General features: G+C 44.2%; 2 protein-coding genes and 1 non-coding gene across 10 annotated transcripts in view; 1 reads left to right on the forward strand and 2 right to left on the reverse strand.

The window, feature by feature from the left end:
* The first annotated feature begins 8,766 nt into the window (after nucleotides 1–8,766).
* Nucleotides 8,767–64,988, forward strand: POLD3 (DNA polymerase delta 3, accessory subunit). 8 transcript variants are annotated; one of them, XR_005527792.1, is made up of 13 exons: nucleotides 9,758–9,931; nucleotides 11,456–11,511; nucleotides 22,210–22,312; nucleotides 30,532–30,571; nucleotides 31,818–31,950; nucleotides 37,334–37,598; nucleotides 39,287–39,359; nucleotides 44,407–44,572; nucleotides 47,460–47,566; nucleotides 54,485–54,597; nucleotides 55,785–55,860; nucleotides 60,490–60,768; nucleotides 64,879–64,988. XR_005527792.1 is itself a non-coding variant. In XM_039228771.1 (12 exons), the coding sequence occupies exons 3-12, from the start codon at nucleotides 22,211–22,213 to the stop codon at nucleotides 60,690–60,692; spliced, it is 1,278 nt and encodes a 425-aa protein (XP_039084702.1). In that variant the 5' UTR covers nucleotides 8,767–8,785; nucleotides 11,456–11,511; nucleotide 22,210; the 3' UTR covers nucleotides 60,693–60,991. The 8 variants fall into 8 exon arrangements, 6 of the variants coding, with proteins under 6 accessions (XP_039084702.1, XP_039084699.1, XP_039084700.1 ...); XR_005527793.1 differs by lacking the exon at nucleotides 64,879–64,988 and adding an exon at nucleotides 62,459–62,549; XM_039228771.1 differs by lacking the exons at nucleotides 9,758–9,931; nucleotides 64,879–64,988 and adding an exon at nucleotides 8,767–8,785 and having other exon boundaries at nucleotides 60,490–60,991.
* Nucleotides 64,989–90,761: 25,773 nt separating this feature from the next.
* Nucleotides 90,762–90,865, reverse strand: LOC120229661. The gene has a single exon (XR_005527804.1). It is a non-coding gene; the product is annotated as a U6 spliceosomal RNA (small nuclear RNA).
* Nucleotides 90,866–114,932: 24,067 nt separating this feature from the next.
* CHRDL2 (chordin like 2) overlaps nucleotides 114,933–144,179 on the reverse strand; it is a 32,277-nt gene continuing 3,030 nt past the window's right edge. The window contains exons 2-11 of the mRNA XM_039228764.1: nucleotides 135,531–135,643; nucleotides 131,484–131,577; nucleotides 129,338–129,480; nucleotides 126,990–127,083; nucleotides 125,945–126,000; nucleotides 124,078–124,246; nucleotides 122,979–123,173; nucleotides 120,317–120,490; nucleotides 115,738–115,830; nucleotides 114,933–115,035 (exon numbers count right to left, since the gene is read on the reverse strand). Of these exons, the coding sequence (XP_039084695.1) occupies nucleotides 114,956–115,035; nucleotides 115,738–115,830; nucleotides 120,317–120,490; nucleotides 122,979–123,173; nucleotides 124,078–124,246; nucleotides 125,945–126,000; nucleotides 126,990–127,083; nucleotides 129,338–129,480; nucleotides 131,484–131,577; nucleotides 135,531–135,643 (1,211 nt within the window). The 3' untranslated portion in view covers nucleotides 114,933–114,955. The remainder of the gene's footprint in view (nucleotides 115,036–115,737; nucleotides 115,831–120,316; nucleotides 120,491–122,978; nucleotides 123,174–124,077; nucleotides 124,247–125,944; nucleotides 126,001–126,989; nucleotides 127,084–129,337; nucleotides 129,481–131,483; nucleotides 131,578–135,530; nucleotides 135,644–144,179) is intronic.

The raw sequence follows: 144,179 nt of genomic DNA on the forward strand, positions 1-144,179 counted from the left end.
GATTTCAGAAAACAGGATGGAAAAGAAAAAGATTTGGGGAGACTTAGGATGCAGAGAATGAAAGGATGGGACTACCCATGTCTGCCAATGAGTTGCACTTTGTGCTACTAGATGAATTTTTATAAAACTTCAGTTTTATAACTGAACCGTTTAACTCCAACCTCATTTGGCTTCATACTGAGACCAGACATAAGGCAATCTGTCACCACATGGGCACTGAGTGCCCCTCCCCACATCCAACCTTCTCCCCCACTAGTCTATCAGCAATCCTAGTCTGGATGGGAATCAGCAAGTCCCAGTGCAAGTCCCAAGTTCAGTTATTTTCTGGCATATGAGCTTGGGGAAAGTCACTAAACATCTGGGACTTAAGCTTTTTCATCACTAGTATACCCATATGAACAATGGCTTCCTCTGTGAGGCAGTTCTGCTGAGACTGTGTGTTCACTTGTCTCTGCTCTAGTTGTGAATATTGTCTGAATTTACTCTTCTCACACAGATACCAGTCTTATGGATTAAGGTCCACCCTAATGACCTCATTTTAACTTAGTTACCTCTTTAAAAACCCTATCTCCAAATACAATCACATTCTGAAGGATTGGGAGGGTTAGGACTTCAATATATGGTTGGGGGGAGGGGTGGACACAGCTCAGCCCCAAACAGAAGTCATACACAAAAACTACATGTTGTAGGTTCCATCTATATGAAAAGACAAAATTATAAAGACAGAGAACAGATCAATGGTTACCTAGAGTCAGGGGTGGGAACAGGGATTGATTGTGTAAGTAAGGAATTAAGACATATGAGAATGTTTTGAGGGTGATGGAAGTATTTTAAAATTGGGTTGTGGTTATAGCTAAAACATGGAAAGAGCCTAAGTGTCCATCAACAGACGAATGGATCAAGAAGATGTGGTTTATCTATACCATGGAATACTACATGGCAATGAGAAACAATGAAATCTGGCCATGTGTAGCAACATGGATGGACCTTGAGGGTGTTATGCTGAGCGAAATAAGTCAGGCAGAGAAGGACAAATACCATATGATTGCACGTATAGGAGGATTAGGAGGAACTTGACGGAGGAACAAGGGGGAGAAGAAGGGGGGAAATGGTGGGGGAAAGGGAGAGAGGCAAACCATGAGAGACTCTTGAATGCTGACAAAAACTGAGGACTGATGGATGTGGGGGGGAGGGGGGGATGGGCATGAAGGAGGGCACTTTGGGGATGAGCACTGAGTGTTATGTAGAAACTAATTTGACAATAAACTATTTGAAAAAAAAAAAAATAAAAATAAAATTGGGTTGTGGTTGTAAGTGGGGGGGGTGTAACATCATCAGATTTGTGTTTTAGAAACATCATCCTGGAACTGGTGTTAAAGATGGACCATGGAGTGGATTACAACAGAGATGAAGCTGAAGATGAGGATGAACATGACTCTCCTTTATATGCACAAAAACACATTAAGGAAAATTGACTAATGATAAGGAGGGTCTGAAATTGGATAGGTACAGAGAGACCAAAGGTGTGATGGAGGCATCTTCTCATGGACAGAGAAAGGGGAAATGAAGAGAGTTTGTTTGGGTAAAGTTAACTGCTTGGTTTTTTTAAAATGTTTATTTACTTTTTGAGAAAGAGAGAGACAGAGCATGAGCAGGGGAGGGTCAGAGAGAGAGATGGAGACACAGAATCTGAAGCAGGATCCAGACTCTGAGCTGTCAGCACAGAGCCCAACGCGGGACTAGAACTCACAAGCTAAGAGATCACCACCTGAGCTGAAGTTGGAGGCTTAACCAACTGAGCAACCCAGGTGCCCCTACCCCTTGTTTTTGTTTTTGCTCCAGAGTCTTGGGAGAAAATATGAAAAGGTAAGATACTTCAGGTTAGTCAGTCCATGGAGTATTCACTAGATAAATGTGTATGTGTATGAAGTTTATGAATATAGGAATGTAGGAAGCCTCCCTTTGGGGTCTCCAGCAGCAACCCTCCCTGCAACTCTCAAACCTGTTTAGGACCTGTGCTTAGTCCTAGCTTTTGTCCATAAAAGCCTCCCCCTCACCCCCCATGCCCTCATTTCTGACCACTGGACCTTTGAAGGAAGCTGGATTTTCCCAGTTAGCTTATCAGCAGTACTCACCTCGATAACAGACTATGTAATTGTTCGAGTGCTGGAAGGGAAGGTAGACAACACCTTCCACAAACAATATTCTGTAGATCAACAAAGAGATTATAGAACAGAACAATATTTAATTCAGTTTTATCCATCCATTGATTTCATTCAGCCATTCAGTTATCAGTCAACACATGTTTGCTAAGAGCCTGCTCTGTGCCATCTATGGCCTCTCTGGGTGCTGGGAATCCAGGAATTAAAAGAGCTTTAAGAACTTTCCGTTCTGTAGGAACTGAGGATCTACCCTGTGCCCTCCTCCTGAAAATTCTGGCCTGAAGTTTCTGAGGCAACCCTACTGAGGACATTCTAGATGGAAAAGACCCCAGAATTCCTATCCTACCCTTTTCTAAGACAAATAACCACCACCACCTCCCACCCCCACTGGTTAGGCAGATAGGTTGTAAAGGTCATGACCACACTCACTCCTATTTCTCCATTTTCACATACTTAATTGGCCAGAGTTGCCTCTACCCTCAATCTTCAGTTCCTCTTCTTACATTTCCTCTCTCCTAAATCACTGCCATTTGGCTTTTGTGTCTCTCACTCCTTTTGTACTTCATCAGAGGCCCCCTAACAGCCAAATCCAATGCATTCCTCTCAATCCCTACCCAACACCATTTCACATTTTACACTGTTGCAAACTCTGTCCTTCAAACTCACTTTTTTTGGTTTCCATATGGAACCCTCCCAGTGCTCATTCTCTCTCTCAGTTCTCTTTTTAGGCCTTTCCTTCTTTGTATGTTCCTTCTGTGCTGATGTTCCTTGGGGTTCTGTCTTCATCTCTCCCTGGGTGATCTACTCCCTCTGATGGCCCATCTATATGTTGTGGATCCCCAATCTAACTCTGCATCTGAGCATCTTGTACTCTACTGTATCTCGTGTGTATAGTGGGCTCATAGAAGGAATTCAATGAACGATTGAGGAATGAGTAAAAGAGCACCTGTCCAAGAGGAACCTGTCCATGGCTGCTCAGTATCCTGAAAAAGATATCACTAATCTGAGATTTAAAAAACCAAAACCTGGAGATAAGCTGAGTAAATCAGGTTCAACCATTTAGGAATTACAGGATGGGGAATTGTCAAGAGCGTCTATAATGATGTGGTAAAATCTGGAGGTAGTGGTGTAGATGACCCTTAGTAACTTAGGGCTGTGTTTAAACTAAAATTATGAGGAAGTAGAAACTGTAATTAAGCCAAAGCCAAACTGAACAGTCATAGAAACAGAGAAGCAATGATGCCAGGAGAGAGACAATGAGGCAAAGAGAGAAGCCACTCCATCCACTGTGTCTAGAATGGCATTTGCCCCTTCTTTATTCCATACCACAGTGAGGCCACATGACACTTCCTCAGCAAGTCTTTCCAGCCAGCAGTGCTGTGAGCCAGACAGCAGTGGTCTCTAGAGAAGGATCATGTGTCTTTTGAGCCCTGAATGCCAAGCCTCCCCCACCTTACCACCCCCAATTTAATTAATTCAGAAATGATGTGCTTAAGATAAAACTTCTCATTAACAGTTTCCAATTATCTTCACTTTTACTATCACCCTTCTGGTTTTAGGTGGCTTTACTATAAGCATCTTTACTGCATAACTAATTGGCTCCAAGGCTATATTGCCATAAAAGAAAAAAAGTAGTTGGTAGTTTGGCTTGACAGTTTGTTGGTTTCATCGACTGGTTGAGTTTGGTTTCATTTCTTCATTAACACAGTACTCCCATTTTTACATTGTGTAAATCTTAGCTTTCATAATGGTGTATGCAGTGGCACAGAGATTTGAACCCACATTTCCCGTAGAACTTTATAACATCTACCAATGGACATATGCCAAGAACAAACAGCAGTGTAGAAGCAGTCACAATGCAATACAAAGTTCAGTTACAAATATGCATCTTCCTATTTGGAAACTGATACTTCTCTTAATGAAGGAAAAGATTTTAGCAAAAAAGCTCTGATGTCCAATGAAGAAATGAATCAACAAGCAAAAAATATATATAATACTATGAATAAAAGATTTTGAAGACAAGTGCTCAGGTACAATCCACAAAATAAAATCAGTTATTTACACAGTACTGCCATGAATCTACACTATATATTTTGAATGTATTAAAATACTTTGTATTTTGCCATAGTGTCTTTTATGGCAAAACTACTTTTTGGCCAATTATGTGGCAAAAATGCTTACAACAGAGATGCTCACAGCAAAAATAGGGACACACACTCCTCCAAAGCACCTTCCAGCCCCCAAAAGGATAGAGAAAGGAAAACAATATACAAAGCAATTGCAAGATGGGACTGGGGGTGAGATCTTCCTGCTCTTTTTCTGGGTGACTGAGGCAACAAAGGTAGCAAAGTGAACCTTTTGGTGATTGAGCTGAGAAATAAACAGGCTGAGGCGTAAGTGCGGGTCGGGGGTATGATGGAGTGGCAGTGGATATGAACAGGGGAGCCAGTATCTGAGTGCCTTCTTGGCTCACCCACTTTGTTTTGGTAACAGAGGGGTTTTACATTGATTTTTATGGAACTGATAAGGTGTGTTAGAACAGCATGTTATTTTACCCTTCCCTGGCCTCCTGCCTCCCCAGCTGTCAAGAAGGTTGATGTGCCCTGGCCTTGATAGCTGTACATTCCACAAGACACTCTGCACAAAAGGTGCACATGTTCTCGTAAAATAGCTCTTTTTATATTGGCTTGTTGTATGTGTTAAAAGCTGGAACAAGGACAGCACTCTGATTTCCTATGTATTTCACCTAAAGTGAAAGGAGGGATTATATGCTCTCTAGTCCTGGATACCTAAATCCAGTTTTCTCCACGTTTCTTCTGAGCCCCAGGCTGGGTTAATTGCCTCTGCCAGGTTCCCATGGCACCCTATGCTTCCCCCACAGTGTATTGCTATTTACTCCCCACAGACTGAACTCTCGGAGATGAAGACCATGCTCTGTTCCCAGTAGTCACACAGGACCTGGTAGACAGGAGGCCTTGAATAATATCTGACGAATGAATGTATGAATGATCTCATGCTAATAGCTTGGTATTAATAAGTTCTGGGTCCCTGGGACTTGGAACGACCCTTGGACAGTTATGTGGCCCCTAAATCATAACTCTTAATCTTGTATTCCTTGGTTCTGACCTGTTCTTCTGCCTGGAATGCTATCCCCCAGAAACCTGCGGCAGTCCCGTAGCCCAGCTAGCTGGTGGGGTTCCTAAGCTGCTCCCACAGGCTCCCTTTGCTGGACAGAGGCCTGGCCTCTTTCCCCTCCTGGGGCCCTGCCTGCATATAGGTTGATCACTCCTTATTCTCTTCCCAATATTGATTGAGTCCAGTCTAGATTTCCCATCCCATGCCCTGTCACAATCATTAGCCTCTCTGATGCCTATCATTTCTGGGATGAAAAGGAGGAAAAAGAAGGATCAGTCTTCAGTTTTTAACATTAACCTCTTTTGAAACATGAAGCCTGAAGAGTCTTGATCCTAGGGCTCCCACTTCTGGTATCAGCTGACACTGCCATCCCTAAGTTTGCTCTGGCCTCGTTTGTTTAGAAATACTTTGGTTGAATGGTTGTTCTGATTTCTGAAGAACTGCTATTGTTTTTGACATTGATATTGAGCCTTATCTATAAGCAATAGGGACTGATGGGTTTTTTTTTTTTTTAAAGCAGCATTTAAGGTATAGGTAGACATGGTGGTACATTTCCTTTTTGGAGATTTGCCTGTTACATTTCAAATAGGGAAAATGTTACAGATGCCTAAAATAAGATGAGTTGATAGACCTAGGCACAGAACCAGCCCAGTTGGGTCTGCAATTGACAAGGAGTGGTAGGGCTTGAGAGCTCCCCCTGCTGGCCTCCCAACTCTATTCTAAACTAGGTTTCCTTTTATTACCTTTTCACAAGAGCCATTACTAAACATTAAATTATATAAATTTATAACTAAATAAATCATATTAAAAACAAAGACAATATATATTCAAATATCATCACTTCCTAATTACCTTACTGCCATATGTGCTCTTGAGGTTATTTATTCTACACATATTGGGGAAATAATGGTGTGATCTTGTGTGTCTCTACGTCTTTTCTTTCAGTGACATCAATATCACTAGCCTGAAATCTTCCATGATGGGAGTATTCACACCACATAAATTTTCAACTCAGGACTCTTTATTTTTTAGAGAGAAAGAGACAGAAAGAGAGAGACTGCATGCATGCACAAAACAGGAGAGGGGGAGAGAGAGAGAGAAAATCTCAGGCATGTTGCATGCCCAGGGCAGAGCCCAACAGATGGTTCAATCTCATGACCATGAGATCCATGACCTGAGCTGAAATCAAGAGTTGCGTGCTTAACCGACAGAGCCACCCAGGAGCCCCAAATCAGGACTTTTAAAATCCGGTTGTTATACCTTTATTACAACACCACAGCTCTTTATTGCTCCTTTATTTATTTATTTATTTATTTATTTATTATCTATCTTAAATAGTTTATTGTCAAGTTGGTTTTCATAGAACACCCAGTGCTCATCCCAACAAATGCCCTCCTCCATGCCCATCACCCCCCTTCCCCTCTCTCCCATCCCCATCAGCCCTCAGTTTGTTTTCAGCATTCAAGAGTCTCTCATGGTTTGCCTCCCTCCCTCTACCCAACTATTTCCCCCTTCTCCTCCCCCATGGTCCTCCGTTAAGTTCTTTCTAATCCACCTATATGTGAAAACATATGGTATCTGTCCTTCTCTTCCTGACTTATTTCACTCAGCGTAATACCTTCAAGTTCCATCCACGTTGCTGCAAATGGCCAGATTTCATTCTTTTTCATTGCCATGTAGTATTCCATCATATAGATAAACCACATCTTCTTGATCCATTCGTCCGTTGATGGACACTTAGGCTCTTTCCATGATTTTGCTATTGTTGAGAGGGCTGCTATGAACATTGGGGTACATGTGCCCCTATGCATCAGCACTCCTGTATCCCTTGGGTAAATTCCTAGCAGTGCTATTGCTGGGTCATAGGGGAGTTCTATTGTTAATTTTCTGAGGAACCTCCACACTGTTTTCCAGAGGGGCTGCACCAGTTTACATTCCCACCAACAGTGTAGGAGGGTTGCTCCTTCTTTTAAAGATGATGAAATTGAGGACTAGAGAAGTTAAGTGATTTGCCTAAGTCCACACAGGTAGGAAGTGGTTAAGCTGGGATTCAAGCCCAGGATTTTGTTTGCTTACTTCTAAAGAAAAAGTTTTTTTTTTTTTTTTTTTCCCCAAAGCCCACATGCATTCCATTCAGTCCACCTCCCCTGAGGTAGGAATGTTCAAGTTGGGTAGGCCTCCCAAAGCTAACTACTAATCTGGCTTCTGAAAGTCACACAACGCTTTTAATATTGGCATATCTAGGGCCATGTTGTTTCAGGTATTCTATACAGTATTATCATCTGCTTCCTTAGGTATAGGGGTAGTGTCAAGACTCTTTGGTCGATCATCTTACTTCCCATCCCTGTGGAACAATGACAAGAAGTTTGAATTCCAAACCCAGTACTACTACTCAACACTGTGACCTGGAAACTTCATCTCTCCTCTCTTAAACCTCAGCAATCTAATCTATAAAATATGGACAAACACAGTCCATTTCCAGGGTTGCTATGGGGATTAAATGAAATCTCACTCTCAAAAGACCTAGTAGTGTGCCTGGTGTATAGTAATGTAATCCAACTGTTACTGATTTTATTGTGTGCAGGCATGGTGTAAGGGTTATATATATATATATATATATATTCTCGCTTATAACTATGGCCAAATAGAATTCTTTGATAGTCTCATCACCTCTTTCTCTCAATCTTCCACAGCCAGTAGTCATAGGCATCTCCATTTACCTAAAGATTTAGATTCCAATCCTAGGTACTTCCCTTCATTCCTGTCTTTCCCCCACCTAACTCATCAGCAGGTTTTGCTGACTCTAAAAAATCCAAGTCATTCAATTCTCTCAATTTCCCACTATCCTATTTTAAGCCATTACCATCCCTCAGATATCTTTTTGAGAATGTAAGCTACACGTGAACAGGCTCTGTGTATTACTGACCACAGCTATATCCTCAGCACCCAGAACAGTGCCTGGCCCTTAGTAGGCTTTTGCTATGTCTTGAGTCAGTACTGAGGAGCCTGAAATTAAGTCCTCCATTAGAAACAACCTCAGGCTGCACGTAGTCCCAGTTCCAGGAAAAGCCTCAGCTGAAGCCACCCTTGGACTGCCCTAAGATCTGCCAATCAAAAGAAATGTGTAAAATTCCTGTAATCATGGAGACAAGTAAGGGCTGGGAACTGCAGGTAGTTACTTTGTACAAACTTGCCAATCAATCACAGCTTGCAGAAGCCCCACGTAGATTCTCTGAGCCCACCTCATAATTGGTCATTTTAAAAGACTCTCAAAGGTCATGATTGGGTCCCGCCAAATGTATCGGATGCCTCGCAGATACTGAATGGTCAAAACTGTTACTATGGGCATTGTACAATTATGATTGGTGCTTATGTAATGATGCAAAAACGTACACCGTGTGCACGGTAACACCCCCGCACTTCCCCCATAAAAACCCTGCTTGCCACTGTTCCAGGCTTCACTTTGCTGCCGCTGTGCCGGGAGACGGGTGAGCCCCTGTTCGAGCTTGTAATAAAGACCCTTTTGTTCTTGCGTCGGTGCCGGCTCCTTGGTCTCAGGGGACTCGCGATTCGGACACAACAGTACTTGTTGCAACAAAACTTTGAAGTGGATGCTATTATTATTTCCATATTATAGATTGGGTAATAGGCTTGCAGTGGTTAAAAACTTACTTAAGGTCACACAACAATTCACACCAGGATTCAAATCCAGGGTCTAACTCTAGAGCTTCCTCCATTTTCCACCACTCTGCCCTATTGAACTACACCTGCTAATGTGTATTCAATTTTTAAGGCTTCCTTAGCTGATGTAAGGAGAAATTTTAGTTGAAATCTCCCAACCTGAAACCTTTTCCTGAGAATCAAGTACATGTGCCCCTTCACATAGCCTTGTACTTGCAGCATGATTTACGTTTTCCCAAGTCTCATCTCTCTTAATTGGCCTCTTCTCCCAACATCCCAACTGCAACGAACTTTTTTTCTTCCCAGCAACTGTTTCTGCCTCTTTCCAAAACATTTCTCTTCACTCATCCCTTCTTGAAAACTATCCCTAAATTCTCAATTTCGAGGGATTATAATAAGCAGTACTTTATCCCAGCTGGCATCATTCTACTAAAATTACTGGTTTATTTCTGTCTTTATCATTCACTCCTGTGTCCTCAGTGCCTTAGAAGTGCCTGGAATAGGTACTTGATAAATGTCTGTTGAATAAAGGTATGAAAGGGCAAGGATTGTTTCGTCAATTTACAAGTATAAAGGCTGTGATTCCTAGAGGTGAAGTATTTTGCCCTGGGTTGGTCATTAAATTGCAGATGGGAGATTTGAAACCAGGGTTCCGAGAGGAGCCCTTCCCCTTCAGGCTCACGCTCCTAGCTCTACACTTCCGTCTGCTCCAACTCACTAGCTCCGCCTACTTGAGCCTGCGCCATCTCAGAGACTAGTTTGACCCTCGGACGGCCGCCGTAGCGCGTCGCCTTCGTTGCTGTGGGAAACGACCCGGGACCTGAGAGGGTGGAAAGACGTTTCCCGCCGGCGGGAGCTGCGGTTGGGGCGGCGGGGCTCAGCTCCGCAGCACCATGGCGGACCAGCTTTATCTGGAAAATATAGACGAGTTCGTCACGGACCAGAACAAGATCGTGAGAAGCTAGGCCTGGGGAATGTGGGCATGGGATTGGTGTCCTGGGCCCGGCGAGGGTTCCGGGGGGCCTTGACCCCTCTGCGCGTGCCGGGGTAGGGATTGGCTGAGGGGGGAGAGCAGTCCCCACGCCTCGTGCCCCTGCGCGAGGGAGAACTCGCGGGGGAATTCCTCTGGCGCAGGTCCGCGTGCCGTGGGTGGGCGTGCTGGGGACTCTGCTAGGAGCCCGGGCTAAGACGGACAGGCGCCGAGGGAGGGGTGCTGGTAGATAATAATTGTAAGGCGTTTCTACCTCTGTCCGATGAGGTGGCTGGCCTTTAAAGTCCCAAGTTTACTGCTGAGGAAATTGTGCCTTAATTGGGTTAGGCGACGAATTGTTTAGCCTTTCGACAGTCGACTTCCTCCTCTAGAAAATTTGGTATTAATACCTCATAGGGTTTGAGTAAAAGATCAAGTGAGACGATGAATGTGAATGGACTTTCCGTGATAATTGAATGCCTACTGTGAGCTTGGGATATACGTTATTGCATTTAATCTTTACGGGACCCACCCAGAGGGCAGTGGAAGTCACCCTAAAAAAGGAAGTTGAAGCACAGGAGCCAAATAACTTCTTGGCAGTTAGTAAGAGACAGTTTTCCAACCTACGTCTGCCTCTTTTGCTGTTGCTTTAGCCTCTTCTATGTCTTAATTATTGGAAACTTAGCATTTCGAATTGACATCGAGAGGTGAGGAGCATACAAGGAAGTGACATGACAGGGGAGTACAAGGAAGGATGGAAGGAAAAACAAGGCTTAATGCCAGTAGTTTCCAGTCTAACCCCAGATACAGTATTCATCCACTTTTTTTGTTCCCTGACCCCTGCACTGTCTGTGCCTGTTAATGTTTGTATGGCTGCAACTTTCCTTAGAAGTTTATGTCATACACTTCAAAGTAATCTAGGTTCTGCATAAGTTTTAGATATTTATCAGTGGTGGCCACACAAAAGGACAGAATGTGAATAAAGGTCACTAGTAAAACAAAGAATGTAAGGAAAATGAGAGCTTTTTCTTTGTATATTCAGCCCTTTTTATTTTTATTTTATTTTTTTAAATTTTTTAATGTTTTATTTATTTATGAGAGATAGTGTGAACAGGGGAGGGTCAGAGGGAGAGGGAGATACAGAATCTGAAGCAGGCTCCAGGCTCTGAGCTGTCAGCACAGACCCCGACTCGGAGCTCGAACCCACGAACCCTGAGATCATGACCTGAGCCGAAGTTGGACGCTCAACCAACTGAGCCACCCAGGCGCCCCCAGCCCTTCTTTTTAGAATCTTGCATTAATTAGCCTGTAAAACAAACTTTAATATTTATAAGATAAATATCTCAGTCCTACCTGCCCAGATGGATGGTTCTTGGCAAAACTAGGGTGGCATCTACTATAATTTATAAGGCATAATCATCTAAGAGTAGGAATCTCTAGGAACCCTTGGGACTGACCTGTACTCTGGAGCCATCTAATAAAATGTTAAAAAACTTTCTTCTTGCAGGTGACATACAAATGGCTGAGCTATACACTAGGTGTTCATGTTAACCAGGCCAAACAGTAAGTCCAATTTATTTATTTTATTCACTTTGGAATTTTTTGTTTTGTTTGTTTTGCTTTGTTTTTATTTTATTAAAATTTTTAAAAAATGTTTATTTATTTTTGAGAGAGACAGAGACAGAGCATGAATGGGGGAGGGGCAGAGAGAGGAGATACAGAATCTGAAGCAGGCTCCAGGCTCTGAGCCGTTAGCACAGAGCCTGACGCGGGACTAGAACTCACAAGCTGTGAGATCACCACCTGAGCTGAAGTAAGACGCCTAACCGACTGAGCCACTGAGGTGCCCCTGTTTTGCTTCCTTTTTAGGTTTACAGATAGCCTTGAGGTAATTTTTTCTTCTCTTGGAAAATGGGAAAGAGTACTATCTTTTCTACCTTTTACTAATTTTGCCTATTATTTAGGAGATAGGTGGACTTAGATTTACATTTACTGGATTTATTTGTAGCCTTGGCTTCTGATTAACATCACTTTGTCATTTCAAATTTATTAAATGAGTTAGCCAATTCTGTTTACATCTCAAATTTGTATGCCTGTTTTCTTATATGTTTTTACATTTTCATACTTGCTCCTTAGGCCCACATCTGGGTGTTACTGAAGTAACTTTCACAGTGAAGTCAACAGGTGTTTGATACAAGCTGTGTATCAATTTAAGGCTGAGGAGAACTAGAAGTGAAAGTAAAAAGGGAGTGTTCAGGATGGCACAGGGCATTGTCCTCAAATTTTGCTGTATCACCTTTGCTTGCTGAAACTTGTGGTCCAACTTCAGGCCAAAGGGAAAAGGCAATCTTCTGAATTAACTTCAGAATTTCTTAACTTAAAAAATGTTGTCTCTGTCCCAAGGATAGGAATTGATGAATAGGTTGAGAGAATGTATATTCAATTAAATGCCCATTTAGTTCACTTTATTCCTAAAGATGGTCAGATTTCCCCCCAATCTTTGAGTCATAGAAGCTTTCTTTGAATTAGAGAATGTTCCATGAGTCTTAGAAAATTCCTGATATATATATAGAATGGGTTGATTTGGCATTATGTGGGCTGCTGTCGGACAGATCTCTAGAATCTGGTTTTGAATGTGATATCTATGCCTTCAGGACCTGAAACTCTTGGCCTAGGGATGGATATGGACTGATTTTGACTCTCTGAGATTTCTGTTGCTAATGCCATTCCGGGCCCAAACCCAAGAGTTTCGGGTAACTTTGAGAATGGACACACATAAGGGTATTGTTATGGTTATAGATGCTTATGAAGTAACTATTATGACATAAGCCTCTTGGGGCTTAAAGGTGCATATTGAGGGCTGGAGATGAAGTAAAGTTGTTTTCAGTTTTATTGTAGTTACCTTGATGACCTGTAATTTTTATAGAATCAGTATACTGTCTAGCCCCTGTCTCTCAACCAACTTCATCCCATGCTACTGTCTACCTCACTTGTTCCTCATATATGCTGGGCTCATTTCCACCTTTGGACATTTGCACCATTCCCTATCTGGAATGCTCTTCTCCCAGCTATCCTAATCTTTCAAGTTGTAGCTCAAATGTCACATATTACTTTCTGCAACAACCCTTTACTAATGAATGCTCTATTTCAGGTATCTCTATCCTTTCCTAACTCTCTATCATATCAATCTGTTAATTACTTAATTCTTTTTTTGAAAAACAGCTTCATTGAGATATAATTCATATACCATACAATTCACCCATTGAAAATGTACAACTTGGTAGTTTTTAGTATATTCACAAAGTTATGCATCCATCACTATAATTAATTTTAGAACATTTTCATCACCCCCAAAAGAAACCCTGTATCCATTATCAGTCACTTACCACTTTTTCTCCACTCCTTTCTCATCCCCCCACCCTCCTCTTCCCAGTATTAGACAGCTGCTAATATACTGTCTGTCTATAGATTTACTTATTCTGGTAATTTAATATAAATGGAATCCTGTAACATGTATTCTTGTTAGTCTGGTTTCTTTCACTTAGCACAGTGTTTTCAAGGTTTGTCTCAAGGTTGGTCCCTGCATGTATTAGTACTTAAGTCCTTGTGGCTAAATAATATTCCATGATATGGCAAGTTAGTTTCCTAAGGCTGCCATAACAGAATACTATGAACTAGGTGGCTTAAAGCAACAGAAATTTAGGGGCACCTGGGTGGCTCAGTCAGTTGGGTGGCCGACTTCGGCTCAGGTCATGATCTCACAGTTTGTGGGTTCGAGCCCCGCGTTGGGCTCTCTGCTGATAGCCAGCTCAGGCCTGGAGCCTGTTTCAGATTCTATGTGTCCCTCTCTCTCTGACCCTTCCTGCTCACGCTGTGTCTCTCTCTTTCTCTCAGAAATAAATAAAACATTAAAAAAAGTAAAAACAATTTTATTGTCCTGTAGCAACTAGAAGTCCAAAATTAAGGTGTCAGCAGATGTTCTCTGAAACCCGTAGAGAAGAATCATTCATTCCTTCCTGGATTCTAGTGTTTTGCTGGCAGTCTTTGGCATTCTTTGGCTTATAGCTTCATAACCCCGGTGTCTGCCTTTGTTATCACGTGGCATTCTTCTTGTGTGTTTATGTCTTCACATGGCCATTGTATAAGGATACCAGTCATACTGGATTAGGAGCCCACCCTACTCCTCTATGACCTCATCTTAACTAATTACATCTGCAAAGGTCCTCTTTCCAAAGAAGGTCACACTCTGACTTCAGAGTGGTTAGGACTTCAACATATCTTTCTGGAGGCATACAATTCAACCTGTAATATTGAAAACAATTGTTTCTTTAATTTTTAGAGAGAATGAGCTTCAGAGCTGTGAAGAGGGGCAGAGGGAGGGAGAGAGAAAGAGACAGAGACAGAGACACTCTCAAGCAGGCTCCATGCTCAGTGCAGAGCCTAATGTGGGACTTGATCCCGTGACCCTGAGATCATATGACCTGAGTTGAAACCAAGAGTCAGATGCTTAACCGACTGAGCCAGCCAGGCACCCCAGCCTATAACATAAATAAATAGCACATTTTGTTTATTGTCGTCAGTTGAAGGACATATGGGTTGTTTCCACATTTTGAGTATTATGAATAATGCTACTGTAAACATTTGTCCACAAATTTTTGTGTGGACATGTGTATTCAGTTCTTTTGGATATATATACCTGTTTCTGGGTCATGTATAACATTTTGAGGAACTAACAAGCTATTTTTCAAAGTGGCTACACTAATTTAAAATCCCACCAACAAGGTATGAGAGTTCCAATGTCTCCACATTCTTGCCAACTCTTTTTATCATCTGTCTTTTTTACTTTAGCCGTCCTGGTGGGTGTGAAGTGGTATTACCATGGTTTTGATATGTATTTCCATAATAGCTACTAGTGTTGATCATCTTTTCATGTGCTTATTAGCCATTTGTGTATCTTCTTTGGAGAAAGATTCTTTGCCCATTTTTTCACTGGGTAGTTTTCTAATCATTGAGTTATAAAGATTATATATTCTGGATACAAGACCCTGATCAGGTATACGACTTGCAAAAATTTTCTCCCATTTTGTGGGTTGTCTTTGCACTTTTTTGATGGTACTTTTTGAAGCACCAAAATTTTTATTGTTGATGAAGTTCAATTTTTTTTATCTTTTTAAAAATATTACTTTAAAGTTCTATGCCCAGTGTGGGGCTTGAACTCATGACCTCCCAGATCAAGAAACCCATGCTCTACTGATTAAGCCAGCCAAGCACCCTTATTTCTTTTACCTTTTATTGCTTGTGCTTTTTATATAGTGTTTAAGAAGGCGTTGCTCAACCCAAGGTCATGAAGATTTACTTCGATGCTGTATTCTAAGAGTTTTGTAGTTTTAGCTCTTACATCAGTAATTATCACTATATTGAAGGTTTCTACATATCATATGCTTGTTAACATATTAAAAATGATTCAGGCCTCACAATATGAATACATGGTAGTTTTCAAATTAGGTGTTGGCTCAAGCTAATTTTAAATTCCTTTTTTAAAAAAATGTTTATTTATTTATTTTGAGAGAGAGGATCCCAAGCAGTTTCCACACTGTCAGCTCAGAACCCAACGTGGGGCTTGATCTCATCAACCGTGAGATTATGACCTGAGCTGAAATCAAGAGTCAAATGCTTAACTGACTGAGCCACCCGACTCAAGCTAATTTTTTTTTTTTTTTTTCTAGGAGAGAGAGAGAGAGAGACAGCGTGAGCAGGGGAGGGTCAGAGAGAGAGGGAGTCACAGACTGAAACAGGCTCCAGGCTCTGAGCTGGCAGCCAGCACAGAGCCCGACGCGGGGCTCGAATCCACGAACCACGAGATCATGACCTAAGCGAAAGTCGGATGCTTAACCGACTAAGCCACCCAGGCGCCCCAACTCAAGCTAATTTTATTTTTTTTATTTTTTTATTTTTATTTTTTTACAAATAGTTTATTGTCAAATTAGTTTCCACATAACACCCAGTGCTCATCCCCACAAGTGTCCTCCTCCATGCCCATCCCCCCTTCCCCCCCACATCCATCAGTCCTCAGTTTTTGTCAGCATTCAAGAGTCTCTCATGGTTTGCCTCTCTCCCTTTCCCCCACCATTTCCGCCCTTCTTCTCCCCCTTGTTCCTCCGTCAAGTTCCTCCTAATCCTCCTATACGTGCAAACATATGATATTTGTCCTTCTCTGCCTGACTTATTTCGCTCAGCATAACACCCTCAAGGTCCATCCATGTTGCTACACATGGCCAGATTTCATTGTTTCTCATTGCCATGTAGTATTCCATGGTATAGATAAACCACATCTTCTTGATCCATTCATCTGTTGATGGACACTTAGGCTCTTTCCATGTTTTAGCTATTGTGGAGAGTGCTGAACTCAAGCTAATTTTAAATGAAGCTCTAAAATGTGTAAATAGGCACTGTTTCTTCGAGGAATCCTTTTGTATATGGTGTAACGGAAAGGGTCTAATTTCATCTGTTTGCATGTGAATGTCCAGATGATCCAAAAATTTACAATTCTTATTACTCTCTGACATTTTCTAGAGCTGCCCACCCCAACTAAAATAGAAACTCCATGAAAGTAGGGAACTTGTTTATCAAGTTGGTCACGTTTCCAAAAATTGTTGCTGTGTAACAATTATCCCAAAATTTAGCAGCTTGAAACAACCATTTTATTATGTTCGTAGATTCTTTTGGCTTGGAATTTGGGTAGGGCACAGTGAGAATGGTTTATCTTTGTGACATCACATTTGATGTTTCAGCTGGGGGAGCCTCAGTGGTGGGGCCCTTATCATGTATGGCCATCTTTATGTACATGTGTGGCAGTTGATGTTGACCATCTGCCAGGACTTCAATTGAGGCTGTTGATCAGACATTGTATGTGTCTTTCTGTATGAGCTGGGCTTCCTCAGAGCATAGTGTCTCCAGGTGGTTGGACTTCTTTTTTTTTAATTTAAAAAAAATTTTTTTTAACGTTTATTCAATTTTGAGAGAGAGAAAGAGACAGAGCAAGAGTGGGAAAGGGGCAGAGATAGAGTTGACACAGACTCTGAAGCAGGCTCCAGACTCTGAGCTGTCAGCACAGAGCCTGGCACTGGGCTCGAACTCACAAGCCATGAGATCATGATGTGAGCTGAAGTCAGGCACTTAACGGACTGAGCCACCCAGGCACCTTCAGGTGATTGAGCTTCTTACATAGCAGCTCAGGACACCAAAAGCTAGTGTTCCAGCACTAGGCAAAAACTGAATGCCTTTTCCTTCTAACCTCAGAAGTCGAGCAGTGTCCTGTCTGCTTTATTCTTTTAGTTAAAGTGAAACACTAGCGCGCTCATATTCAAGGGGTGACGATAGACTCTACCTCTCTATGGGAGGGTGTACAAGAGCATGTGGGATGGGAGATGTTGTTGTAATCATCTTTGGAAAATACAGTATGCCACAATTGTTGTCTGTAAAGTGCCAGGCTCATAATATGTGCCAATAAATATTTGTTGAGTGGGTACTAAGTACTATGGTAGATATTTTCACATACATTTATCTCACATAATCTTTGTAACAGTGATGGGTGTTATCAACCTCTTGTAACAGTTGAGAAAATTGAGACTTAAGTGTCCGGTCATATTTTTAAATTTTATCTATAAGGGAAGCATTTTAAGTATTGGTGAGGGGTGCCTGGGTGGCTCAATTGGCTAAGTGTCTGACTTCAGCTCAGGTTATGATCTCACAGTTTGTGAGTTCTAGCCCTGCGTTGGGCTCTTTGCTCTCAGCACAGAGCCCACTTTGGATCCTCTCTTTGGCTCCCCTCTCTCTACCCCTTTCCCCTTGAGTGTGCACGGTCTCTCTCTCTCTGTCTCTCTCTCAGAAATAAAGAAAACATTAAAAAAGTATCATTTGTGGCACTAAGGGCAGTGACTAGACATGGATGTTATTATTTGCTTGGATTTGTTAAAAATTTTTTTAAATGTTTGTTCATTTTTGAGAGACAGAGTACAAGTGGGGGAGGGACAGACAGAGAGGGAGGGAGACACAGAAACCGAAGGAGGCTCCAGGCTCTGAGCTCTCTGCACAGAGACAACCTAACTTGGGGCTGGAATGCACGAACTCAGATCATGACCTGAGCTGAAGTCGGTTGCTTAACCGACTGAGCCACCCAGGTGCGCTGGATTTCTTAAACAAGTATTTTTTCATTTCTTATTTTTAGCATTATTTTAGGCTATGTCATAGAACAGTAAACCTAACAGATTAGCTCTTTCTCATCATTGATTTAAACAAGGTAATTTCAGGGACCCCTGGGTCGCTCGGTTGAGCATCTGATTCTTGATTTCGGCTGAAGTCATGATTGGTTCAGGGTTGTGGGATTGAGCCATATGTTGGCCTCTGTGCTGAGCATGGAACCTGCTTAAGATTCTCTCTCTGTCTCTCAAATTAAAAAAAAATAATAATTTAAAGTTGTAAAAATGCCGTGACGAATTAAAATAGGTTTGGGGAAGGCAGTATAGACTATATACTGTACTCATTTTAGGGAAAATTAAAATAGGAAGGTATAGTTAATCATGTAGGAAGTGCATCATTGATATTTAAGAATATTTTGCATATTTTGTCAGTAAAGGTAAAATGGTGTAATGCAATTAGATACACATATCTTAGATACTTAAAAGATATACAGAAACTGTTGTTAGATTTGTAAAGATTTTATTTTTAAGTAATCTCTATATGCAACATGGGGCTTGAACTTACAACCCCAGGATCAAGAGTCACATGCTCCAGTGACTGAGCCAGCCAGGTGCCCCTGGAAATTATTTTTTTTTCTTTTCTTAAAAGTTTATTTCTTTATTTTGAGAGAGACAGAGACAGTGTGAGTTGGGGACAGGCAGAGAGAGAGGGGGAGAGAATCCATGCTGTCAGCACAGAGCCCATCACTTGATTTCATGAACTGTGAGATCTTGACCTGAGCCAAGATCAAGAGTCAGACACTAAACTGACTTAGCCACCAGCCACCCCTGAAGAGGGCACATTTTTGTCCTCAAGGAGCTTATAGTCTAGTGGGGATGGCAGATATATAACAAAGTAGTTAGAATACAGTGTGATAAGTGGTCTAACAGGTATGGCATAGGTTCTGTTAGAACTTGGAAGGCAGGAATACCCTGCTAGCCTGGTGGTGTTAGGGAAGGCTTCATATAGGAGGTGATAACTGAGCTGTTGTCTTGACAAGGGATTAGGTGGGTGCGGCCTGAGAAGAGCATTGTAGGCAGAAGGAAGGGTGTACAAAAGAGCAAGGGGAACTGCAGAATGTTTCCTAAGGCTGAAAATAGTGAGTGTGGGAGAATAGTGAGAGATACAGGGGCCAGAACAAGAAGGGTCTTACATGTCATTGCTAGAGTGTTAGAGTCAATTCGTAGGGGCTAGGAAAAGACAGAACTTTGGAACAAGGAATAATACTTCAGACAAGAGTATCCAGTTGCCTTTCAACATCACTTATTGACTAATAGGCACTTCAGATTAATATGCCCCCAAACTCCTGATTTTCCCCCCAACATCTGTTTCTCCCCATGTCAGTGAATGAAACTTCATTCTTTGAGTTTCTTAGTCCAATAGTCTTTGACTCCTTTCTCTTATATCTCACAGTCAATCCACCAGAAATTCTGTTGTTTCTTCCTTTAAAATGTACCCAGAATTCATCTGTTAATTGCTAATATCCTAGTCTGAGCCCACTATCACCTCTAGCCAGGATTACTGCAGTAACCTCCTCACTAGTCTCCCTGCTTCCCCCCTCAACAATATATTCTCCACACAGCAGGGAGGAATCCTTCTAAAAGGTGAGATCCTGTTATTTCTGTTCTAAACCTTCTAATGACTTCCATGCTTAAAGTCCTACATAGGGTCATAAAGCCCTGCATGTCTGGCACTTGGCTCTCTCTTCCCTACCACTTTTCTTCCTCCACACTTGCCTGTTTTCTGTTCCTTGAACTTTATTTTAACTTACATTCTTGCCTCAGAGCCTTTACATTTGTGGTTTCTCTGCCTGGAACATTCCCCAAGATAACCACATTGGTGGTTCCCTTACTTCCTGAAGGGCTCTGGTATGAGGTCTTCCCTAATCACCTTATATGAAATCACAGAACTTTTCAGGCTATTTGTATTCTCCTTACCTTTATTATTATTTTTTCATAGATTTACTACTGCCTGACATATATTTACTTATTTGCTTATTGTTTGTCTTTTCTACAGCATAAGGGTAGGAATTTTGACTCCTCTGTTCACTGCTCTGTCCCCTAGAAATAGAACATAAAGTAAAATATTGTTGGCCAGATGACTTGATTTGCATTTGTAAAGCTTCACCATGGTGGCCTTGTGGATAATAAATGGGAAAGAGGTGGGGGAGAATTGACACTTGAAATAGTCCAGTTAAGGGATTTGGGGCATGAAGTCAAGAATTACTTGGGAGGAAGACCTGATGAGATCTGGTAACTCACTGGACAGGTAGAAGTGAAGGATAATGACTCCAGATTTCTGGCTTGGGTGGTTTGAGCAGATGACGTTGTTAGGAATAAATATAATCATGGGGTGAATGAAATAGACCAAAAGGAGAATATGTAGTTAGGTGACCAACCATCCTGGTGTGCCCAGGACTGTTTTAGCACTAAAAGTCCATGTCTCAGGAAACCCCTCAAATCCAGGCACACCCAGATCATTGGTCATTCTAATTTATAGAGGGAATAGATAGCTGACAGCAGAACTCCAGCAGCATGGACTAGGAGGAGGTGGTCAAGTCTGTGCAGGAAATGGGGCCGGGGCAGTTAAAGGGGTAGCAGGAGACTCAGTGGGGCATGAGATCATGGAAGCTAAGAGAGCAGATGCTTCAAGAAGAGTGGTCAATAATGTATGTTGAGTTTCCCTTGGAACTTTTGAGTATTTAGCTATCCTTGGCAGAAGTATGACATATCAGAGACACAGTAAATGTTTCTTGAAATAAAAGACACAAATGCTATGCCCCTGTTGTTGTTTTTGTTAAACTATTTTGTTAAACCATAAGTTGTTAAGGGGAGTCAACTTCCGATACTTGCTGGGACATAAGGATAAAAAGTAGTTTAGGAATCTACTAAAAGCAGCATAGGGGCACCTGGGTAGCTCAGTTGGTTAATCATCTGACTTCAGCTCGGTTCATGATCTCACAGTTCATGAGTTAAGAGCCTCACATTGGTCTCTATGCTGACAGCTCAGAGCCTGGAGCCCGCTTTGGATTCTGTGTCTCCCTCTCTCTCTTCCCCTCACCCACTCAGGCTCTGTGTCTCTCTCTCTCTCTCTCTCTCTCTCTCTCTCTCTCTCAAAAATGAGTAAACATTAAAAATTTAAAAAAAAATAAAAAGCAATGTTATTTCTACATTGAGTGGCAATTTCAGGTTAATGAATATTCTGAATACTGGGCAGTGTGAGTAAGCTGCTACATTCTGCAATTCTGAAACAGCACTGAGTCTGAGTGAACATAAAATTTGAATTTCAGAACTAGACGCTTATACGGGGTGCCTGGACGGCTCAGTCGGTTAAGCGTCTTACTTTGGCTCAGGTCACGATCTCACGGTCCATGGGTTTGAGCCCCGCATCGGGCTCTGTGCTGACAGCTCAGAGCCTGGAGCCTGCTTCGGATTCTGTGTCTCCCCCTCACTGTGACCCTCCCCTGCTCATGCTGTCTCTCTCTCTCTCAGAAATAAATAAAACATTAAAAAAAAAAACAACAAAAAACTAGACGCTTATGATCATCTACATAGTGGCTCTTCCTGCTTTAGAGTAATCCCTTTGAGAATCTATTAACCCTGAACTGTCTCCCTCCAAAAAATGCATGTGTATTTTGCTTACAGTTTAGGGGATGGAAGGTTCTAGATGGTCACATGAATCCCAGGCTAAGAGAATCACTGATTCCCCCTCATTTTATATCTCAGGGTTAAGAGGCCTAGAAAAATTAGCTTATCCGGGATAGTTAGTGACTGAACTTATTCTTGATTCTTTGTTGTATCCATTGTGTGTTGTTGTCATTCTGCCAACTCCAAGTTGACCCAACCTGTATGTCCTGTCTAAAGTCCATTTTTTAAAATTCTCTGTCCAATGGGATGTATCAAAAATATTCTGTAAAAATGTAATGGACTATCAGATTTAATATATTTAACTTTTAAATCATGAATTAAGAGTCAATAAGGTAAAAACTTACAAATGATGATTTGTGCCTCTTGTTTGGAACAGGATGCTGTACGATTATGTTGAAAGGAAGCGAAAGGAGAATTCAGGAGCCCAGCTGCATGTCACCTATTTAGTGTCTGGCAGCCTTATTCAGAATGGACATTCTGTAAGTTGTCAGAATCCTATCATGAGCTGAAATGTGTTTGAGCTATAAACCGTGTTATATAACATAACACAAGGGAAAAAAACAGGATTCAGTATTATGGAAATTTTACAAAGTAACTTCAAGATACTGATTATTTTGGATTTTTGGACTAAACCTAAAACTGTGAGTTTGGGTAATATCTTGGCTGTGATGCAGAGACTGTATCATGATGATGCAGTTTTCCTAAGCAACAAGACATTAGGAGACTGCTCTGTTATTCCTTTCTTCCTCTTAAAAGTATATTGAGGACAGTGGTGGTTAATTTTCATCCTGTTCAGATATTGAGCCACAATTTGGGTGTTCAGAAAGTCCAGTTTTATTTATTTTTTTAACTGAGTTTGATTTCAATTTGAAATTTTGAAAAATTTCATTTTGGTAGGCTTATGTCTGAGTGGCTGAGGGACAGAGGTGTTGGCAGGGGGGGACTAAGCTAATTATGGTGCAGAGGCATAGGCCAGGAACACCTTTATTCTCCTGTATCTGTTTATAGTCCCATCTGGTATCTGGTCATTCATCAACACAGGTCACTGCTGTGCTTTCATCATCCAGAGCACAAAGTTTTCTCAGGTCTGCGACTTTCTCTTAGCTACTTCCATGTCTCTCTTGCGGGCTCAAGGATCATTCTATTACTCCCATGCCTGGATAGGGCCCCCATAAGCTCTGCTGAGATAAGTTGTTCCTTCTTTTGCACTAGACTGGTCCTTGGGAACTTTGATAATTTCTTCTCTGTGTCTTCCTCCCAAAAGTAAGGGATACCTCTTCTGTTCTCACTTCCTGAATCCTCTAATCTGAAAGTTCTTTTTGCTTCCACCACCACCACTACCAGCAGCAGCAGCAGCCCCATAGAACGTGGCCCAGGATTATATTTCCTGCTCAGAGATCCATTAATGTATAAGTTTTTCTCTTTCTTTTGACTTTCCCTTAGAGCCCTCAGTTCAGAAAAGACTGATTTATCAAAATATTGACTGGAGTTATCTTGTCGCAAGAGCCCCAAGCATGTGAAATTTAAAACTAGAATGCCAGTTTAGTAGTTTATAAGGAGAAACAACTGCTATGGGATCAGATCCTTATATTCTGTAACCAGAATATTTTTTCCTTATTGGTAAGCTGTTTGGCAAGCCAGATGATAACAAGGTGTTTAGAAGTGTAGACAGAATCAGATGTCATTATATATCAGAAACATGAAATTAAGCAGACCTGACTTATTTGCTTTCAGAAATAAACCTGCCACCAGAATCCTTTGCACACATAGCTTTAGAGTGGATACTGCCCACGTTTGCATCTGAATGTCTTCTTTCCTTTTGTTTTCAGGATTAACTAGCCTCCCCCCCCCCGCCTTTTTTTCTATAAGGCAAAGCCTTTTTATTTACTTATTATTTTTTTAAATGTTTGTTTATTTTTTGAGAAAGAGAGCATGCAGGGGAGGGGCAGAGAGAGAGGAAGCCATAGAATCTGAAGCAGGCTTCAGGCTCTGAGCTATCAGCACAGAGCCCAATGGGGGGCTTGAACCCACAAATTGCAAGAACAGGACCTGAGCCAAAGTCTAACTGACTGAGCCACCCAGTGCCCTGCCCTCTCTCTTTCTTTAATTAGTCATTGTCTTCAATCTAGTCATGTCAATTCTTTTTATTTTTTATTTATTTATTTTTATTTTAAAGGGCAGAGGGAGAGAGAATCTTAAGCAGGCTTCATGCTCAGCATGGAGCCTGACATAGGGCTTGGTCTCATGACCCTGGGATCATGACCTGAGCCGGATTCAAGAGTCAAGACATTCAACTGACTGAGCCACCCAGGTGCCCCTAGTCATGTCAGTTCTTTACCTTAGAATCATTGTGTTCCTTTTTATTATTATTATTATTTTTAGTGTGTATCTATTTGTGAGACAGAGAGAGAGAGACAGAGTGTGAGCAGAGGAGGGGCAGAGAGAGAGGGAGACACGGGGTTGGAAGCAGGCTCCAACCTCTGAGCTGTCAGCATAGAGCCTGATGCAGGGCTTGAACTCATAGACTGTGAGATCATGACCTGAGCTGAAGTCGGATGTTTAACCAAACTGGGCCACCCAGGTGCCCACCCCTGTGTCCATCTTACAAGGAACCCACTGAACCCACTGAATGAGACCTCTACCCTAATATGCATTGTTTAGCATGAGCAAGTTGGCATTTCGACTGTGTTGTGTTTAAGCATTTTCAGCATCCCCTCTGGCAGCATTTAGCCACACTGAACTCTGGGCCATCCAGATTTTCTCCTGAAGGTACTCATTTTTGTTTGTAGGGCCTTACTTAGAAAGTTGCATAAGTTTGAGTGGCTAATTCCTAATGCTGCTTTTCTAATTAGCTCTGTAATTTTTTTGGTACAGTTTATAAAACATAACATTTTTCAGAGTGACTTTTGTTTTTTTATTTTTATTTTTTTAATGTTTGTTTATTTTAGAGAGAGTGAAAGAGAGGACAAGTGAGGGAGGGGCAGAGAGAGGGAGACACAGAATCCGAAGCAGGCTCCAGGCTCTGAGCTGTCAGCACAGAGCCTGATGTGCGGCTCAAACCCATGAACCACAAGATCATGACCCGAGCTGAAGTTGGACACTTAACCAACTGAGCCACTTAGACACCCTGACTTTTACTTTTTAAAGAGAAAATCCGTTATGAAAACAATACTCCCAGTTTAAAAATAAAAATGATGCTTTTGAAAAAAAATTTACTTGATTTTATACTGCTGTTTTCCCTTAATGTTATGAATTTTGGTAGTTCCTAACATTATTCTTAAATATGTTAAAATATTAAAAAGTATTTGCTTTAGTCAAACATACAAGATTTAGAAAAGCAAAACCATTTTTACTACTATGATTACTGAAAACAGTTTCAGATTTCTTTGCAGTTCTTTTTTTCTGTAGAATATATCTTACTAGGGATGCACAATCAGCTAGTATTTTATTTTTTATATTTTTTTAAATACTTACTTGTTTTGATAGAGAGCGCATGAGTGTGAACAGGGAAGTGGTGGAGAGAGAATCCCAAGCAAGCTTTACACTGTCAGCACGGAGCCCGAGGTGGGGCTTGATCTCACAAACCGTGAGATTATGACTTGAGCCAAATTAAGAGTAAGATGCTTAACTGACTGAGCCACTCAGGTGCCCCGATCAGCCTGTGTTTTAGAATCACTTCCAATAACTTCTCTCTGTGGATAAGCCACCAACTCAGTATCTAGTTAAATTCAAATTTTTTCCTACTGTCAATTTTTAGGTTCCTTGCTTTTCCTTAGAGGTAACTAACTATTTTAATAGATTTTGCTTCTCTTCCATTGTTGTTGTTGTTGTATATATTTTTAATATATGCAAATATATATTCATATTACTCCCCCCCTTTTTTTTAAAAAAGAGAGCGTGCAAGTGTTGGGGAGAGGGACAGAGGGAGAGGGAAAGAATGTTAAGCAGGCTCCATGTTCAATGTGCAGCCTGACATGGGGCTTTATTCCACAACCTTGGGATTACAACCTGCACTGAAATGAAGAGTTGGATGCTCAATTGACTTAGCGACTCAGGCACCCCTTTATTACTCCCTTTCTTAGGTAAAATTTTTCTTACTATACACACTGTTTTACACTTTGCTTTTTTACCTAATAGTAGATCCTGAACATTACTCCATAGAAGTCAGAGAAATATTCCTTTTTTTTTTTTTTAAAGTTCATTTTTTGATTTATTTACTTGAGTCATCTATACATCCAGTGTGGGGCTTGAACTCATGACCTGGAGACTCAGAGTCACATGCTCTTTCAACTGAGCCAGTCAGGCACCCCAAAATATTCCTCGTTCCTTATTACAGCCACCTGATGCTACATTGATATGATTTAGTTTTTTCGGCAGTGCCATATTGATAGTATTTTGAGTCATTTACAATATATGGCCTTTACAAATAGTGCTTTAGTTAATCTGTGTTTTTTTATATTTTTGCCACCTGTAAGATTGCATTTTTGAAGATTGTTAGAACGTGTATGTACTTTTGTTGGGTAATTGCCAAATACCTCTCCATTTTTCATTCCTACCAGTAATGTATGAGAGTTCCCTTTTCCATACAGTTCATGTCATCCTGTGTTTCAGGTTCATTTGTGTTTCTTTTCCTGTGAACTGTCTTCATACCTCTTGCCTGTTCTAAAGGAGTTTATTTTCTCTATTTTAGAAGCTATATATTAACCTTTTGTGATATGTGTTGCAGGTATGTTTCCCACTGTATCATTTCTCTTTGTACTTTGTGCTTAAAGTTTATTTTTGTCATCTAAAAATTGTATACTTTTTAGTTTTTATAGGTTATTTAAATTATTTCTTATTATTTATAGTTGGGAAACCTTTACTCTATATCACTTTATAGTAGAATTTATCTGTTTATAGAAGAATTCACCCATATTTTCTACTCGTATATGCATGGTTTTATTCTTTACACTTAAATCTGCTTGACTTAGAATTATCTGTGAGAGACAGATCAAATTTTTATTTGGTTCTATCTGATTATGTGTTAATTCTCATTACAAAACTTACTAAGAGGTTCTTTTACTCACACTATTTGAGATGCTGTGTTTGTTTCTTGTGTTTATTTTTCACCATCTTAAAATTTAGTTTTATTCAAAGGGGCGCCTGGGGTGGCTCAGTCAGTTAAGTGTCCAACTCTTGATTTCGGCTCAGGTCATGATCTCATAGTTCATGAAATAGAGCCCCACCTTGGGCTGTGTGCTGACAGTGTGGAGCCTGTTTGGGATTCTCTCCCCCTCTCTCTGTCCCTCCTTGGCTTGTGCTGTCTCTCAAAAATAAATAAACTTAAAAAAAATTTAGTTTTATTCTGATACACTAATATTAATGTATGCATGATATATTCATAAGTTTAGGAGCTCACAACATTTTTAGAAAGCACATAATGTTAACATTCAAATAAGGCATTAAGAAAATTTTGTAAAGAATGAGATGTTTACTATAATCCTTCTTAAAAGCCTTGGTCAATTTTGTTTTTTTGTTTTTTAAATGTTTTTGAAAGGCAGAGACTGAGCTTGAGCGGGGGAGGGGCAGAGAGAGAAGGAGAGACAGAATCTGATGCAGCTTCAGGCTCTGAGCTGTCAGCACAGAGCCTGATGCAGGACTGGAGCCCACAAACTGTGAGATCATGACCGGAGCCAAAGTCGGATGCTTAACTGACTGAGCCACCCAGGCGCCCCCAGCTTTGGTCCATTTTGAAAGATCAATATTGAAGTTTTAAGAATCAGGGGCGCCTGGGTGGCTTAGTCGGTTAAGCGTCCGACTTTCGCTTAGGTCATGATCTCGCGGTTCGTGGGTTCGAGCCCCGCGTCGGGCTCTGTGCTGACTGCCAGCTCAGAGCCTGGAGCCTGTTTCAGTCTGTGACTCCCTCTCTCTCTGACCCTCCCCTGCTCATGCTGTCTCTCTCTCTCTCTCTCCTAGAAATAAATAAAACATAAAAAAAAAAAAGAAAAAGAAAAAAATGAAGTTTTAAGAATCAGAAGAAAGGAAAAAAAGTTTTTTTCCTCCACAAAATACATAAGAACCACTGGTTGGCAATTGTATTTTGCGTACCCGGAATAAAATGGGCTACATTTTCAAAGGCAGTTAATAACAGCTTGTACAAGGACTTGTTTCATTTGATTTAGCACCAAGTACATTGAGAGTAAATGTGCCATTGAAGAGTCACATTTCTCTAGCTCTCCTGTTGTCCCATTCTTCCTATCAGGCCACAGGATGTAAGCAGGCATCCTTGTTATCCCACTAAGGAATCAAACCAGTTTCATTTTAATATGACAACTCAGATTATACTCGCTGATAGAGTTTCTTCCTGCCAAATAACAGTGGACATAACTATGGTAGTGAATGCTAGCAGGTGTCTACTTCTTTGATTAGAAATAAACTCAGTTATTTTCTTGGTCTTTTTCAACCTGTCATGTAAATCCTTTTAATTGCTATAGCTGTTTACAAATTATGATTGTTACATATATCAAGGGAATTTTCCTTAAGTATCTCAAGCATACCTGATCTATTTCTGTTTCCTTGTGCCATGGGTTTTCTTTATTTTTCTTTTTGTGATTAATTTGTTACTCACCAAGGCACATCTTACATTTTGACTACAAAGCAAACTAGCAAGTAAATCCTAAAAGCACAAATTTCTAAACTCAATAATATTTGAAAACATAAGACTTTAATTACATTTTCTGTTGAAAATTCAACTTTGGTGTTTTTGCAAGAACTTCTATTTCTGATATAAATCATATCCCTCAGTGCACATGTATTTTCAAAAGAAAGTCTTAGGAAAATAAACTTTCTTATGTGCTAATTAATACATTTTTATAGTAAATTGAAAATTATGAGTAAACTGAAGGTATGTTTAACAACAAAATAAATTCAGCATATATGGCTAGTTTATAAGTGTCTTAGTGTAAAGGTAGCAGTGAATTTGCATCCTGCAACTAATGTGTAAGCCCAATTGTTTTTGTCTTGGAATTTTATAGACCTACTATCTAACGACGCCGTATACCACAGTGCTAAAGATGCTTTTTTTTTTGCTTCAGTCTATGCAAAGGCCTCTAAGATAACTTTCCCCAAATGACATGGATTTTTTTTTTTGTTGTTTCTTTTCCGTAAATTAAGGAAACTTTATCAACCACTTATTCTTCTGAACAAACATTAGGTTACTACCAATTGCTTTTTTAATTTGCTCTAAAAGATTTTTTTTTAGGGGTACCTGGGTGTCTTAGTTAAATATCCAACTCTTGATTTCGGTTCAGGTCATGATCTCATGGTTTGTGGGTTCAAGCCTCACTTCTGGCTTCGTGCTGACAGTGTGGAGCCTGCCTGGTTATCCTCTCTCTCTGCCACTCCCCAGTTCATGCACGGGTGCTTTGTCTCTCTCTCTTAGAAATAAACTTAAAAATATTTTTTTAAATAAAAGTATTTTTTTTTAAGTGTAAACATCTCTGATGTTTTTCAGTTGCACACCCATAGATTACTGGATAGAACACACTAGATAATTTCAAAAGATGAATCTTCATATCTCACTCATTTGACACATCCTTAATTTCCAGATAAAATCATGAAATGAAACTAGTAGAATTCTCAAACAATTCATAGGACTAGTAGAATTCTCAAACAGTTCATAGCCAGTCTTAGGACAAGTAGCTTCTCAGTGCATGGATGAGGAGCTTATGCTTATCTTACTAGGTAAATGCAGGTTTCCTCATCAAGTAACTCATGCTTTCTGCTTCATTTGTGGAACTTTTGTAGGAGAGCATATACATAGGGCCAGATCTTAACAGCTTTTGTTGTGGAAAATGTAGCCTATACCCCTTTTGTCTGGTAGGTAATATTCTAGGACCAGTTCTGTTTGAGCTTTGTAAAGCCTTCACTCTCTTGAGAACCATTTCTCTTCTATTATTCTCACACTGGATCATAGGTCCTCCAGTCAGATCACTGCAGCTCATAGTTTTGGGAGGGATGAATTTGATGTTGTAGACCTGGCGGCTAGGTGGATGAATTTAGCAAGGAGTGAGGTGTTGCTTAATGACCTCAAAGGGCATGTCCAGATTAATCACCATATCTACCTGATATATGATCCAGGGCTTCTGCTTGTGGAAGTGTCCTTGGAAAACTATCCATTACCCAGCTATGTTAGGTGAGATTTTTCAGCTCACACAGGGCCAAGCCGAGTGATGACATTATCTGAGATGAGCTTCCCTTGTTTAGTGAAAGTCTTGGGTAACCAATTTCTGTACCCTAAGCCCATTGTCTTAGAGTGGGTCCCTGCTGGAGAGGGGCTTCTGCTCGAGGTATTGGTGATGAACTTGTGCGAGCTCGGTGTCTCCATGATCACTGCTTTCAGTAGGCCCGGGCCACACGGATAGGGGGCTTTGGCCTGGCTGTGCACTCACCCTGTTCTGTGGTTTGGAACTTGCGGGCTGGCAGCACTGTGAGCTGAGGGCTGCCGTTGTTTGGTTTCATTGTATTGCTGATATATATATTCTATCACCTTCCTTAACCGGATAAACAAGTTAAAAAATAACTCTGACTTTATTAAACTGTAACAGATTTTTATGGTTACCTAATGTTCATAATTTCACATCCAAGTGCAAATGAATTATCAGCAAAGAAACTTTAAAATTGGAAGTTGTAGTACTAATGAGGTGTTATTTCCTTACAGTGCCACAAGGTTGCGGTAGTGAGAGAAGATAAATTGGAAGGTAAGTGTTTTAGTGACTCGGCAAGATTTTCCTCTTATGGGATCAGTGTAGGTACAGAAAAAGTCTACCCCTAGCATCTGCATATAATATATTTAGCTCTTTAGCTGAAGAGCTGAATATTCCTTTTATTAGTAGTTTCTGAAACCTGTTAAAATAGGATACCACATCTGCCTAACTTCCCATTTTTAAGACCAGTAGCTGCTGACATTTATAAAGCGCTTTTATCACATTTCAAAGCTCATGTGATTCATGCAAAAAACTATCATGAATACCATGTGGATCACCTCATCAACTATAAAAAGACAGTAGTTTCTAAATACTGTTTTGTTTTCCAGAATCGTTTTTTAGGAAGAAAATTAAAGAATGCTTTTCCAAAGTCAGAAAGACTTAATATAACTTCTAAATTAAATTTTTATCTTCCCATTTCAAGATATTGATGCTATGGTTCTGTATTTAAAAATCCAGTTCAAAGGAATTTTGTAACGGGGGTCCACGTGATCTGGACCTTTGTCTCCAGACAAAACCTGTACTGTTGTACTTCATGTATAGACTCCTCCCAGTGGGGTCATTTTCTTACAAATGAACTCCGAGGTGTTTAGGGTGGTGGAGATGTGCACTTTTTTCTTTGTGAATTCCCACAATGGTAGGCAAAGTGGGATTTATTCATTCAGTAGATACATAATGAGTACTCATACTCTGTCAAGCTCTGTGCTACGTGCTAGAGACTCAGGCACATTCCCTTTCTTCATGGGATCTAACATTTGTTCTTATGATGTTCTTCTGTGTTTCTCCTCTGCAGACTTACCTGGTTAGTTAGTATTTTTGTTGTAGAGTTGCTTCCTCTGCACAAAAATTGAATTACATAATAAAGTCTTCTCAGGTAGAAATTGCTTATTCTTCAGTTACATGCTAGAGTGTAAGATTCTTCCCTGACTGAAAAAAAAAAAAAGAAAACATTATAGTCATCATCAATCATTCATTAATGTTTACTGAATGTCCATTGGATGAGTGATACCCTCACAGGTGTTGTACTTAGAACTGACTCACCACCACCTACTTTGTCATGATGTCCCCATTATAGACAGAAGAGTTGACGTTATACTGTGTATGTGACTCTTTGGCCTTTTAGGGCTTTTTGAACCACCACAGATTGCAAATGGTTTTAATGCAGAAGGGTTTCTTGTTAAAGTCCCCACATGCTATGAAGTTTGTGTATTAACAGACTGCTTTTCCTGTTGACTTGTAGCAGTGAAGTCCAAGCTAGCTGTGACTGCCAGCATCCATGTGTACAGCATCCAGAAAGCCATGCTAAAGGACAGTGGGCCTCTGTTCAATACCGACTATGACATCCTTAAAAGCAACTTGCAGAACTGCAGCAAGTGAGCTCCTTAATGTTCCTTGTGGGCTTCTTTACGAATTGATTTTGTAAGATGTTTACACAGTGGCTGCCTCTTAAGAGTGAATGCCAAGTCTAGTAAAACCCCATTTATCTTGCAGTAAGACACATACCTGGTTTTATTAGTACATCATAAGGTGAAAAATAGCAGCTACAACCCATATTGAAAACCCCAGTGGACTCCCCATAAATCTATTTCTCATGTATTTATCCTGTCACCGCCACCAGAAATGTTTGTTGTGCCCCCTCATTACTCCCTTACCCCAGTCTCTGCTTGTCTGAATCCTACCCATTTTTCAGGAACCAGTGCAAATATCCTTCAAAAACTATTTCTAATTTGTTATCCCTCTACCTTCCATCCAAAAGCAGTTGATCTTCCACAGCCGGGATCACATCTTGTTCGTTTTATACCTTATACCATTTTCAGTGAGGTGATGGACTGTAATGCACAGGCTTGTGTTGTGGCTTTGCTGCTTAATAGCTGGGTGGTTTTGGGCAAAAACAGAGTTTACTCTTTGAGCTTTGGCTTTTTCATTTTTAAATTAAATACAATAATGCTTACTTTGTGGGGTTGCATTAAAGGCTCAGATCAGTTCCTTAGACATAGTAAGTACAAACTACTTTGACAGGTACTAAGCGAGATCATTTGAATTCATTCCAGAAAGATCTGATGAGTTCCTATGACATGCCACACACAGTAGAGTGAATATGGCCCAGTACCTGCTTATGGAACTAATGGTCTTATGGTAGACAATTACAGTATAGTGTGGCAGTGCTATAATAGGAGTAATACTGAAAGAGGATATTTGGGGGGCACTTGTGGGAAATCAAATAGCTATGTCCTAGATTAGGAGATTATAGGGAACGCATCGCAAAGCAGAACACTGCTTTCTGGCCCGCTGTTCTCACAGCCCTCTGAGTGATCTCCACTGTAGTGGCCTCCTCAAGATGTCATGAACAATCAGTCATGAATGGATTACCCTCCTCAACTCCCATGAGCAAGAAAATTCCTCAAACAATAAAGGGGATAGGTGGAAAATAAAATAGCTGTGTCCTGGGTTAGGAGAATGCATGCATTCCCTATAATATCCTAACCCAAGACGTAGTTATTTGATTTCCCACAGGCACTTATCCCTTACTTTTGGGTAAGATGGAGTGATGAGGCAAAAGAGAGGCTTCCTGGAGGGTGTGATATCTAAGTCAAGTCCTAAAAGCTGAGGTAGAAGTAGAAGAGTGAGGACAGAACTGTGAGGAAACGTGGTGCTTATTTGGAACCAAAGTCATTTTCAATGGCTGGATTTAGACTGAGAGGTAGGAAATAATGAAATATAAGACTGAAATAGGAGTCACTAATATTGACTATTAGGATAAGGAGTTTAGACCAGGGAAGCAGGTGGGTGAAATGATTAGAGCTGCACTTACAGAAATATCAGTTGGGGTGCTTGGGTGGCTCAGTTAAGTGTCCAGCTCTTGGTTTCGGCTCAGGTCATGATCTCACGGTTCATAGGATGAAGCCCCACATCATGCTCCGTGCTAAAAGCTAAAAGCACAGAGTCTGCTTGGGATTCTCTTTCTCCCTCTCTCTGCCCCTTCCCTGCTTGTGCTTGCTCTCTCCCTCTCTCAAAAAATAAATAAATATTAAAAAAAAAAAAGAAAGATCACTTGGCTGTAATCAGATGATGAACATTGATCAGAAGGGAATAATCAGGAGAACAAAGCTATCCGTGAGGAGAAATGTTACAGTGATTCAGGGAGGAGGTGATAGTTATCTGAAGTGTAGTAGTGGTATTGAGGGTGAAGAGGTATCCGGGATAAAGAGTCATGCTGTCAAAACCTGGATGTTGTCATGTTTGGAGACCAGGTGTGTGTATGTGGTTAGCTAGGGGTGTTTGTGATGTTAAGGATGTTGACCATATGTCTGACTTGGGTGGCTGGATTGGGTGAAGGTGTCATCACTAAGAAAGAGAATATGTGGGGAGGAGTAGGCTTGGATGAAAAGAAAAAATGTTGAATTGGGTTTGGATATGTTGAGTTTGAGAAGCCTATGGGGAGTCCAAGTGGAGATGTCCATACAAAAAGATAGATGAGTCTAGAACTAAGGAGAGAAATCTGGCATGAAGATAGAGATTTTAGAATTTGAGAAAATAGCTGATTAATTGGGACACAGCAGTAGATACAGTAATTCAGAGAGAATGTATAGAATGAAAGTAAAACTCTAGCTATGGTTACTAGCTATATAACCTTGAGCAAATTATTAAAACTCTCTGTCCCTCAATTTCCTCATCAGTAAAATGAAGCTAACAATGGTACGAATGAGTGAGTATATATAAAACACTTAGAATAGTGCTTGGCACATAGTAAGCACTGTTTAAATATAGCCACTTTTTAAGAGATGGGTAAGAGGAGCCTAAATGGGAACAGCCAGAGATGAGAGGAAAATCACGAAAATATATGGGGTTCTAAAAGCAAGGAGTTTTAAGAAGAAGGGTCTGATTGGCAATATCCTATCTTGCTGAGAAGCTGAGTAAAATAGCAACTGAAAAGTGTCCATTGGATTTAATGATGGCCTTGGTAAGAAGGTTTTCAATGGAATAGCCAGATTCTGGTGAACTGAGTAAATGGGATCATGAGAAAATGGGACAACAAATACGAACAAGTCTTTTCAGGAAATTGGACTATAAAATGGAGAAAGAGAAAGGTCGCTAAAGAGAATTTGAGACTGAGGGAGAATATAGACCTTGTTGAGAATGCTCTGAACTTGTACTCTTCAGAAAGAGCCATAAAAAAGGAAATAGTTGAGCTACTGAAGGAGATGGGTAACTGATACAGGCAGGTCCTTGAGGGGAAATAGATAGAGACTGGCCCAACATAGTTTCTGTAGGTTCCATGAGAACAGGGATTCTGTCTATTTTGAAACCAAAAACTAGTGCCTGGGAAATGGTAAGCTTTCAGTAAGTAACTGTTGAGTGAATTGATGATAGAAATTAGTTCTTTTATTTTACAGTTCAAAACCTTAAGTGTAATGGGCATACAAATATTTATTAAATAAATATATAGCTAAAGAGTAATAGTTAAGTGGTAGTTAAAAAAATTTTTTTAATGTTTATTTTTGAAAGAGAGCATGAGTAGGGGAGGGACAGAGAGAGAGGGAGACACAGAATCTGAAGCAGGCTCCAGGCTCTGAGCTGTCAGCACAGAGCCTGATGCAGGACTGGAACCTACAAATTATGAGATCATGACCTCCATCATGATCCAAAGTCAGATGCTTAACCGACTGAACCACCCAGGCACTCCAATAAGTGGCATTTTTTATGGAAAGACTATGACAAAAGATGAATACCCTGATAGGTTTATGTAAATTGTATTATTAGATTTCAAAAATAATCTGTATGAAAATCTAGCTGTGGTATGTCAAGCTCTAAAAATCAGTTCTTCTGTTGTATCTAATAAGTAGACAAACAGGAATAAAGGGGACTCAGAAGTTCAAAATCAAATTTTACTCAGGGGCCACTAAAGTAAACATGGCAAGTAGAAATGTGGTAATAGGAAACACTTTAATGAAACTTTACTTAAATACTTAAAGTGTGATGGACAGAAATGTGAAGAATTTATCTCCAATAAAGAAGTTTGTAATTGCCCCTGAGAATTAAGGGCCAGCTGAGATCTGACTCATTGTTTCGTGTGTTTTAAGAAGTGCTGTGACAGGAAGAAAGTTGAAATTTTAGGACTGAGCAGATTCTTCTCTCTTCGGACATGTTCCCAGCCCAATTTAGTCTCTTCCTTATTGCCAGTTCTGGTCCTGACCCTAAGGTGTGGAATGTAGACCAAATGGAGAAAGAGGTGTTTCAGGGCCAACTTCAGATGTTGACAATGAAATAAAACATTGCTCTTTTCTGTGTACATGGAAGCACAAGGCCACAGAGGAAGACTAGTGGGTAAAAGGAAATGATTTCCGTCTGTTCTTAACTCTGATGCACAAAATATTTGTGTTAGTGTGGGGTTTTCTGAAATGGACCATCATAAGGGGAAGATTTTGGAGCAATAGACTCTAGCTTTGGGGCTGCTCAGTCTAAGGTTACCTCTGAAATTAAATGATCTATCAGGGACTTTTTTCTTAGGCCAGTTATTCTAGCAGTTAATCTAGAAGTTGTGCCTGGTTGATCTCTCAAATAATTACTATTACCACATAGTTTCTCTCTTAACTTTTCCCACCTCAAGTTGAGGTGATACATTAAAGAAGGGAGAGAAACCAGAAGCCTCACTTCCAGGGACTTCAGTTCTCATTCTCTGACATGTATTTCTATGTGCCAGGTTTTGTAATGTGTACCTAAAACACAAAAGATGAATAATACCCTTCCCTACCTCCAAGGAGCTCTCACCTACTCCCAATAAGCTAAAGACTGGGGGGAATAAAATGTTTTTCTTTGTCAGAAAAGTTGAGGAACTTTGTTTTAAGCACATCTGGGATTTGTGTGAAACAAGCACATCTACAAGGATTATAGAAGGGATGAATGCTCCCTTTAATATGCCATGCATACTGTTCCACATTTCTTTACTTGGCTTTAGGCGTACTTGTCTGATGCTGTTACTTGGTATTATTAGAAATTATTAACAAATGACAATAAAGGACCACAGGTCATAGCCAGTGGCTCTGTTCCCAGCTTCTTCCGTGTTTTAAAGTATGATCCACTCTGGCCAGGAGAGTTGCCAGGAGTTTTGTTAATATTTAAAGCTCATAATTTTGATTTAGTCAATATTTATTGCATACCTAGCCCTGTAAGGTGAAGGTCTTTAAAAACAAGAGATAACCATTTGATTTCCTAAGGATGGTGATATTACTAATCTTTTGTTATTTTTTTGGTATATTCTTACTGTTTTGAATTGGGATGCTTTCTTCAAAAACGTAAGATGTCCAAGATGATATGGTAGGAGACCTCAGATTCCAGTCCTAATTCTATTACTAACTAGACATATAATCTGGGACAAGTCACTCAACATCTCTCCAATACTTTTTTCTCTATCTTAATGAGAGTTTTTATTTATTTTTGAGAGAGAGAGAGAGAGAGCAAGCAAGGGAGGGGCAGAAAGAGAGGGAGGGAGACAGGAGACAGAATCCCCGCCGGCAGGCTTCAGGCTGCCAGTGCAGAGCCCAATGCCAGGCTCAAACTCACAAACAGTGAGATCATGACCTGAGCCAAAATCAAGAGTCAGATGCTTACCAACTGAGCCACTCAGGCGCCCCTGCACAAAATAATTTCTAAAATCCATTTTAGTTCTAAAATTTCTTAATTTAATAGTGTTAGAGTTAGAAAGTATTGTGTGGAAGAAGCAAGACTTTGAAATTAATGTAACATTTCCAACTTCAGGTTTAGTGCCATACAATGTGCAGCTGCAGTTCCCAGAGTTCCTGCTGAATCCTCATCATCCGAAAAGTTTGAGCAGTCAGATCTTCAAGTATCCAGTGAGACACAAGCCAATAATGAGTTGACAACCAATGGTCATAGTCCACCTACCTCTAAACAGATTGTACAGCAGCCCAAGGGAATAATGGGAATGTTTGCCTCTAAAGCTGCTTCTAAAACCCAAGATGCCAACAAGGAAACCAAAACAGAGGTTAAAGAGGTAACAAATGTAAGTTTAAAGATGTTTTTATAGTTCAGAATGGGTAACTGGAAGAACATTATAGTTTAATCAAGTAAGGTTCCAATATATAATAATATATTCTAATTTTTCCACTGTGGTCTGAATCCTTTAATTCTTGATATCCTCATCTGAAATTGTCCTTTTTCTTTGCTTCTCACCAAGCTTTGGATTCTCCTGTAAAATGGTCCTGTGCACATCACAAGATTGTTTTGCAAGCCAATTGAAATCATGCATGTGAGAACACACAAAAACTGTAAAGTGCCGGGAATTATATATTAGCAATATGTCATTTTGGGAACATCTTATATTCTGAGTTTTGCCATGTAGGACTTCCTTTCTAGTGTATTTAACATTCTCATTCTGTTTTATGAATTTTTCTTGTTTCTTTTTCTTCATTTGGTTCCCTTATTTATTGTTCACACATCTGAACTTAAGTGCATTGGCTTAAGAAAAGTCTCATTAAGGTGGCTCAGTTGGTTAAGTGTCCGACTTCGGCTCAGGTCATGTTCTTGCAGTTCGTGGGTTCAAGCCCCGCGTCGGGCTCTGTGCTGACAGCTAACTCAGAGCCTGCAGCCTGTTTCAGATTCTGTATCTCCCTCTCTCTCTCTGACCCTACCCTGCTCGTGCTGTCTCTCTCTCAGAAATAAATAAAAAACATTGGAGAAAAAAAAAGTCTCATTAAAAAACTATTAAAAAATACTCCAGAAAAGCATAATTATTGTTTTTTTTTAAAGTTTATTTATTTTTGAGAGTGGGGGACAGAGGATCTGAAATGGGCTCAGCAGAGAGCCCGATGTGGGGCTCAAACTCATGAACCACGAGATCGTGACCTGAGCTACTAAATAGTCAGATGCTAAACCAACTGAGCCACCCAGGCGGCCCATAATTATTGTTATTGTTATTACCATCATTGTGATTTTATGGCTTCCACTTTAGAAAAGGAGAAGGGAGTGGAGGGAAAACACCTAACATTTATGGAACTACTGTGTGCCAGTAGTATGATCTTTGCTTAAACCCTCCTAACTATTCTGTGAGAGAGATCTCCGTTTTTGTATGTGCTGAAACTAAGGGCTAGACATTTTGAGTGAATCGCCTGGATATCAGATTGCTATTACATGGCACAACCAGAATTTAAATCCACTTTTTTTTTTTTTTTTAAATTTTTGAGAGAGAGAGACATCGTGAACAGGGGAGGGTCAGAGAGAGAGGGAGACACAGAATCTGAAACAGGCTCCAGGCTCTGAGCTGGCTGTCAGCACAGAGCCCGACGCGGGGCTCGAACCCACGAACCTTGTGAGATCGTGACCTGAGCCGAAGTCGGATACTTAACCGACTGAGCCACCCAGGCGCCCCTGAAATCCACTTCTGATAATAACAAATGTAACCTTTGGAGGTTCCCCTGTTGTGTACCGTGCTGCCTCTGATCTGTTTTAATTCTATCAAACTAAGCAGTTTTTAAATACACTCAAATGTTTAGACACATACCTAAGCTTCAGAGATTAACATCAGATACCCTGGTCTGGATTTGTTCTTATATCTAATGCCGACACATTTTGGCATGATCATAGGGACTGTGCCATCGGAACAGTGTGCCCCTCAGTTGAAGAGATTGTTTAAGATTCCTACTTGAAGGACAGCCTAGACGTAAAAAAATCATATGTGTTTTCTGCTTCTAGGTATCTTCTGCAGGCAACAAGGCACCAGGGAAAGGGAATGTGATGAGCAATTTTTTTGGAAAAGCTGCTATGAGTAAGCACGTTTTTACCTTCCTTTGATTAATACATGAATGTTAATATAATAACATATTTGAGGTGAAAGCCACCGTATCCAGTTTTTACCCATCTCGTGTACCATGTAGCCTTCCTGCATCCTAACATAAATTTGCAGTCTCCTGACCAGTATATTGAATGGAAAGTAATCCAACTGGAACAGTGGATTTTAATGGGTGAGCTGAGTTCAATTTAGATCTCTTGGGGGTAGTTTATTATTCCTGTTTTTACTTCATGCCTTGAAAAGAGAATTATTTGTTTCATAGGGCTCTTGAAAATGGATGATAAAATAGAAAGGAGGCTACTTGGTTAAATAGTACAGTGTTAAGGTTAATATCCTAGATGCTAGGGTCAGTTTGCCTGGTGTGACCATTATTAATTATTACCACTGTCTCCCAAGGGGTTGCAAAAATAAATCTTTTTGACATTCTGTAGTTATTTTTCACAGATTACTCATGTTAATGAACTAGACCTCACTATGAGTTACAAGGGCCCAGGTGGTAGTGGCCATTTAAAAATAATATTTTTTGAGAAACCAAAATTTCCTTTATTTAAAAAAAATTTTAACATTTATTTTTATTTTTGAGAGAAAGAGAGGGGAGGAGGGGCAGAGAGAGTGGGAGACACAGAATCTGAAGCAGGCTCCAGACTCCAAGCTTTCAGCACAGAGCCTGATGTGAGACTTGAACTCACGAACAACAAGATCATGACCTGAGGCAAAGTCAGATGCTTAACCGATTGAGCCAGCCAGACACCCTTAAAAATTTTGTTTTAATTAGAATTCTTTTATATGGAAAGAACCAGTAGTCACATATTTTCATACTTCAAATACCAAGTATACCTCCCCTGAGGACTATGTGGCATAATACCAGAAAGAATTCAGGAGCCGCAGGACAGTTATGACACACTTTCTTGGAGCATCAGTTTTACAAAGATCTTGTGGGAAGGTGTTTTGTTACATGCCTATGCAAGCAAAATTAGTCAGAATTCTGCTTTCCCATGATGGTTGGATTAGTGGTTGGAGGAGGCATTGGAGTGATAGTATTTATTTGCCATAAAATCTATCAGAGAAGATTTTTGTGTTTTGAAAGTATGTACAAAATTTGATACTTCAGGTTATTGGGAAGCATGTTGTATTGTTGCAGGCAGAATGCACAAGAAGGGCTCCCTATTTCTGTGAAAATAGATGGTGCTAATGTCACTGGCCTGCATGGCTGGTACTGGTCCATTGAATCCAATCAGAATGTGTGGTTTCTTGGTGACTATTTGTTTTATTTGTTTTCTTATGCATTTGTAACCAGTGAATTAAAAAATTTTATTTCTAAAATATATAAGCTTTGAATATTTGCCAGTTGTAAAAAAAAAAAAAATGAAGCTATACAGAAGATTATACTTATTTATTCATGTGTTTATTTTAGAAATATTTATTCAGCAAATACTGTGTACTTGGAACTGTTATGCATATAGTGATAAAGGGGAAGAAATGTAGACAAGCAAGATCTCTGCTCTCATCGTCCTTATATTCTACTGTGAGAGATAGACAAATCAATAAAGAATAAAATAGTTAATGATTTTAATTGCTAGGCAGACAGTGATAGAAGGAGTGGGGAAACTGGATAAAATAAAAGAATTAAATACTTATGTAATAAAAAGAATGACTTTTAAAGTTGGTTTATTTAACATACTTTTTCCAAGGATGAGTGTTCAGGGTAAAATGATGAATGTTTTTTTTATTTTTAATTTTTTTTTTTTTTTTTTTTTTTTATGTTTTATTTGTTTCTGAGAGAGCGGAGCAAGACAGCGTGAGCAGGGGAGGGTCAGAGAGAGAGGGAGATACAGAATCTGAAACAGGCTCCAGGCTCTGAGCTAGCTGTCAGCACAGAGCCTGACGCTGGGCTCGAACCCACAAACTGTGAGATCATGACCTGAGCCGAAGTCGGACGTTTAACCAACTGAGCCACCCAGGCGCCCCTGCTTTTATCGGGGCACCTAGGTGGTTTAGTTGGTTAAGCGTCCGACTTTGGTTCAGGTCATGATCTCATAGTTTGTGGGTTCAAGCCTCCACATGGGGCTCTGTGCTGTCAGCTCTGAGCCTGCTTCCAGATCCTCTGTCCCCCTCTCTTCTCTCTCTCAAAAATAAACATTAAAGAAAAAAGTAAAATGATGAATATTTTTGTTGTATTTGACACATGACAAGATCATTGTGATGAAAATGAAGAGAGGTGGATGAAAAGAGTTGAGATTTGAAGCATTTAAAACTTAATGCTGGACAATAACAAGTGTTGGTAAGGATGTGAAGTCAAACCCTTGTATACTGTTGTGGGAAATATAAAATAACGTGATTGCTCTGAACAGTAGCAAACAGTATAGCAATATTTCAAAAAGTTAAATAATTATCCAGTGCTTCCACTCTTACATGTCTACTCAGGTGAATCAAAACTATATGTTTACATAAAAACTTGTACACAGATGTTCATAGCAACATTATTCATAAAAGCCAAAAAGGTGAAACAACCCAGTGATCCATCATCTGATGAATGGGTAAACACAGTGTGATATAACCACAGAATAAGATATTATTGAGCCATAAAAAAGAATAAACCCTTGAATTATAAAATGGATGAATCTTGAAACGTGAAAGAAGCTAGACAGAAAAGGCCACATATTATATAAATCTATTTCTATCAAATATCCAAAATAGGCAAATCTATAGAGACAGAAGGTAGATTAGTAGATTAGTGTCACACGCTAGGTTGGGATTGGGGAGCGACTGCTCATGAATACACAGGGTTAATTTTGGGGGTGATGAAAATGTTCTAAAATTGGGTAGTGGTGATGTTTACACGGTTAAAAAGCACTGAATGTTATACTTCAAAAGGGTAAATTTTCTGACGTGAATTATTAACAAGAACCTTAATGCACTATGTGTGAAAAAAATTACAGCATTGGTGACACAATTAAAAAGACATCATCTGTATCTGCTTATAAAGGGGTTTCATATTTGAGTATAAAAAGGTGATGCTCTTAATTAGTCAAAAGATACAAATGATTTGATCATTCAGATAAAAAGAAAATGTGGTTAAATTTTCCTTAACAGTAGTCTGAAAGTGTTGCAATGAGCTGCCTCTTTACCAGCTAATTGGCCAATTGTAGCTGCATATGTAAATAAGTTGGAGTTTCCCAAATACTGTGAAGCCATGACAGAGTGAAAACTCTGGATGCTGAATCTGTTTGGTCACTGGTATTTTAATTAAGATCATTTTCCTGAAATTGGTAGACTCTATGCAGTAGCCTTGCTTTCCTTACCCCAAGAGTGAGGTAGGAATAGTTGGAGGTTTTTCCTCCTAATTATTCTATTCTCCCCTCCCCTCCCCTCCCCTCCCTTCCCCTCCCCTCCCCTCCATCCTATCCTATCCTTTTGAGAGAGACAGAGAGAGAGACAGAGAGAGAGACACACACACACACCAGAGAGAGAGAGAGAGAGAGAGAGAGAGAGAGAGAGAATCTCAAGCAGGCTTCCCACTCAGTGCATAGCCTGATGTGGGTCTCAGTCACTGGATAGTTCTCGTGACTGTGATCGCTTCTTGGCCTTTTGGCTCAGATCAAGGATTTTGACCTGAGTCAAAAGCAAGGATTGGACGTTTAACCAGCTGAACTACTCAGGTGCCTCTAATAATGTAATTTTAAAACAATTGCTGTCAATATGATATAAATTCTGTAAGAGAATGCAAATTTTGCATTAACTTTAAGGATATACATGCAGCTTCAGAGAACTGATTTTTTGAGCATCAGTTACTGACTCTAGATCCCTGGAGATACATGTTTACTCTCCTGTATGATTTGGTGGAAAAGTTTGAGAAGTACTGATACTTGAGAACAACAGTTCTGAAAAGGCGAGAGAAAATGCTGCCATTCTCTGGTGGATTCCACCATTCAGATTTCTCAGTGAGGTGTTCAAAAAATAAAGTATAAACAAACTGCATGTTATACTTTTATCCATCATCTATTTTTTCAAAGAATATACTTTATTTATAAATTATTATAATAAGCCGTGCGTAATGGCCGAGGCTCTCAGTCTTTTTCCTACACTGTAGCTGGTTTAAGTCATTTTACACAAAATCAAAGCTACTTATTGAAGAGCCCCATGGTGTTTACAGCTTTCTAAGTATTTTGTGACTTTTCTTGAAAAAAACTATCACTGAATATAACACGAAGGCTCTTCTTCTATGATTTCTCAGACGGCTAGGCCCATCCTGCTTGCATTTCTTAGTCCTCTGCACGGCATAATATAGCTATTTTTGTGTTTTTCAGCTTGGCGTAGGGAAAGAGGTAAGGATTTTGAGGACTTAAACTGACTTAGGTTCAAATCCTGTTTCTCTTTTCTATCAGTGTTACTTTGGGTAAAACATGTAACATCCTTTCCCTTTTAATCCTTACAGTAATCTCATAAATACTATTTCAGTTTTTACAGAAAAGATTGACTTTTAGGTAACTTACTCCGGGTGAAACAGAGCTTTAATCAAACTTCTGATTCTAAAGTAGCCTTTTAATTATATAATAAAAATAATAGTGAGATAATAAGAGTATCCAGGTTTAAGAAGATAGGATGTAATTGAAAATAAAATCTTGGTACAAATTTCTGTTGTCACTATTTGTAAGCTGTATACTCTTGGGAAACATCTTTTATCCCCCAGACTCTTAATTTTCTCATCTAATAAATATATAAATGAGAATGATGATACCTCATAAAGTTGTATTTGCTTTTTGTAAGTCCTACTTATACTATTATTTGGCCTGGGGGCTGTGATATAATGAAAGATTAGCAAGAGGCAGAAATGAAAACAGTTATAGCTAGAGTGATAGTTGGAAAGAAGAAATGTTCTCTGACTAGACCATGAGTTCTGTTAGGACAGGGACTTTAGCCCCTGCTCCTAACAAATTACTTGGCACTTGGTCGACTATCAGAGGAATGATAGATTGATATTACGTGATGAGGTTATATATCACCTGCTATACTGTATTTGTAGATAAACTTAAAGTCAATTTGGATTCAGAACAAGCAGTGAAAGAAGAAAAAATAGTGGAGCAACCTCCAGTGTCTGTCACTGAACCAAAGCTGGCAGCCCCTACAGGCCTGAAGAAATCCAGCAAAAAAGCAGAGCCTGTTAAGATGCAGCAGAAGGAAAAAACAAGGTAGGAAAATTTTGTTGCCTGTGAGAGAAGAGTGTCTCTGCTGGGGGTGAGAAGGTCTGTTTGGGCTTATTGACAGTGGGCAATTTTCAGTTGAGTACTAAATCCTACTTAATGCCTTAGGGATACAGCTGTGTAACCAAAATGAAGAGAGAAGCTCAGTAGCTTATCTAGGGAAGTAGAACTGTGAAACCAGACAGTTTAGATGGTTTAGAGCCCAAACCCAGTTTTGGGGGCCCCATTGATCTAAGTTAATTATCCTTTTTTTCTTTACTTCATTTTAAATTTGTGGTCATGGCATAAGTGTGCCTGATTGTGTCTGTGTCTGTTTTTTTACTTCAGATTGCCAAGTGAGGGGTTACTATTTCCAGTCAAATTTAAGAGAAAAAGTTCTTTGTTTTCTTTTTATATCAATGAGTTTATTTTTCAAGTGGTAAAATGTAATTAGAAAAGAAAATAAAAAGCATACAAGCTGTTAAAAATGGATCCAGGAATTTGAGACACTACCTCATAGTTGGTAGGAATTAGTCTGTTGAAAGAAATTCTAAAGACACTGTCAGCACTGATAGGCCCAGAAATACTTAAATTTTGTAGCAAGGTTAGGGCTACTCTAGTAGAAAACATCAACAAAATGGCTCAAGCTTCAGAGGGTCAAGGCTCTGTCCAGTGGGCCTTACCTCCTAGGAGTATGTGAGGTTGGTAGGTTAAGATGTCCCCAGCCCATGGTATAACATTCATTTGATGGTTATAGCCAGAAATACATTCAGTATTTCATTACCAAGTGTGATGTTAACTGTATGTTTTAAGTAGATGCTCATTACCATATGAAGGCTGTCCTTTCCTGTTCCTGATTTGCTGAGAGGTTTTTCATAAATGGGTGCTGAATCTTGACTGATGCTTTTTCTGCATTTATTGAGATGTTCATTTGGGGTTTCTGTTAATGTGGTGAATTACCTTGATTGGCTTTTAAGTGTTAAACCAACCTTGCATTCTTGGGATAAACCTAATTTTTGTCATGATACATTTATCCTTTTTATAAATTGTTGGATTCTATTTGCTAACATATGGATATTTCGCCACTGCATCTGTGAAGCCTATAGATCAGTTATTTACTTTTCTGATAATGTCTTTATCAGATTTTGGTATCAAAGTTGTATAACTTCATAAAATTAGTAGGAAGGAGTTTCATTTACTCCGTTTTCTGAGTTTGTGTAGGTTACGTATTATTTTTTTTTCTTAAAGGTTTGATAAAATTCAGTGAACCCAAGCCCAGAGTTTTCTTTGTGGGAGGTTTATTTTATTAATTTGATTTCTTTAAATAGAGCCATCCAAATTTTCTCGGTGTTGTTGAGTCAGTTTTGGTGTGTTTTTAAAGGAATTTATTTCATCTAAGTTGTTGAGTGCATTGGCATAACGCTCCTAACAACCTTATTCTTTGAAGATTTGTAGAGTCTGTACTTATCATTACAGATTCCTTCATTCTTTTATTCCTAGTATTGGTAATTTGTTTTGTCTTTTTTAAAAAAATTGTTAATGTTTATTTTTGAGAGAGAGGGAGAGGGACGGAGGCAGAGAGAGAGGGAGACAGAATCCAAAGCAGGGTCTGGCCTGCAAGTGGTCAACACGGAACATCGAACCCACAAACCGTGAGATTGTGACCTGAGTTGGAGTTGGACACTTAATTGATTGAGCCACTCAGGCACCCCTATTTTGTCTTTTTTTAATCAGTCTTATAGAAGGGTTTACTAATTTCATTAATCTTTTGCCCCAAAATAACAACTTTCAGCCTTGTTAGTTTTTTTCTGTTTTCATTGATTTCTGCTCTTTATCTTTTGTTGTTGTTGTTGTGTTTTATTTTGTTTTTGTTTTTACCTATTTGGGATTTGTCTTTTTCTAGCTTAAGGTAGAAAATAAGTTGGTATTTAAAGTTACATAAGAAATAAGTTACTTGAAGATAAAAACTACATCTCATACATATTTGAATAATGTGATAGAGTATTCAAAGGAGCTAACTAACATCAAGATGAAGTCTAGTTTTTTTTATTATGTCATTAGAATCACTTTTTAAGGTCTTATGTCTATGCCTTTGCACATTTTTTTTTAAATATTTGTCTCCCTTTTTTACCTGATGAACTTCCACTTAGCTTTTAGTTTTCAAATAGAAGTCTTGTCCTATAACATTATATTTGTTCAGTAATATTTATCACATTGTCTTACATTTGGTGGTATTTATATCTATTTCTCCTGCCAAAGCTTCTTGAGAACAGTATTTTCTTTTTTTTTTTAATTTTTAATGTTTATTTATTTCTGAGAGAGAGAGAGATAGTGTGAGCAGGGGAGGGTCAGAGAGAGAGGGAGATACAGAATCTGAAACAGCCTCCAGGCTCTGAGCTGGCTGTCAGCACAGAGCCCGACACAGGGCTCGAACGCACGAACTGCGAGATCATGACCTGAACTGAAGTCGAACGCTTAACCGACTGAGCCACCCAGGCGCCCCAAGAGAACAGTATTTTCTTCATCTTTGCATCCTCAGTGTTAAGCAGAAAGTCTGTGTATGTGTGGTAGCTGCTTATTTAAAACTTGTTGAATGATTGAAAGATCAGTAGGAGAAGTAAGAAGGGATTTGTAACGATAACTGATGAACTGGTAAGTAGCTTCCAGTGATCTATATAGAGAGCTAGAAAAATGTTTAATTCTGGTCACTTCATGGAATGACTAATTGTGGTCAGCAGAGTATCCATAAGAAGAATTCTTACTAGTCTATTTTGACTCTTCTTTTCTGTCTGCTAGAAGTAAGTGCATGAGTTATGAAGCAAGATCTTTAGTAGCATATGAATACTTATATTTTTATTTTGTGTAATATGCTTAAATTATTCCTGGATGCCAACAGGGGGAAGCGAGTGGAGTTATCTGATGATGAGACAAAAGAAACTGAAAATATGAAGAAAAAGAGGAGAAGAATCAAACTTCCTGAGTCTGATAGCAGTGAAGATGAAGGTGGGCATTACTATTAATTTTTGGCTAGTGGGATTATCTCAGTTACTTGGGTTGTTATTGCAAAAGTGCCATAGTCTGGGTGGCTTAAGCAAGACAAATTTGTCCTGCTCGCAGTTCCAAAGGCTGAGAAGTCCAAAATCAAGGCACTGCCTGATTGTAGTTCTGGTGAAAAATCTCTTCCTAGTTTGTAGGATACCTTCTTGCCATATCCTCACATGGCAGAGAGAGAAATTCTCTTGAGTTTCTTAGAGCAATAATCTCATTCCATTAATTACCTCCCAAAGGCCCCACCTCCAGATACCATCACATTAGGGATTAGAGCTTCAACATATGAATTTTGGGGGGGACACAAACATTTAGTTGATAGCAGGGGTCAGTTCTTATTTGACGTGCAAGGAGTTAAAAAGTAATTTATTATAGATCATAATGACAGTGGTAATTCTGGTATTGAGAGATATATAGCACCATTAGAGTCTACTTTAGCTTTTTGACCAGAACCATTATGTTCTGGTAATTTGGCAAAATAACTAACATAAAAGGAAAGAGATTAAGGGTTCTTATTATATATATTATCGAAGAGCTTTGCTTTTTATTTTTTAATGCTTAGTTTTGAGAGAGTTTGAGTGGAGGAGAGGCAGAAAGAAAGGGGGACAGAGGATCTGAAGCAGGCTCTGCACTGACAGCAGAGAGCCTGATATGGCTCAAACCCATGAACCATGAGATCATGACTGAGTCAAAGGCGGAAGCTTAACCAACTGATCCGCACAGGTTCCCTGAGGGGTTTTCTTTTTAAAATATGAAATGGAGATATTCCTTTGGCTACCTTCATGTGAATCTTTTAAAACGGGTAATATTGTAGGCATCAAGGGTGTTGGTGGTATGGTGTTCCACACCACATAAATAAAAACATGCTAAGTTTGAGAATCTATAGTATCATTGTTGAAAGGGAATGATACCCATAGACCCTTCTAGTTTTAGACTGTGGGCTCTGTTGTAAGATAAACAGAATAAGGGCAAGATTCTTACTTGGAAAATTCATATGCCTTTTCAAAGAATATCAAGTATTCTAAGAGCCAAGGTCTCTTCCCAGATTGTGTAAATGAAGGTATATAGAAAGAGGATGAGGCTAAAGAGAAAGATGCCTTGGTTAAACTGCTATGCCAGATGACTTCTACCCTGCTTTGAGAACAGTGGTAAAAAGTTTGAGTTTCTATAATCTGTTCTCTATGAATTTATGCCATAATGGGTATAAAACAATTTGAGGGGTCAGGGAAATCTAGTCCAAAGGAATTCAGCATCAGATAAAAGTTGAATGACAAAACAAACAAACGGATGCTAAAAGAAATTAAAGAAGAATAACAAATACAGGAAAAGGAGCCTGTTTGCTGGTAAAGGACGAAATAAACTTGTTAGGCTCTACTCTTACCGGAAGTAAGTACTTATTGTAAGAAGTGAAAATGGCAACAGAGGCTGCCCAAAGCAACTCAGTGACCATACATGTACAAATGAGTCAGAAAGCCATTTATATATACAGATGACAGTAATGCAAAAGAAATGAACAGACCTAAAAAATTGTATGAGGAAGTTAAATCTATGATACAGGTATATCGTTGACTCTTCCATGGTTTTAGATCCTACAGTCATGCTTGCACGTTGGAGTTTATGAGCTGTGATATCTTACCGAGGTATTATGACCACCAGAGCTATGGTTTTTTTAGTGACTCTTTGGAATAGGTAGGTTAGGGCACCGTGAGTATCCTTAGAGGAACTGTCGCTGTATTCTCATTCCATGTCATTTATTGTAATGCTTTGACCAAGACACCTGAAAAGAAGATACCCAAGTGTGTGACTGAAACAAGGAACATTCTGACCAGTTAAGAATTAAGGAAATAGAAGTGACTCCATGAAGATACATGGGAAAATAATTATGAAGTAATAGGAATATTACTGTGCTATTGAAATAGTCTTCCCTACTTCCAACCAGGAGAAGGATTTGGGGAAGAATCTGGAAAAGGTTTTCAAGCCCTCAGCCTAATGTACTTTGAAAAGGTAGACTAGATACTCTAGTGAAGGAATCAGCTCTAAGTCAGGGAATTAATGTGGTTGATTAAGCACTCATTACATACTTCTGAAATATTCTCTGGAGTTCTGATCGTTAGTGCACGAAAATAATACCTTTGGGTGATTAGAAATATGAGTGGGGTTATTAGTTTGGAAAGAAGTGAGAAGAAATGTGATAGAGGTGGACAACCTTTAATAATAGATAATACAGATGAGAAGCTCTCAGATTTTTTATCTGGGAAAATCATTTTTAGCATCTGACTAAATTTACAAACCTTTGCCATTTTATTCCTAAATTTCTTTTTCATCTCAAAGCCAGCTTTTATTTTAAACCTTCACACAGTCTCTAACCTATTACCATTTTATTCCTGTTACACCAAATATATACTATTCAGTATGCTGTCTTCAGCTGGAAATTAGCAAATAAGTAGGAGGAGCAGAGGAAATGACAGGAACTTTGGAGTAAAACAGACCAGGGTTTAAACCTTACTTCTGCCACTTACTGGGCACATGCACCTCAATGTTTATAGCAGCACTATCAATGATAGCCAAAGTATGGAAGGAGCCCAAATGTCCATCAATGGATAAAGAATATGTGGTATATATATATACAATGGAGTATTACTTGGCAATCAAAAAGAATGAAGTCTTGCCATTTGCAACTACTTGGATGGAACTAGAGGGTATTATGCTAAGTGAAATTAGAGAAGGCCAAATATCATGACTTCACTCATATGAGGACTTTAAGATACAAAACAGATGAACATAAGGGAAGGGAAGCAAAAATAATATAAAAACAGGGAGGGGGACAAAACATCAGAGACTCTTAGAGAACAAACAGAGGGTTGCTGAAGGGGTCGTGGGAGGTGGAGTGGGCTAAATGGGTAAGGGGCATTAAGGAATCAATCTATCTGTTCCTGAAATCATTGTTGCACTATATGTTAATAACTAACTTGGATATAAATTAAAAACATAAATTATTAAAAATAATAATAAATTTTCTGCCATTTACTGTGTGACTAGAGGCAGATTACTTAACTTCTTCAATTCCTTGTTTCCTTATCTCTAATAGGGATGTTATCACACTGTGTAGGCTTTTTATGAACATCAAAGAAGATATGTCAGCAGGGCCAGGACATTGCTTGACATAGCAAGTTTTCTTATTCTTCACCCCATTTTTTCTATTGAGGTGTTCAATAAGTATTTAACAGCAGTAAGTCTCTTCTCTCAGAAAATTCCTTTCAACTTCATACCTTTAACTCTCTACCCAAGAGACTTTTCCTTTCTTTCTTTTCTTGGCAGAGTCATAAGCACCTTTAGCAGATCTGCATACTCTTTGTGAAGCAAGAAAAGGCCAGACCCAGAAAGAAATCACATTAAGAGCAAAGTTTTCATTGCCAAGAATAGGGGCGCCTGGGTGGCTCATTCGGTTGAATGTCCAACTCTTGATTTTGGCTCAGGTCATGATCCCAGGGTAGTGGGATCTAGTCCTACATTGGGCCCTGTGCTGAGTGTGAAGCCTACTGAAGATTCTCTCCCTCTTCCCCTCTTGTGCTCTCTAAAATAGAATAAAAAAAAATACATTCGTAGGAAGAAATAGTTTTAGCTGATTAAGTTTTTTGCTAACGTTTTCAGTTTTTACAAATTATTTATGGAGAATGTTAAGCAAGACTCTCCCCCCGCCCCTGCCTTTTTTGGTTATGATAGGTAGTTTAAAAAATTTCCTAGGAAGCTATGAATGATTTCCAGAATTACCCATTTCTGCCATAGCACTTTCTGGTAAACAGTGGTTATGCTGCTGGACCCCTGCTATTAGTTTTACTATAGTTCTTATTCTATTGTCCTGGGGTAAGTGTTAAATTTCACTTCTTGAGTATCTTTCATCTGAAAAGCTGTAAATTCATTATGAATATATTTAAAATACACCAATGTATGAAACCTTCCTTATGCTTATGTCACTGAAAATATATTGTGGATAATACTTATCTTGATGGTAAGTCAGACACATGGATTCTAACATATGAATGTAGGCAAAATTTTTTTTAGTCTTTTTGAACTTCAGTCATATAAAACAAATAATAGAAATAGTGATTTTGTGGGTATGAGAATGAATGATTAATGTTTGTAAAGCCCAGAGAATTCTAGTTGTTTTTCGTATCCTCCCTTCCTTTTTTATTTTATTTTTAAGTTTATGTATTTATTTTGAGACAGAGAGAGGACAAGTGAGGGAAGAACAGAGAGAGCGGGAAAGAGAGAATCCCAAGGAGGCTTCATGCTATCAGCACAGAGCCCTATGTGGGGTCTGATCCCACAGTGTGTGATCTAAGCTGAGCTGAAATCAAGGGCTGGACGCTTAATTGACTGAGCTATCCTGGCACCACCCGTCCCCATCCTTCCTTAACAAATTTTTTTTTGGGGGGAGAGCACACTTGCACAGGAGGGGCAGAGGGAGAGAGAGAGGACCTTAAGCAGACTCCATGCCCACCTAAGAGCCTGATGTGGGTCTCGATCTCACAACTGTGAGATCATGACCTGAGCCGAAGTCAAGAGTCAGAACTGAGCCACCCAGGTGCCCCAAAATAATTTATTTAAAAAAATGTAAAGTGATATGTAACTTGAAAAATCATATAAAATAGAAGTTTTGTAATAGATTGTAAGCTCTCATATCAGACCCAGATATCTAATTGACTAATACTTCTCTTGTCTCCTTTCTCCCACCTGTCTTCCATCTTCCAGGATGGAATAAATTCTTATTCATTACAAATTCTTGGCTCCCTTTTCTACTCTCTTCCCTGTTATGGCAGGGATCGGTGTGGCGGGCAGGTTTACAGCATTTCATTCCTTAGTCATCACTGTAATGTGCCTCTGAGTGGATGTGGAAGGGAGAAGGAGGTATATGCTGACTATTTCTTGACCTAGAGGTCCCTCATCCCAAATTTAGTTCCAAAAATGATTGTTTTCCTTTATTAAAAATATTGTTACTGTGTGTTTAGTGCCAGAGAAATATTGTGGTGTCTCTGACTCTATGGAGGTTAGAGTCAGAGGAGGATCTAGATAAACAAACACTTGTATACAGTGCAGTGATGGGTCTTAGAGGGTGCCACTAGGGTTAAGTGTCTTTATGGTTACAGAAGTGGAAATAGAATAAAAACTCCTAAATTTATTATTGTGAGGACTCAAAATTCCTTTTCTTTGGCTTCCTCACTGTGTAAACTTTCCTCCTGCCCCTGTAACACATGTGACACAGCTTTCCTGATTGCTTTACCTTCAGAGAAATCGGAGCTTGGTTCTGTGGTTTGACTTTTGCTTACTTTGAGCTCCCATCATGTTCTACTCTCCTAGAGCTGGGTTACTAACTGGACCCTTCCCTCATATGTTTCAGACTCTTGTTTCCCAGAGCTTATAAAGTTTTGAGGCCCATTTCATACTTGGTGTATAATTTATTGTTGCATTCTGGCTCTTGTTTTGCTTCACCTCTTTAGGTCATTTGGCCTTGAACCCTCCACTGTCATAATTTTTAACACTGACCTAATCGGTTGGGAGAATTTCAGATCCAAGACTTGTGCTAAGAATTTGAATACCGCCAGGAGATTCAGGGAGCAGGTGAGGCTAAGCAACTACCCAGTCTTTTTACCAGCAGTTTCTCTGTGGTGATTAAGCAATAGGTCAGCTGAGGATTTTCACTTCCCCTCTCATGGGCCTTATACTAAGACCACTATTTCTGGAACTATTCAGGAATGATGGGATCCCTTTGAAGATGCTCTCTTCTCGGGTGATACCACTTCCAGAGCAATATTGCTTTCCCAAAAGTGTTCTTTCTTGTTAATCTCACTGTAGCAAAGCAAGCCTCATCAGTGAGCAGTCACTAGAAATAGTTCCCATACAGAATAGTAAGCAAGTCTTAGTTGTCAGAGCTATAATTATGATTGTTTCAAAGGTGATTTTTCCTCCAAAGTTTATGCTTTTAACATCAGCTGGAATATTTCAGTCTAATAAACATCTCAGGTGATTTCAGGTAATCCTTAGACTCTGGCATAGAACATTTGATATAATCTGAGAATTATACCTGTTTATTTAATCTTAAAAGAAAATGTCTGGCTCTGAATGGTAGGGCAACACAGGATAGTTGGAATGGTAAGGCTTGGCATCAGACTGACTTGGGTTTAAAACCTCCTGGCTCAGGGATGCCTGGGTGGCTCAGTTGGTTAAGCATCTGACTTCGGCTCAGGTCATTCTCTCACAGTTCGTGGGTTCAAGCCCCGCGTCAGGCTCTGTGCTGACAGCTCAGAGCCTGGAGCCTGCTTCAGATTCTCTGTCTCCCTCTCTCTCTGACCTCCACCCTGCTCACGCTGTCTCTCTCTCTCAGAAATAAATAAAACATTAAAAATAAGTAAATAAATAAAACCTCCTGACTCAGTTGTAAGCTCTGTGACCTTGGCAAGTTAATTAACTTCTTTGAGCATCTTTCTACTTGACTTTTCTGTGTGAATAATATTTGTCTCTTAGGATTGTTACGAGGATAAATGAAACAATTGTAAGAGAAATACATGACACATGTTAGATGATCAGTGGTTATTTATAAAACGACTTTAGACTTTCTGGCAAAATAAAAAGTTTAGCTAAGATAATCTCTAAGGTTTATTCCAGCTGTAATAATTCTCAATTCTCTGGGTTTTATTGTACAAAATTAATAAAATGTGTGTTTTAAAAATCTACAACTGCAAAGTCATTGGTTGTCATGAATTACTGCTTGCAAAATGTCCTTTGCTGTACATGGATGTTTAAAAAGCCACCGGAGAACGTGTTGTACCCGATAGTGCCACAGTTCTCTTAGCTAAGCTTGTTTCATTATTTCAGTCATACCAGACTCTCCTGGGGATTATGAAGCTGAGTCACCGTCCCCACCTCCTCCTGCTTCACCACCTCCTGAACCAGTGCCGAAGACTGAACCAGAGCCTCCTTCTATCAAGGTAAAGCTTTACTGGGACGGTTGCCTTTCTGTGTGTCTTTGACCTTTCAAGGACCTGAAACCATGCTGAATAGGCCGCTGCTGTATAGTCCAGGGACGCCAGTAGATGGCTCTTGTCTCATTCTGCTCTCCTGTAGGTACTACAGGACGGGAATTCTCTCTCCTCACCTGCAGTGAGAGCTCAGCTATAGGGCATAGTCTCAGGAAGATTGCAGAGGTCAGGCCTGGGAGCGGCTTTGCTTTTCATGACCTCCAGCATCAGGGTTGCTGTGTTACCCAACTCCTGTTGGAATTGTGCAAAGAAAGGTCTTGCCTGCATCAGAGCAAAGTGTGGGAAAATAGAGTGGAACAAAAAACGTACGCACATTGCTCTTCAGAAACTCTTCTAGAAAAGGTCGAGAAAAGCTGGCAATAAATGGGAGAAATATAGTTTTGAATAATCTTCAGCTGCATCTTGTCTATTAGTGTAAATAATGAGGAGTTGAGAAGAAGGGTGCTAACAAGATTTTTTTTTCCTTTATGACTATTAATTTTCCTTAGTTCATTGTATTAAGACTGTCATTTAAATTTTGCTGTAATTTCCTCATTAGCTGAACAGAAAATGGGATGAAAGACCAGTGGACATAAAAGGAAATTGGTATTAGTAATATCTGTGTGAGACTAAATTAGATGGGAGTAATGTTGCAGCATCAAGGCTAAAATAGCAAGTATCTACGGCAAGGGTACATGCCACGGACCTCTTGTCTGATTTAGGGAGCTTTCCTGTCTACTCCCATAATGTCTGCCACAGCCCTCCATCAAAGCCCTTACCACAGTGGGTTGCAGTGGCCTGTTTTCCTTGTCTCTCTCATCCGCTAAGGTCCTTGTCTTATTGGGCCTTTTAACCATGGTGCCTGCACCACTCAACGAAAGTTTGTTGACTTGAACGATCACAGTTCTTTGCTGAACATGCTACTTTTCATCTCCTAAGCAATTAAACATCAAACTTGCATATCATATATAGGAATGTAACTTGTCTGTATAGTAGGACCAGTCCCTAAAAGAAAATGGATAGAGTTTCTATTTCAACTTTTTATCGTAGAATATTGGAGGGTGATTATTGTAGATTAAAAAGCTTTTGTTATTTTTCTCTGTAGATTCATTGATCAACTAAATCTTGTAACCTCTGATCTTCCTGTGATCTTTTAGAGCTCAAATGGAGAAAAAAGAAAACGAAAACGAGTGTTGAAGTCTAAGACCTTTGTGGATGATGAAGGCTGCATGGGTAAGAGTTTCTGGCTCCATGATCTCTTACAGAGCAGTGTGCTTCCAACTTGAATGTGCACGTGACTCACCCCAAATGTGGTGCACATCCTGAGTAGCAGAGTATAGAGAACACCACAACAAAAGACAGAACATAGGTTCTTATTTGGACCACATGTTGTAGAAATGAGCTTTGATGTCTTGGATAAAAGTCCTGTCACCTCTGGTGGGGTGTTTCTTGATCTATGGAATGGAGGTTAAATATCCATTTTGCCTGTATGTGGGGCTGTTGTGAAGATTCAGGTGAGGTAAAATTTAATGAAGGCATTTTCATTTTTTTTTTTTTATTTTTTTTACAAATAGTTTATTGTCAAATTAGTTTCTACATAACACTCAGTGCTCATCCCCAAAGTGCCCTCCAATGAAGGCATTTTCAATATGGAAACCATAATACCAACTTAAAATGTCGTTATAGACATTGAGAAACTTTTTTTTTCCTAGAATGGTTTTTTAATACATTTGAAGAGTAGAAAAGAAGCCCCTACGGATGATTAGACTCTGAAGAGAGTGTCAGGAGTCTTCTTGTCCCATCTCTCCAGAGGGATTTGACTCTTCCAAATCATTTCCTTTATGTTTCCTGTTTGTAAGTCATGGTAAATAAAAGCATGTGCTTCTTATGGTGACCTAGAGGGGAATTAGAATTTAGCTTTTCAGTTATAGGTTGAATTCTTCAGCCATGTTTAACCTTGTTCTACCCTTCCACAGTTGACTCAGACTTCTCTGGGGCTTTCACACTTGCAGGCCAATGGGATGCTGTGATCCTGGTACTATCATTTTGTGTTTACAAAGACTAGTGGGCTTAGTCTTGGAAACCTCTTCTTAGTTGTATAACCTATAATTGTAGTTCCTCCCTTCCTGTGGCACCTGCTCTCCTAAAGAAGTATTTTTTCCCTTTCTTGACTTTCTTTTTCTGGTTCAAACTTTTGTCTTAAAAAGATTGATCAATTCTGAAGAATCTTCTTTTCCTAGGTTGTGTGGTTGTTAGAATTAGTGCGAGCCCCATCCCATTGTTCTGCACCTTCCACTCCTCTGAAAAGGTCTCTGCCATTTTTTTTTAAAGATTTTTTTTTTTTAATGTTTATTTTTAAGAGAGTGCATGCAAGTGGGAAAGGGGCAGAGAGTAGGGGAGACAGAATCCAAAGCAGGCTCTGCGCTGCCAGCACAAAGCCTGATGTGGGGTCCGAACCTGCGAACTGGGAGATCATGACCTGAGTTGAAGTCCAATGCTCAACCAGCTGAGCCACCCAGGTGCCCTAGGCGTGTGGCATTTCAATTGTAGCATATGATCAGGGAATAAAAATCCTTACACTGGAAATTGGTCTTTTCAGTGCCAAATTTTTTGTGAGCCTATGAATTCTGGACTTTGAGTTAGGGTTGTTTTTCTGTATTTTGTTTTGTTTGCTTTCGGTCTTCTAATAGTGTGTTTTCAAGCCTTTTGGTTTGACTATTGGTGATAATATATATATTTACTATTAAAGTTCTTATTCTTTTTCCTTTGATTTAAATTTAAGTGGACAAAAGCATCAGTGTCAGTTTTTTTCTCCTTCTACCCCAAAAGAAAAATGTCAGCTGTATCATTGTGAGCATTTACTGGGAGTTTGTGGCTAATTACCTGTTGTTTTGTTCAAAACACAGTACTCAATTTTGGCCAGGTATGGGATGTGGACTTTTTGTGCTCTTGTCTCCAGACAGGACTACTAAGAGCCTTGGATGCAACAATGAAAACCGTGCTCACATAGCACTTTCTTTTTTTTTTTTTTAAGGTTTTTAGTCCAAGCTCAACCTACTGAATCTTGGCTCTTGTTACCAACAAAGGAGTTATACTTTTCTTTCTGTTCAGACCATTCCAAGTATACAAGCACAGGGGGCTTGCCCTGTCCTATGCTGGATGAGAGCTGGTCTGGGGGTTTTCAAAACTGATCTTTCCCTTTCTGTGACTTTGCTTTAGTGACTGGGGAGTTGGGCCCCTGAGATTAGTGTGGGGTAAACTTTTAGACAAGTTAGATTTCTAACAGTAAAACATTGTTTGAGTAGAGAATAATTCTGATATTACCCATGTAAACTGGGCTCTTTGTTTGTTTGTTTTAATGGCAGCCCAGAAAAGTTGCATGTTACTTAAAATAAAGATTCTGTATCTTTTAAGCTGAAATCTCCTTTGTCTTGTAGTTTGAAGTAACTAAAGCTTTGAATATAGAAATCCTTCTTTTTGCTCTTGAGGTATACAAAGTGTGCTGCTTAAGAAATTTTGTTGGTGTTGCCCTGACTGGTTTTAACTCCCCCAAGCAATGCATTGCACAGAATTGGCAATGAGACAAACAGTGGTTTCAGTAATAAGTAATGAAATAATGAGCTAATTGATTTTGGAGTTTAACATTATAGACCTGATGCCATTTGAATACAAAGTATAGCTTATGAAGTCTTACATCACCAACTAGTAGTAAGTTGTTTCTTTCTTATTTCTGCATATGGCTCTTCAGACTTCCCTAATTTGAGATATTGAGTAAATAGCAGCTCATAAGTTTGTTCCAGTAATCAGTTACATAATGCTTTTCAGGTTGCTGATGACATGGGGGTAGTGTTCAGAGATTAAAATTGCTGAACTAATAGGTATGCCATGGGAATTCCTTAAGTATCTTAGAGCAGCATTTCTCAAACTTCACATTACTTGAAGATCTTGCTAAAATTCAAATTCTGATTAAGTAGGCCCTCAGGTAGGACCTGAAGTTCTGCATTTCTAATAAACTCATGTGAGTGTCTAATGCCTCTGGTCTGTGGAGCACAGTTGAGTAGTAAGGCCTTTGAGGACACTTTACTTATATATATATATATATATATATCAGTGATTTTTAGCCTGTATGTTGATAGGAATCAGCAAATGAATTCTAGGCCCTTAAAAGTAATGGCAAATCCTAGGAACTCTTAGGGAGGGAACTGTTAATTATGTACCCTTAATGAGATTAGATGAGTATGGTGAAGGAATGCTCCACTGGCAACGGCCAGTTGATATCCAGTATGGCTTTGCCATTGTGAGGGAGAAGACCAGCATTGATGGGTCCTTGCTAAGATCACTAGATGCATCCGTACCTTCTGTGAGGCAGTTACCCCCATTTTACAGGGGAAGAAAGAATAGGGATTCTCAAGGTGTGGTCCCCAGACTAGCAGCATCAGAATTTCCTGGGAACATGTTAGAAAAGCAAATTCTCAAGTCCATCCGTCACCTACTGACTTTGAAACTCTGGAATTAGAGTCCAGCAATCTGCTTTAATAAGCCTTGCAGGTGATCCTGATGCATATCAAAAGTTTGAGAATTTATAAGTGGCAGACTACATATTAGAATGCAGATGTATTTGATTCCAAAGCCACTGCCTCTGGAGCAGTTTGTTCTCAATCACTAATTAAGTACTTAAAACTATTATTGTCCTTTAATGAGACAAAATACCTTTCACTTTAATTGTTTGGGCGTTTATGATGCATATTAGGCTCCTGTGTTCAGCTAAGAGGAGATGTTTTCCTTTACTGTTTCTCTTCATCTTCCTGCTGCTACCAGGAAGGCTGAGAAAGAATTTAGAAGACTTTGGTTATATAGCTGCTGCAGCTCTCTAAAGTCACAGGAAGGTGGCATTGCGCTGTTTCTCGTGGTTGGTTTGTGTGCTCCAGTATTACTGAAGAGACCCTCGTCATTTCTGTGACATCATTGTTGGAAGCTATTGTTGGAAGCTATTGTCTGTGCCTGTGTCCTTTTCAGCTTCCTTATACTGACTGCTCACTGGTAAAATTCTTTTCAAAGGTCAGTGAATTTTATTGGTATAAGAAAAGGCAAACGTATGCCTTTGGCTGATACGGCATTAAGAGAATTGGTAACTTTGTTTCTCATTTTATCATTGTCTTAAAATGATCAAGTTTGTTATATGATTGAGTTTGCTTGGGGCAGTTTTCTTCACAATGCAGACCACTAGTAGTAAGTGTTGAGTCATTTAGAACTAAGAACCAAACAATTGAGTAATCTGCAATTCTTTGTACTTAGGATGTGCAGAGAGTGAGTGGGTGATGTCAGGATATATCTAGCCAGTAGGGCCTATGACTATGAGCCTGGCTAGACAGGATGAGGACTGGTGAATAGAGCAGAGATTAAGATCCGGAAAAGCAGGTGGGTACTGTGGGTCAGAGAAGTGAGACTGAAGAAGTCAAAGCATGGAGGTGTTTGAGATACAGACAGTTCAGTTTAGAGTTCAGAAAGTTAGCTAGCATAGACCAGGACCCAAATGCAGAATTTGGGCAATCAAATACTAAGGACCCATTGAAAGAGGCATGGGCATAGCAGTGAGACAGTAAGGGTGTATGTTGGCTCTGAGCCCCAACTAGTGGTTGTATGAGTTCATGATACATACTTCCTATCTGTGGTCTGATCTGATCTCCCAGTGGGAGAAGGCTCTAGTACTAGGTAAGCTGATCAGAGGGTCTCCCTTGATCAGAGGGTCTCCCTTGATCAGAGGGTCTGAGGGAATTGGAGTGAACAAGACATCTCATTCTCTTGATAGTGTGTTCTAAATGACTCGACCCACTCGTTTCCCATTTTTTCTTATTCTGCCAGTGACTGAAAAAGTCTATGTGAGTGAATCCTGCACAGATAGTGAAGAGGAGCTTAAGATGAAGACCTCCTCCGTACATAGACCCTCCGCCATGACCATGAAAAAAGAACCCAAAGAAGAACGAAAGGGCCCAAAGAAAGGGACTGCTGCTCTGGGCAAAACCAACAGACAAGTGTCCATTACTGGCTTCTTCCAGAGGAAGTGAACTGCCATCTCTGTTAGGTCAGAGACGTGGAGTGGTCAGGGGAGAAGACCAAGACAGACAGACTCTCACTTACTGTGTAAGTTCATCCTGTACCTCACCTTGCGTGTATCAAAAGACTTCTTCCATCCTGTGAGGTTTTTACTGTTTCTGGTTTTTAACCAAAGGGAAATCAGCTGGAAGCAAGAGACAAAAGAATATTTAAGAAGCTGTTGTGTTGTAAGGACATTTTTAAAAGCACAATCTTGACCTGCTCTGGAGAAGAATCCACTCCAAAAGTAAATTGGAACAGGTTTCATTTAGTTGCTAATTCACTGGTCCCTACCCAACCCTGTGTCCTGAGCACTTATGGCTCAGGAAGTATTCCTCCTTGTTCCTTTGTATTCTGTGGATTTGTGTGGGTCTTCATTTATCCCTGAATTTTACTGGCTGTGTTTACCACTGCCCCCCCACCCCACCCCCCGTAATCCCTTCCCCACTACAATACTTCTATGTGAAGCCATTTTCTGCAAGTCTTTTAAATCTTGGTCAGACTAAAGGCTGAAACAAAAATCTCCCTTTAATCCTCTAATCCTCTCTTCCTCTGTTATAAAGTACACTGACACCTGGCTACAGACCAGCACATTGCTTATGTTCTACCCCTTTCCCAAAAGCTCTCTCGACCTTTACTTGCAATTAGTAGGTAGGGAAAAGCCTCAGGCAGAGCACAAATAGAAATGTAATGATGCATTCAACTCCACCAGAAATTACTTAGTGTCAGCATTGACGATAGTAGAGGCCTTGCCATGTTGCTGACACAGGGCATGCTTTACGCTGCTCTTTGTGATTTTTTATCTCTTCCTCTCTCCCTTTTCACTGTTAGTACCTAGAGAGTGAAACCCAGGCAATGAAATGGAGGCTAAAAAGAAAGCCCTTTCTACATGCATGGTACAACAGTTAAGAAAAAGTTCTCCTTCTCAAGGAACTTGAATGTTCAGAAACCGCAATTTTCTGGGAAGGTAATAAGGAAGAGATAAAGCCACATTTTTGTACAGATGTTGCTCCTCTGTATTTTTAACCCTGCCATTTGCCTAAAAGTACAGGCTGCCCAAGAAAAGGTGGAGAAACTGTGTTGTTAATAGGACTAAACAGCAAGTAACACATTCTCATTTGTTACTTATGGAAAATCATCTATTCCATTGATAACTTTTAAGTGATTTCCATGATGGCTGGACAGTGAGCTCAGTGGATCAAGGTGGTGAGGTGGTGATCTTGTACAGTGAGCTTCGGGAAAAGAACACAGTCTCAGCTGCTGACATGACTCACCACTGACAGACGAGGGATGTCTGACTTAGCCTGCGTATGTCGTGATGCAGTCAGCCGTCTGCTGTTTAAGGTTAGGATTCTAACTGACCTTGGATTCGTGCGAACATATTCAGCAATCGTCACCCAGGGCTCTCCAGTCAGGCACCCCATGGACTTGATTGAGACCAGAAGTTTGAGATGAGTCCTGGCACTACATCTAGGACTTGAGAAGGCAGAGGCTCTGTGTAATAAATAGAGTAAAGATTGACATATTCCACAGCCCTTTTTCTTTTTAAGATGTAAAAGAATGGAAAGCCTGGACCTACCTTTACAAAAAACATCTGGAGAGTGATCTCTTTTAAATGGTTATTTTTGTCATTGCCTCTAGTCATTTTTCTAAATAAGAATTGGAAAAATTAAAGAAAAAAGCAACAATCTGATTTTTTGTTTTTGTTTCTGTTTTTTTATTTTGCTGGGAACTCTAGTGAAACTGAATTTGAATTGGAAAACTCCAGTGGTGATTGGAGTTCCATCTTTGAGAGGATAGTGAAAATCCTGTGATTGCCACGCCCAGTATGCTGCCTAAACTCAGCTGTCTGCGAGACTTAGGAGGGAGGGAGTGGTGGTCTTTTTTTTTCTCTTTTTATACAAAACTCTACCATGTTATCCACATGAGTTAAATAAATTTGAGAAGTTGTTTTAAAACAGTGCTTCACACCGAATGTCTGATGAGTCTGTTATTTGACAGGATGGCAGCAGTGTGTGTAATTATTCAAACTCTGAACAGGAACAAAGCTGGTTTTCAGTTCATATTGTTAAAACTGCACACCCATAGTCTGAGATGCACAAGTTATTTGCTGCCTTCATCATTTTTTCAACCCAGTGGGAAATCTTGGTTTCAGCCAACATCATTTTTTAGTTCATTTAGGAGAAAAATGTAGTCCTGATCTTGCACATTGTATTAGTTTGGCTTCATCACTTGCTAGCCATGTGACCTTGGGCAAATGTCTAAGCCTCAGGTTCATTGTCAAAATAGAGCTAAAACGAGTTACTGTAGTTTGTCAAGACTGAAGAAATGTATACATGCAGCATAAATTTGGTGCACAGTTGTAGCACGTAGGTGCTTTACAAATGGTGGCTTCCTTCCTGGTGTGAGAAATGCACTCAGCCACCAACTTCCTGAAATGTTTTCAAGGATATGAGCCAGATGTTCTACTCTTTCAAAGTCATCATTCTGGCAGTAAATGTGACCAAAGGTGGAAGATACTTGTCCTATATTGTGAAAAATTTCAGAGTAGACGGTTTTCTATTGAAAGAAACTAAGATTCATTGATGGCTGTATTTATTATACATGAAAACATTTATGTGTATCTACTCCTGTGTCAGGCCTTTGATGTGGGCACAAGAGGATATAGGTAGCATCCTAGAATTTAGCACTTGTCTACAGGATCTATTGGAAGGGACAAGCCAGTAAAATGAAATTATAATGTCATATGGTGAGTGCAGTGACAAGTAAGCACAGGCTTCTCTGAGAGCTCATAGGAGTGTGGGCATTCTTCCTGGAAGAGAGAAAGCTAAGCAGATACTTGAAGGGTGAGTAGGATTTTACCAAGCAAAGAGAAATGGAAAAGATTTTCCAGTCAGAGGAACATGGCTTTGGGGGGAAATGGACACGACTTTGGAAATAGGGATGAAATGTATTGAGAAATGAAGTTGGGGTCAAGCTAAGAAGTTTGGATTTTATGTGAAGACTGTGAAGGCCAATTGAAAATTTTTAAGAAGAGTAATAACATTAGAAGTTGATTCTCATTTAAGAGGGCAGCTGGCATATTCTTTAATTTTGTGTGCCATATGGTGAGTATTTCTACCCATGTACATGGTATCTTCTAGTACTATTAAAACTAAAGTTTTAATGGGATTAAAAAACGTCCCAGCTAAAACAAGGCTGCTTAATTCTGGCAGCCAGCGTAGACAGTTGCAGTATTTCCCTTGTCTTCCCCCATCAACACGAATTCTCTTGCAGAAGGTTTTTCAGTTTTCTAAAACTGACTTCAAAAATGGGGTAGTTCTCAGACACTCTCAAGGATATGTGCCTCCACTCACCTCCCTGAAAAGAACCGAGGAGGGGTGGGAGGATGGGTGGAACAGTTCTATTTCTTTTCTATCTTTGTTTCTCTAAGAAGACATTAGTTATTTTACAGGAGAGAGCTGAAGAGAAGGGCCATATAAGGAAACTAAATAGTTTCTCCAGGACATGAGTAGAATGAGTGCATAATAATGTATTTGCCAGAAACGTACTCTGTGTCAAGACTCGTTTTGGTAAACTTGTCTCCTTTCATTGGTTCCGGGATCTCAGTATGCTGTAATGCAGCTTTTTACCACCATGAAACATTCTGGGGCTGCCTCGTTTTGTTGTGAGAAGGCGGTATTGCTTTCTGAGTTATTGCCCTGGCGGCTCTGTAAATTAGCCCATGCTGTCACCATGCCCTCTCTGAAGGGCACATTGTACCCAAATGACTGCATTTAGGATCGACTCTTGCCACTCCCTGCTTCATGACACTTCTCACCACTTGTATCTGTGTCCAGTTTTTTTGTGTGTGTGTTCTTAAGTGTGGGCCACCCACAGACTGCCACCCAGGCTCTTCAGCCAGAGAAACTTGGTAGGGCTTCTGATCCAAACCCACCTTAATTCTAGAATTGCCCTTTCATTTCAAGCTCTAAATATTGTCTGGCTCCCCCACACCATTCCCTCTCTTTTTTCTCATTTGCCCTTGCCAGACTCCTTGTTTCTTGAGGCTTCACTTTGGCTTCTCCCCCTCTTTTTTTTTTTTTTTTTTTTTTTTTAAGACTTAAAAAAGTTCCTCATTGCTAGTCCTTCTTTAACTTCTTTCTTTTGGTCTTTCAGGCTTTCTTAAGGTTCTTCACATCTTTTACTGGACTGCTCTTGAAGAAAACCCACGTTGTCGAATATCTGCTTTGGATCATGCAAATCCAAAGTGTCAAGCAGTTGATGAATGCTAGTTCTGTTCATTCCTGGATAAGATACTTTAGAGATTGCAAGAGCTCAGAGGTTACCATTTTGGAGTGGCAGGACATGCATACTAAATAGCATTATGTAGCAGTGGAGATGATGATTAGATGAGGGAGAGACAGGAACTTCATAATTAGAAAAGAACCAGGATGATTCTAATGGGCAACATTTTATAGTCCTTTGTGAAAAACACCAGAGGATTTAATGCAAGAAAACAGGGTGAGTACGGTTTGCCATTTTAGTGGATTTTATTCAACTGTTTGAATGTCACTCATCATTTACATAGTCATGGTATATGTAATCTATAATTCAGTGAACCATTAGTGGAGGTATTTCTGTCCTACTTAAGAATGAGAATTTTGACAAGAAAGAAGCAGGTACCAAGGACTATTCCAAAAGGTAGTTTATGGGATATATATTGGATTAGCATGAATTCAGCTTGCTTTTATGCACGCTCAATTTTGGCAGGATGCTTTGAAACAGCACAAGTTGGGAGGCAGAGGGCTCTGGATTCAAACTCTGTCTAAAGCTCTGACCTTAGGTAAGGTATTCCTCCTCTGAGAACTTTTTTCCTCATCCTTACAGTGAGCTACCACCTACTTTAAAGAGTAGTTTTTGTTTGTTTGATTGACTGCAGAAAGAGTGCAAGCTGGGAAGAGAGGCAGAGGGAGAGAGAGAATCCCAAGCAGGGATTCGATGCGGGGCTCGATCCCACAACTTTGTGATCATGACCTGAGCCAAAACCAAGAGTCAGATGTTCAACCAGCTGAGCCACCCAGATACCCCAAAGGTTGCTTTAAGGCTTTTATGAAATGCTGCATGGGCAGCTCCTAGTATTTGGACATACATTAAACTCACACAGAACAGGATAACTCACATGTTTTTGAGCACCCACTATGTGTCAGGTACTGTTCAAAGTATGTTAAGAAGTATTAACTCTTAATCCTCATAGTAACCCTGTGAGATAAGTGCTTTTATTCCCATTTTACACATGAGGAAATGAAGGCAGAAAAGTTGAGTAACTTGTCTAAAATCACAGAGTTAGCATGTGACACAGAGCCAAGGTATAAATCTTGACAATTTGGCTTCAGTGCCTACAGTCTTAGCCACTATGCTATCTTGCTCTTGGCTCCACATTAGTTCACACTTCGATACTGCCCAGTGGTGATTGATGTTCGTTTTTATAAGTGAAAGTACAACTAGTTGTTCGGTTCCCAGATTGTGAGATGTGAAGGCGATCTTAATGTTTATCTAACTCAACCACTCATCTGCTGCTTGAGTCCTTTCTACGGCATCCCTGCCAAGTGGTCTTGAATCTATAAACAAAGATTCCATTATGCTCAGTATACTGCGCTTACTAAATTACCAACTTAGATAAGTGGACTAATAAATGTTAAGAAGAATTTAAAGAGAGGCTAGAATAAAATAATGTTTTCTGATTAATTTTAGATCACCAGGAAGCTCGTCTAAATAGAGCATGGTTCCCTAAGCAATGCACTTAATTGGTTTCAGTTTAAATCAAGAACACTGTTTTTTCTTTGAAAAAGATTGTCCAGTTCTTGGCCCTGCCTTTCACATACACTTGTAAGAAAATCAAGAGGAAATTTGGTACTTCTTTCCCCTATTTAAGCCATGCTGCGGGTTCACAGGTAGAGAAGTAGCCCCTGAACATTTGTTGCCCACTGATTGTACTGGCTTAGGCCAAGGCAGTTTTTCCATTTTGAATATCAAAACCAATTTTTTCTAAAAGATGTGTGAAAATTATAGAAACATAGCATAATCATGGTTCTCTTTTATTCTATCCTGGAATGGGATGTATAGGAAGCAGAACCATTTTCTTGCACACCATAAAGCCTGATAATGAAACTCCGTTATAGTCTACCTTTATATGGTGCTTTACTTTATCTTATATCATCCTTGTGATAACCTGCAAAGTTTTTCTCTTCCCCATTTTGCAGAAAACAAGCCTAGTTTGTTTACCTAGTGTGCCCAAGATCTCACAGTAAGGGAGTGAACCAGGGCATTCTAGAACCTAGGTTCAGATTTTGCATTGTGTGACCCTTCCACTATATAGCAACCTCTCATAAGAGGAAACTGTTGGTCTGCTGATAAGCGTGCTTTGAAAATGCTTCCTGATTTGCCCAACAACCATGATGGCTGCTGTGAAAGATAGAAAAGAAGTACATGACAAGTTCTCTGCTTTCCTGGGACAGACCATCATTGGAAAGGCAAACATGTGCATGTTTGTACATTTCACAAACTTTTGTTAAAAGGTTACTATGTGCCCAGCATGGTTGTGCTAGATGCTGGGGATACAAAGATGAATTTCTTGCCCTTGAGGAATTTAACTATCTAGTGAAGGGAGAGATGTAGACCAATACTTATAATGTGCTATAATGCTAGTATAATACTTAAGAGTGCTTACCAAGGTCCAAAATTCATGCAAGATATCTAAATTCACTTTCTCTAATCCTCACAACACCTTCACTTACAAATGAAAGTAGGGAGGCTCAGAGAGTTTAAATACTTTGCCCAATAAGTGCCCAGTAAGATACGTCTTTTTTTTTTTTTAAAGATTTTCTTTTTAAGCAATCACTACACGCAAAGTCACCCAAAGTGACTCCGCAATCGAGAGTCACATGCTCCACCAGTTGAGCCAGTCAGGCGCCCTGAGATGTGTCTTTAATAGTAAATTTATAGTGGAAAATTGAAGGAACTGGAATACTTAAATGGTTGTGATTCCTGTATAGGAAGCTGACTCCTTGTCAGATAGGTGTGTGAGTGAACATGGAAGTTGGAACAAGAGAAATAAAGTGAATTACACCTTTAAAATTGTTGGTCCCAGATAGGGATGATCTTGCTAGTGGTTCAAGTCACCGACTCTTTACTATGATGCCCTGCGTCTATCTTTACCTAGGAAAAACCATGCCAGTGGACTGTACATTAGGCTAGAGGCTGAGGCTCACTCTCCTCTGGTTGGCCTGGAGGGCCAGAATTTGAACTCTAGACTTGAAGCCTTTATTCTTCCCACTGTACCATGTCCTTCCTTCTCTGTGTAAAGGAGGTATGTGGCCACAAGTTGATGTGGGCCCTGGGAAGGGTTGTCTGCTACTGCCTTAGAGATTAAGGCATCGGAGGACAAAATGCTTAAGCTGAGGTTTTGAGAATAGGGAGTTTGCCAAATGGGAACGTGATGCCATCCCTGGCAGAAAGGACAGGACATGGAGCAGAAGGGGTGCACAGGCACAAGAGAAAGCAGGGAGTGTTTAGAGACTATAAGCGGTTTGAGGAGAGGTGGAGCAGTGGGCCATGAGGGCAAATAAGTGAGCAGGGGCCAGATCACAGAGGTCTTTGCTAGATAGTTAGACTTCACTCTATGCACAATAGAAAGCCTCTGCAGAATTTTAACTTGTCCAGATCGTACATTAGAAAAATCACCCTTTGTAACCTGAAGAGAGAATTACCTGGAGGTCATAAGTCAGAGCCAAGTTGCACCTGCATCTTGCAATAGAGCAAGTAGAGGAAAATAATATGAAGTTGGATTTAGTTCGGTTTTAGGCAAATGACTTCTTGATTTCCTTGGAAACATATGACAGGAGAGAGTTGGGAGTGGCTTCAAATCTGGAATGATTAGGCTTTGCTGGGTCATCTCATGCTTCGAAATCCTCTGGCTCTTGTTTGAGCCATGGTCCTAGTTAAACCATGGAGATGGGATTGGTTCCACAATTCCACTCAGGATACATGTAGGCCATTCTCTGACGCACAAACAGAAACTCTGATTTAGACCTGGAACTTACTGCATCTCCCTGGAATTCTTGGGCCAAAATGACCCATAGTCCCAGAATGGTCAACTAAATTCATCCAAAGTCATATTTATTGTAAACCTGTTCCACACCAAGTGGTCCCATATACTTTGTTATTTAATCCTAATAATTTTGTGAGGTGTAGATATCAGCCTGATTTTGTGAATTAGGAAATTGAGTGGCAGAGAGGCTCCCCAGCTAGAGCATGGTAGAGCTTAGATTTGAGGGTTAGACTGTGAGTGTCCTATCATCATCCATTCTTGACAGGAGCTGTTTTCCAGGGGTGTAGAGCACGGTAAGCAGTACTGCATATCATTAGGGTGCATATCAGCCACTCACTGAACAGCCATGATACCCAGGACCATTCAGTGATAATGCTTTTATTCTAGCAGTAGGTTTTTTGCTGCAAACCTCGAAGCTCATCCCTAACGTGTAATAGCTATCCTGAATAAAGCTGCATGAAGCCCCCTTCCCCTTAGTTAGAATTGTGCATAGCTCAAGACATGAGTTATGTGGCTTCTCAGCCTATAGAAGCAGTAGAGCAGCTACAGGTAGTTGCTTTTTTGCTATCAGGGAAGCAGCTGTCACTTCTTGGTTTTGTGGAAAGTAATGGGTTTTAAAGTTGGGCACACTGGGGTCGCCTGGGTGGTTCAGTTGGTTAAGTGTCTGACTTCGGCTCAGGTCATAATCTCACAGTTCGTGGGTTCAAGCCCCATGTTGGGCTCTGTGTGGACAGCTCAGAGCTTAGAGCCTGCTTCATATTCTGTGTCTACCCCTCTCTCTCTCTCCCCCACTCATGCTCTCTCAAAAATAAATGTTTAAAGAGAATTTTTTAAAGTTGGACGGACTGGAGCTTGGTGCCTGTTGACTACCTGTGTGACTTCTAGAAAGTCATTTAACGTCTCTGAGCCTCACTTTGCTCATCTGTAAGATGAAGGTAGTATCTACCTCAAGATTATTGTGAGGATTGGATATTATAATAAAGTGCCCAGTTCATTGTGGTTGGTCAGTAAATGATAATTATTTTCAGATCAGTACTTTGGGCTTTAACCTATATGAAAAGTAAGTTGTCATCATTTATTTTCAACTATGCTTTATTGGAGTGTCTTTGTTATAGACAACACATTAAACTAGCAAAGCTGATTTTAAGATAAAGCAAGGAGGGAGTGCTACTGGACCCAGTGTTTTGGTGGGCTTTCTTGTGATTCTGCTCACCTGTCCAAGCTCCCCTTTGATCTCCCAACGCCCCTACCTTTTAGGTGGGCTGCTGTGTCATACCGTGTGGTCTGTACTCTGGTTTCAACCACATTTCTACTTGAAACGATTTAGAGAAAAACCGGTGGTCTGAGTGTGCATTCTATTTCCCCAAGTACAGACATCAGGGGGCAACTTTATAAATGAAAAAATAAATAGATCTCCAGCAAGGAAGAGGTCTCCCCCAACCTTCCCCAGCCTCCCCCAGCCTCCCATAATGATGTACGGGGTGCTCAGGCAATAGTCACGCCTGCAGTTTGAACCCATCTGTTTTCTCTGTTCACCTCCTGAGTACTGTCCCCTTGTGGTTTGCATCATTCCCAGAGACCAGCCAACTCCAACCCTCCTCAAGCCACTTGGTCAATAGCTGTCTTATTTAAACACACTCCCTCTCTCTTTGGGTGCCAGATGTGAAGTTTCAAGGCAGCAGAGGCCAGGCTGGCTAACACTGTGACACCTGCTTTAGCAGGCAAGCCAGTCAGCTGCTGCTTCTGATGATGTTGGCCCTTTTTCATGGATAGCATAAGGGTTTCACCCCACCAAGCACACACACAGGCAGCTGAGGGAGCCTCATAAATTATGGTTTTGTTTGTTTACTTAGGGCAAGCGGTGTGGTGTAGTGGAAAGAGCCCTGTACTTTGAAGCAGAAAACATGGGTTTGAGTCCTCACTGGTTATGTGATTTTTGTCTTCAGAGCACCTCTTTTTTCATAGATTTATAATGTCGGAGATAGTGATAAGTGCTATTTGTGTATTTGCTTATTGGTCATCTCCTTTACCACGATGTAAATTCCAGGAAGTCAGGGGCTGTCTTGGCCATCGTTCTAACTCCAGCACCTAGGACAGTGCCTAGAACATAGTAGGTTCTTAGAAAATATTTATTGAATGAATGAATGAATGAACTCTAACACTCCCTCGTCCACTCACTGGCCATGTGATCCTGGAATAGTCATTTATCTTCTCTGGGCCTTAAGTCTTATCAGCTGTACGCACCTAAAGGAACTAGGAGGAGAGCAATAAGAGGACCCCAAACCCAGCAGAAGAAGAGAAATGATAAAAATCAGGGCAGAAATAAACAATATAGAATCCAAAAAACAATTGAACAGATCAATGAAACCAAGAGTTGGTTTTTTGAAAAAATAAACAAAATTGATAAACCTCTAGCCAGGATTCTCAAAAAGAAACAAGAGAGCACCCAAATAGACAAAATCACGAAAGAAAATGGATTTATTAAAACAAATCCCTCAGAAATACAAGCAATTATGAGGGAATACTATGAGAAATTATATGCCAACAAACTGGCCAACTTAGAAGAAATGGGCAAATTCCTAAACACACGCACTACCAAAATTCACATGGGAAGAGATAGAAAATCTGAACAGACCCATAACTAGTGAAGAAATTGAATCAGTTATCAAAAATCTCCCAACAAATAAGAGCCCTGGGCCAGACGGCTTCCCTGGGGAATTCTACCAGACATTTAAATTAGAGTTAATACCTATTCTTCTCAAGCTATTCCAGAAAATAGAAATGGAAGGAAAACTTCTGTGCTCGTTCTGCGAAGTCAGCATCACTTTGATTCCCAAACCAGACAGAGACCCAGCAAAAAAAGAGAACTACAGGCCAATATCCTTGATGAATATGGGTGCAAAAATCCTCAACAAGATAATTGCAAATCGATTTCAATAGCCCATAAAAAGAATTATCCACCATGATCAAGTGGGATTCATTCCTGGGTTACAGGGCTAGTTCAATATTCGCAAATCAATCAGTGTATACATCACATTAACAAAAGAAAAGATAAAAATCATATGATCCTATTGATAGATGCAGAAAAAGCATTTGACAAAATACAGCATCCTTTCTTAATAAAGACCCTAGAGAAAGTCGTGATAGAAGGAACTTAAACATCAGGAAAGCCATTTATGAGAAGCCTTCAGCTAACATCATCCTCAATGGGGAAAAACTGAGAGCTTTTCCCCTGAGATAACACAACAGGGATGTCCACTCTCACCAGTATTGTTTAACATAGTGCTGGAAGTCCTAGCATCAGCAATCAGACCACAAAAGGAAATAAAAGGCATCAGAATTGGCAAAGAAGAAGTGAAACTTTCACTTTTCACAGATGTCATGATACTCTACATAGAAAACCTAACAGACTCCACCAGAAGCCCACTAGAACTGTTCCATGAATTCAGCAAAGTCGCAGGTACAAAATCAATGTACAGAAATTGGTTGCATTTTTATACACCAATAATGAAGCATCAGAAAGAGAAATCAAGAAACTGATCCCATTCACAATCGCGCGCACACACACACACACACAAAACCATAAAATACCTAGGAATAAACCTAACCAGAGATATAAAGGATCTGTATGCTGAAAACTATAAAAAACTTATGAAACAAATTGAAGACACAAAGAAATGGAAAAACATTCCATGCTCATGGATTGGAAGAATAAATATTGTCATTACTACCCAAAGCAATCTACACATTCAATGCAATCCCAATCAAAATTGTACCAGCTTTCTTCTCAAAGCTAGAACAAACTACCCTAAAATTCGTAAGGAACCACCAAAGACCCCAAATAGCCAATGTAATATTAAAGAAAACCAAAACGGAGGCATCACAATCCCAGACTTTAGCCTCTACTACAAAGCTGTAATCATCAAGACAATATGTTATTGCCACAAAAACAGACACATAGATCAATGGAATAGAATAGAGAATTGGACCCACAAATGTATGGCCAACTAATCTTTGACAAAACAAGAAAGAGTATCCAATGGAAAAAGGACAGCCTCTTTAACAGATGGTGCTGGGAGAACTGGACAGCAACGTGCAAAAGAATGAGACTAGATTACTGTCTCACACCATACACAAAAATAAACCTGGGTGCCTGGGTGGTTCAGTTGGGTAAGCGTCCAACTTCGGCTCAGGTCATGATTTCACAGTTCATGGGTTCAAGCCCCATGTCGAGCTCTGTGCTAACAGCTAGCTCAGAGCCTGGAGCCTGCTTCAGATTCTATATCTCCCTCTCTCTCTGACCCTCCCCTGCTCACACTGCCTCTCTCTCTCTCTCAGAAATAAATAAAACATTAAAAAATTTTTTTAAATAAACTCAAAATAGATAAAGGACCTGAATGTGAGATAGGAAACCATCAAAACCCTAGAGGAGAAAGCAGGTAACAACCTCCTTGACCTCAACCACAGCAATTTAACACATTCCCAAAGGGAAGGGAATCAAGAGCAAAAATGATCTACTGGGATCTTATTAAGATAAAAAGCTTTGTGCGGCAAAGGAAACAATCCTTAAAACTAATAGGTAACTGACGGAATGGGAAAAGATATTTGCAAATGACATATCAGATAAAGGGCTAATATCCAAAATCTCTAAGGAACTCACCAAACTCCATACCCAGAAAACAAATAATCCAGTGAAGAAATGGGCAGAAGACATGAACAGACACATGAAACTATGTGTCTCAGCGTCCCTCATCATCAGTGAAATGCAGATCAAAACCACACTGAGATACCACCTCACGCCTGTCTGAGTGGCTAAAATGAACAAATCAGGAGACTATAGATGCTGCCGAGGATGTGGAGAAACGGGCACCCTCCTACACTGTTGGTGGGAATGTAAACTGGTACAGCCCCCCTGGAAAATAGTGGAGGTTTCTCAAAAAATTAACAATAGAACTCCCCTATGACCCAGCAATAGCACTGCTAGGAATTTACCCAAGGGATACAGGAGTGCTGATGCATAGGGGCACATGTACCCCAGTGTTCATAGCAACGCTTTCAACAATAACCAAATCATGGAAGAGCCTAAGTGTTCATCAACGGACGAATGGATCAAGAAGATGTGGTTTATCTATACAATGGAATACTACATGGCAATGAGGAAGAATGAAATCTGGCCATTTGTAGCAGTGTGGATGGAACTCGAGGGTGTTATGCTGAGCAAAATAAGTCAGGCAGAAAAAGAGACCATATGTTTTCACTTATAAGTGGATCAGGAGAAACTTAACAGAGGACCATGTGGGAGGAGAAGGGGAAAAAAATAGTTGGGGAGAGGGAGGAGACAAACCGTGAGAGACTCTTGAATATGGAGAGCAAACCTGAGGGCTGATGGGGGTGGGGAGAGGGGAAGAGGGGTGATGGGCATGGAGGAGGGCACTTGTTGGGATGAGCACTGGGTGTTCTATGGAAACCAACTTGACAATAAACTATGAAAGAAAAAAAGTTTTGTCGGCTGTAAGATGAAGCATTAGATCTCTATTCCTGGCACTCTAGGATTATAAGGATTCACTCATTTAACAAATTACCTCGGGTCTCTATGCTGGGCATTCTGCCAAGCCCTGAAAATATAGTCATGAACAAGTTAGAAACAGAACCTGTCCTCATGGAGTTTTGAAAGGGAGAGGAAACCAAATAAATAATGGTGTAAACATGCATTTAAGGACCACTGTGATCAGCCTTACAAAGGATCTGCAGAGGACACTCTGAGAGATTAATAGGGAGAACCCACCCATGTTGGGGATAGGCTGGGAAGATACCCTGGTGAAAGTGACATTTAAGCTCAGATTTTACAGATAAGTAGGAGTTGGCCAGGAAAAGGGGTACAGGATTTCAGGCAGAGGGAAGAGCTTATGTGAAGGCCCTGGGGAAAAGCCTGGCTGGAACAGTGACCCACAGGGAGGTTGTGCCCAAGATGAGGCTAGAGAGATTGGCTGGGCCAGAATGTTGGGAACTTTGTGGCTGTGCTAAGAATTTTGTCATTCTAAACACAAAGGGAGGCCAATAAAGGCAATTCCTATCATTCTGGAGAGCTCACTTTTATAGACAAAAGAGAAGGTTGGATCACCTCTTTACATGCCTGTCCAGTGGAGATAGGGCAATTATTAGCCCATTTTGTAGATGAGGAAAGGGAGGTTCAGTTCTCTTGCAAGTCAGAGGTGGAGTTATTCTTGGAAATTTTGTTCACTTCTCTCAGTACTCTGCCACATTTACAGAATTGAGAGCTTCTTTTTCCTCTCAAATCCTCCAAATAGCTAAATTTTAGATCCAGATATTTTGTAATAACAACTCTCATCTGAAAATTGAATGTCTCATAAGCAACTTTTAATCAAGTCTGTTAGAGACAAATTTCTCCTGAGCGTTATGCTTGCATTTTAGGTAACTACAACCAAATCTCTGATGCATTTTTTTTTAATTTTAATGTTTATTTCTTTTTTTTTTTTTTTTTACAAATAGTTTATTGTTGGGGCGCCTGGGTGGCTTAGTCGGTTAAGCGTCCGACTTTCGCTTAGGTCATGATCTCACGGTTCGTGGGTTCGAGCCCCGCGTCGGGCTCTGTGCTGACTGCCAGCTCAGAGCCTGGAGCCTGTTTCAATCTGTGACTCCCTCTCTCTCTGACCCTCTCCTGCTCACGCTGTCTCTCTCTCTCTCTCTCCTAGAAATAAATAAAACATTAAAAAAAAAAAAGGAAATACAAATAGTTTATTGTCAAATTAGTTTCCACATAACACCCAGTGCTCATCCCCACAAGTGCCCTCCTCCATGCCCATCCCCCCCCTTTTCCCTCCCCCCCACCCCCATCAGCCCTCAGGTTGTTCTCAGCATTCAAGAGTCTCTCATGGTTTGCCTCTCTCCCTTTCCCCCACCATTTCCCCCCTTCTTCTCCCAGTTGGTCCTCTGTTAAGTTCCTCCTAATCCTCCTATACGTGCACACATATGATATTTGTCCTTCTCTGCCTGACTTATTTCGCTCGGTTAATGTTTATTTCTGAGAGAGAGAGACAGTGTGAGCAGGGGAGGGTCAGAGAGAGAGAGATACAGATTCTGAAGCAGGCTCCAGGTTCTGAGCTAGCCGTCAGCACAGAGCCCGATGTGGGGCTTGAACCCACGAACCATGTGATCATGACCTGAGCCGAAGTCCGACGCTTAACTGACTGAGCCACCCAGGCGCCCCATCTGATGCATTTTTAATTATCCTCAGGATGGATTCCTAGGACTAGAATTAACTGTGTCAAAGATATAAATTCTTAAGGTATTCTTAACACGTATTGCCCTGAGATTGTACCAATTTTGATACTCATTATCAATACATGAGAATGATTTTCTCAGTGTCTCAAACCAATCTAATTTCTTAAGTGAAACTGAGGAAAGCTGTTTCCAATCAGACTTAATTTATTCATTAGGAGATAGGAAATACAACTAGGTTTTGACAATATTAATTGGGGAAAGAAGATTAAGCTGTAGAGATAGTAGTACCCAAGGGAAGCAGGAAACTCCCAGAGGCCTAAAAGGAGGCCAGAAAGTACCTCATGTGGGGTCTGTTCATTCACTGACAGGACACACTCTTATGTGTGCAGTTGCTGCTGTTCAGAGCTTAGTGTGGTTCCTGCAGACTTAAGTAGTCTCTGAAGCTGAAAGAGCTCTTAACATGAGAAAAGGAAGCTCTTCTCCAGTAGAAGCTAAATTGGTGGGGAGAGCAATGGTGAGTTCTCACTGCCAGCAGAATCAAGGGAATATCAGCATGCACTTGTTAGCTTAGCAAGTGGGGACACAGGCCTAAGAGAGACCTTGGTGGTTGTTACCTGCATGTGGGCTCGTGTGATGGGCCCATATCTTCATCTCCTACAGTGCCATGCAGCACAGAGTAGGTGCTCTGGGAATGTTTCATAGCCAAGCTGAGTTTTCAGTTTTTAGCTAACACTATTTTACTGTTGATTCAACAAATATTTATTGTGCTAGGCAGTGGAAATGAAGATTAGGACAACGTGGTTCGTGTCTCCACAGAACTTACAATCTAGTGACAGTTAACTATAAGTTATAAGCAATTATAAAATACTAAGAGAAGGGCTATAAGAAGAGAAGTACAGGACATCATGAAAGTATATAGCAGGGGCCCCCCATGGCTAGCTTTGGTGGGTATGGTAAGGCTACAGGGTAAATTCAATGAGGACAGAGATGTATACACCTTGTTTATTGCTGTATCCCACTACATGCGACATGATGGGTCCCCCATAAACATTGGATGAATGAATCAACAAAAGAATGAATAAATAGGGGCGCCTGGGTGGCTTAGTTGGTTAAGCGTCCGACTTTCGCTTAGGTCATGATCTCGCGGTTCGTGGGTTCGAGCCCCGCGTCGGGCTCTGTGTTGACTGCCAGCTCAGAGCCTGGAGCCTGCTTCAGATTCTGTGTCTCCCTCTCTCTCTGACCCTCCCCTGCTCACGCTGTCTCTCTCTCTCTCTCTCCTAGAAATAAATAAAACATTAAAAAATTTAAAAAAAATGAATAAATAAAGTGATGTCTAAATTGGTCATCCAAGTGGAAGCTGGGAATAATGTTTTATACAGAGATAAAAGCAATGTAAAGGACTGGATAGATTAAGAAAATAGTTCAGTGTGGCTGAAGCAGAGTTGAGGAAGCTCAGAGTATTGATTCAAGGCTGAAGAGGTCAGAGGAAGTCAAGTCATGGAAAATCTTCTAAGGCATATTTGGAAGTTTGAATTTTTTTCCTTTTTTTTTTTTTTAAATGTTTATTTATATATATTTTGACAGAGAGGGAGAAAGAGAGCAGGGGAGGGGCAGAGAAAGAAGAAGAGAGACAGAATCCCAAGCAGGCTCTGTGCTAATAGCACAGATGTGGGGCTTGATCTTATGAATGGTGAGATCATGACCTGAGCCAAGATCAGGAGCCAGACTCTTAACTGACTGAGCCACCTAGGTGCCCTGGGAGTTTGGATTTTTTAAGGGAAATAAGAAAACAAGGAAAGCTATTAAGCAAGGACGTGATATAGTCAAGTGATAGATAATAGTAGTGATTACATGTCAGCCAAATACTGAAGACTTTACTATAGTATCTCTTATTTTCAGAACAACTCTACAAGGTATACATTATTCCCTATTTTACAGAAAAGATTATTGCCTACCTAAAGTCAAATAACACATCTGGGACTGAAATTCAGGCCCGTTTGACTCCAAAGCCTGTTTATTCTTTCCACTAGATCCCACTGCCTCCATTGTGCTAGATACTCTCACTTTCATTTCTTATTATGGACAATGGCCTTCACCCTGGTCCTTGGCTCCAAGGACACTGTCCTTTAGCTGAGCATATCAGTAGCTGGTTAGGACAATCCAAAGCCTACAGGCTATGCCATTGCTGCTGAATTTTTGCTGCGTGTGATGGTGAGACCTGTGGCTTCAGGTATGATTTTTGACCCATCTGGGTTGCTTCTCTTTTAGCCTTTTCCATTACATCTGCCCAATACAGCTTTTAACACATTATACCAAAACCACAGTATTAGATGGTAGTCATTTGTGGACCTTCTGCAAATGCTCTAGGCACTATCAGGAATTCATATATATTATTTATTTTTATATTAATAATATTTTAAAGTAGCTATTAATTAGCCTGATTTTGACAGGAAAAAAGAGGGTCATGCAGAGTAACTGATACTAAATCAGCCCTCCCACCACAAACAACTGTAAAATTGGATACTACACATGAAATTAATTGCTTTCAGACATTGGACAACAGGCAGAGTAGGAGTTTGATCCCAAATAGAAGGAAAACAAATGTGGTGTGCTTCATTTTGACCCAATTTGGAGGCATTTTCTAGGTCCTGATGCAGGGAATTGCAGGCCAAACAGAACATTTGCTAAGATGAGGAAATAGTTCAGGACAGGCAGGGTTTCAGAAAGAATGGAGCTGTATAGAAATGGAGCTCCAGAAATATATAGAGGTGTAGTAGATAATCCATAAGGCCAGGCAGAGAACAACTGCTGGAAAACTGAGCTAAACAACTACCATTGCATACAGAGAACTTTGGTATGTTTGCATTATAACTAGCCAGAATATAGAGATCTCATTGAGCACTCTAAGCATCCAGTAGAGCTCTCAGAAATTCCAAGCCTCAAGGGTAGGGAAAATCTAGCCCTAGAGTAAAAGCTACTGTAGATATACAAGCTTTAAAACTAGCCTCAAAAGAATCAGATTCAACCTCAAGTAAATTATCTGCCTCCCAGAGCAAAACTCAATACTCTATTAAAGAAGACAAAAAATCCACACCCAATAATCCATAGTGTCCAGCTCTGCCTACAAGAGCAAAACTCAACACCCTATTAAAGAAGACAAAAAATCCACACGCAATAATCCATAGTGTCCAGCACAAAATAAAGTATTAATAGACCTGCAAAGAAGCAGAAAAAATGTGACTCATATTCAGAAGAAAAATAGTTAGTAGAGACAGACCCATAAGTGACATTAATGTTTGGAGTTAGCAGATAATGAGCTTAAATTAGTTATAAACATGTTCAAGGCATTAAAAAAAGTACAATAAGGAAAAATCTCAACAGGGAACCAAAAAATTATGAAAAAGTATCAAATAGAAATTATAGAACTGAAACATAATTTTTTTTTAATTTGCTGCTTGATCTATAAATTGAGTCAATCCTAGTCCCAATCCAAGTTATTTATTTTATGGACATGGACAAACCAGTTCTAAAGTTTACAAGGAGAAGTAGAAGGTCCAGAATAGCTAACACAATGTTGAAGAACAAAGTTCAGAGTAACTACCTGACTTCAAGACTTAACTATAAAGGTATAGTAATCAAGACAGTGTGATGTTGGTGAAAGAATAGACAAATCAATGGAACAGCACAGAGAGCTTCAAAATAGACCCACATAAATGTAAATTTAATTTAAAAAAAATTTTAATGTTTATTTTTGAGAGTTGGGAGGGGCAGAGAGAGAGAGGGAGACAGAATCTGCAGCAGGCTCCAGGTTCTGAGCTGTCAGCACAGAGCCTAATTCAGGGCTCAACCCACGAACCATGAAATCATGACCTAGGCTGAAGTCAGACACTTAATGAACTGAGCCACCCTGGCACCCCTATGTAAATTTAATTTTAAATGTAAATAAATTGATTATTGACAGAAGAGCAAATGCAATACAATGGAGCAAAGACAGTTTTTTTTAACAAATGGTGATGGAACAACTGGACATTTACATGCCAAACAAAAGAATCTAGACACACACCTTATATCCTTGACAAAAATAAACTCCAGATGGAAAGATGGATCACAGACCTAAATAAAATACACTATAAAGCTCCTAGAAGATAACATAGAAAACCTAGATGAGGGAATGGCAATTACTTTTTAACATCAAAACATCAAAAGCACAATCTGAAAGACAGAATTGATAAGATAGACTTCATTAAAACTAAAAACTTCTGCTCTATGAAAGATATTGTTAGGAGAATGAGAAAACAAGTCACAGATTGAGAAAATACTTGCAATAGAGAAATCTATATAAAACTGTTACTCAAAATATATGAAGAACTTATAAAACTCACCAATAAGAAAATTCAATTTAAAAAAATGGGCAAAAGACTTAGACTCCTCACCAAAGAGGATAATACACAAGACAAATATATGAAAAACTGTTCCAAGTCATATGTCATTAGGAAATTATAGATTAAAATGGCAATGACATACCACTATACATCTAATAGAATGGCCAAAATCCAAAATACTGATAACACCAAATGCTGGTGAACATGTGAAGAATTAGGAACTCTCATTCACTGCTGGCAGGAATGCAAAATGGGACAGCCACTTTGCTTTTTGTTTTATTTTTTTAAGCTAGCTAGCTAGCTAACTACCTACCTACCTACCTACCTACCTGAGAGGTTAGAAGGTACAGAGAGAGAGAGGGAGAGAGAGAATCCCAAACAGGCTCCATGCTGTCAGTACAGAGCCTGATGTGGTGCTTGAACTCACATACCATGAGATCATGACCTGAGCAGAAAGTAAGAAGAGTCGGACGCCCAATGGTCTAAGCCACCCAGACTCCCCAAATGGTACAGCCACTTTGGAAGACAGTTTCTTACAAAACTAAGCAGTCTTACCAGATAATCCAGTAATTATGCTCCTTGATGTTTACTCAAATGAATGAAAACATGTTAACACAAATATGTCCACACAAAAACATACCTGAATGTTTAGGGCAGCTTAACTCATGCATGAATTAAAAACTAACACAACTGAAAAAAAGTAGTGGATAAATCCACAATTTAGATGGATATACAATAATAGGGGCAGGACTTCTGGAATGGCAGAGTAAGGAGCTCAAAAAATTCTCTTTAAAAAAACAAAAATTAAAAACCCCAAATATTAAAACTGTACAAAATTGTCAAAAACAAAAGTGATCAAAGGCTTACAACAAAATGAGCAACATTTATTCATAGAAAAAATACTGAACCTTTGGGAAGAACAGTGGCAGTCTGTGATGTCTTAGCCTGTGGTTGCTCTTAACCCTTTTCCCCCACACTACCACACCAGCTCAAGGTTATCACAGTAATTGTTCTACATAGAGAGGCAAGCCATGGTAAACTATGTCTTTATTTTGGGAAGTAGCTTACTTGATTTGAAAAACCCCATGCCTAGGGGCACTGAAAGAAACAGTAGCAATCTCAGTGACAAAACAAAACAACAGTGAAGGCCAACAACTCAGCTAGCTTGAGGTTGAGGTCTTGGTTGAGGCAAGCAAGGGACCAGAAATTTATTTATTTATTTATTTATTTATTTATTTATTTATTTATTTATTAACATTTACTCACTTTTGAGAGACAGAGAGAGGCAGAGCATGAGCAGGAGAGGGTCAGAGAGAGAGGGAGACACAGAATCTGAAACAGGCTCCAGGCTCTGGGCTGTCAGCACAAAGCCTGACACGGGGCTTGAACCCACAAACTGAGAGATCATGACCTGAACCAAAGTCGAATGCTTATCCAACTGAGCCACCCAGGCGCCCTGGGACCAGAAATTTAATAGGGATATACAAGGAATGAGACAACCATCGTGGGTCTTGATATGTTCCCACATATCTATGGCAAAGCACATGAGCAAGACAGACCAGAGTGCCCTGGCTGTCCACATGTTCCTGGTAGAACTTGAGGCCATACAGACAGGTAGAGGAACATGATAGTGCCCAGCAGAAAGTAAAAGCTGTGGCAGACTTGTAAACTGCCTGAATTTTGAATGTATTCTCTAACCCACACATTAGATTCATTACACACCTACTGAAGAAGGTGTAAGTCTTATGGGCTCAGTGTGTTTGAACTGAACCTGTCACCAGTCATTGGCCAGTTAATTAGCCATGCAGAATTAGAGGCAATCAAGTCTTAAACATAAAGACAAGAATTAAAGAAACAAACAAGAAAGACATCAGTGACTGCACACTGCAGGCTCCACAGATTTAGCCAAGGCAAGTACTAAACTAGCAAAAGCAGCAACAACCTCTAGGGAGAAAATATCAGATTTCAGAATTGCTAGACTATATTACATAACAAGATTAAAAAAGGAGATATGCAAAGAAATGGAAAGTATGACCCATATATGGGAAGGGGGTGGGGAGTCAAAACAGTAATATACGAGACTTAAACAACCTTAACCAATTTGACTTGATTGACATTTGAAGAACAGGACACTTGATAATTGCAGAATGCTTGTTCTTTTTAAATGAACATGGAAGATAACCATTTTCATTTTAATACCTATTCTTTTTTAAAGTTTATTTAAGTAATTCCAAAACTGAGCATGGGGCTTGAACTCAAAACCCCAAGATCAAAAGCCACATCCTCTTCCAACTGAACCAGCGAGGCACCCCTTAACCCCTATTCTTGGTAAAAAAAAAAAAGAAAGAAAAAAAAACTTTCCAAAAACTAGAAATAGAACAAAACATTCTCAACCTGTAAAGCAGGATCTATAAAAATTCTATGGCTAAATATGATAACTTTATAGTGAAACATTGAACACTTTCCCACTAAATTTAGGAGCAAGGCAATGATATCTGCTATCATCAATTCATTCAATATTATATTACTGGAGGTCTTAGCCAATGCAGTAAAACAAGAAAAGTAACTAAAAGATATACAAATCAAAAAAGAAGTAAAAATTTTCCTCATTTTCAAAGAGCATGATCATATACAGAGAAAAATGTAAGAAATCTACCCCCCCCAAAAAAAAGAAAAGAAAAACTACTTACGCTAATAAATGAATATAGTAAAGTGTAAGAATATCAGGCCCATATATAAGAATCAATAGTATTTACATATACCAGCGATAAGCAATTGGAAAGTAAAAAAATTTAATGTTATTTATAATAGCATTGAAAACATAAAATATTTGCACGAATTATGTGCAAGACCTCTACACTAAAAACTACAAAATACCGAAGAGAAAAATTAAACTCAAAATTAACAGAGAGATATACAATGTTCATGGATTGGAAGAACACAATATTGTTAACTGGTCAATTTTTTCCAAATTGATCAATAGGTTCAAAGCAATATCAAATTTCTAGCAGTTCTCTCTTTTTTTTTGTTTTTAGAAAATGACAAGTTCTTTATATGGAAATATAAAAGGCCTAGAATAAGCAGTGTTGAAATAAAACAGAGGTGAAGAATCTACATTACCTGATTTCTAGGCTTACAAGAATGCTACTGTAATCAAGACATAGTGGTACTGGCATGAAGATATAAAAGATAGACAAATGGGACAGAATAGTTAAAGAGTCTAGAAATAAAAGCAAAAACAATTCAGTGTGGAAATAAAAGTCTGTTCAACATGCAGTGCTAAGAAAAATGAATGAAAATTTTTTCTAGAAGTTTATTTTCATGATCTTTGGATAGGCAAAGATTTCTTAGACAAGACTCAGGAAGCAGTACTCATAAAAGAAAAAAATCAATAAAATGGAATTCATCAAAACTTAAAGTTTAAATCTTCTCAAAAGACACCATTAAGAAAATAAGTAGGAAAGCCATAGATAGAGTAAATATTCTCTATGTCTATATGTTTGACAAATGACTTCTATCTAGAATATGTAAACAACTCCTACAAATCAATAATAAGATTCGATTAAAATTCAGTTAAAAAATGAGCAAAAGTCATGGAAAGAGCCTAAGTGTCCATCAACGGACGAATGGATCAAGAAGATGTGATTTATCTACACGATGGAATACTACATGGCAATGAGAAGGAATGAAATCTGGCCATGTGTAGCAACATGGATGGAACTTGAGGGTGTTATGCTGAGCGAAATAAGTCAGGCAGAGAAGAACAGTTACCATGTTTGCACGTATAGGAGGATTAGGAGGAACTTAACGGAGGACCGTGGGGGAGAAGAAGGGGGGAAATGAGGAGGGAGAGGAAGGGAGGCAAACCATGAGAGACTCTTGAATGTTGAGAACAAACTGAGGACTGATGTGTATGGGGGGGAGGGGAAGGGGGGTGATGGGCACGGAGGAGGGCACTTGTGGGGATGAGCACTGAGTGTTATATGGAAACCAACTTGACAATAAACTATTAAAAAAGGGAAAAAAATCTTCACAGAAAAAAAAAAAGAGCACAAGACATGAACAGACTCTGTTCTTGAACAGACAAAGGAAGATAGATACACAAATGACCAATAAACACATGAATGTGTGTTTAATATCATTATTCATCAGCAAAATGTAAGTTAAAATATTGAGATGTCACAACATGCACACTAGAATGGCTAAAATCAAAAAGGCCTTATCCTAATGCGGTAAGGATAGTGCAGTAAGCAAAATACATTGCTGGTGGGCATGTAAAGTGTAGTGATGCAACCACTTTTAAATTAGTCTGGAACTTTCTCATAAAGTTAACATGCACCTACCAAATGACCCAGCAATTCCACTTGTAAATATTTTCCCAAGAAAATGAAAACATATGTCCATAGAAAGATTTATGATGTCCATAGCAGCTTTATTTCAAAACTGGAAACAAACCAAACATCCACAGGTGATGGAAAAACACATTGATATTCATGTAGTAGAATACAATTCAGCAATAAAACAGAATGAACTCTACCAAACATTTAAAGAAGATTTAATACCAATTCTTCACAAACTGTTCCAAAAATTAGAAGAGGAGAAAATACTTCTCAACTCATCCTATGAGGTTATTATTACCAGAAACCAGACAAAGACATCAAAAGAAAACTACAAATGTCTTTTGTAAATACAGACACAAAAATCCTCAACAAAATACTATCAAACTGAATCCAGCAACATATAAAATGGAATATTCACTCTGACCAAGTGAGATTAGGCCAGGAACGTAAGATTGGTTGCACATCTGAAAATCAGTTAATGTAACATAGCTTATCAATAAAACACATAAACCACACTATCATCTCAATAGAGTCATGAAAAGTATTTGACAAAGTCCAACACTATTTATTGATTTAAAAAATTCAAAAAAATTAAGAATAGAAAAAATAAAAGGGAAATTCTTGTCTTTCTCTTACTACTTGCATTTAACATTGTATTGGGAGTTCTTAGCTAGGGCAATTAGGCAAGAAAAAGCAATAAAAGAGATCTATACTGGAAAGAAAGAAGGAAACCTAGCTCTATATTCAGATGGCATACTCTCCTATGTAGAAAATCCTAAGGAATCCGCTAAAAAAAACAATTAGACCTAGTCAGCAAGATCAATATTCAAAAGTTTAGCAAGAACAATATGCAAAACCAATACAAAAGCCAATTATATTCTACAGATTAGCAGTGAACAATCTAAAACTGAAATTGGAAAATTTCATTTAGAGGGCACATGGGTGGTTCAATCAGTTAAGCGTCCCCCCCCTTGATTTCGGCTCAGGTCACAATCCCGTGGTTTGGTTTACGGGTTTGAGCCCCACATCAGGCTCTGCACTGACCATGCGGAGCCTGCTTGGGATTTTCTGTCTCCTTCTTTCTCTGTCCCTCTCCACCTCAAAAATAAATAAATAAACATTAAAAAAAAGAAATTTTCATTTATAATAGTATCACAAAGAATGGGAATAAATTTAACAAAAGAAGTGAAAAACTTATATTTGGAAACCCACAAAATGCTGTTGAAAGATATAGATATTCCATGTTCATGAACCAAAAAACAATACTGTGAAGATGGCAATACTTCCTATGTTGATCTACAGATTTAATGCAATCTCTATCAAAATCCAAGGTGGCTTTCTTCCCCCCAAAATTGACAAGCTAATCCTGAAATTCACACAGAAGTGCAAAGGACCAAAAATGGCCAACATGATTTTGAAAAGGAAGAACAAAGTTGGAGAACTGATATTGCTTGATTTAAAAACTTACTGCAAATATACAGTAATCAGAACAGTCTGATACTGCCATAAGGATAGACATATAGATCAGTGGAACAGAATTGATAGTCCAGAACTAAACCCTTATATACTTATGGTCAATTGATGTTTTACAAGAGTGCCAAGACAATTCATGGGAAAAGAATAGTCTTTTCAATAAATGGTACTGGAACAGCTGGATATCCACATGCAAAGGAATAATGATAAGCCCCTTTCTTCAACAGTATACATAAAAAATAAATCAACAGAAGCTAAAGGTAGGGAGAAAGGGGAATTCTTTACTGAGTATAGAGTTTTAATTTCACAAGATGAAAAGTTCTGGAGATTGGTCACACAGCAACATGCATGTACTTAAAACTACTGAACTGTACACTCTAAAATGGTTAGGATGGTACATTTTATGTAATGGATATTTTACCACAATAAAAAATTTCTTTAATAAAAACACTGAACTCAAGATGGACCATGGTACTTAAATGTAATAACTGATGCTATAAAACTCTTCAGAGAAGACACGGATAAATCTTTGTGATTTGGAATTAGACCAAGCCTTCTTAAACACCAAAAGGATAAGTGACAAAAGAAAATGGAGGTAAATTGGACTTTGAAGGACGCCCTCAGGGAATGAAAAGACCACCAAATGGAGAAAATATTTGCAAATCATTTCTCTGATAAGAGAACTGTATCCAGAACACATAAAGAACTATTACAACTCAACAGTAAAAAGACAATAATCCAACTGAAAAACAGGCAAAGGATCTGAACCAACATTTCTCCGAAGAATATATACAAATGGCCAATAAACACATGACGCTCAGCATCATTAGTCATTAGAGAAATGCAAATCAAAATTACAATGGGAAGCCACTTTATACCCACTGGATTGCCTATAATAAAGAAGATAGAGGATAACAAGTGTCAATGAGGAAGTGGATAAATTGGAACCCTCATACCTTGCTGGTGGGAATGTACAACCATTTTAGAAGGCTGTTTTGCAGTTTATAGTTACCATATGATCCAGGAATTCTACTCCTAGGTATATACCCAAAGAAGTAAAGCATATGCCCATGAAAAACCATGTATACAAATGTTTGTAGCAGCATTATTCATAATAGCCAAAACGTAGAAACAACTCGAGTGTCCTTCAACTGATGAACAGATAAGAAAAAGTGGTATATCCATACAATGGAATATTATTCAAGCATTGAAAGGGACAAGTCTTACACATGCTACAACATGGATGAACCTTATAAACATTACACTAAAGAAAAGAAGCTGGACACACAAGACTAAATATTATGTGACAGTGGGATGCAGAATTGGCTGTAAAGGTATAGCATATAATTAGTATTTCTAAATGACTTGATTAATAATTAAATAAAATACTGGGGCGCCTGGGTGGCTCAGTCAGTTGAGTGACCACCTCTTGATTTTGGCTTGGGTCATGATCCCAGGGTCATGGGATCAAGCCCCATGTCCGGCTCTATGCTGAGTGTGGAGCCTGCTTAAGATTCTCTCTCTCCCTCTGCCTTTCTCCCCTTCTCGTGTTCTCTCTCTCTCAAAAATAAAGTAAAATATATAATAATTAAGTAAAATGCCCATGACAACTGGATTTAGAAAGTGAAAGAGACATGAAACTAAGGTAAAGCTGAGTTTTCTAAGCTGGGTGAGGGGTAGCTGGGAACATTGAAGAGACCTGGAGAGGCAGGGTAGGATCTAAATTTCTCAGGTCCCAGAGGGAAGCACAGATGTGAGAGCCATTGGCTTAGAGGCGATTGGTAAGGAGAGGTGGTGGTTAATTTCACCAAGGAAAAAGTTCAGAAATAAGAGCATGGTGGGGGCAGCTGAGCCTTCTGCCCTTGTTTCTGGAAGAGTGTGTCTGAGACCCTGGTCATTCAAGTGGCATGAGGGGTGTGTGGTGCTGGGGAAAGAACCAAGGACTTGAGTCAGAGGACCTAGGTTCTTGGCTTCAGTTCCATTTTGCTGTGTGACCTTGGGCAGCTGATCTCAGTCTCTGAGGCTGAGTTTCTTCACCTGTAATCAGGGATAATAATACCAGCCCTCTTTTCCAAAACTGTTGCATGGACCAAAAAGGAGAATGCATAAGAAAGTGCTTTGTAAACCATAAAAGACTCATCAAATGTAAGGGGTTATTATTATTGCAGTGGGAGATGCAGAAGGCCAGTAAAATGGATTTGGTTGCAGTAAGCACAGGGGTTACTTTCTGTTTCTTGAAAGAAGAAAAACAAAAAAAAAAAAAAGAAGAAAGAACCCTCCCTCCCCCAGCAGCAGCAAGTACTGCCAGGTGCACAATGTAGTTTTTCCAACTTTGAGAAGCAAATAACAAAGCGGGGGGGGGGGGGGGGGGGGGGGGGGGGGGGGGGCGGGGGAGGGTGCGGAGGGCAACTGGCTCATCCCAGGAGGCCTGTCTTCACCAATTGAATCAGAAATCACAGCTCAGGGAATAGTTGCAGGCAAGGGCTCAGGACAGCAGGCCCTGTCCTGGCGGGGTGGGGCCCAGGGCGTGCAGGGCCAACAAAGGTTGTCCACATGGCCCAGGAGTTGGTTCCTGGACCCTGCGGCTTGGAGCTTCCTTCAGTCCCGCCCAACCAGATGTGCTCCTTCGAGTCCCAGGTGGCCCATGAAGGCTGTTGGCAGCCCCTAGGCCACATTTAGGAGCATCCCTTCAGGGTTAGGCAAAGTGACCATGGCTTCACCACAAAATCGGCCAGGCTGGGTTTCTATGGCTCCCCAGGTGGCCAGCCTCATTAGAGCTGAGGGCCGCATTGGGCCTGCCAGAACTGTGAGCCAAGTCCAGAGCAGGAGACAGGGGGAGGCTGCTTCCAGTTCTTTCCAGGCCCAGAGACACGTTCCCCCAATGCCTGGCTAGATGTGAGCCCCTGAAGTTTGTGTGCCAGCCTGGAGACAGTCGTTTCAAATGACACCTTTAAGGCTGCTACACTTTTCCCAGATCTTCTTGGCCAGGGCTAAAAAAGACATTAACGATCATCTAGTCCAGACTGGCTGCCCCCATTTTCAGTTTAAGACCCTGAGGCCCAGAGAGGGAGGAACTTGCTGAAAGGTCAGATCAGGGGAGCTTCTCTGAGGCCGAACAATGGCGCTGAGTAGAAATTGAGTCTCTGGCCTCCCAGCTGCCCACCTCTCCCCACCCCTCCTTTCTCCCCATTACTGGTATTTTCCAGTCTCTTCTCCTTGGGGCCACTGCTCTCTCACCTCTCCGAGCTTTCCTGACCAGCCCAACCAGCCTGAGGTCTCCACCTGAGACTAAGATTCTGCTTCCCAGCCTCTGCTGTGCACTGGCCAGCTCAAGAGCTCACCTGCTGTGCCAGGCCGCCTCACCGACACTCCATAGGACTGAGCGGGGCTGGGATGCAGGGAGGTGAAGGTGAGGTCAGGAAGAAGGTCACCTTTTGAAAAATGATTCTTGCATTGAGACCCTGTGTGGAGCTTCCCTTATCCCTCCTTCAGTTGCCTCTGGAGCATTTGTTCTTCCCTGCAGCATTCATTCTTTAATCCCTGAAATCTTGCTGAGGACTTAGACTCAGAGCCCTGCCTTGGGCAAGGCATCAGGACATAGATACTACGCACCAACTCAGCCCTGAACTCAAGTGCTCCCAGTCTGGCAGAGGCAGCATCAGAATGGGCATTTGTCCCCAGTGTGATCAGAATATGATATGAAGGCAGCACAGGGGACTCTACAGGCCCAGAAGATGTCCCCTCGACCCCCAGCCTGGGCTGTCAGAGAAGGCCTCGAGCTCCAGTGTAGCTTGAGGAGACATTTCTAGGCAAACAAGGCAGGGAAAGGCATTCTGAGAAGCCCACACTAGGAGGAGAAGGTAAGTGGCATGACAGGATCAGGGAATTGTGTTGGATTTCATGTGGTTTAAATGATAGCCTGGCAGGAGTGAGGGTGGGTGAGGCTGGGGGTCGACAGGGGCCACATGTGAAGGGTGCTGAAGGCACGTTGAGTATTTTCCAACACCACCAAGCCATTAGGGCAATTTTTTTAAGTTTATTTATTTATTTTTGAGAGGAAGAGAGAGTGCAGGGGAGACAGAGAGAGGGAGAGAGAGAGTCCCAAGCAGGTCCTGCATCGTCAGCACAGAGCCCGATGCGGGGCTTGAACTCACCATTAAGTCAATTGTGATGCTGTCTACCTGGAGATACCATCAGATCCCATGAGTTAAGGGCTCAGTCCTACAAGACTCCCACCATCTGTGCTTCTGACCAATTGGTTATAAATTGGAGGTTTCCTTGACCTCTTCTTCAGGTTCAGTTAATTTGGTAGAGAAGCTCACAGAACTCAGAAACACTGCTGTTTACCAGTTTATTAGAAAAGATATTATAAAGGATGCAGATGAAGAGCTAGATAAAGAGGTACGAAAGACAGCATGAGGTCTAGTCTTCCCTTTTCCCTCATATCCTGGGCATCCTGGAGGGGTGCTGGGGCAGACCCAAAGAGCCCACATTCTTTGTGGAGTGCCATATTGCCTTTACCTACTGAACCTTACTTAGCATGTCACCCTCCCACAGGGGCCATGCTAACCTTCTCTGTCTCCTTCTAATTTTAGCATATGTGCTGCCGAAGTGAGCACTCCTTACTGATCCTTAGGCTTCCCATCCAGCAACAGGAAAGATGAAACCCAATCATATCTCAAGGGGATTCCACCCCTAGATGAATCAGAATCAGCTATGGAACTTTGTACATGACAAACACATGTGCCCCATCCCAAGCTTATTATATCATTCTTTCGTTCCACAAATATTTTCACACATGTACCACGTGCTGGACACAGTTCTAGGCTGTAGGGATACAGTAGTGGGCAAAGTCCCTGGCCTGCCTTCATGCAGTTTATACTCAGAATCTCTTGGGATGGGCCCAGACAGCTGGATTTAGAAAAGCTTCACTAGCAATTCCAAAGCCCAATGTTACTTACAGGCTGAATTGTATCCCCCTCAAAATTCATATATTGAAGTCTTACCTTCAGTAACTCAGAAATTGGTTGTATTTGGAGATAGGACCTTTATTTAAAAAAATTTTTTTTAATGTTTTTATTTCTGAGAGAGAGAGAGAGGCAGCGTGAGCAGGGGAGGGTCAGAGAGAGGGAGACACAGAATCCGAAGCAGGCTCAAGGTTCTGAGCTAGCTGTCAGCACAGAGCCCGATGCAGGGCTCGAACCCACAAACCACAAGCTCATGCCCTAAGCCGAAGTCAGACGCTCAACCAACTGAGCCACCCAGGCACCCCTGGAGATAGAACCTTTAAAAGGGTAATTGAATTCAATGAAATCACTGGGTGGGCCTAATCCACTACAACCAGCGTTCTTTTAAGAGGAGGTTAGGACATGGACAGAGAGGAAAGACCGTATGAAGCCACAGCGAGAAGGTGGCCATGTACAAGCCAAAGAGTTGCCTCAGAAGAAACCAACCCTACCAACACTTTGATCTTGGACTTCTAGCCTCCAGGATTGTGAGAAATACATTTCTATTGTTTGAGCTCCCCAATCTGTGGTACTTAGCAATGGCAGCCCTAGCAAACTAAGATATTTGGCCTCACCCAGACACTGCTGCTAAAAGGACTGGACAAGGATGCAGAATGCAAATGGAAAGCACTCCCGGGTAGTGTGAGCCAGGTAACCCTAAACTTAGAAACATCTGTATAGGTTTGGCCCTGATAGAAGCAAGTTAGCTTCATGTGCTTCACAAAGGCATGACTCGGCTGGAAACATGGATTGAATGGAGCAGACTACTGCTGGAGCCCTGCCCCAGACCCCGACAGGCCGGGCACAGGCCCCTGCTATCCACAAAGAGCCGGATGCACAGGAATGACCAGAAGACCCCAGGGTTCTTACTTCCATAAGGAGGCTCCACTAGGGACAGGCCTTGGGAACAGCACCAAGGACCCATCCTGCCCAGAGAGACCCAGAATGGGCAAGGATCTGGCCTGAGGTCACACAGCATGATGAATGCAATCCAAGCTGGAGTCTCACCCCCTGCTGGTGCCAGCTGCTTTCTCCTTCAGCCCCGGCACTTCGCCCAAACCTGCTGCCACCCGCTTTGCTTTCCCACCCTCTCCTCCCCACCTCTCTGCCTCTGACTAAGGCCAGGAGCATGATTTCAGAATGATGAAACCCAGCTCCTGAGGTCACGCCAGCCTCTTTCAGTGGCTGTAATTTTGCACGGCCTCATTCCCCCCAGTAGACTGGGGCAGCCACCAGGCCTTTGGCACATGTCTGGGGGGCATGTGAGGGTGAGACAACCAGAAGAGCCAGGTCAAGAGGAATCATACATTACGGATCATCTCCTGACCCAGCACCTGTCTGGGGGACACACAGACCGATAATACAACCTTGTGCTCACATCATGCCTTCACACATCATTCCACTTAATTCTCATAGCATCCCCTTTATACTCAGGCTTTCCTAGTCAATTACCACCAAGCTGCTTGTATCTCTGTCCCCTGTGCCGTGCTGAGTCACATCTCTGGGGGCTTGCTTCTCTGCTGTTTTCTCTGTCTGAATTGTTCTTTCTTCCTTCTTCCCTACCCTCCTTGTCTGCTTTGCCTGGCTTCTCCTGCTCAACCTTTAAGGCCCAGCTCTGGTACCACCTTTTCCAGGAAGCCTTTCCTGTCCATCCTCCCACCCCCACCCCGAGCAGGTGGGCCTTTATATTTCTAAGTGTACACTCATAATAAACTCTCTGTTCATCGTATTGTATTTTAATCACCTGCTTACACATCTATGTACCCACCTTGAGAGCAGGGATGGCGTTGGGACTAGGTCTGGTTCATCTTGGTGCTCCAGCCCCCAGCACAGAGCTAAGCATAAAATGAGTCATTGAATGTGGGACAAACCCCACCACCACCACAGGGATAGATGAGGCAGGGAATGTTATCCCCCATTTTACAGAGAAAACTGAGGCCGAAGAGGAGTTACCTGACCTGTTCAAGGGCCCAGGGTGAGTTAATATCAGAGCAGGGACTAGAATTTAGCTCTTCTGGTGCTTAGACTAGTTCTCTTGAGCTCCAAGGATTCATGGAAGCATTCATGGAACAACCAGCCACAGGGACTCTCACTGAGCCATACCAGGTGTATTGGTTGCCTATTGCTGCTAGAACAAATCACCACCAACTCAGTGTCTGAGAACAACATATATTTATTATCTTACAGTCTTGGGTGTCAGAAGATCAAAAGGGGTCTCACTGGGCTAGAATCAAGGCATCAACAGGTCTGCATCCCTTTCTGGAGGCTCTAGGGGAAAATCCATTTTCTTTTCTTTTTTTAATTTTTTAAATGTTTTTATTATTTATTTTTGAGAGAGAGAGAGAGAGTGCAAGTGGGGAAGGGGCAGAGAGAGGAGACACAGAATCTGAAGCAGGCTCCAGGCTGTGAGCTGTCAGCACAGAGCCCAACACAGGGCTTGAACTCAGGAACCACGAGATCATGACCTGAGCTGAAGTCAGCTGCTTGATCAGCTGAACCACCCAAGCACCCCGGAGAAAATCCATTTTCTTAGTTTTTTCAGCGTCTAGAGGTTGCCCGCCTTACTTGGACCCGTCTTCAAAGCTGGTGATGGCTGGTCAAGCCTTTCTTACATTGTGTCACTCTGGCACTCCCACTTTTACTTGCCTCTTCAATTTATTAGGATTCATGTGATTACACTGGGCTCACCCAAATAATCCAGAATGATCTCCCCATCTCAAGGTCAATTGAACTACAACCTTAATTCCTTTTGTCATGTGATCTAACATATCCTCAGTTTCCAGGGTTTAGGAAGTGGCCATCTTTGTGAGGAGGGGGCATTATGTTGCTTACCGCACTGGTGGGCAAGGAGATAATGGATCTGTTAAGGGTAGAGGGACCAGACTTCTCAGTGTGCCTGGGATTGTTCTGCATTAAACGTGTCATCCTGAAATGATTATTGATAGTGCCCATTTCTCTCAAAAACATTCTGGTTTATATGGTTACCCTAGTCATAGACTATTGGAACAGGAAGTCTAAGCCTACCGTTTTGCAGATGAGGAAACTAAGGCATTGGGAAGGGGAGGAACTTGCCCAATGTCACACAGTTACTGGCAGAGAGGAGACTGGGATCCAGATGTTTTTGGGTCAGGAGAAGGCCAATTTGGTGCTCAGTTCAGGCTGAAATATTTCTTTCATCAAGTCAAGAAGACTTCCTAGAGTAAGCAGTAGGCAGTCGTCAATGATGAAGATGATGATGCTAATTTATTAAATACCTCCTATGTTCCAGGCACTGTTAATTAAGGCTGAGTGCTTTATCTGTATTATCTCATTTGGTCCTCTCAAAAATCTTGGGTCATTTTACAAATAGAGAAACTAAGATTTAGAGTGGTCAGGTACCCAAACCAGAAGGTCACTAAGACTCAAGCCCTTTTCTTTTTTTTTTTTTTAATTTTTTAAATTTTTTTTTTTTTATTTCTAGGAGACAGAGAGAGCGTGAACAGGGGAGGGTCAGAGAGAGAGGGAGTCACAGACTGAAACAGGCTCCAGGCTCTGAGCTGGCAGTCAGCACAGAGCCCGATGAGGGGCTAGAACCCACGAACTGTGAGATCATGACCTAAGCAAAAGTCGGACGCTTAACCGCCTAAGCCACCCAGGCGCCCCAAGCCCTTTTCTTTCTTATTATAAACCTAGTGATCTTGGGATCCAGGAACTAAGAGAGCTGAAAGCATTGCTTAGGAAAAGCGTTGGTTTCAGGGTGGGGGTGGGGGGGGGAAGAGTGTGGAGGAGCTGCTGGCTTACTGAGCCTGTGAACCGATGAGAGAAAGGACATGAGAATGAGGGGGCTCAAACAGTTATGTTTAATTTCCACTGAAGACTTAAAACTATGGTCATAGCAGGAAGAGTTTACTTTAAAAGGTTTAGTTATTTTTCCATATCTGCTCAATGTAGAGCATTTGGAAAATACCAGCAGTGAAAAGAAGATAATAACAGTTGTGATAATTCCATTCTCCCAAAGAACCCCTGCTAAGACTTTGGCAAATTCGCCTACAGAGATTTTTTAAAAATAAGATATGTTGATGTATGGAAAAGTATAAGAATAATATTATCAACACCTGTGTACCTGCTTTCTGGCTTAAGACTATGCAGTTACATATATCATGTATATGTAACCATGTCTGGTCTACCTGTTGCCCATTGTAGTCCCTCCCGGACGAGAGGTCCTTCCAGGCTTTTCTCTATGCATATAGCGCTTACTTAGTTGCTGTCAGTGAGATTACGACCTTGTACCAGAAGAGTTCAGGAGAGATATCAGAGGGTCCCTAGCCCTCCGGCAGTCGGTGGTGCTTCAGTTTTTTTCATATGGAAAATAGCAAGCAGCATCGCACTGGCTCCACCTTCATACATCTGGCTCTTGGTGGCCTAGTGGTCACTCCAGCCTTGGTGATTCCTGCCCCAAGTGCGCGGCTGTGGACCCGATTCAGCCCCTCTTCTGCCCCCCTCCCCACCTGTCTGACCAGCATACTCTCCATCCCCCCTCTCTATCTCTACTTCTCCCTTGATTCCACTCCGCCTTCTCCAGTCAGTCTCTCCTCTTGTCATTCTCATGTCCCCAGGCATCTCCCCTTATGTAGGCCCCTGCCCCTCCTCTTCATGTTGCTCAGCCTGTCCCAGCAGCTGCCCAGGTGGAAATAGCAGCCAGTCCCCAAAGGCCTCCCCCCAACTTCCCCTGCCCATGCCTGGAAGTCCTCTGTTGCAGCGAACTCCTTCATTGTCAGGACTGGAAGCGTGGTCCCCACCCCTACTTCAGAGCTGAGGAAATAGGCAGAGAGAAAGAACGAATCTGCCTGACATCACTAGGCAGAGTGAATGACAGAATAGAACCAGAACCCAGGGGTCCTGCCTCTTATTCCAGGGTTCTTGAGACCCCTCTCGCTGGGTAGCACCCACTAGGCTGGACCCTTCCCTGCTTCCGGAGAACTGGTGTGTCATGTAGATGAGTCACTGCCACTGTTCTGTCTGGAGCAAGGGAACATCTGCAGCAGGAGCATGAAGGGGTGGGGGGAGGCCCCGCAGCTGCCATTCAGGGGCAGAGTGTCAGAGCTGGTGAGGTCTTGAACCCCACTCCTTCCAGGACCTGGGGGGGCGGGGGAAGGGGGACGGGGTGGAGGAGCCACAGCTCAGAGGGACTGTGCTTTGCTTTGCCCGGAGCGACTTGTACAATCTGTGGCCCTTAGCTGCCTAACCTGATTGTCTGCCCAAGCAGCATGCAGAAGGGGAGGAAGAAGCCCACTGGTCCTGAGGAGATACTGGCTTCTCTGCCCATGTCCATATGTCCTACCTTTCTTGTTTTCTGAGGTCCCTCGCTCCCTTCCCTCCCCTTCTAACTCTCCTTCTCAGTTTCCACCCCCCATCCTGTCTTGCTAGAGCTCCTTGGGAAGGGGAGGAGCAGCAGGAGAGCTCTGGGCGATGAAGGGTAGGAAGAGGTGCTGGGAGGCAGGAGCAGGCCTGTGTGGGTACTGTGAGGAGGAAGCCCATCTGGTGGATGGTTTTGAGGTCATCCTGCTCAAAGTCTTAAATACCAGATGACGAACTTGATCTGAACCTAAAAGGCTGCTGTAGGATGTATAGAGTCAGGCGACAACATCGAGGCCCGGCTCCATCATTTACTAGTAGTGCGATCTTGGGCAAGTCACTAAACTTCTCTGAGCCTCCATATCCTTATCTGTAAAGTTGGATAGCAGTAACATTTCATGTGCATATCAAATAAGACAATGCAAGGCAAGTAGCCAGCCCAGAGTTTGGCACACACGTATAACCATGGTAAATGGCAGCTGTGTGACTCCCGCAGACATCCCGGGCTCATACTGGGACCCTGTTGCTAAGACTGTGAGCTGCCCCCAGTTTCTTAGACCCATGGGGCCTGAACCTATGGAGGATCAAAGGTGAGGGGGACTCATTCTCTCCAACCTGGCCAACATAGAGCTCACAGTCTTTCTGAGAAGCTAGCTGCATGAAATATAGGGGCTGCAGTTCTCAGCAGTGAGGGGGTGATTGTGCCAGGGCAGGGGTGGATACGCTGAGAGGGAGCACCGGGAGCTGTGGGGTTAAAACAGGTCTGGCCAGACCAACGTGTTTTTCAGTAAATGCTCAAAATTCTGCTCCGGATGCCGTACCCAGCACAGGGCCAGGCCAGAGCAGACTTCAGGGAGTGGCAGAGGGCAGCACCTCCAGATGCATGCCGACCGCTCTCAGCACTGTCCCCAGGCAGCCAGGCGAGCTGCAGAGACCACAGTGCTGATGCTTCACTGCCACGAATCATGTGGCATTGGACAAGCCTCTCTGGCAGCCTCTCTGAATCTCAGGTTCCTCTTTTATGGACATAGGATACTCCTACCCCTGTGGTGGGTTATCTGTTCAATGAAACATCATCTACAGAGCACATGGCAAAGTGCTGGCCTAGAGTGCTCCAAGAAATGGTGGTGACTGGGTTTTGTGTGAACCTCACCTTCCAGACAGACAGACTGTGAGCCCTTGGAGGGCTGTGCTGGGGTCTCTTTCTCTTGTGCTTCTCAAGACCCAAATGGTGCCAGGTGCCCAAGTGGGGCTTTTCTGTATCTGTTGACCAAATGACGGAATAATCTGCTAACCTGAGTGAAGGAAGAATGGCGAGGATTTGCCATTTGGTGTTTTCACATGGGTGAGGTCATAAACGATGAATCACGTGTAATTGGATGCTGAGTCTCGGTGTGGTTTCCAATTTGTGATCTCATTTTATTCACACAGCCCCTGCCCCCTGCCAACATTGTGTCTTGTGGGAGGATTTGGAGAGGCTGGGATTGGTCTCCCCAATTTCTAGATGGGAAAATGGAGTTTGAGAGAGGCTGTGACTTATCTGGGTCACCTGGCAGTTGACACCATGGTTGGGCTGCTCCCTTCCCACCAGAGGGTTTTTGCAGGAGTCCAGTGGTAACTTTGGGTTGCTCAGGCTGCAAGGACTCAAGGCCCACTGAGGTACTGTGGGCACATTGGGGGTGGCGAGAGGACCTCTCAGGCAGCACAGCCTTTTCGGTATCAGTGTCTAAAGTGCAGCTCTGCTGGCCTGGCAGCCCCTCCAGAGACCTTTCCAGGCACAGCCGCGGCTCCCAGATTAGGCTCTCCTAGTCCATGACTCAGCCTCCTACTCGTCTCTGCTTCTCTTTTCTGTCCACCCTCTGGGCCTCCTGTTTAAACCCTGAAGACACAGAATCTATCACCTAGACAAGCATTTTGGTTGCAAGGAGCACGGGCTCTCTCAGGCCATCTTAGGATTCCTTCTCTGGGGTGGGTAGGAGGGGAAACACATGGCCTCATACTGGGAAGGGCTCAGCCATCAAGGCGACTCCACACGCCCCATCCTCCTCCGCTTTCATGTGCCCATTGCCATGCGGGCCTCAGTTTGGATCCCTGGAGGGAGCGTTCACACAGAATGAGCTCTTTACCCCTGGTGAGTTTATCAACTCCCTATACAGATTCTTCCTGGAGGCCACCTTGGGGCTCAAGGTAAGCTGTGAGCTGGTGCTCTCCCTACATCTGGTCTCATCAGTGGCTTCCCCTGTGCAAATACCTGCCCAGCACTGCTTCTTTGAAAGGGGGTGGGGTAACATCTCTATTTTACCAGAACAGAAGATGGTGACTACCCTTAGTGCCTTCAGATTGGGTTTGCCTCTACTTACCCTGGAGTGCCCACTGGGGCACAGTATTCCTGAGCCAGGCTACCTCTTACAGCACTTAGTCTCAGAGTCAGCCTAGAGATGGGTGCCTTTGTCTTAGGTGTGTCTAGGGTCGAAGGGGTGTAGAACTCAAAGCTGACAATGTATGTCCCCCAAACGGCCATTTTCTTTCTTTTTCTAAATGTTTATTTATTTTTGAGAGACAGAGGGAGAGAGAACATGAGCAAGGAGGGCAGAGAGAGGGGGACAGAGGATCTGAAGCAGGCTCTGCATTGACAACAGTGAGCCCGTTGTGGGGCTTGAACTCATGAACCAAACTGTGAGATCATGATTTGAGCTGAAGTCAGACGCTCAACCAACTGAGCCACCTAGGCACCCCAAAAATGGCCACTTTCATCAGAAGGTACTGTGCAGGCAGCAGGCTCTCTGAGGCAGGGGGTGCCTCTCTCTCTATTGCAGATGGCTCTCAGAGTCTGTGGGCAGAGTGGAACAGCCAATTACTCCCTGGGCCCACGGTCAGAGCCCTGTCAGCCCATAAGGTGTGTGATAGATGGAGACGCAAGGCAAGCATTGCATCATGGAAAGTTCTAAGCAGCAAGTGGAAAGATACAGATGTAGTGAGGCGCCCCTGTGAGTGCTGGGGAATGGTTGGAGTGAACGTGCAGGCCCCAGATAAGCTCACCCGGAATGAGCCCATTACGGAGTAGAATTAGCTGTGGCGTCAAAACAGGAAGAAATGGTACCCAGGTCCATATCCAGGGTGAGCCTGGGGTCTAGAGACCACAGTGGGGCAATGCCCAGAGGCTGTTGTGAGGGACCCAGCACAGCCAGGACTCCCTTGAGGGAGGTCACATGTCTTCACATCTGCAGACCACTGCGACCCCTCCCTGCTGTGGAGCCTGAATGGGGCCTGTGTGAAGGCCAGGAAGATTATAGCTCTGGCTTTCCTTTCCTATTCCAGGAATAAGCATTTGTGTCTGGTTGGATAGATCCATGGGGAGGGCTAGGCAGAGCAGGGTAGAAACTATCCAGTAGGGAGCAGCCAGCCTTCCCACGCCCTCTGTGAGGACGAAAATCTACCTATATCATATGTCCAGTGGATGCTGCTGAATCCAATCAAAAGCAGAGCACTACAGAGTAATCTGGTATTTCTAGCCATGGGGCCTCCCAGTACCCTCTTAGCTCTTATACATGGGGTCATCCAGAATAGGAGGCTTCCAGAAGCAAGTGGCTGGCCTCCTTCAAGCCATCCCCACTGATTTAGAAGGAATCCAAGGCCTCCTGAGGCAACATAGGGATGCTCTAGTCCCAACTTTACCAGGTGACCTCAGACAAGCTATTCACTGCCCGAGCCTCAGTTTCCTCAACTGCAACCTGGAGAACACAGATATGTATTCTGTTTCGTGAGTTTACAGCAGAGCTCTGTGCATACCTGAGCAGTTCTTGCTATTAGATTGGAATGGAATTTACCAGAAATCAGGGCCTACCTGTCCAGTTTACCTTGGTGTACCCAGTGTCTGGCACATACTAGGTGCTCAGTGAATCTTTTCTAAATATGCCAACATGGAAAAGGAGCATTCTGAGACTCGTTATTGATGACAGTCATTCCATCAGCCAGTAGAAATGCAGGCCTCTGGGGGAGCCTGGGTGGCTTAGTCGGTTAAAGCGTCCGACTTTCGCTTAGGTCATGATCTCGCGGTTCGTGGGTTCAAGCCCCGCGTCGGGCTCTGTGCTGACTGCCAGCTCAGAGCCTGGAGCCTATTTCAGAGTCTGTGTCTCCCTCTCTCTCTGAACCTCCCCTGTTCACGCTGTCTCTCTCTCTCCTAGAAATAAAAATATTAAAAAAAAAAAAAAAAAAAAGAAATGCAGCCCTCTGAAAAGGCCATCAGTTGGTAGACCGAGTCTTGCAACTGACCTGCTGAAGGAACCGGGGCAAGTCACATCACTAGTCCAGGCTTCAGCTTCCTCACTTATTTAAAGAAAGGGTTAGACAAGAAGAATTCTCAGGTAGCCTCTTGGCTCTCTGGTCTTGAGGATTTGCTGGGGGTGACCATGTGCTTGCTCCCGTCTGGGTTCCTTGTGGCCATGGAAACCATTCTCCTGGCCCTGCCCTTATCCCCTTGTGTTTTCTTTCTTCTTGGTATTTTTTTACTCAGATTGGGCTGTCTTCCTTTGCAGGAGTTTAAATGCTGCTTTGGCCTTTTGTATATATGTAGCCTACTTTCCACCCCAATGGGGGAGCTCCCTTGGGCAGCACTGTCTCCCCCACCCGCCTTATAGGCAAGACCATCTTCCCCCTCAGCCTGCACATCCCCACCCCCTTCAGATTGGGACAGACCTCATCTTCTTGCTGGGTCTCTCCCCAGGATCAGACCCAGAGCTGTGGCTGCTGCCCTCACGACGGGTGGGGGAGGGCAGAGTGACATGCTTGCTGACAGACCGAGGCGGGGCTCCTTCGGGAGTGGGCCAGCAGCCGCAAAGGTGCAGCCGTGCCAGGGGGGCCTTGCCAGCCAGAGCTATTTTTAGAAGCCATGTTTGCAAATTTTGTGTTAATAGTGTCTCTGTCCAAGCTCTGGCTCTCAGGACTGAGAGAGGGAGAGAGCCTTAGAGAAACCCTCCCTCCTTGTTCTCCTCCTCCCTGTCATTTGTGCTCTCCTCCTCGCAGGTGGCTGGGATTAGTGGGGTACAGCCGTGTGTGTGCAGCACACGGCGGGTAGGGATGGGGCGGAGGGGGGCGGGTAGAAGGTGGAGAGGCTTAGAGCTCAGGTTACTTGAGTGCAGTCTCAGAGGGGTGGCAGGACCCCTAGCCACAGGACACCTCTGTCAGTGCCCATGTCACTGGATGGGAACTATCAGTTGTCTGATCTGTCACCACCTTAAGCAGTGAACTTGAGCTCCCACCAGGGTCCTAGATCTCTCTGACAACACCCATCCTCGCCCCAAGTTCCCCAGACAGGACTTAACTGAGCCTGTGCTGGCCTCAGCTGAGCTCTGATCCCAGTGCATCTTCCTGGCACAATCCATCAAGGGAAGGGACTGGCGGGTGGCAGAGAGGTGAGCAAGACCCACACAGTCCCACCCTTAAGGGCCCCGAACTGACAGGGAAGGCAAGGTCATGAAGCATATTATTACCACTGTGAGGGATATTCCAAAGGACAAATGGTGGGTGCTGAGAGAATAGAACTTGCTCTAAGCTGATAACTAAAGTGTGAGCAGAAGTCAGGTGAGAAGTGGGTGGAAGAGAGATCCATATGGCTGGAGCAAATCCTTATCACAGGAGGCTGGAGTGTATAGGCCCAGAGGGTGAGCCTAAGGTTCAGTGATTCTGTGACCGTGAGGCAGGGGATCCCTCCAAGCACAGAGGTTTCCAATGAGAAGGCCCCCATCTTTTCTTGCTCCCCACCCATCCGCACAGACCTGCACCCCACTCCACCCCCAATACCCAGAGCAGCCCAGGATGGAAGGTGCCTCCCCTGCAGGGCAGTGCCTCTGTGCACAGCCAGGGATCCTAAAGAGGAGGGCTGGAAGGGACCTCAGAGACCCACCACCGGTTGTACTAGGGCCCTGCTTGAACACCCCAGTGCTGGGGAGCCCTGTCTAATGGACAGCTTGATAGGGAGTAAGCAAACTCTGACTAGGAACATTCCTCCTGCTGAAACCCACTTTCCTGTGCGACTCCATCCGGGGCCCTAGCCTTGCACTCCTCCTGCTGGGAGACAGCCTCCTATAACGCCTGGAGACTGGGTTGGATTCCAGGGCTGGCTCTCTCATTTAGAGCTGTGTGGCCTTGGGCAAGGCACTCAACCTCTCCAGCCTTCAGCTGTAAAATGGGGATATTAATGACGTTGGGAGGACTAAAAACGAAGTGGAAGAAGGTCTCACTCAGCCCAGGGCCTGGAATACAGTAAAGACTCAAACATTTTCAGTAATGCTATCAGGTTGCCATCATTACCATGCAATACACTGGGAAACTGAGGCCTGGAGCGGTCGACAGGGGTGGGCCTGGGGTCGAGGGCAGCGGAGCCAGCCGGGAGCAGCGCGCACGGGCCCAGCGGGGGCGGGCGGCCGTGGCCTCAGGGGCCCTCTCCCGGCTCCAGCCCCCCTCGCCGCCCGGGCACCGCTCCGCTGCCGCGCTTTACGAGCAAAAACAAACACGTCCCACAAGCGGCCCCTGTGCGGCACGGCCCCGCGCCCGCCAGCGCCGCCGCCGCCCGGTCAAAGCCGGCTTTGTGCCCGCCCCGCCGCCCCCGCGGCCCAGGCGATTTTAATTAGTGTCTGGGTCTGCGCCGGGAGATGGAAATCAAAGCCCCCGTTCTTCCAGCGCCCCCGCCCCGACCCCCGCCTCCTGCCTGCGGATCTCCAGGCTCCGCGTACCCCTGCTGGCAGTCGCGGGAAGTGGAGCCCTCCCGGAGCCGCCGCCTCGAGTTCGAATCGCGCCTTTTAAGGCGCACGGACCCGGGGCACGTCATGGGCGACCCGGGCCTCGGTTTCCCCAATAATACCAGCACTCGGCTCAGGCAGCCAGCTCTTAAAATGTTTCTGGGACGGCTGATGAGGTCTGACTCGGCGAGCAGCCACTAGTGGACAGGGAGGAGGAGAAGGCCTTGAGGGCTAGGGCTGCGTTGTGGACAGCTCTCTATGGCCCAAGCTTTGAACCTTATGCTCTTCAGGGTTTCTTAATTTTCTTTTTATGTTTATTTATATTTGAGAGAAAGACGGAGAGACAGAGCACAAGTAGGGGAGGGACAGACAGAGGGGGAGACAGAGTCTGAAGCAGGCTCCAGGCTCTGAAATGTCAGCACAGAGCCTGTTGTTGAGCTTGAACTCATGAGATCATGAGATCATGACCTGAGCAGAAGTCCATGCTTAACCAACTGAGTCACCCAGTGGCCCCTGCTCTTCAGGTTTCCCGAAGGGGTAGCCTGGACCTTTGGGTCTGCCTGGGGAGCTTGTTTAAAATGCCACAACCTGGCCCCACTCAACACCTACTGAATCAGAACCACTGGGCTTGGAGCCTCAAAATCCACATTTTGAACAAATGCCATGTTGATTCTGGTGCTTGAATGTGAGATGTGCAAAGGAGAAATGAGCCATATTATGTAGGAAAAATACAATCCTTGCTTCCAATCCCCACATTATCCTGACTGCAGTGGGACATTTGGCCCCACTACTTAGCCTCATTCCCCTCATAGAGCACCATTTCCTCCAGGATATCAGTGTCCTTGCTCACAAAATGGGCACAGACATGAGAATCAAAGGTGTCCTTGAGTGGGAAAGCCCATTAGAAGCAGAACTCCTAACAGTCCCCTCTCCCACGCTCTGCCATTAACACCTCTAAAGGTATTTTGGTGAGCAGGCTGTTGGCTGCTCAACACCCTGCTGTGGCTCCCAACTGCCTTGAAAATAAGACTCTGACTCCTTATCATGGTGATCAAGACGGAGTCCTTGCCGCATCTCCTGCTGGCGTTCTCACAGTCCCGCATCTTGGTACAAAGCCACCCTCCATTTCTACCTCATCCCAACATCTGTGCTTTCCTGCTTCCTTGACTTTGGCCAAGCTGTCCCCTCCTTGGAAATATACTTCCTCCCTACTGACCCCTCTACTCTATTTCAAACAGCCAGATTTTGTCATTTTCTCATGACCCTGTTGAAAGGCTACATCTTCCATTCCTGTCCCACCCCGGTCCCAGTAGGGTGTTCTTTACCTCCCATGAACTTTTTTTTTTTTTTTAAGTTTATTTATTTATTTTGAGAGAGGGAGTGCAATCAGGGGAGGTGCAAAGAGAAAAGGAGAGAGAGAATCCCAAGCAGGCTCCATGCTGTCAGCCCAGAGCCTGACCTCAGGAACCAGAGAGCATGAACTGAGCTGAAATCAAGAGTTGGGATGCTTAACTGACTGAGCCACCCAGGTGCCCCTTCCGTGAACTTTTTCAGCACTCTGTTCCTCTGTTAAGGCACTGGCTGTCTTTTATACTGGTTACAATCTGGGATTTGCATGTTTGATAAACCTGGTTTGTTACTCTGACTCCACCTCTCTGTGACCTTGGGCAAGTCTAACCTCTTTGAGCATCTGTTTCCTCTTTATGATTATTGAGGGGTTTCAGGGACATAAGGAAAGGGATAGTGCTTGAGGCAGAAGCTAGTCAGTGCAGGGTCACAGTTAAGATTACAGGCTCTGAACTAGAGTACTCGGGTTTGAAACCGCATTCCACCTCTTTTCATTGGCAATATGACTTTGGATAGGATTACTAAACCCCTCTTTGCCTCAGTTTCCCCAACTATATGATTGGGATAACACTAGTGTGGCAGAAAGCCCCCATGGTGTTCCCGTGATGTTCTCACTTTGTGTAATCCCTCTCTTTGAGTGTGGGTGGGACCTGTGATTTGCTTCTGGCCAGTGGAATATGGCAAAAAAAATATGGGATTTTGTAGAATTGAGGTTCCAAATCAGTTGATTTTGAGTTGCTCAAAAGGGAAATTGAGTGGGTCTGATGTGATCAAGTAAGAGACCTTAACAGAGGAGCTAGATCCTCCATGGAGTCAGAGACTCTGTTGCTAACTTTGAAGAAGTAAGCTGTTGTTGTAAGACTAGCTGGTAATCTCTAGGAACCGAGCGCGGCTGGCTCCTGGCTGACCGCCAGCAAGAAAACAGGGACTTCAGTCCTATGACCACAAGGAGATGAATTTTGCCAATAACCTGAGGGAACTTGGAAGTGAGTCTTTTCCCCAGGTGAGTCTCAGATGAGACCATACCCCCATGTATACCTGGATCATGGACTGGTGAGACCGTGAAGCAGAGAACCCAGCTAAGCCATGCTCAGACTTCTGACCTATATAAACTGTGAGATAATAAATGTGTTTTAAACTGCTACATTTGTGGTAGTTTGTGACCCAGCATAGAAAACTAATACAAATCGTATCCATCTTGTAGGGTTTTGGTAAAGATTGAGTGGGGCCACTGAGGTAAAGCTAGCAGCCTGGTGCTCGCTCATGGGAGATACTCAGTAGTAATTAGCTGCCCTTGTTATTATGTTTAGAACACAGCACTTTATAAAAATAAATTTTAATCACCACCTTACTAATTAGTGCATTTACAAAAATCATAAGACTTATAAAAGCAGGAAAACTACATTTGAGCAAACTTGCTGTGATACCTTCCCCTTGCTACGTTATGACTGTTAGGATGCTTTAGGCTGCAAGTATAAAAACTTGACTAATAGTGGCTGTCTTCGGTTGGGATTCTTAGAAACAGAACTTAGGGCAAGGAGTCATGTGAAAATGATGTGTATTAGGAAGAAGGTTTCCAAGACAAACCAGAGTGGAGAAGTAGGATTGGAGGGGGAGTGTGATATCAAGCCAAGTCCCACAAAGAGAAACTTCCTCTCCATCTTGTAGAGGAGCTCCGAGGACAGTGCAGGTCACTCCTCAGAACTGGCCAAATGAGTGCAAGGCAGCTGGAGGACTGACACCTCCATACTCATCTGTCATTGGTTAAGGGCCTCCCCGGGGGTGGGGCAGCGGTGTAAATTCCCAGGCTCTTCTAGCTTTTCATGCTCATAGGCAAAGTGGGCTCCAGCAGCCTGAAGGCCATCCTCTGACAAGGGGAAGCAGGTGCTGGCTGTTGGGAGTGAAAGCACAGTGGGAGCCGGTGTGTATGAAAATGTTAAAGGGATGAGAAGGTCATTGGCAGCGCTGCTGCAGTGGCATAAGCTATAAGGACATCTGTTGTTTGCTTAACAAGAAACGTAGGTGGTCCCCAGATTGGCTCAGCGTGAGTCATTGATGTCATTGAGGACTCAGCTCTTTACGGCCTCCTTCAACATGGTTGGTTTTCATATCCTCAGCCTCATGGTCACAAGATGGCTGCTACAGCCCCATATCTCATGTCCTTAGCTGATAGCATCTGAACTAAGAAGCAAAACAGGGCAGCAGCAAAGAGGCTTTCTCTTCACATGACTCTCTCCTTTGAGGAGGAAAATCCCTCTTTCAACAACCCACCAGGTGGGATCACATACCCAGCTCTAGACCAGTCACCAGCAGAGAAGAGTAGGTTGCTAAAGCTGGCTTAGGTCTGCCAATGGTTCACCCCAGGTGCTTAGCACCTGTCCAGTGGTGTTCCGTTAGCACAGAGGAGGTAAGGGAATGACTACTGGGTAGGCCTTCAAGAGAGTCTGCCACAGGGCCTCACTCTTCCTCCTTTGCAAAAGGAGAATATTGGTACCTGCCTCTGAGATTCATGGTGAGGATTAGATGAGCAGATTTTAATTGCTGTGTATGTCCACGCCTTTTTTTTTTCTCTGTTGCACTGAGCTCATCGAAGGCAGGGGCTATGTCTGGTTCACCCTTGCTTCAGTCCTGTTGACTTGACCCTCTAAAGAGTAACTCCATCAGTTTCTCTCCATGCGTTGCCACGCCCTAGTCCAGACTGCCATCACCTCTCACTGGTAGCTGTGATGACTTACTCACAGATTGCTCAGTTTCCATTCTTGGCTCCCTCTAAGTCTTTCTCCCATAGAAGCCTGATGGATCTTTGTAAGACACAAATCTGATTGAGTTATATCCCTGCTGAAAATCCTTCCAGGCTCAAGAAGAAGGGTGGGGGTTGGCGTTGGGTGGAGGGTGGGTAATGATATTCAGAGTAACTACTGTTTGGGATGGGCAATCAGAATAGGCACCATCATTGATAGCTATGCCAGCACATACTTCCTGAACATTAGCCCTGTTTTGAGGGCCGTAGGAGAGCTGGCCTCTGCCTGCCTCTTTGGCTTCTCTCTAGAGACTGTCTGTGCCACCCGCAACCCCCTGCTTCCTGTACCACCCTGCCTGCATTGGGCCAGTGCAACTCTCTTGCCAGCCTGATCTGCTTGCCCTTCCCCACCCAGATGTATGACTTGTCTCCAGGCTTCTGAATGTGCTATTTCCAAGAACTGGAACATGATTTCTCCGATTCTTCTGGCTGCTTCAGGTTCCCTCTATTCCAGGACACTTTCTCTGATACTCATCTCCCCTGTCACGGTCTCTCATGGCCCCTGTGCCTTCCTCTGTCAAAGCACTTGTCACTCAATCGCCATTGTTGATGTCTCTTTCTCTCTCACCAGACTGGGATCTTTCTGAGGGCACAGTGGGACACATAGGACAGTTGCATCACCTGTGCTGGTAGTAGTGGGTGGTGATAGTGGTGGTGGGCTTGGTGGAGGCAGGGAGGGCAGGACCACTCTCAGACTCAGGCCCCTCTCTGACCTTCCAGCTGCACCCCTACCCATAGCACAAGGAGTCCATGGTTTCAAGACAATGTGCGCCCCCACCCTCCTTCCCCACACTCTGGAAACCTAGAGTCCTGGAATTCTCTGCCCAAACAGCCCTAGTCTGCTTCCAGGACGGCATAGTCCTCTTCTCCAAGTCTGTTCTTTAAATCAGAGGGATAGTTTGCCCAGGGAGTGGGGAGAAGGGAGGTGGGCCTGTATGGAGCTTGGACATTTTTCAGTTACTACCCCTAGGTAACAAATTATCCCCAAACTGAGCAGCTTAAGACGGTTGTTTTTTAATGCTCATGAATTCCATGGGTCAGTTGGGCAGGGCACAGTGGGAATGGTTTGTGTCTGATCCATGATGTCTGGACCTTCATGGAAAAGACTCAGTGGCTGCAGGCTGAAATGATCTGTTTATCTGTATATAGGTGGATCATGCTGGTAGTTGGCCGGTAGCTCAGTGGGGGCTGTCGACTGGAGTGTCTCTGTGTGTTCTCCAGGTGCTTGGGCTTCCTCACAGCATGGTGACCTCAGAGTTGGTTAGACTTTTTACCTAGTGGTTCCAGATGTGAAGGGCAAGTGTCTCATTAGATAGGGCAGTACCTGCATCACCCTTTGTGGCTCAGCCTTAGAAGTCACCCAGAATAATTTGTTTCATTCTATTGGCTAAATGAGTCACAGCCCACCCAAATATAAGGGGAAAGGACATGGGCCAGACTTCTCAATGGGAGGAGTATAAAAGCATTGTGGACATGTTTTAAAACCACCAAAGACTTGCAGACTGGGGTGTCCACACCTGTGTGTACGAGGCCCTTCACACTACAGGACAGAATTGAAATGAGAAGCCAGATGGACCAAAAGCAGGAAGTCAGGGGCCAAAGGTCAGCTTTCCATGTGATTCCATGTTCCAGCAAAGAAGTCAGAAAATTTTAAATTTGAACTTGGCCTTCTAAGTCATTAAGAAGGTTTATTTGTCAAGGTAGAAAGATAGAATAAATTTATTTAACAGTTTATTAGTTTAATTTATAACTTTTAAATATTTAGGGTGTGATGTATAGGCCCCATTTGTTTTCCCTCCTGGGCCCTACAATGTGAGGAGCGGCCCTGGTAGTGGGGTGGTAGTAAATGGTGGTAGTGGCAGTGGTAATGGTGGTGAGAATGGTAGTGGTGATCACTCAAGGGCTCAGCACCCATCTGCCCACATTACTGGGCATCTGCTATAGGTCAGCAGTCAGCCACATCTCACCGCTGTCTTCACCATTAATGTCATTCTTCCTTCTCTCATTTCCTTCTTCAATAAGCATACATTGAATGCCTCCTGTGGACCAGAGGCTGGGGATGCAAAGATGACCACCACGTGGTCTCTGGCTCAAACAGCTTTCTGGCCAGTGGGAGAAGAGCTCAGGAACACATCATTGCAATACAAAAGCATGAGGTTACAGAAGGGCATGTAATGTTGGGGCAGCAGGGAGGCCCAGTGAGGGCTTTTTCTGAGGAGGACTCGGAGCATAAGCTGGAGTACTTACTGTAGGAAGGGACTGAGGAAAGACACCCCAGAGGAGGGAAAAGCATTTTTAAGGTGTGGAAGCGAGAACACTTGTTTAAGAACTGGTTTAGTGGTGATAGCTGGGAACAGGGATCTCTGTAGTGACCTGACTGTGTGTGTGCTCCATCTTATTTGAGGAAACTGTTCCTCGCCCATGATTCTAATCATGATTCTAATACCTCAGTCCTGACCACTATCTGTGTATCCAAGATGGACCAACTAGAGTTGTTCCCCAGAATCTTTCTATAGGAATTAGAAGGGCAGATCCTTTGTACCCTGTCTGACTGAGAGCTAGTAGGAGCCTGAGCATTGCAGTGAGCCGTCTGCTTTTTGAAAGGATTGGTTGGGAAGAACAGATTGGTGTGCAGGGGGTAACAGAATGTCCTGATGGCGTCAGAGTCTGTGACCCAGGTCTTCCTGGAGCCCAGATCTATCCCAGCTAGGTCAGATAGGGCAGCAAACTGGACCCTGGACCGCTGCTGGGAGAGATGATGGAGGAGTTGGGGGCGAAGAGGCAGCAAGAACCAGATCCTCAGGGGGCCAGGAGGGAAAGTATTGAAGAAGGGGCTTAATGAAGGAAACAGGGTAAAATCTGTGATTCTGATAGATCATTCTGGGTTGGTGGTTAAGACTTGCTGGGAAGGGGAAGGGAAGGGGGTTTCTGGTAGCAGGGGAGCTGATAAGAAGGCTGATTTCACCCCTAGCCCCGACATCATAGGGCACGAAGAGGGGATAAATGTGGGAGTTGGACCCTGTGGGCTCCATTAGAGCCCAACTTTAGGTTGCTGTTGAACCTTGGGCAAATCTTGTGGCTCTGTTTCGTGCCAGAGGTGATAAAAGTAGGATTGAGGAAAGACCTCAGATGTCCTATGGTCATTCAAGTAGCCTTGGGCTGGGGCCAGAGATCCAGGTCCTAATTCCCATTCTAGAAGGTCTGAGATAACTTCCTGTACACAGAAACCCATGCCACCCCACCCCCTTCCAACCTCAGCCTCCTGCAACACCTCCTGTTCATCTTTTATGAACTGGCCTTGCAGGAGGAGAAGGCAGGCAGGGTGACTTCCAGGGACCAGGGGAAGGGGGGTGGCCGGGGCTGCCCTGCCCAGAGATGCCATTGTGCCTGGTGGGGCCCCAGGCCTTCCCTTACCCCCAGGCCAGCCCCAAACCACAGGCCACGTCCTGTTTCTCAGAAATACCACCATTTCCCAGAGCCCAGGGTTCGTGGGGGGACAGGAGGAGGTGGCTTCATAGCCACTGGAGGAGGAGGAGGAAGCCTCCCCGGGAAACCCGGAGGCCAGGCTTGGCATCATAATAGGAAGATCAGGTTTGGGGGCCAGGAAGCTACCTGGGAAGGTGAAGGCTCTGAGCTCAGGTTGGCTGCACCTGCCCCAGCCCAGGACCTGGCCCTTTCAGTGTTCTAGGACCCCTCAGGTACAGAATCACAGACCTTAGCTGGAATCCAACCACTCTGTTACCAGCATGTGATCTTGGGTAGGCCACTTCCTCTCCCTGTATGTGCCTCAGTTTCCTCATCTCTTAATATGATTGACAATCCCACCTCACTGGGCTTTCATAGGGATCAGCAGAAACAATAGACTTGAACGTGCCTTGTTATAATGGCCAGGTGTGGGAAAGGGGATGTCACTCTTTCATCCAGAGCCTGTGCTTAGCCTGGCCACCACATAGGACTCCCTGCTGGAATCTCCGAGAACCCCATGAGTGGAAAGCTGGGCAGTCCTGGAGACCACTGTTTCCTTCTCCGTCATCACACACGTGGGGAGACCAGCAGGCTTACACAGTGAGTTAGCAGCTGAGGAGGAATGGATTTTTACTTGTCATTAAACCTCCCTTCTTCCACTCTCACTCCTGTTTCTTCTCCCTTTCCCTGTCCTGTGAGAAGGTAATGAGGACACATCACCAAGACTCTCTTCCATCTCTTCCATCTGAGAAACCCGCTTCTTCCATCCATGTCCACTGCCAGCCGCTGCCCTGCCTCTCCCCTCTCCTTTACCGCCAAGGTTCTTCAAAGACTTGTCTGTCTCCTCACCTCCCTGACACCACCTCAGCCCCCCAAAACCTGTTCCTTCCTCTCAGCTCTCCTGACATTGCCCGTTGCCACAGGCACCAGAAGCCACCTCACCCCTGGGGAGGAGGACCCTTTCCAGGCCTTGTGTTATTGACCTATCTGCTACCATACCCTCCTGGCTTCCCTCTTGTCTCCATGGTGGTTCCTTTGCTGATGTTCTTCTGTCTCTTCTCTTCACTCTACAGGCTCTCCCAGGCCAATGCCACCTGCCTCCTGGCTTCAGTTACCACCTGCAGGCCAATGGCCCCCAAACCCCTGTCTCTGGCCAAGCCTTCTCCTCAGACCTATAACGTACCCCAAGAACCAAGGGTATCTCCTGAGACTCATTGTGTGCTCAGCTGAAACGTCTGAGCTCTTCCCCAGTCGCCACGTGAAACCCAGCTGCGCCCTACTCCCCTCCCTCTCCCTCATCCAGTCCGTCATCAGCGCTGCTTCCTTCTAGCCCCCCAGCCTCTCTCCTGCCCAGGCCATTGTCATCCCGCACAAGGATTCCCACAACAGGCTCGTACCTGGTGTACACCTCGCTTGGCCATGCCAGTCTTCACCCAGCAGGCAGAGCCAGCTTGCTAACCCACAGACCTGGCCCAGTCACTGAAACCCTTGCAGGGCTCCCGGGTTCCCTCAGGATGAAGCCAGAGCTTCTCAGCTGGGTATTCAGCCTCACCTCCCTTAGCTCTTTGCCTCAAATTGTGCAGCAACAGTGAGCTGTTCGCGATTCTCCCTATAATATGCTCGTTTTCATCTTCCATGCATGTCTCTTCCTGTGCCACCTCCTTCTCACCTTCCCTCCCTCCACCTTTTCCTCAAATCCTCCTCATCCTTTGGAGCCTGCTGAAGTGTCCCCACAGCCCTTGTTGTCACAGCAGGTGACAAGGTGTTGTGATGCCCCATCTCCTCCTCAAGACTTTGGCTCCCTAAGGACAGGCAGAGCCGGGTTGGTCCCTTACACTGTGTGGGTCATCTAGCATAATGGCCTGTCCCAGAGCAGCTTAGAAAGTGTTTTATGAATGAACACACGAAAGCAGAAGACAAGTCAGAGAGGTGTAAAACCACCAGAAAGCTACTAAGAGGTTTCAAGGCATGCCTGTGTGTGCACACTCAGACACGTCCGGACCCAAAGGAGGAGGTGCTGATATGCTGAACGTGCCTCCCGTGGTGTAAAAGCACAGGCTTCAGATAAGCCCATCAAAGAAACCAGGAAGGCAGCTGGCCTTGAACACCAGGAAAAGTATACAGGGAAGTCCATTCCCATGCTGAGGCCCGGAGCCGCTTCTGTTACAGAGTCCTGCCTCCAACCCCATTCTCCAGCAGAGGGGAGGGATCATTGTGCAGGGGCGGGGGTGGGAAGTGGGGTTGGGGGTATCCAGAGAAGCTTTCCTGAGAAGAGACACCTGAGCTAAGTTGATGGACGACGGAGTTCACCATGTTCAGATACCTGTGCTTTATTTTTTTAAAAATTTTTAAATGTTTTATTTATTTCTGAGAGAGAGAGAGAGAGAGAGACAGCATGAGCAGGGGAGGGTCAGAGAGAGAGGGAGACACAGAATCTAAAACAGTCTCCAGGCTCTGAGTAGCTGTCAGCACAGACCCCGATGTGGGGCTCAAACCCACGAACCATGAGATCATGACCTGAGCTAAAGTCGGATGCTTAACCGACTGAGCCACCCAGACGCCCCCAGATCCCTGAACTTTAAATATGAGATGCTCAGAGCTCATCATCGCCGGAGTACCAGGCTAACCCTCTGTGGTGAGCGGGCAAGGTCAGAAGGCCGCTCCAGAAGGCCGTGTCTTCTCTTGGATGGGCAGATAGAGGCTGTGAAGAGCTATCTTCCTACTCAGGGAAGAAGGGGGAGAGTCCAGCCATGCTCCTCAAACCCCAGACTCTCAAACCAGGCCCATGGGAGCTGGCAGGGGGAGTTTGGGGAGCGCGACATTGGCCCCTGCCCTGTGAGGGCAGCATTGGTAGGCTGCTTAGCAGACTTCCCAGGCCTCAGACACCCGGATACAAAGACCAAGGCTCAGGAAACAATAGTCAGCCCTCCAAGTGACTGCAGGTGGCAGAACTCCAGCCCATAGGCCACTTTACATCACCTCTCCACAGCTTCCCACGGGCTCAGGGTGAAGGGCAGCTTTGTCCTGGAGTGAGACCAGGGGTCTGGGAGTCTGTAGGCCTGGGTTCTACTCCTGGCCTCACCTGTTGTCACTGTGAAGCTCTGGGGGAAGACACTGGCCGATCCTGATCCTCTGTTTCCTTCTCTCTAAAGTGCGGGTAATTCCTACACTGTTCACCTTAAGTGGAATCATGGGCATTAAAACATCTTTGAAATTGCAAGTAATTGGACACGTAGGTAGGATAAATTATTGATGTTGTCTTTCATTGTAACTCTTAGGCTTTCTTCCCAGTTGGTGGTGCTGGGGTTGGCAATCTGACTGCCAAGTGTTGGAAGCCCTCAGAGGTGAGAATCTTTGGGTTTATGACATTGGTCACTGCAGACCGGGGGAGGAGGGCTAGCCTGGAGCAGGACACCTGGCCTCAGTTCCACCTCTGCTACTGCCCTGCTCTGTGGCTTCAGGCAAATTACTGCTGCTCCCTAAATTCAGTTTCCTCATTGTAGAACTGGGCTGACAATTGGAAGGATCCTTGGAAGATTTGCCCGCAAAATGCTTTGAGGCTCCATTCTCCCCCCCCCCCCCCCCCCCCCCCCCCCCCCCCCCCACCCCCCCCCCCCCACTGGCTATCTAGAGTCAATCCCTTTCCTAGGCTCAGTGCCAGTGAGCTCCAGGACCGAGGCTGCCCATAAAAGCAGGAGGAGCCGTAGCTGGGGGCCAGGGACAGAGGCCGTACAGAGCAGCGGGGAGGCTATGAGTGGCAGACAAGGGCCTGGGCAGTGAGGCTGGGGGAACGAGCCTGGACTCTGCTAACAGTTCACCACGGGGACAGGGCCAGTTTCTGCCTCTGCTGCATCTCGGTCTCCAGCCCTGTAAAATGGGGATAAGCAGGCCCGCCAGGGAACACACGGGGACTGGACATAAAACTCAGCAGGCAGGGTTGAGGGGTAATGCAACTTATTATTTATTAATATATAACAACAAAAATGATAAAGCTCATATCTGAAACTGTTTAAGTCTTTATTATAAGGTCTTGGTTGCTTTGTCTGGACTGGCTGTGACCTTCAGCTCCGGTGTCTGGGCTAGGAAAACGTTCCAGTGACCTGCATGGAGGAAAGCAGAAGGGGTGTGTGTATGTGTGTGTGTGTGTGCAGGGGTGTGCATGTGTGCATGCATGTGCCCAAAAGAGGCAGAGTGACTGGGGAGGGGAAAACTTAGGACAAGAAGACTGGTGAGGGGCCTGGGTTTAGAGTGCACAGAGGAAGGGGATGGATGTTTCCATCACAACCCCATATCCCAGTCAGTTCTGGCACGTGACCCCACCCTCAACCAACCAGCTTTTGGGGGCTGGGCTGGCTTCCTATCACCTGGCGCTGACACTCCCCTCTGTGACTTCTTCTCCCCCACCTAAAGCCCCACCTGCATCCATCTTCCTCGGGATAGTGCAGAATAAATCAAGGGCATCAGGAGGCAAGTGGTTAGGAGGCTTTCAGTGGGAAACGTTCCAATACAGAGTGGGTAGGCAGCATCGGGGCTTGAGGACTCAGGCCTCCCTCCTCCACAGCCCTGTCTCCCTCACTCCAGGACCAAATCCAGATGGTTCTGCTTCACCTTCCCGCTCCCAAGTGCCCTGAGTTGAGAAATCTCTGGCCCAGACGCCCACTGGATTCCTGTGCCGGGAACTGACGTCTGTGGCTGACAACCCCCCCCCCCCCACCAGCACCAGCAGCCTGGAACTCCCCATGAGGCCCTGGCCTCTGGCCCGCCTCTCTTCTCAGGCCCCCGTCCTCAGTACAACGTCTCACCTTCATGGGTGCTGGTGAGTAGCCGGAAGTTCTGTGCCTCTTTCTGGAAGTCTTGCTTCCTGACTTTCTTGATCTGAATCAAGTGGAAGATTCCTGAGGGCAGAGGCAAGGGCATGAGCAGGAAAGGTAGGGCCGTGTGGTCACTGACAGGGTGACTAGGACCCAAACTGGGCCTGGTCACTGCCCTCCCCTCCCCTACTCTGACCAGCCATCAAACCCTGTGGACTGAATTTCCTGAATATTTTGAGCCTGTCCTCCCATCTCCACTGCCACTCTCCCCATCCAGGCCCCATCACATCTTGCCTGGGTCACTACGCTACACTCCTTGCCCCTTTTACTCCCCTTCTGATCTGTGATCCTAACTGAAGTCATTCGAAAACGTACATTACCTATCATTCCCTTTCCCTGACCTCCCGTCACCTCTCTGCTGACCCTGCACCTGTCGCCCTTAGCACCCTGCTCTCACACTACTCACCTGTCCACAATGTTGGGGAGGGGCAGAGGGGGAGGCCTGTGCGGACTGGGCAGGCTGTTTTCTGGGCACAGAATGTGTGAGAAAAATCAAGAGGTGTGTTTATCAGACTCCAAAGAACATCAAGTGTCAGAGTGGTAAGGCCCCCATTCAGCACAAGGCTCTGTTCGCCCAGCCCCTGAGCGGCCTTCCTGTGCTCCAGCTCTAACCAACTGCTTAAAGTCCCTGAGGGGCCCATGCCTGTACACAGGCTGCCCCCTCTGCTGCAACCCCTTCTACTGACTTCTGTTTCTCCTGCTGCCACCAGGTAAACTCCTACTCATTCTCTAAGCTTTAGCTGGGAAGTCTTCCTTGATTTCCCCTGCTTGGGGCACCCACAGCTCTTAGCTTGTGTCTGCGATTGTACCTATTTCTAATGTGCTCTCCTTGTGTCTCTTCTTTTTTTTTTTTTCTTTTTAGCATTTATTCAGTTTTGAGAGACAGAGAATGAGTGGGGAAGGGGCAGAGAGAGAGGGAGACACAGAACCTGAAACAGGCTGAGCCATCAGCACAGAGCCTGATGTGGGGCTCGAACCCACAAACTGTGAGATCATGACCTGAGCTGAAGTCGGATGCTTAACCGACTGAGCCACCCAGGCGCCCCTCCTTGTGTCTCTTCTTGCCTCCCTTACTAGACTGGTTACTCGTGGAAGGCTTTCCTCTCTGGGTTCCCTGAGCCTGGCCCACATTAGGCATGAAGGATAAATGAATGAATGAATAAGCGAATGATCACACGAATGAATAAATCCCTAGATGAATGAATGAATAAGAAAATATAGGTGTGCCCAGTCTAGACCAGGCCCTAGAGGGGAACAAGGTATCAGCTGGATCTCCTGATGCTTGCATCCCATGGGGAGCTGGCCACAGGCACCACACATGGCATGGAGGCCCTGAGCACCAGCTGTTAGCACCAGGCTCTGTGGCCAGAAAGAACAGATGTGATAGTATCTCTGCTAGGCCGGCACAGCCCTCAAGAAAACTAAGAATTGGCCCTGCTTATGGAAATCTGAGTAGGATCCCACAGAGGAGAATGGACAGCACTAAGGTCCAGAGGGTCGGAAAGTCCAGCATTGTTCTCAGGACCCCCCAGTCCAGATGCCAAGGACTAGGATATGGGAGGGACTCACTCCAAAGGCCCAGGCTAATCACAAGCCCGAGACAGGAACAGGTTCTTCTGCCCAGGCCTGCCACTGCGCATACCCCAGAACACAGACTGGAGAGGATGAGGGAGGGGCTTCACACTGTAGCCTGTAAAGCATGATCCTAATGACTGAGCTCTGGGACTTGGAACCAAGAGCTAGCCTGAGGGGCCTGGTCATGCCTTTGGAGGGTATGCCAGGTCTGAGGGCAGCTGGGCTCTGGACCCCCAGGGCAGAGACGCCACTGGCATTGGAGTCCCAGGAGACAGGGAGGGCTCAGCTCAGTGTGAAAACACACCCTTTCTTGGTGGAGCCATCCACAGTGGAGATGGGGTGCAGTATGTGCAGTCAGGGGCGAGAGTCCATCAGGGAGGCTCTAGGGGGCTTCCTTCCTAGACAGGGGTTGGAATTGAGACCCCTGAGGTCCCTTCTTCTCTGAAACACCAGAATCTAAAAGGCTGGTAACACTAAGCCAACGCTCTGGGGCCTGAGGCCGGCTCCACGGTGGTGTGGCCTCACTTAGCCCAGGCTTTGGTATCCACTGGTGCTTTTGTCTCCAGGCCAATTCTCCCCTTCCTCTCCCTGCCCCCAAGGCCTGCTGCTTCTGCTCCTCTGGGTGAAGAAACAGGGTTTCCCACTGACAGGCAGACCTTGGGAGTGTTTGTTTTGACCCCCATAGTCTGGGAGAGGGAGGTAACAGAGAGGCTGATGAGGCAATTAGGCCACCCAGGGGGTCAGGAGATGGGGGGTGGTGTTTGCTAGTGACAGGATGGTAGAGCCTGGCATTGTGAAGTTGAAGAGCCCCTACCACCTGTTCCTTTTCTGCTGGGCCTGATGGTAATGAGATTGGCCTTGAGCTACAACTCTCCGGTCTGCGCCATCCTGGGCACAACTTGACCTTCCTCAGGCACCTCTCTGAAAGCATTAGGTCACCTCCGTGGAGGTGGCACTGGGGACAGTCAGACCTTGGTTTGAATCTTTGCTTTACTGCCTAAACTGTGTGACTTTGAGCAAGTCATTTTACCTCTCAGACTCAGTGTTATCTGCAAAATGGTGCATTAATACATATGCCTCAGGTTTCTTATACAGATGAAATGAAACACATTATGCATAGGGCAAGCTACACACCAGTCACAGGGCACAGGGTATGTCAGCATAGGCTCTTGGGCCGGTCTGATGCTGTTGCTGCCACCTTTGCCTGCAATGTGTTCCTCTTGCCTTCCTAACTCCTATCAAGCCAGAGGCACCTTCCTCCAGGAAGCCTTCCAGCCTGAACAGCTCAGCTCCTGGTGAGCTCCTACTGCACCCAAATCACTAAGTCCTGGGCTCCCAAAGACAGAGGCTGGGGCCTGTTACTCTCTGTGGTCCCAGTCCTTGGTGGGGGTAAGGAGAGTTCTGGAGTAAACCAGCACCCGTCCAGGGGCTGATGGAGTTTTGAGGCATAAAATTATTATAAGGGTTACTGAAGCTAACTCCTCAGCTGTGGCAGAATGCCCACCCAGCCACTGCTTGCACACTCCTGTAAGTGGAGCTTGCTCCCTCCCTTCTTTTATAGCAAGGGTCAAGGTATGAGAAAGTGTTTCCTCTCATTGGTGGAAATGTGCTTCTCTACAATTCTAAGAGGAGATGGGATGAGGATACTAACATTATAGGTCAAGGCTGTACCTGTGTGATGTCATCTAACCCTCCAAGTACCCTCCTCTCCAATTAACAGAAGAAAAATTGAGGCCCAGAGAGGTCAAGTGATTGCCCAAAGCCACACAGCTAAGAAATAGCAGAGCTGGGATTCAAACTCAGGTCTGTCTGATTCCAAAGCCCCTTCCTGTTGTTCTGACCCTTGCGGTCACTCAGAGCACAACAGCTCCCCCTTCCTGGGGCAGTCCTCCAGAGCCAGGAAGCCAGCAGTCCTGTCCCCCTGAGTCTTCTCTTCTCCAGGCTGAACAGCTCCGCTTTCTTCGTCCGTTCCTCCTAGGACAGGAGGCAGAGTAGAGCAGGGAAAGAGCCGCATCTGACGTCACAAGATGGGCTCTAGCTCCCATCCTCCACTTACTGGCTGTGTGGCCTTGGGCCAGGTACTTCACCTCTCTGAGCCTCAGTTTCCTCATCTGTAAAATGGGGATAATAATACCTAACTCTCAGGATCATTGAGGATCAAATGAGATAATGAATGTGAAAGCACTTTGTAAATTCTAAAGTGCTTCACACAGTGGTTGTCATTATCATTATCATCATTATTACCATTCCCTCTTCCACCCTCACCCTCCAGCCAGACCCATCAGCAGAGAAAGGTGACCTTACAGCTAGTCCCACTTAGAGGGTTTAGTTTGTTTTACTCTACCCAGGGGATCTGTGTTTGGCAAGAAGCACCCAGAAAACCGTATTCTCAGCAATTTCCTCATCAATGAAAACTCTTGACCTTCAGCCGGCAATATGAGCGTCTTGTTGAATTGGGTGAGTTTCTCACAGAATGAGAAATATGTTCTGATGTCAGCTTATCGGAGGGATAGAATGGAAAATAGAAAAGGCTAAATGAGACTTGCCTGAAGGCCCTCCTGGCTTTGAGGATGCTGTGAATGCCCTTCTGCCTGAAAAGGCCTCCCCTCACAGAGTGCTGAAGTTCTACTGATAGGCCTTTGCTTCATGGTTATAGGCAGTACCCTTGCAAGTGCAACAACCCCTTCCCCCCAGGAGAGGGAGCACTGGGAGGCCCTGGCGTCTCAGAGTGGATGCGCTTATCAGAAATGCCTGAGAATCACAGACAGGATCTCCGTCTCCCTCTATCTTGGAATCAGAGACTTAAATTTGGAAGGGTAGCCAGAGGCAGGTCTTCCTGGGCTAGAGGCACTTGATCAACAAAACAGGCCCCGAAGGCCCCTGGTAAGGGGGACAGGCCAGAAGTAAGCCCGGCTGGGAGTGGGCCGATGCTCACCTTTCACCAGCTTCCAGAGGTAGATTTCCACCTGCTCAGAGGCCTCATGCTCGACGGCAAAGCGATGTAGGTTGTCTGGGCTTGGAGACACTGATGTGTGGACGAGGACCCGGCCTGGCACCTTTGGACACCTGGTGGCACTGATCTCACTGTGGCCAGGGTCTGCCTTGTCCTCTGGGAAAGACAAGGAGCTTATGAACACTCTGTACCCCCCCACCCTTGCCTGCTAGCCCTTGCAGTAGCTTCCTGGGCCACTGGTCTGACATCCCCCTCAGGTCTTTAAGGTCCTTGGGAAAGTTCTGGCGCACCTGGGAAAGAGAGATGGGGCATTTCTCCCATTCCCTTCCCATTGATTAGCATATTAAAAACTTCTCATCCTTCAAGGCCCAGCTCACCTTCTACCTCCTCCAGGCAGCCCACCTCGAACAGCTTAGCCTACCCTGCATTTTCCCACTCACAACCTTTAACACACTTCTTGCTTATGCCTCTCACTCATGCCCTTAGTCTCACTGATATGCATTGCCTTGTAAATGTCTCACTTGGGTATGTTTTTCTCTGAAAGAGACCCACAGGGTGAAGGCCAGGAACCATGTCCTCCAAGCCTTTTGAGTCACCCACATCACCAAGCACGGGCTCTCATGAACACACACAGAGTGAAAGGTTTGGGGGCGGGGGGTTGAGGTGATGAGGACAATAATGATGAGCATGGCTGTGATGGAGGGTGGTGAAGGCTGTGATGGACTGTAGTGGTGGAGGGAGCCATAAGAGTGTGGGGGGAGGAGGTGGTGATGGCAACAGTGGTTGGATCCAGTCCTGAAGCCTTGACATGCTGGAATTCCAAGGACATTTCCTAGGACTTTCCATGTACCAACATTCCCTATTTTTCAGGGACTAAAGGACTAAGTCCCTAAACATATACACTTCCTTCTAAATTCTTCCTAATTATGAAATCCTTAGAGATGTCCCACTAAGAGTTGTAAGGCTACAGTCTCCATATGCTTAATGGGAAATGGACTGGGTTCCAGTGGCGGAGCCCAAGATCAAGTGCATTTGTGAAGGAGCCTGGTAGTGAGCCACAGCTAGTCTCCAAGAGAATTCAAGTTGAACCCCCACCCCTCGTTTTCTTCCAGGTACCATTCTGTCATTCTCTCTTCCTAACCCTGTCCCACTAGCATATTACTCTGGGAAATAATAGTTACCCCTTATGTTTGGATTTTTGTTTGGATGTTGATTTACAATTTATAAAGCATTTTTCATCAACTCTGTCTGAGGCTCGGAAAAGAAAGTAACTTGTCTAAGCTCACAACAGGAAGTTAGGGAAGTCAGTCGGTAAGGAAGCTACTGTAGACTCACATCTCCTAATGTTAAAGCCTGAGGTAGCTGCAGACTTAGGATGATTGCAGCCACTCTGTGAGCTCATTTGTAAAACAGCTAGAGAAGAGGATTAATTGAACTAGGTGAAATCTCAAGGCAACACTTGGAACTAGTTGGTTCTTGACGCAGGTTTCCTTCCCTGTTTTTTTTCTTCCCTGTTCCTCTCCTTTTCGTTCCTCTTCCTTTGCTAACCCAGCCCTCTAACCAGAGGTGGTAAAGGCACAGCACAGCCCACACCTCTACCCCACCTGCTCTCCTTCCAGGCTGGAGGGAATGGGCCTGTTTCTCACAACAGCTACTGTTGACAATCACACGCTGTTCCTCCCCATGAGATACTCTGATGTTTTTTTTCTTCTGCACACTCATTAATCCTAGGGTCACATGATAGCATTAGAGGAACTGGGCTGGCCAGTCTGGAAGCCGGAATTCTAATTCCAGCTCCAAAACTACTTTGCTCTGTGACTTTAGAAAGTCCCTTCTTGGGGCGCCTGGGTGGCTTAGTCGGTTAAGCGCCCGACTTTCGCTTAGGTCATGATCTCGCAGTTCGTGGGTTCGAGCCCAGCGTCGGGCTCTGTGCTGACTGCCAGCTCAGAGCCTGGAGCCTATTTCAGAGTCTGTATCTCCCTCTCTCTCTAACCCTCCCCTGCTCATGCTGTCTCTCTCTCTCTCTCCTAGAAATAAATAAAATATTAAAAAAAAAAAAAAAAGAAAGTCCCTTCTTTTCTCTGGGTCTCAGTTTACCCATATGTAGATGAAGGTTGAAGGAAGACAACAGTGGTCAAGAGCATGGTCTTTGGAGTAGGACAGACTTGGGTTCAGATTCCAGCTGTCATTTGAGCTGTGTGACCTTGGACAAGGTATTTATCTTCTAGGTCTGTAAAATGGAGATAAAGATACCTGCCTCGTCCACTTGGGGTGAGGAGTAGTGAGTTCCCACATGTAAAATACCTACTTGGCCCATGGTAAGTGCTAAAAAAACATTGGCTATTCCTCCTAAAAGCCCTAATATCCTATGGTTTTATGACTTCATAGAACCCAGAACATTATTTGACTCTGTATATGAATGAGAGCCTCTGAGTCTGTCACTATAACATTAGATATTCCAGAAGTCTAATATTTTGTGAGTCTGGCATTTTCCACTCGAGTGCATCTAAAAACCCTGCATCCTATGGCTCTGCATCCATTGCGCCATCCATGTTGGAGATGTTCCAAGCATCTGTGCCCTGGGGAGAGGGACCCAGGGCCCACTCAGGGCAGTGCCCTCCCTGCCTCCAGCATCTCTTTGTACCTGGGCAAATCTTGCAGCACTTCCCGGCCACTTTCTCAGGGTGATGGCAGGGATACTCAGTGGGGCAGGTCACCCGCTGGCAGTCCTGGCGGCCGTCCTGACAGGTGCACAAGATGCAGGGCAGGGGTCCAAAGGAGCGGAAAGCTGGGTGCCACACCTCCCCATGAGAGTATGTCTTCCCACTGTGCACGCAGGCTAGGCCAAGGAGGGCAGGAAGGGAGGAGGGTCAGTGCCTCAGACCTGGGCCAGAGTCCAGCGATGGGTGGGGGCGGGGCCCTGGGGAGCCCCTGCTCCACCAGTCTGACCCAGCCACACTGCTTGCAAAGCGGAGGCCAGCTATACAACTGGCCCCTTTTCCCACCCTTCTCCCCTGTTTCAGCACTCAGAACTTGCTGAAGATGGAGAGTACTCCCCCTGCCCCTCGCGGCAGGAGGAGAACTGAAATCAAGTTCTGTCGCTTACCAGGCTGTGTGTGAGCTCTGGCAGGTCCCTTCCCCTTCCTTAGCCTCAGTGTCCCATCTGTACAAGAGGGGCTGGGATAGATACCTCCGCAGCTCCTCCTGCTCCACCGCTCAGGGCCCTGCAGCGAGCCTGCTTGCCTCCCCCTCTGCCCCCACTGTTGCCCAATTAGCCTCCTTCCCTGCTGCATCCTGACCGTCTTCCTGCAGCCTAGCTCAGCTCCCTCGTTTCTTTGTCGAAAACTTTCTCTCACCACTCCTCATATTAGAGTATTTATTTACATGCCTGGAGCCCCTCAAGGACAGGAACCATTTTTCCTCTCTGTTCTGTGCCCCTTAATTCCCAGCAAAACATGGCAGATGCTCAAAAAAATATTGCTGTGCTGACCCATAGTCCCGGTTCTAGGACTGGTTCTGTCTCTCACTCAGTACTCTGAAACTCGGGGTCCTCATCTGTCACATGGAGGTTTAGGCCTGATGCCCCTGAAGGACACTTTTAGTTTTGATATTTTATGAATCCACAAGCTCATGGCCAAGTTGAGATTAGGGAACCGCTGAGTGGGGGGATGCAGGGGTGGGAGGTGGGAGAGGTCGGGGCCCCCTTTTCCCACCTCAGGGATAAGAGGAGGTTCTGTTCCCACCTTTCTTATGTTTCTCCTTCAGGACAATCTTGACTGTCGTGCTGCCTGCCCCCTTTGGCCGGAAGTGGCGAGGGATGAAGTCCAGAGGAGAGCTGAGGCCAGTGGGGGCTGGGGTGCCCAGGACCCTCTTTCCCCCATTGTCCCCTGCACACGGATCCTGGGAATGTCTCTGCAAACGGCAGGAAGGATGAAGATCACTGACAGGCCATTGCCAGCAGAGGAGCAGCAAGACAGAGCTGCAGTGAGGCCCGCAGGTAGACACAGCATGACTTCCTAGTAGAGACAGGCACAGGCTAGGGAACGGGAAGATCTGGATGGGGTCTGAGATGTTTTCAGACAATGGATCTTTGAAAACTCTCAGAGGATAGTGGCTTGGAAACCAAGTCTCCACCAATCCCTTCTCAGGCCTAGCAGAGCCAGGGCCTTGGGGCTGGGGTAAACAGAGGGATACTGAGGTCTTGACCAGGGAGACACAGTGACTAGGGACCTGGGAAACGTAATATTTAAGAAATGAAAAGTGCGACTGTAGTGAGGATGGCAGTCAGGAAATTCCTTGAGAAGATTTAGGTGGAGGGATAAGGGGATGGGCCTCTGAAGGTCCCACCAGGCCCCAGAATTGCACAGGGCAGGAAGACTCAGAGCGGGTGCCCTCTGGAGACCAAGAGTCTCCAGAGCCCCCTTTCTTGAGCCCCTGGAATCCGAGATCCTGAAATCCTGCCCATCCAGACCAGGCCTTGGCAGGGCTGGCAGTGGTAGCAAAGGGTACACGGTGAGAGCAGTGTAATGGAGCAGGTGCATCATAGCTCATAGTTAGAGGATTGGGCGCTCCAGGCCATGGGAGAGGAGCAAGTGTGCGTATTACCCTCCTTGCTGATACCAAGTCACTCATAGTCCTACACCCCCTTCCTGCCTCATACAGTGTCTGAGTCAGTCTTTTGATGGCCCGACTGAGCCCACAAGAGCTCTCAGGAAACCATCTCAGGCCCCAGCACAGGCCCAGGCCCATAGGAGGCTTCCAGGAAATGCTTGTCCAGTGGAACAGTAGCAAGAAGGAACTGAAAAGCCCAACCCTCTAACAGGACTTGCTCATGTCATCCAGTAAGGAGCTGCTCAGGGCCTGGAACTAAGGCTGGTGGGCTCTGCTTAGCACACTGCCTCCTAGAGAGAGGATGGAGTGGAAAGGAGATGGCCTGGCCCCACCTGAGTAGGCACAGCCTGAGAAGGGAGAATGAGCCAGCAGAGGAAAAAGGAGGACTCTCCTGGGGAGGGGCCAGCCTCCAGTTCCCCAGGGTCCAGGTGACCGGGCTAGAGGAGCAAGCGAAGTTGTTTACATTGTAGACATAGCATAGAGGGCGGATGGCAACTTGAGTCAGTGTGTAAGCCCATCCTCACACCCCTTTCCTCTCTGACCAGAGAAAGCTGGGAAGTTTAGCCCATCCTACCTCTAGACTAAGACCGAGAGGGGCCAAGATAGAGGGCAGGACAGAGAGGTAGCCCACAGACAAAGCATCAGTACCGCAGGAGTGGCCCAGGACAGAGGCCCCGCCCTCTGGGGAATATGCTGTCCACAGGACAGATACAGGCTCTGGATAGAACAGTGCCAAAATGTTTCTCAGGAGGGAAATCGGGAAGTATGGAGCCTGCTCTTGCCCTGCGTGGCACTTTTCCCCAGACCCCTGCTGAGCCACCAGCCATGATGGGAGGCTAGGGAGAGGGGCTGGGATGTGGTGGAGCACATGGAGCTTACCTAGGGGACAAATGAGAAATGAGGACCATACCTGGCATTGCCTGCTCCAGGGTCGTGGGGTTTAGACGCCAGGTCCCCTCCCCACCTCTCCCCAGGCAGTCAGTAAAGGTGTGCACTCACCACCCCACGGTGTGACTGTGTGGTGTCCTCTTCAGCTGATTTCTCACTTGCCTCATCTGGAAACCCAGAGGGAAGTTGGGTCAACCTCCACCTCCTAAGCCTTGCTCACAGGAGCCCTGCAGGCCTAGTGACACTTAGTGACACTTCTGCAGTCCCTGTGTACTGGTAGACCCCTTTGCCCCAGTGGGGACGTATTTCCACTTCTCATTACAACCGCTCTTCACCCTTGGGTTGATGAATTCCCTACAACTGGGCTGCTGCCTCAGTTGCCCCACGCTGACCTCCTGGTCACCATTAGGTCTGAAGAATGTCTTGGCTGGGCCAGACATTCTTGTTCAATGCCCATCATCGGTGGCCCAAGGGCCTGGAATCCTATGCCTACAGCCTGCTCAGCTGCAGTCCCCTGGGGAGCCACCCTATCCAGCCACATGTGAAGTCACCAGGCCTTGGTCTATACTATACCCTCCCAGGCACCCGCCTCCAGTCCCTCTGTCCTCTTAGTTGGAACACCCTAAGGCTCTACCTCCCACTCATCCCAGGGTGCCGGCACATAAGGCCCCGAGTGGGATTCTCTCTCTCCAGCTCCTGCCTCACACACAGTCTGGCTCCGTCCAGGCATTCTTGGTTCAAAGACCAAGAACGCTGGAACTAGAAAGTCCATTAGAAATCACTAAGGCCAACCTCTCAGTACACACATGATGACACAGCTGAGGCCCAAAGAGGGAAAGGGATCTGCAGGAATTTGCTGGATGAACTAGGACTAATCTGGAGTCACCTGGCTCCTGGTCCAGTGCTCCTCCACAATGCCTACATGGGGTGATGCTGGCATTCTACTGTGGAGCACTCCCTTCCCCCCAGTCCTGTCTCCTCCAGTAAGTGTTCCTGGATGAACCCAACCCACAGGATGCAGTCTGACCATCTGTGCACTTCACTCTGCTCAAGCAATTTGCCCTTCCCTAGCTGAGGTTCCTCCATCTCTAATGGCCCATGGCGAGGTCCCTGGGGTGGGGTGGGTGGGCACTGCCAGATCTAGGGACAGACTCACCTTTGCAGGTCTGGCAGCAGGATGCAGGCAGCGGGAGGGGTGCGGGACAGCCTGGTTCTGGGCAGGTCATAAGACCACAGTAGATCTGGCCCTCCTGACAGAGCAAACAGGAGATGAGTGATGAGGAGCAGCCTTGGGTTTAGGAGAGCCCCTGCCCTGAGGGTAGAGGGCTTTGAGGTGTCCCCTGGGGGGGTGGGGTGGGAGGGAGCAGCCAAGCATCCTGGGCAAGGCCCAGCCAGCTCAGAGGAAGGATCCCCCGCACCCTCCCCATTCCCTCCCCAGGCCCTGAGGTAGCATCTATCCTTCAGCTTCTAAAGTGCTTTCAGACCCTGTCTCTCCCTGGGGCCTCACAGCACCCCAGGGAGGTGGTATTCTTCCATCCTGTAGAAGAGGATAGCCCGGAGAGTGGCCTAAACTGCCTGAGGTCAGAGGTGCAACCCAGCAGAGTGGACTAGGGCCCAGCCTGCGGGCTTTTCCTACTGAAGTCAATACCCTGCCCCCCTGACCTGGAACAGAGGGCCCAGCAGAGAGGAGGAGAATCAATGGGATATACCCTGGGCTCGTGTTGTTCTTACTGAAGACCCTATGTCCCCAGCCTAGACTAGGGACAACACTGCAGGGGAAAGGGCCTTCTGGAAATCAGAAGCCAGATGACCTGTGGTGAGTCACTTTTCTTCTCTGGGCCTCAGTTTCCTCCTCTGTGAATCAGAGGCACTCCCATCAGGGTTGTGAAGATCAAGTAAGGGAATGGTTGTGAGAACCCTTTTTAAACTGGAAGGTATGATGTACCTGGGACGAGGTGATGTTACCTTGAGTCCCTTCCCTATTCCTTTTCCAGTGAGCCTCAGGAGGCCAGGATTCAAGCCAGTCCCATTTAAACAAGGAGGAGAAGAAAGAAGGGGAGACCCGAGTATCCAAGGAGGAGCGACAAGAAATCACACGAATGTTCTCACCACCCTAGGGCCATGCCTTCACTTCTGCCTCTTTCCACAGACTCCTCCTCATCCAGGCCCTTGTCCCTTTACAGGAAGCAGCACAGCACAGGGACAGGAATATGGATTTTGGAGTCATGTGGCCCTGCATCTGAATGCTGGCTCTGCCACTTACCTAGCTGTGGTGATCTCAGGCAAGTTGTTTAACTGATCTGAGCCTCAGTTTCCTCATCTGAAAATAAGTACAGTGATTTCCTTCTCCTAAGGTCTTTGGGGTACTGTTTATAAATGCAGGGCATTTCCATGAACCAGCAGGTATAATGTATCAGACCACCAGAAGAGGCTCAAGCCCTACAAAAATTATTGCTCTCTAGGTTAATTTATAAATGGTCACTGTTTGTCATTAGTATGTTGTTTGCTCTGCAGCACAGATACTTTAAGATTCTGAATCTCAGACTATAGGATCTTCCCACTGAAAACATGGATGGGGACACAGGCCCCAAGGAAGTGACTCGATCAAGGTCACACAGGAAACCATGGCAGATCTGGGGCTCAAACGTGGGTGTCTTATGTCTAATCTAAGCCTCTTACCCTTGTGTCACTGCTAAATCAGATTATTATTTTAAACAGGACATCGGTGACCACCTGGTCAGACTCCCTCCCATACAGCGAGGAACTGAGGCCCAGAGAAGTTTCATGAGCAGACAGTGTGGAAATCGGGACAGCAGGAGTTTCTCCGGCCAATGCACAGATGAGCTAAGCTCCAGGGTAAGAATGTCATGGTGACAGCCACCTATAAACCTATAGCAGGGCCACACTTGAGCCTGCTGAGGAGGAGGGTGAAGACTTTCCAGATCAGGCCCTGCTTGGCTTTAGTCTCTGTTCCCTGATAACACTGCAGGGTCAGTTCTGCCTGTCCCCAGGCCCAACTCTGACCCCAGAAGGCAGAGTTTAAGCAACTTCAGATTAAATCCATTTGCAACAAGCAGCCTGACCCTGTCTCCATACTCTGGGACTGATATTTACTCATTCACTTATTCATTCAACAATCACTATAGACATCTGTGTACCAGGCCCTGGGCTGGTAGCAGCAGAGGATACAATGAATTGGGTATGCTCCCTCTATTGGAGGAGTTTAGAGTTACCGGTGGGAAACAGAAATGGGCAAATGTCAGTACCAGGTAACCAGGCGACCGTGCTGTAACAGGCAGCTCAGGAGGATGTGGAAGCCCAGAGAAAGGGCAGGACATTCCAAACCCCAGAGATTCCCTCCCAGCTGAGCCCACTCACTCTCACTTTGCTTTGACCAGGGAGAAACAATCCCCCACCCTGCCCCCCGCCCCACCATACAACTCCATTATGCTTTGCAGGCGTATCCGTGCAGGCCTGTGCTCACGGGAAGGCGGAAGGTCTTACGGTACAGCTGCAGAGGACACACTGGTTGGGCAGGCGGGAAGGGAGCAGCTCGTGGGCACTGAAGATCTCTCCGTGTTGGTACATGGTCCCATTGTGCTGACAGTACTTTGGGGGGGCCCGGAGGCCAGAGGGGGTGTGAGGTTCTGCAGGGGGGGAGGAGGGGGACAGGAAGAAGAAAAAGTTGAGGTTTCACATTACTCCAAAACCATTGTCAAAATCAACTGGGCCACTTTTCCAAAGATTTTGTGTCTTATCCTGTCTTGGCATTTAAACCAAGCTCTGGCCTCAGCCCTCCCAGCCAGTCCCCATATTAGCTAATTGAGAGGTCTCACTGATACCTACATCTGACCATGTTGCTCCCTCTCATGGGTCCCTGCCATGGCCTTTCATCCCCTCCGTGTCTGAGCTGACCCTGACAAATGCAAGAAGCCTCAGATCCACTGAGCCCCACTCAGTGGGGACCTGCCTTAGTTCACTCAACATTCAGTGAGCATATCCATGAATCCCCTCTAGAGCCAGGCACTGTTCTAGGTGGTGGGGATACAGCAGTGAACAAAACAAGGTCCCACACAGAGTTATACCCTACTGGAGTCAGCTGGGAGGATCTAGACTATCTCTGTGCTTGGCATTAGCTCCTGTCATTCACTGGCCACCACAGCCCCACTCGTCAGCACCTGCCAATTAGCCATTCCTCATCCTGCCAGGTAGCAGGGTAAGTCTCCATTCCTGAGAGTATCCACTCATTCTCCCAAGACACCTTTACCAAGCATCTTCTCTGTAGCAGGCACCAGGCTAGGCATTGGGAATGGAGTGCTGAGTAAGACCCAGCCCCTCCCAGCAAGACTCTCATATTCTGATTGGTTAGAGAGACACCCTCCAGGCAGCGATGCTGTAGAATGGTAAGAGCTAGGGTATATGGGAGCACAGAAGTTGTGGCCACACAGAGAAGGATGGGGGGTTGGTCAGAGAGGGCTTTCCGAAGGAGCTGATGGTGGACCTGAGTCGTGAGGAACATGTAGAGCCAGGCGGGCAAAGGGCAGGGCATGGAGAGGGAGAGAGGAGCATGTAAGAAGGAAGGAGCCAATACACAAAGTCAGCAAGGAGGGGTAAGGACTCCTGGAGTGAGCTTCTGCCAAGGAGGAGGCACGATGCCCCCTCACTGGGCAGGATGAAGCTCAGAGCCCCTACTCCACAAGGGAACACAGAGCCAGGAACATCTATGACCCAAGGCAGGGCCATGGTCAGATCCCTACTGGGGTTCTGCATGGAAAATGAGCCTCTTGACACACATACTCCACACAGGTCCCCAGCTCAGCAGGAGAGCCCTGGTTCCAGAGCCTGGAGACCACAGTCTGAAGCTTCCTTTTATCACCTTCGTGATGCTTCTAAGCATTGATTCTTCTCTTAGTACCTCCCCACCTTTAAGTTGGTCTCCCCACTGGCTGCCCCTCATTGGCCACTTGGTTACATATACACTTGGTAATGCCAGTTCCTTCTCGGACCACCTGTCCTCTCCTCTCTTTTACCTTCACTTCCTAGAATCCCAGCCTCAGAGGCTTTTAGAATCTTAAAACCATAGAATCATAGGAATTTAGCATCAAGACACATAGACCCCGTGAACCTCGGCACTGGGAGAAATCTCTAAGTACATGTACTCCAACTCCTGTGGTCATTCCCAGCCCCAGGGCAGTAATCCTGGCATCCTCTACAGGGCCTCTGGGCCCCTGCCGACTCATCTCCACTTACACAGGGCATGTCCACTCCCTCTAGCTCCAGCCAGAAGAGCCAACCAGAGAGAGATTGGAGCCCAAGTGTGCTGTCCACAGGCCAAGCACACCCCTGTTTCCTTCAGCCACTTCTTACATTCTCTCCCTCCTTCTGCCAAGCCCAGCCACTTAAGAATAAAAAGTTTGCTGCTACCCCAGCCCTCCTTGGGGATCGGGATGTTGCTTCCCCTGAATACCTTTGTCATCCCAACACCTCTGATAGCTAGAGACTGCCCCCTCTCATTCCAGAGGTGCCCCTCAGCCAGAAGCCCGCATTGGGATGGGGTCAGTGGTTGAGGGGGAAAATGGATGGGGCAGAGAAATGGAGAGGTGGAGGGGGATGAGCAAAGAGAGGAGCTGAAGAGAGAGGGGCCACTTACCCACACAGCGGGGACAGCACTGCTGTGGCTCGGTCACAGGCTGGGGACAGTGGACAGGCGGGCAGTGGAGGCGGTAACAACTCACATGGGCACTCTGAAGGGGACACAGAAGGGTGGTCCTGATTCGAAAGAACCATTGCCTCTCACCCAAACCCGACCTTTCCCAAAACCCCATTCTAGCTATGGGACACTAAACTTGTTTCCAGCCTGTGACAGGATAAAGACAGTCAACTCAATTTGTCCAGTCTCTCCCTTCCCCCTGCTCATGTGCCCCACCATGGAGGAGGGCACAGTGTGCACGGATTTGCACAGACCTTGTGTCCCCTTCCTGGTGTTTGAGACATGCAAGTAAAAGGCTGGACTTATTTATTTATTTTTTTTTAAATATTTTTATTTATTTCTAGGAGAGAGAGAGAGAGAAACAGCGTGAGCAGGGGAGGGTCAGAGAGAGAGGGAGACACAGACTCCGAAATAAGCTCCAGGCTCTGAGCTGGAGCCAGCACAGAGCCGGACGCGGGGCTTGAACCCACAAACCGCGAGATCATGACCTAAGCGAAAGTCGGACGCTCAACCGACTAAGCCACCCAGGCTCCCCAAGGCTGGACTTATTTTGACATTAATCTTGACTGTTGTTGTTTTAACTCTGGGGCTTCATTCTTTTACCTCTGGGCCTGACCTTCGTGGTTATGAGAGAAATGTGACACAGGAGGGCAGATGACAGGGATGGGGAAATGACTAGAAACCTGATGTGGAGAAGACTCAGGGCTTTGTGATCGACTCCCTGAATCTCTAGGTTTGGGTACAAACCCTGGAGTTGGCACCAGAGAAGGAGGGCCCCAAAGTTCTTGTGCTTTTTCAAGTACACCAAAGGGAAGAGAACGGATGGGGCAGAAAAATGGGGTGTGGGGGGGGAGGGATGAGCTGAAACAGAGGAGCTGAAGAGAGAGATAGGCCACTGCCCCTCCTGGAGATTTCCCGGCTTGCCAGGCAGAGTCTATCAGCCCAAGCTAGACAGCCCACACCTTACTCTCCCCTGTTATAAGGGTCATGGCACTCTGGCAAGGGAGAAACCAATTAGCTCCAGTGGATCACAAAACTTGGACTTTGTCAACTGGACCACATGTTGTCATGGACCATTTACATCTGTCTAGTCCATTCACCCGTGAATTCCCAAAAACAAGGGTCATGCCTCATCTGTTCATCTCTGAATTGTCAGCTCAGGGCCTTGCTCCAGGCTGCTGCTGCCTGTGACAGTCTGAACAAAGGAGCAAGTGAATAAATAAGAGGCAGGAAGAGAAGGGATAGATGAATGGAGGGACCCAGCTTTGTTCCACTGTGAAGTCTGTGGGTTTGCTTCTACTCCGTTGCCCACCAGGTTCCCCCACGGCACCTCTTGCCCCATGGAAAACCCCAGACCAGACCCCAGACCCTCTGGGGTCACTGCTTTTCAAGATGGCCAGATCGCAAGGACAATCGGCACTAAGGGGCATCCCAGAACCCACAGAATTGGTCTGAGCTCCAAAAGGGGCCTTCTAGAGGCCTGGCACACATGGGTGCTTCATAAGGTGAACTTAGGGGTGAACTAAGCCCCTCAGATGAGAAACTGGGGCAAAGTTCAAGGAACTATGTGACCTGAAGAGTTAGAAGAGCCAGGCAAGGGGTTGAACAGGCAGGTGACCAGGTGGGAGGCCATGCAGCCAGACTGCCTCTCAGGAAAGTCATAACCACCATTTACTGAGGGGCTATTAGGTAGAGGCTTTATCTTGGATATATAACTATATGATCTGACTTTATTTGCTTAGCAATCCTAGGGGTAGGTGCTGCTATCCACACTTTCACCATGAGAAAAGAGCCTCTGAGATTTTAAATAGCTAAGACCACACAACAGGTGAGCACCATCTCCAGGGCCTCTGTACTTTGAGATTCTGAGCTGCCTCTGGTGGACGGGATAGGGATTCACTCATTCGCTCAGTATTTACTGCATGACTACTGAGTGCCAGGCCCTCTTTTAAGCTCTAGGGACATAGCAGTGACACCAACACGGTCTCTGCTTCACAGAACTTGCATCCTAGGAGCAGGAGACAGACTATTAAAAATAAACAAGAAGGAACAAGATCATTTCAGTTGTTAAACTTATGATAATAATAAAACAGGGCGATGCGCTCGGGTTAACCGTTAGAATATTTTAGAGTCAGCTACCAGAGAAAGCCTCTTAAGGAGGTCACTTTTCTGTGACAAACTGTGAGATGAAAGGGACCATTTGTGAGAAGATTCAGGGATGGAGGGAGACATCTCAGGCAGAGAAACCACCAGGTAGGAATGAGGTTGAAGCACTGGCACAGGTAGGAGATGAGGTCTGAGAAAAAGGCAGAAGGCAGCTCACGCAGAACCCAAAGCAGAAAATTTGAATTTTACTTTAGGTGCAATGAAAAAGTTTTAAGAGTGGAATAACGTGATCAGTTTTATGTTCAGAAACGATCACTCTAGCTGCTGTGTGGAGGACGGATTTAGAGAGGAAACAGGGAGACCAGGTGGGAGGCTGGTGTAACAGCCCAGGGAGAGATGAAGGTGGCTTTCATTAAGGGGAGTAGTGACAGTGGAGAGAAGTGGAGGAATTCAGGATATTTTCTGGAGATACTGGCATGATCACTTGGGTTGAGGAAACTCTGCAGACAGAGAAACAAATTAGCTCCAGTGGATCACAAAACTTGGACTTTGTCGACTGGACTGCATGATATGTCTGGAATTTTCTGTTATGGTTTTCTTTCTGTTCTCTGGCTATATTTCATAAAGTTCTTTTTGTAAAGGCTGATTGGCCTCAGATGTGCTAAGGAGAACCAAGGAGGAGGGCAGTTGTGGGGGATTGTGTCTCCATTGGCATCAGTGTTCTGCCTCGGGCCACATGGTAGAAGCCATGGGGAATCAGAGGGAAAGATCCCAGGAGGAATGAGACCCCAGTGATCAGAGTCAGGAGAGGGGCTGGTCCATCCCCTTCCACCTAATGTCTTCTCAGAAGCTCCTCTCTGCTCCCACTTTGAGAACTGCCTTAACAAGAGAGGCTCTTACAGGCTTTCTGCATTCCTCTCTTGGCTTTTGTTCAGGGAAAGATGCCAAAGGGCTGGCTCCAGGTAGGAGCGAGGTACCCTGTCCCCCACAAGCACCAGTACCAAGACAAAGACTGTTGAGGATATCACACCAACCAGGCTGGGCCCAGGCAGCTGAACTGGAGCTAAGGGTGTTTCCAGCCTCCCAAACCACTCCCCCTCCATTCTTACCTCTCCATCCTCCTACCTGGCCTAAGAATTCCGGACCACCTGGGGATCTTATTTATTCCACCCAGTTGATAGTACAAGGGTCTGTGGAGGGGGCTGGGTAGGGTGGGGAAGGGGACACAGAAGTGAACAAAAAGATCTGGTCTCTGCCTCAATTTGTTCAGCCTCCAGCAGGACACCAAACTGGGCATGAGTGAGCAGCCCGGAAGACCTGCTCTCAGGGGCTCCATGTAGGAGGGGCAGTAACTGACAGACATAGATAATTATTGTACTTGGCCAACAGTGATCAGGAGAAAGGGACAGAAAATCTTATGTGGCATCCCAGGAGACACACTTGCAGGTGAGGTATCTAATAATGGTGAGGGTAGCATTTGGGTGAAGGCTTAGAGTCAATATTTGAGCCAATGAGTTGGGAGAGCATGTCCCAAGGCAGGGCAGCAAGAGAGGTGGCTGGAGGAAAGAGCACAAGGCAAGGAAGGTATGGGAGGTCAGATCAGAGAGGCTCTTGTCCTCTGCTGCATGGGACATAGGGAGGCTGGCAGCAGCCAACATGGAAGGAAGGCTGGACTGAAAGATGGAAGGCCCAGTTTCCCACCCCAGCCCAGCCACTGACCCGTGGTGTGACTTATCTCTGAGAGGTGCACAGAGCTGTCTATTCCTATGTATTGCGTACTCACTAGGGAAGTGGCATAGCCTCACCCTCTCTCTGGGGTGACTTCTCTAGGGTCTCCCAGACATACCTGTCACAGGTGGCCATGTGGCCAAAGGAACGTACCTCAGAGCAAGTACAGCGCAGGCAGTACATCAGGCCCTGTGGCTCCAAGTAGGGGTGCCAGCTCTCACCGGGTGAGTATCTCTTCCCATGGAAAAGGCAGAACATGTCTGGGCCTGGCAAACCAACCAGTGCTTTGTCAATCCTAGGAGGCTCCAGTCCAAAGACCACCATCCCCTCTTCTTTCTGGCTCTAAGAAAGATGTCATCTGGACCACTTAAGGGAAAGGGAATCCACCAGAAGTGCTCTCTGCTCACGGGCCCAGAATATCTGAGCTTGTCAGCTTGTCCACACACTTGCTATGTGACTTTGGGCATGTCACTGCTCCCTTCTGAACCCCAACACTTCTCTCATAGGCAGTTAGGAGGATCAGACAGTCTAAGTGTCTACAGATTTAAGTTGTGGTATAAATGTTATTAGATGAATGATCTGAGGCCCAGAGAGGATAAATTACACCTTTAGGGTCAGTCAGCAAGGAGGGATGGTAGCCCAAGCTTCCTGACTTTCCGTCCAGTACTCCTTCTGTCCTCATAATAACACTGGCTTCCTTTCCCTTGGTCCCATTTTGCATATTTATTTACTACATCTCTGCATCCCCCCCTTCCCACTGCTGAGCCTCTCCCTACACACACACACACACACACACACACACACACACACACACACACTCCTCCTCTGGGTCCTATGACCCACCTTTGCAATAAAGCCACTCAGAGCAATTTTCCTGCTTTCATACCATACTGTGTCCTTATAGCTCAGCAAGCTGTGATGGAAAGTGTTTGAACTGGGAAAACAAGGGCTGCCTCGTGAAAGGTTCTTAGAAAGCTGACTTCTAAATAGCCTTAAAAATGGTCATGGCAACTACTTTGGTTGCACTAAGGTTAATTTTGTGATCTGCATATCAGTTGTCTATATGCAGATGAATGCTTCCAGGAATGACTGGGAAATAGTTGTTTCCTCGGGTGCGTTAGATAAGTCTCAATCCTGCTTTTCTCTCTCACTTCACACAGCCAATCGGTAGCCCTGCCTCCCCCCACCTCTTACTGGATCACCACTTAGCCTGGGAGCTCCAGGTCTGGCTCACAGCCATGCCTCACCCTGCTGCCTTTTGCCCCGTCCCTGCCGAACCTCCTTCTCTCCGGTACCCAGTGATTTTTACAACCCAGAAGGGATGCTGTCATTCCTACAGGAAAACCCTTTTAGGGAGGAACTGGGATGCCCAGCTCAAGCTAGGCTATCCCCAAAGGATTGTGGAATTAGATGAGATTGAGCTATGGAAAAAGGAGCCGACATTTATTGACTATCTTCTCTTTATGTAAATTACTTAATTCTCTCATTGACATTGTTGTTTTGAGCATTAAGTTGGATGATGCTTGTCAAGGCCTACTTAGCCCAGTTCCTAATACTTAGTTGAGCACTATGATTATGATAAATGTGGTAACAATGACCCTGCGAGATGGGTCATCTTGAGTAGATGATAGTGTCCCTCTAACAGGGTCTTGGGGTTGTTACCATAATTATGAGAAAACTAGATGGAAAAGCTGAGGATGCACTTGCCTAGGCCATTCAGCTAGTGATCTGAATCCAGGACTCCACTCCCAGGCAGAGCCCCTCGCAGTTCACCTTCCTCCTTCATGGTTTTTTGCCCAATCCCAGGGCCTAGGGGCTCCTCTCTCTGCCTCAGCGGCCACTGTATGCTATTCCCTATTTTCTTTTCCTAGTCCCCTAAGTCTAGAATCTAGAGATTGCCTTTCATACCTCCTCCTGCCTACTTTCTAGAGTCTTCCTGTTAGACATTGCACCGCACAGTTGCAGAGAACTGAAAGCAACATACCAGGAGGGGCAGCTTGTACAATGCAGAAATCCCCTCTCAGTGTTGGGGGCACTGGGGCCGGTTCCAGGCACACACCTTCAGAGGAGAGGGTCTCCGGGGCCATTCCTAACCTTCAGAAAGTTTCCCCCATAACTGCTCCTGCTCTGCCTCTCAGGCATTCCGGAACAAAGATTTGAGGCCATGGTCATGATACCCTCAGAGTCTGCACTTCAGTGGCCGCTAGGGACCATAGGAGCACATGGCTTGGTTCCCTCCCCACCCCCTCCTCAGCTCCCTAAAGTAGAGGGGGGATCAGACAGCAGATCTGTTCCCAGCAAGGCCCAAGCTGGCCCGTATCAAATGAGCTGTGTTTATCTCTCAGCCTCTGCTGGCAGAGAGGGCGGGGACCCAGCCCCAGCTGGGGTGCTTGTCAGAGCCAGCCCAACTCTCCAAGGATTGAATAATGTCTTTCTTCCTTAGGCCCCTCCCCCTAACCAGGGAGGGGGGACGATTGCAACACTACCTCAAAGCCTTAGGTCTGAGCCTCATTGCTGAAGAAACCCTCCTCTCCCACCTTCCTTGGGGCGGCCCTGTAGCCTGGCCCCTGTGCAAGTTGGCACCCCTCCCCCTTGCCGCCTGCTCCGAGCATGGAGACAGAAGGAACGTCTCAACCCATGCCCAGGCCAGGAAGCCGCTTTCTCTACCAACAGACCTGGCAGTGGCCGAGAACGTGTGGGGCCTGGCAGGCCGGTCCCTCAACCCCAGAAGGCCTCCTGTGACCACAACGCCACCCAACCATGCCCTCCAAGGTGAGAGGCACAAGAAAGGGTGGCATTGCCCGGGGCTCCCTCTTATACTGGGGGGTGAGTGCCCAAGGCCACGCCAAAGCCAGCAGACGGAGGAACGGTCGGGCCACAGCCTCCTCCATCCCTCTGGTCCTGGCATTAGCCCCCATTAGCTCCTTCGGCCACGAATTCACCGTGTAACAATGAGGAAGCCTCCCTCTTCCTTCTCTCAGCCTCAGTTTCTCTTCTGCAGAACAAGAGGGAAGGTGAACTTTGATCTCCAAAGGTTCCTGCACAGATACTGCTTATGAATCCACGATTTCTCAACGCCAACACAGCAAGTTTTTAAGATTGAAGATTTGAGAATTCTGTGCTTAGAAGAGCCTACATTTCACGAGAACATGAAGCTTCTAGAACTATGACTTTGTGGTTCTAAGAGTTGATCATTTCAAGCTTCCATGATTTAGGATACACTGATGGTGCATACACCCAGGCTCTCAGGGACTGCAAGGCGGGTGGGCTAGGAGAGGGTTCAGGGAGCCAATGAGTAACATGAAGAAGGAAGCCAAGTTTGTCTCTCACGTCCCCTCCCTTCCCACCTGTTCCCTTGAGCTTCTGTGGCCTTCTCCCACCTGGCCTGGCCTTGGGCCTGCCCTGTGCCCCTCTCCACCCACCACCACACCTCATCCCATCCACCTGGGCCCATATCCCTCTCCCCAATTCAGGGGCAACTGGGCCTTCTCTTGAGGATCTTTAGGAGTTAATGGCCCCTAGCCGTGATGTCTAACTCCGGAAAAAGACAGCAGTGGAGGAAAAGGGACAGTTGGCCCTGCTCCAGGCTTTAGATAGAGAAGAATTAAAGTTGGACAGATCTCCTACCCCTCAAAACGGGTGTGAGTTTGTGTGTATCTAGTCCAAAGACCCTGGCTTTGGAGTCAGATAGGTCAGGATTCAAACTGGATTTGGCTTTTTATCTGTAGCCTGAGTTTAGACAAATTACTTAATCATTCCAGGTCTCGGTTTCCATATCTGTTAAATGGGATTAGTAATCTCTACCTCTCAGAGTTATTATAGAATTAAATCAGATAATATATGTAATGAGCCTAGTGCCTGACACATATTAGATGCTCAATTAAGTGGTAGGTTTAAAACAAAAAGCAGTGGGGCACCTGAGTGGCTCAGTCAGTTAAGCATCCGACTTCGGCTCAGGTCACAATCTCACGGTTTATGGGTTTGAGCCCTGCATCAGGCTCTGTGCTGACAGCTCAGAGCCTGGAGCCTGCTTCGGATTCTGTGTCTCCCCCGCTCTCTGCCCCTCCCCTACTCATGTTCTGTCTCTGTCTCAAAAAGATATAATTTAAAAAAAATTAAACACACACAACACACACACACACAAAACCAAAAAGCAGATCCGGGTGCTGACTCCAAACTTCCCTAACAGTCTGTTTCTCATGGTATTCCATTTGTTCCCACAATTTTATGGGCAGCCCCAAGCACTCATTAGGGCATGAATATCAGGGTACCTGCCACTGAGGTCAAATCCCCCAGGTATCATTTACAACCTCACCAACCCTATTTCCTGTGGCTCCCCACACTGTCCTAGACATACTCACAAGCCAGATTCCCTCAGCGCCCCCTCTGACTTCAGGGATGAGATACAGAGATGAAAGGGGTCACCAGGCTGGAGAGCGAGGGAGAGGCTTACGAGGGGGCCTTGAGAGTCCAGAGGGCAAAAGAAAGCCATGGAAAAGTTTTAAACCCGGGCATGCCCATGATCAGCTTTGCATTTTAGCATTATCACGGTGGCCGCAGGAATGGGGAATGCGTTGGAGGAGTTGGAGGGCGAGGCCGGAGGCGGGGAGACCAGGCGGCCTGTTGCAGCCACTGGTTTTAAGAGAATGCTGAGAAAGCAGCAGTACCCATGGCAAAAGTGCAGATGTGAGGAACACTTAGGAGGCACGGGGGGTGGGCTTTGGGGCAGGCTTGCTGTGGGTGGGGAGGACAAAGGAGCAGTCTACAACAGGGCTGAGGTTTCAGGCCTGAACAGACAGATGAATGTGGAGCACTTGACACAAAAACAGGAAGTGTTATTATCATTAGCAACAGTAATAGTCCTTCCTGCCATTCATTCATCTATTGAGCATTTGTGTATCAGGTCTTCTACAAGGCTGTGGGCCTGGGCCATGACTAAGTAAGACACAGTCCCCATCCTCAGGGAGCTCACAGCCTAATGAGGAAGATGGATAGATCTAATACAGCTGACCCTGAACAACCCAGGTTTGACCTGCACGGATCCACGTATATGTGGAATTTTTACAGTGTAGTACTGTAAATGTATTTTCTCTTCCTTATGATTTTCCTAATAACATTTTCCTTTCTCTAACTTACGTTATTGTAAGATTACCATATGTAATACATATAAGGCACAAGATATGTATTAATTAACTGCTTAGGTTATCGGTAAGGCTTCAAGTCAATAGCAGGCTATCGGTTATTAAGCTTTGGGGGGAGTCAAAAGCTAAATGCAGGTTTTTGACTGTGAGGGGGTGGATGCCCCTAACCCCCACATTGTTCAAGCGTCAACTGTACATACAGCGTGACAAGTTCTATGACAGTGGAAGCAGCCTTTGGGGAAGGCTTCCCCCAAAAAGATGCCTGACCTGGATGTTGGAGGAGTTAACAAGGTGCAGATGAAGGGGAAGGGCCTGTCAGGCAGCAGGAGCTATGTGCAAAGGCACAGAGGTGGGGGTGACCGTGGTTCACACAGGGCGCTGCAGGGTGCTAGCTCTGCTTCCTGCCCAAAGCATCTACTTGAATAGGCCATAGTCAAAGCTCTCCCCTAGCTTGACACTGGCTTAAAGTAATTGGACTTAGTTGATCCCACCTGATTTCAGGGCGGCAGCGTTTACCAGAGTCTAAATGTTATCATGTCACCTCAGGCTGTCATTGAGAGTATTGATTTTCCAGCAACACTCTCAGCGGTGGCCTTGTTTTCAGCCTCCCCTTCTCTTGTTGAATCTCTCACTCTTTCACCACCCCACCAGGCTCTTTCACACTCCTGCGTCTTCCCATGCTGTTTCCTCCACTGGGAATGTGATTCTCCAACTCCATGTTTGGCCAACTCATTCACATTCTTCAAAAGCCTGTCTAGATGCCGCCCTTTTGGTGAAGCCGCCCCACCCTTCCAGGCCAGCAGCCAGTCCTTCCCCAGGGCTCCCACAGAACTGAGTTCATCCCTCTGTGACAACTCTCGTCACTGGATTCAAAGTACTTATTAAGTGCATTCTTCTTCCTTACTAAGCTGTGAGCTTCTTGAGAGCAGGGACCACATCTCATTACTTTTTGTATCTCCAGTGCTCTGCACAGGTTCTACACAGAGTTGGTGCTTGATAAATGAAGGCACCATGAAAGGATTGAGTCAACGGAGACGGGAAGTTCTGGAAGAGGAGGTGATTGATGGTCCTTAATCCTGGAAACCTCTTTAACAAAGAAAATACTTGATCACGTGGGAAGATGGCCAAATCCCTCTTAGCACTTTGACCTTGCCACCTAACAGGAATTAGCCTTTGACTTCCCTTTTCCAGCTCTTGCCCATCTAAACTCCCAAACCAAACACCATGTAAAAAAAGGGCAGAAGCCCAGGCAGGTAAGAGGATGAGCAATTCCATGATCTTCACATGTAAGTCACAGTTTCCAATCTGTTCCATCCAAGGTCATCTCTCAGTCTGCTTTGAAACGCTCATGCTATAGGAGTCTCATAGGGGATAGTTAGGACTGGGTAGTGTGATTGGGATTTTTCCAAGAAGAAGCAGAAAAGACAACCAAAAAGAAGCTTCTGGGCTGCAGGGGAGGCTGGAAGGGACCAGGGGGTCTAGGGTGTGAGGAGAGAGGCCTGGGACTATGGCTGGCCTGTCCCCAGCCTGCAGGAACTCGGGAAACCTGAGCGAGCCAGCTGCGCAGGAATGTGAGAAAGTTTACATCTTTTCCCTTGCGCCCACACAGCCATACTTTATTTATTTATAGTTCCCTTTCATGCAAACAAACTTGCTTCCCTCTAAGACATAAGCTATGCTCTGGGCACTGACACCCAGTGGGGGAGGCCTCCTAAGGGAATCAGAAGTGAAAACCTCAGGTCCTCAGCGGCTAAGCTGTACGACCTAGGGAAAAGGCCCTTGCTTCTCTGAACCAGACTCCTCCTCTCTGGTACATGACGGATGTTCGGGAATACAAAAGGACCTGAAAGGAGAGAACTGTCAAACCAGGAAAGGCATCTCTGTTACCAGCAGGTGTTGGGGTGGGGGTGGGACAGAGATGAGACTGTTTACCTTCTGTTCTGCCTCGAACATGTACACTTAGATTCACAGATTCTTAGAAAGTTAGGGACTAAGAGATGACATCCAATCCTTTATTTTACAGATGTGGAAACTGAGTCCAAGAATAGAGGTCAGGACTTGCCTGGGATCATTGATTTATGCCAGCACAAACTCCAATGGTAGTCTTCAGATCTGAGGGGGGGGTGCTTATAGGAACACCCCTCCCCTAAGGGAGCAAGACCAGAAGAAATGGCTTTGAATTGCGAACAAAAGAATCCAGGTGAGATATAAGGAAGAATCCTGACTATAAGAACGGGTAACGGAAGAAAACTGTAACTGCCTTCCCTGGGATGGGATGGGATCCCATCCAGGGGCTTGCCCCAAATGATCTCTGTACTGCACCTCCCAGGGGCACCGCTTTCACACCAGTCCTTGGGAGTCCAAGGGATTCAGGATCCCTCTCCCCGAGACCGGCGCCATGGCCCGTGGCTGGGGGAACTTGAGAGGCCAGTCCTGGAACAGGTGCAACAGCTGGAACAACTGCGCAGCTGTTGCCCAGCTCCTGCTCAGCAGCCAGCGAGCCAGTGAGTGAGACAGAGACCTCTACTGGTGGGAGCGAGGAAGTGCAGAACCGCCTAGACAGACCCAGAGAGGGGCCTGCCTGGAACCCGATGTCAAGCCTTCACCTAGGTGTCCCTCTCCCCCATGTACATCTGGACAGGTAGATGGGGATGCAGCTGAGCTGAACAGCAGGGCAGGGTCCCTACCAGTGGGTCCCCCTACACACTCACTGTTCTAGGCCTCCTAGGTACGCTCTCCTGGTGTTTGAGGGTCTACCTACTCCTCCCTAGCAGGACAGAGGTACCAGGCTGCAGACCTAAAACTTCCTTTTCTAAAGCCCAGAACAGGATCAGAATCAAGGCAACAGCATATTTGGATCTTAGAGTCTTAGAATCATGGAATGTTAAAGCCAGAATGGTCCTCAATGATTGTCTATTTGGGTCAACCATCTCTCTTCACAGCTGGGAAAACTGAGGGGCAGAGAAAGGCAATTTGTCTGGTATCTGCACGGTTGGAATTAGTAGCAGAGCCAGGATAAGGCCCTGACCTTCCGATTCCAAGTTTGTCCTCTGTACTACATCATACGATGGGAGCTCCCTTCCTGCCCCATCTCTGCGTCTACAGTCTGGGATTCTGTCACCTGGGAACAGAAGCTTCAGTTTCCACAGTGCACATAACCTTTGGAGAGAGGATAGAGCAATCGATGGTTTTACTTGTTAACTGACTGTCTCTTGAAAGCAGAATTGGACAGTGGGAGGAAAGAGAAAGTAGAAGCATGCCGGATACCTTAAGGGTGGGAGCGGGTGGCAATAGTAAGAAAAGAGTACAAATGAAGAGGCACTGACATGGGTGAAGAGCACTGGAGAGGAAGTCAAGATACTAAGCAGGTTCTCATTCCGCAGAGGAATGGGTGCCCAAACTGATTAACATCATGCATGTATGTGTCTTCACCTGGGGCTGGGATCAGTACCAGTCAGTGACCAGCTCACAGACTTGGAATTGGGGTTCAGCCGGTGGTCAGGGTTTTGAGGATCAGGGCTCAGCCAGTGGCCAGAGCTGAGACTCAGTCCAGGTTGAATTCAATCTGTGGCTGGAAACAGAGCCCAGGACAGAATAACCTTTGTTTGAATAGCCTTTCTGCACTGTAACCAAGGAGGTCACTGCCATGTGTGTTCACATG

This window comes from Hyaena hyaena, unplaced genomic scaffold, assembly GCF_003009895.1.
Source record: "Hyaena hyaena isolate Hyena2069 unplaced genomic scaffold, ASM300989v1 scaffold_34, whole genome shotgun sequence".
In the NCBI taxonomy this organism is placed as follows: domain Eukaryota; kingdom Metazoa; phylum Chordata; class Mammalia; order Carnivora; family Hyaenidae; genus Hyaena; species Hyaena hyaena.

What these genes read in the sequence shown, in the direction of transcription:
- POLD3 (XM_039228768.1), top strand. Translation starts at nt 9,872, where the DNA reads ATGGCGGACCAGCTTTATCTGGAAAATATAGACGAGTTCGTCACGGAC. An exon ending in TTATTCAGAATGGACATTCT is followed by an intron (nt 22,313 to 30,531) that starts GTAAGTTGTCAG and finishes ATTTCCTTACAG; the next exon opens with TGCCACAAGGTTGCGGTAGT. An exon ending in GGATGATGAAGGCTGCATGG is followed by an intron (nt 55,861 to 60,489) that starts GTAAGAGTTTCT and finishes TTATTCTGCCAG; the next exon opens with TGACTGAAAAAGTCTATGTG.